The following is a 130,377-nucleotide window of genomic DNA, read 5'->3' as shown; positions in this document are numbered from 1 at the left end:
CTATATATCTTTTTTTTCTCTCTTTATATTTTGGAGAGAAAATAAAAAAGTTAATAACTTTTTGGAAAACTGGGACATCGGAGACCAATATATGTGAGACCAGACATTTACAACACCTACCTTAGGGTGCCCTATTTCCATATTTTATTTAAGTTTGTGGCATGACTTTAACCCCTGGTGCAGAGCCGGCCCTAGCCTAAATGACGCCCTAGGCAAGATTTTGTCTGGTGCCCCCTAGCACCGCCACTAGTTCCGCCTCTGACCCTGCTCCCCTTTTCCAGCACCATCAACCCTCATCATAGTCATCATTTTGGTGCTCCTACCCTAATATTTTAAATAGAAAGAGTGCACACATTCGATGCGCAGCCCAAACAGGGGTGTGTTCTTGCTGGGAAGGGGCATGGCCACCCTATAGTACCCCCAATTCAAATTATGCCACACAGTAGTGCCACTTTATTCACATTATAACATGCGATGGTGTCCCTTATTCACGTTACTTCACACAGTAGTACCACTTTACCTTATGTACATTACTCCTCACATTATTCACATTATACCCTTAGAAAAAAATCCTGAGAAAATATTGTATTTTAAGCACCTCCATGGCCACACTGCAACCCAGCACAAAGCAGTGTGTGCTGGGCAGAGGAGAAGAGCTGCAGCTGCTGCTGTCACTTAAGGGGAGGGGCCCCACTGGGCCCTTCCATCAGACTTTGGCCTGGGTAATTTGTACCCCCTACCCTTTTCTTTCGACACCCCTGATAATACCACACAGTAATGCCCCTTACACATGACACACATTATTTATGTCCTTATTACCATAATGCCCCTTACACATTATGCCAACCTTTATTAATGCCCTTCATACACATAATGACACACATAATGCCCCTTACACATATGTTGCACATTATTAATGCCCTTATACACATGAAACACATAATGCCCATTACACATATGTTGCACATTATTAATGCCCTTATACACATGACACACATAATGCCTGTTACACATATGTAGCACATTATTAATGCATTTATACCTGACACACATAATGCCCCTTACACATATGCCAAACACTATTGCACAACCAACCCACCCACAGACAGCACTCGCACAGCCGCTAACACTGTGACCTCTGCCTCTGCTTGGATACAGATGTTTCCTCATACATCTTGCCTGAATAGGTCATACAGCTCCTGGCCAGTTCTGCTAACATTGGGTGCATTTTTTGCTGAAAATTCGTCTTATTTGCATTGTTATGTGACCAGGACACACAAGGAGCTTCCAATGATTAAAATGATATGTGGCATGAATATATTCTGTGTACGACTGTGACTGTACCTGCATACGGAATGCTATGTTACAGTGATTTCCATGAATACACTATTTCATATGCAGATACAGCCTCACTCACACAGAGAATATAGGCATGCTGCATATCATTTTAATCAGCAGAAGCTGCTAATGCCCCTAGGCATTCCAAATGCCCTAGGCAATTGCCTAGTCTGCCTATGCCTAAGGCCGGCTCTGCCCTGGTGCTTTGTTGTGGCTGCCTTTTAATGTGAGCAACAGAAAATGAGTGTGTATATATCCTGCAATAAAGTCTGGCTATGTTTTTAATTGCTGGCATTTAATTGACAGGTGATTGACAGGAAGCCGGCATTTCGGGGTGGTAACTGACCGATTTCTGTGAGTGTCAGGAAAAATGCAGGCATTTGAAGGGAAGGCGTCTGAAGCGAAGTCATCATCTCCGGCCCCGAACAGCCTGTTTGTACCGCAGCCACTAAGTCCTGAGCAACACACAGACTGCACACAGTGGAAAAATGATTCGATGGTGAGCGGCCTAAGCAATTCACATCCTTGCACAGGGTGGGAATTCACTCTGGCAGAGCTGCGTATACCTGACTGCCGGGCTCCGAAAGAAAATTCAGATGCAATCTGGTCTGAATCAGGCCCAATGTTTTTACTCTGTGCAAGTGTCCCGCTGGCTATCGCACAAAGATGCAGATCCAGTGCAGTTTCTGAAAGCATCTCTGGGTGTATACTGGGAATGGCTAGCCAGACCAGGTGTGACGTAGGGATGGTCATCGGTGCCTTTGCCATCGATGGTTTCTATCGATGGCAAAAGTGCAACTGACCATCGATAGTGTAAAACTATGCAATGGGTGACCATCATTAGTTTTACATATCAATTGTCATCTATTATGTTTGAGTGATTGGCCTGTGGGCCAATCAAAACACGTGGGCAGGGCTTGACGTGTGTCAGGTACGGAGCTATGCTAAGCTATACAAAACAGCAAAACATGGGTTTTGCTGGGCCATCGATGAGGGAAACCATCTGGTTCTCCCCCATCGATGGCAAAAGTATTCGCCATCGACCATAAACCATTGATGATTTTGAATCATCGATGGCCATCCCTAGTGTGACGTGACACTTTAGACGCAGTTGCAATGACACCAGCGCTCGTGTATATGTGGATATTCTGTACTATAAGGATGCCAATGATGCCACCAATGGTGCCCCTAATAAGTGCAGTGGTAGAATAGCGTCTCAGTAGGAACACCATGTTGCTGCATTAGCATAAACAACAGTGTTCAGTCTCTCACTAAGCAGCTTGGCAAATTCGAAACCTACAGCATAACCCTCCTTTACTTTTCAATAATCGATCTTGATATACGATGTCTGAAGAACGGTATTTATTATCCAGTAAAGGGATCATGTATATATATGCGATGATTGATTAGATGGTGCATATACAATGAATTGGAGAAGTTGCGTATACAATGAATTGGGTAAAACATCGAATGCTGTATCAGGCTGGACCATGTGAGCTGTGTCTGTCTGCATACATGTGAAACTTAATATGGCCCCTGATGATCCTCTTTGTCCCAGAATGCATTGCTAGCTAGCTAGCTACGGAAAGCTAAGGGGGACAAACTACCTAGCATGCAGTAGCTCTGTACTGACCACAGGAAGGAGTGGATTATGCAAAACAGAGAAACAATAGAACACAACAGAAACTTATGCTGAAGGCATGACACTCCCCGTCTGGTATCACTGATACCATATATTAAACTCTAAGATGATAACAGTAAGAACAGTTCGGATACTGGTCTGAGATAGAACTTAGTCTCTCCTTGTTTACAGAGCTTGACCTCCACCTTACGGACTTTCCCATCCTTACTTGGGAATGTTTTGGTGACGAGACTTAAAGGCCACTCGTTACGTTGTGCCTGACAGTCTCTGATGAGCACAATGTCACCTGGTTTTAAGTTGGGTTTGGCAACTTGCCATTTGCTTCTTGGTTGTAAGGTAGATAAGTACTGACTTTTCCACCTGTCCCAAAAGGTGTTTGCAAGGCTTTGAACTTGTCTCCATTGACGTTTAAATAAGTCTTTGGTGTTGAAATCTCCTGAAGGAGCATAAGCAGTCCCAGTCTTCTGAGTAAGAAGAGTGGCAGGGGTAAGTAGAAATGGGTCCTCTGGATCATTAGAAACTGAAGTCAAGGGTCTGGCATTGATGATAGCTGAGACTTCAGCCATGAAGGTAGTTAAACTCTCGTGGGTGAGTCTTGCAGTTCCTACTTGCAGAAAGATGGAATCAAGGATTCTGCGTATTATTCCTATCATCCTTTCCCATGCACCTCCCATATGAGAAGAATGAGGAGGGTTGAAAGTCCACATACAACCTTTCTCACTAAGGTATTTCTCCACTCCCTTTCTGTCGATGTTTGAAGGAATTTGTAATTCCTTGGCTGCTCCAACAAAGTTGGTGCCTCTGTCCGAACGGATGTGTTTTACAGGACCACGGATGGCCATGAAGCGTCTTAGTGCATTAATGAAGCTTGAAGTGTCCATTGATTCTATAACTTCAATGTGAACAGCTCTGATGCTCATACAGGTGAATACAACTGCCCAACGCTTGCTGTTTGCATTGGCTCCTCGAGTGTGTCGGGTAATGATGGTCCAAGGCCCAAATACATCAAGACCAACATTTGAAAAAGGAGGATCTGTACTAAGTCTGTCTGCTGGAAGATTAGCCATCTTCTGAGTTTGAGAAGTACCACGAAGTTTGCGACAAGTAATACATTTAAAGATTATGTTGCTTACACACCTTTTTGCCCCAATAATCCAGAACCCTGCTGACCGTAGAGCTCCTTCTGTAAACAGTCGTCCCTGGTGTTTGACTTCATTGTGATAGTGTTGCACAATTAAAGAAGTAATGTGATGACTTCCAGGAATGATTAAAGGGTTTTTCTCATTTGATCCTAAGTTCGCTTCTTGAAGGCGACCTCCTACTCTCAATAAATCACTCTCGTCGAGAAACGGGTCTAGTTTCTTCAAGGCGCTGTCTCTTGGAATAGGATTTCCATTGGTAAGGTTGTGAATTTCTGTGGCATAGGTTTGATGCTGAACAATACGGATAATCAGGTTCTGAGATTGTTGTATTTCTTCTGGTGTGTAAGTACTTTGACAGTGATGCCAACCTTTACACTTAATCACATTTGTAGCTGTACTGTGTTTAAAGGAACGGGCTATGTGGGTTAGGCAGGTGATAGCCCTAACAAGCGATTTCCACGTTGAGAATCTTTGGAATCTTTGGGATCCAAGTTGACGATCTGAAACCATGGTATGGATTGTAGTTACTTGTGGACGTATTTCAACATCTGAATCTGCGTCTACTAGTTCGAATTGGTCTCTTTGAGGATTGATCAAATCTGTCTGGTACAAGAATTCAGGTCCCGTGAGCCATGTGGTGTCTTTGAGGAGACTGGCTGGAACGGCTCTTGTGGCGTGATCTGCGGGGTTATGAGCAGTAGATACATAGTTCCACTGTTTTGGATTGGTAGATCTCCTGATCCTTAGCACACGGTTGCTGACATAAACATGGAAACGTCTGGTCTCGTTGTAAATGTACCCTAATACTACTTTGCTGTCAGTGTAGAATTCTGTTTCTGAGAGTTCGATAGGCAACTCTGATGAGATTAATTCAGCTACTTCTACGGCTAGTACTGCAGCACAAAGTTCTAGCCTGGGCACTGTGTGTTCTGGAAGAGGTGCTAGCTTTGCTTTGCCCATGACGAATCCAATGTTACATTGACTTTTATTGTCCATGGTTTTGAGATATGCAACAGCAGCAATTGCTTGAACTGAAGCATCTGAGAATACACACAGTCTCTGCTTTTGCACTTCTGTGGAAGGTACAGGTGCATATGGGCGTCTAATGTAAAAGTTGGTTAAGGCGGACAGAGAACTTTTCCACTCTTCCCACAATTCCCTTTTTCCTAGAGGCAGAGGGGCATCCCAGTCGGATGATTCACAGGTTAGGTCTCTGAGCAAGGCTTTACCTTGAATGGTGACAGGAGCTGCAAATCCTAAGGGGTCGTACAAGCTATTGACAGTAGATAAGACACCTCTGCGAGTGAAGGGCCTTTCTTCACTACTTACTTGGAAGGTAAAGGAGTCAGATTTCAAGTCCCATAAGAGTCCAAGGCTACGTTGGGCTGGTGGCGAATCAGTTCCTAGATCCAAATCCCTTAAGTCAGTGGTATGATCTTGTGTAGGAAAGGCTTCCATTACTTTTTTGCTGTTGGAGGCTATTTTGTGAAACCTGAGATTGGAACAAGCAAGCATTTCCTGAGCTCTCTTGAGAATGCTGATTGCGGTCTCTTCTGTTGGCATAGATTTCAAACAGTCATCCACATAGAAATCTTTTTCTACGAGCTGTCTAACATCAGAACCATACTCTAGTTCACCCTCTTGAGCTGAACGTCTGAGTCCGTAGATGGCAACTGCAGGTGAAGGGCTGTTACCAAAGATGTGTACCCTCATGCGGTACTCTACAATGTCCTTAGAGGGGTCGTTGTCCCTGAACCAAAGGAATCTTAGGAAATTCCTATCCTGTTCTCTCACAAGGAAACAATGAAACATTTGCTGAATGTCAGCTGTGAAGGCAATAGAGTCTTTTCGGAATCGTATGAGTACTGCAAGGAGTTTGTTGTTAAGGTCTGGTCCTGTCAGGAGCACATCATTTAAGGAGATACTTTAAAATTTAGCACTGGAATCAAATACAACTCTGATCTGACCTGGTTTCTTTGGATGGTATACTCCAAACATTGGCAGGTACCAGCATTCATCTTTCTCTTTAAGAATGGGAGCTATCTCAGCGTGACAGTTTTCAAATATTTTGCTCATGAAAGAAAAGAAGTGATCTTTCATCTCTGGTTTTCTGTGAAGATTGCGTTTAAGTGAGGAGAAACGTTTGAGAGCTTGTTCTCTGTTGTTAGGTAGACGTTGTCTGGGTGTTCTAAACGGTAGAGGGGCAACCCAGCTGTTGGTATTGTCTTTAACTAGTCCTTCCTCCATTATTTCCAAGAATAGTTTGTCTTCTATGGACATTGCTACTTGGTCATCCCTTTTTGTTCTTTGGAAGACTGTGAATCCCAGATGATCTTGGTAGTTGTCACAGATCTGGTCGTCACTAAGAGAATATATGGGAGTACAGTGTGGTAGTTCCTTAATGAGGAAGTGGTTGTGACATGGTTGAAACAGAGAAGGGCGTCCATTTTCTAAAGTGCAAGTAAGCATGGTATTGATAGAAGCTGGTTTGTGCACACTTCCAAGGCATACTTCTCCTATTATGACCCATCCTAGGTCTAAACGTTGAGCATAAGGTGCATTGTGTGGACCATTAATCTGACTTCTGACTTTGTGGACTCGTAGGAGATCTCTCCCGATGAGTAGAGATACCTGGGCTTGTGAGTCCAGTTCTGGTATCAGATGTGCTATACGTTTTAAATGTGAATGATGAAAGGCTGCATCTGGTGTAGGAATTTCAGACCTTTTCTCTGGGATATCATCGCACTCGGTGATTGGTGGTAAGGGAAGACATATCTTACATCTATGGATTCCACTATATAGCCAGTGGTTTTCCTTCCTGCTGCCTCAAAACTCCCTGCACAGGTTTTTAAGGAGTAAGGGGTGCTGGGGCCTCTGATGTTAAATGTCTCAAAGAAGTTTGATCTGGCTAGAGAACCATTACTTTGGTCATCTAGGATTGCATAAAGTTTGACAGCTTTATCTGGTTGGCCTTTGGGGTAGACTCTGACTAAACAGATTTTGGAGCAAGATCTGTTGCTAATGGCATCTTTGCAGACTTCGGTACATTGTGCAGTCATCTCTGGTGTTGCTGCGTTAGTGTCTTTTTGCTCTGCATTGTGCTCCCCGCCATGCTCTGTGTCACTGTGGCTGTTTTGTAAAGCCCATGGGGGAGGCCCAGGGTGTAAAGCTGTGTTGTGACTTGTGCTGTGACATTCTGTGCAGTTAAGACTAACCTTGCAATCTTTGGCGAGGTGAGATGAAGAAGAGCAGCATTTGTAGCAGATACCATTTTCTCTTAAGAAGGCCTTACGGTTCTCCAGGGGCTTTTCTCTGAAGGCTCTGCATTTCAGGAGAGGGTGTGGTTTGTGATGCAGAGGGCACTGCTTGGCGGGATCTTTCTCCCTGGTCTCTTTGTGAGCAGAGCTGATTAACCTGTGGGAAGAATCTGAGTTATGAACGTTAGTCTTGTGAACTGTGACTGCAGTTTTGCGAGGGTTAGGTAGCGCAGGGGTAGTGCCTGTTAGGGTAAAGGCAAAACTAGGGTCATTCCTGGTCTTGGCTTGCTGACTTACAAAGTCCACAAAAACAGAGAATGGTGGAAATGGTACCTTGTTACGCTGTTTGAACTTTGAACCGTGGGTAATCCATTGTTCCTGTAGATTATAAGGTAGTTTTTGCACTATAGGGTTAATGCCTCTGGCGGTGTCTAGGAAGGCAAGTCCTGGCAAGTCTCCCTCACATTTGGCTACTTGGAGCTCCATTAGTAAGTCGCTTAACTCTCTAAGTCTCTGATAGCCTCTGTTAGGTAGCCTAGGAAAATCATCAATCCTTTTGAATAGTGCGTTTTCTATTACCTCTGGTGAACCATAGCACTCATTAAGTCTGTCCCAGATCATTTTAAGGCCATACTCAGGATGGTTAATATTAATCACTCTTATCCTTCTAGCATGTTCAACTGATTCATTCCCAAGCCATTTAATTAAGAGGTCTATCTCTTCACTATATGAAAGGCCTAAATCTTTGATTGCGTTTTGGAAAGAGGATCGCCATGCTCTGAAACTCTCAGGGTGATCATTGAACTTTGAGAGTCCTTTTGTGACCAGGTCACGGCGTGCAAGAAATCTGGCAAAGTCTAATGTATCTTGATTGGCTCTAGGTGCATTAGCATGGTGGGTAAGTGGTGTGTTATCATACCTGGTAGGAATGACTGGTTCCTGCTGGCTTGTATTTCCCCACCTTTGTGTGTAGGAGGTAGTGCCATGGTTGTAGTTTGCGGCTACAGGCTCTTGGCGTGAGGGTGAGGTGTCTCTCATGGATCCACTGTGATTGGAGTCCTCTTGCTTGCAGGTTTGCAGTCTGTTACTGACTTGTGGTGGCACTGCATAGTGTACTTGGCTTGTTTCATTTATGAAATCTGATTGCATATCTTGTACTGGTGGAGCGTTGCTGCTATTTGCGGACACTTGGCGCACGTATTCTGCTGCACGTTGCATTGAATTCTGTGATCCAAGTTCTGCATCAAGTATATTAATGGTTTCTCTTATGTTGACGCGTTCTGCAGACTCTAAGAACTCTGCTTCGGCCATAGCGGCGGCAGCTTCCCTCTCAGCAGCAAGCTTCTCACTAATTGCTTCTAAGCGTTTTTTCTCTACTTTCAACTGCATTTCTTGCTCAGCAAAGTTGGCCCGTACCTTTGCAGCTTCTGCTTTTGCACGTGCAAGGATGGCTGCATTGCTAACTGATGTTGATTTGGAGGAACCAGAGATGTAGGACCTTGTTTTGCATGAAGATTTTGTTTTATGAGACATAATGATGAGGTGTAAATGCTTGACTGCGTAGAGACTGCTGTATTGCCGTGTGCAGGTATCTGTTCCGACAGTGTAGCAGGGCTCTGTGAAGTCAGGTTCTTGGAACTGTTAAGCTGTTTGACTGTGCAGGGACTGCTGTATTGCCATGTGCAGGTAGCTGTGCTGACAGTGTGAGGTTTCTGTGTAGTCGAATGGCGGTACTCCTATTGCTGAGTTGCCACTGTTAGTAGACTGTATAGAAAACTTGTGCTGTCATATGCAGATAGCTGTTGCTGGCAGTGTAACAGATCTGTAAGTCAGTACATGTGATCCACTTGCTGACAGACAATGCTGCTGACAAATTCAGGATGTATGTTTTAAGTTGCAGACAGCCTGATATTTTGCTGACAAATCAGTGTTCATGTGTCCAACTCGATGGTAGCATCGATGGCATCGATGGTTTGCTGATGAAGTCAGTGTGCATGTGTCCAAATGCTGATAGCATCGATGTTTTACTGTTCAGTCTCTCACTAAGCAGCTTGGCAAATTCGAAACCTACAGCATAACCCTCCTTTACTTTTCAATAATCGATCTTGATATACGATGTCTGAAGAACGGTATTTATTATCCAGTAAAGGGATCATGTATATATATGCGATGATTGATTAGATGGTGCATATACAATGAATTGGAGAAGTTGCGTATACAATGAATTGGGTAAAACATCGAATGCTGTATCAGGCTGGACCATGTGAGCTGTGTCTGTCTGCATACATGTGAAACTTAATATGGCCCCTGATGATCCTCTTTGTCCCAGAATGCATTGCTAGCTAGCTAGCTACGGAAAGCTAAGGGGGACAAACTACCTAGCATGCAGTAGCTCTGTACTGACCACAGGAAGGAGTGGATTATGCAAAACAGAGAAACAATAGAACACAACAGAAACTTATGCTGAAGGCATGACAAACAGTAATGGCCACTTGAAAATATGCAGTAGCCGCTGCTACTACATCCAACTCAGAATCAAGCCCATAATCTGAATATTAAATCTGAAGGTGTGTACACATGGTGCTATTTTGTTTGCGATTCGATCCCGATTTGATCGGTATCAAATCGAACGGTACGCAAAACTCATTCGACTTGGTCTATATAGTTCAGATCTTTACTATGTAGTCTTGCCTGCACAGTCTATTTTACTGTTCGATTGACTCTAAACGGGAGCGCGCATCGGGATCGAATCAGCATCAAAGGAGGCTGAAACTGTTAGATGTCCATTCGATTTTGACTATATAGTCAAAATCGAGCACAAAATCTCACAGTGTGTACACAGCATAACACTGATAACGCCTTGTTTAATGTATGAGAGCCAGTAGTTACAAGTCGCCTGGGGCACATTCTGTATAACACTGAGATGCAAAGGATCATTACTTCATGTTTGATACAGCAGCAGAACACTTTTCATCTTTAATTTATGAATGCTAATTATTTATAGTTTGTTTCAACTTAAACAAATGAGGTCTCCTAGTGGAGAAGTACTTTAATCACCACATTTTCATATTAAGTGATAAATGTGTGTTTTGTGATTAATTTCTTCAAACAGGTGTAAATACGAATACACTAAAATGATATTAATCACTGGATTCATCTGCAGGTGGTAATTCTTGCATTCTAATCATGCTCAGTAGCATTAGCGAGGGTATAATTATTTCAAAATGCGCTGTAAAATATTCCTCTACACAGGAAGCTACTGCAAGTGCTTTGCTTAATGTCTGGATACAACTGAACCTGTTTCAGTAAGGGGTAGATTTACTAAAGCTTCTAAAATGAAAATATGTTATGTTGCCCATAGCAACCAATCCGATTCTGTATATTATTTTCTAGGATGCAACAGAGAAATTATAGACAGAATCTGATTGGTTGCTTAGCAGCTTAGACAATATTATAGTTTGGAAATGTTATTCCTGTATAAGTGTTTAGACCAGGGTTGCCGACCCTCCCGGAATTTCCGGGAGTCTCCCGAAAATCGGGTACCCCCTCCCGGCCCCCGGAAGGGTGGGCAACCCTCCCGGATTCAGGGGGGACCCCCGCTGACCCCCGGATCGCGGCATTAAAATGCAGCAATCCTCGGGTCTCAGAGGAGGGGGCGGAGCTAAAACGGCACAATCGTATCATTTTAGCCCCGCCCCCTCCATGGAGATCCCTGAATTTGCTGTTTTTAACAGTATGGGGCGGGGCTTAGTGATGTCACTCGTAAGCGCCGCCCCCTGAGTGGCTGCTGAAACTCTCCTCTCCGGGCTTCTCCCGGAGAGGAGAATGTTAAAGTCGGCAACCCTGGTTTAGACCTTAGATCTTAATTGGGTTGTTATCTTTTTACCCTTGGGCAACCCTAGTTCCAGGATTTACAAGGTTTCTCCAGAAATGCTAGATACCAAATTAACAGGAGGAAATAGTTATTCTTCTTTAACAAAACCAATTCACAACTACCAGTGTCAGTTAACAGGTTGAGATCATTTGGTCTACAGCATGATGGTCGACAGTCATTTGGTCGACATGGGTCTAGGTCGACATGGGAAAAGGTCAAAAGGTCATTAGCTCAACAGGTCGTTAGTTCGACATGTCATTAGTTCGACAATGTTTAGGTCGACAGTCAAAAGGTCTCGACAAGGGGTTTTTCACTGTTTTTTTACCTGAATGTGAACACAGTCGACATGGACACAGTTTAAAGTGCACCGCATCCCCTTGCATCGCTCACTGCGCTTGCTATGCGTCGGGCACTATTTTATTCTCCCACCTCGCCCTAGTGGATGGTAGGGCATGAAATACAGCCTGTCGGCACATGTCTGCTCAAAAAACAGTGAAAAACCCCATGTCGACATTTTGACTGTCGACCTAGACAATGTTGAACTAATGACCTGTCGAACTAAGGACCTGTCGACGTAATGACCTTTCGAAGTTAGAACCATGTTGACCTTTTCCTATCTCGACCTAGACCCATGTCGACCTAATGGTGTCGACCATCATGCTGTAGACCAAATGGCCGCATCCCCATCAAACATGTACTACTGGACAAGTGTATATAGTAGTGCCACAAGGGGCCTACACGCGGGGAGATGAGCGTTCTGAGTGACTCACATTGTTCAGCACACAGCTCTGCACAGTGATGTGCCGCCGAGCAGTCTGTTAGGACCAGTGTTCTCTGTGATAACAATGGCCGTGACCCCGGCGATTAACTAGATTTATCCAGCGTGCTTGGTATTAATCGCCAGGGCGACAGCGGTGTGTGGGGCAGCGGTTTACACATGGAGCGATGTAGTAAGATAGCTTAGATAATGCCCGGGGATCGCTATGTATGTAGGCCTTATTAATCAGATACACAGGGGAGATCAGGTACAAGTAATGATTAACCAGAAATTTTTGCCTCATTGTGGCACATGGTAATAGAGCTGCAGCTATTGTACGTAGCACACATGTGAGCGCATTCTGAGCACTCGCGAGAGATAGTTTCAGGGCTCCTTCATGGGCACTGGGTGGCTGATGCACTTTTTGTGCGTAGATGGGGCTGCAGGACTATTATTACTCACTGGCTGCCTTCTGCCGCCGGCGCTTTTGTCTGCACCGGGTCCCAGCTCTCCCGGCTACTGCTGCAGCCACAGCGCTGCTAATACAAAAAGTGACACTTGGAAAATAGCTGCGCCCATACCGCAGACAGTTTTTCGTCTGCTGTATGGGGGCAGCCATTTTCCAAGTGTCACTTTTCATTAGCAGCAGTAGCCAGGAGAGCCGGGACCCAGCGCAGACGGATGCAGGCCGAGGTAATACACACACACACATCCCGCCGCACCCTGGCTCCCCTGCGCCCCCCTGCAATTATTAGTTACGCCACTGCCTGGAAGCCCTTATACCAGAGCATAGGTGCTGCTTAATCAGCCCAATGTACATCGGGTGTGGATCGTTTTATCGACCATAGTTAGGTCAACAGTCATTAGGTTGACACCGTTGGGTTAACAGGTGGGAAGGTCAACAGGGTTCTAGGTCAACATGGGTCAAGGTCGACAGGTGTCTAGGTTGACATGGGACAATGTCGACATGGGTTTAGGTCGACATATGCGTTAGGTCGACAGGTCATTGGGTCAACATGTTTTTTTTCACAGTTTCTTTACCGAATGTCGACACAGTCGACATGGACACAGTTGGAAGTGATCTGCAGCCCCTCGCATCGCTCGCTTTGCTCTCGATGCTTTGAGCACACTATTTTATTCTCTCACCACGCCCTAGTGGATGGTAGGGCATGAAATACCGCTTGTCGGCTAAAAAAACAGTGACAAACCCCATGTCGACCTAACGCATATGTCGACCTAAACCCATGTTGACCTAGACACCCGTCGGCCTTGACCCATGTCGACCTAGAACCCTGTTGACCTTCCCACCTGTCGACCCAACGGTGTCGACCTAATGACTGTCGACCTAAATGCTGTCGACAATACGACCGTATGCCCCTACATCACATCAATTAAGAATTCTGAACTGGAACTAATTTTCTTGTCGCTGCTGATGATCGATCACCTGCTCTGGATTATCCCCATTATCCTCATGTGGAAATATGCTGTACCTGCCAAAATATACACACACGAGCACACATGCACGCACGCGCGTGCACACACACACAGTGGCTTTAAGAAGTAAACCCTAAAAACTTCCCAAAATGGTCTGTTTTACAAATAAAATTTACCCAGTTTGCTGCAAACAATATTTTTATTGCATCCTCCGATATAATTCTGATAATGCTAATTCTTATACATGTACTGTATATCAATAAGGGCAGTTGACTAGCTGTTGCTGACAGGGAAGCCGAGAGGAATGCCTGCCCCGGTAAAATTTTGGGGGTGTGGCCTAAGTGTGGGCGGTGTGGACACCTCCCGCACTTAGGCCATGCCCCCAAATGTTTAGAGGAGGGTTAAAGAAAACGCTAAAAACTGTAATATCAGCAGCACGCAGCAGCACACAACTACAGCATGTGCTGTGCTGACAGCAGGCTCAGCATGACCTCTCACGCTGTCAGTGAGACACTCATGCCGAGCCTGCCGTCAGCACAGCACATGCTGTAGAAGTGTGTGCTGCTGTTGCTACCCGGGAGGGAAGGAGGGGGAAGGGAGGGGTCGGACCAGGGCCCCTGCGGGGCCCCTCCAGCAAGCCTGGGCCCAGGAAATTAGTACCCGCTCCCCCCCCCCCCCCCCCTTGGCTGTCCTGGTTGCTGATATTATAACTGATATTATAACATCAGGACCTTGTCCTCTTCATGAGCCCCGGGCTTAAAGGGTGTTCACACTGTGCAATTTTGCTTGTGTTTCGATCCCAATTAGTTTGATTGAATTGGGAGTATATCAAATGCAAGCACAAGGCATTCGATTTGGACTATGGCCCTTATTCTACTTGACTTGGACGGATGCGTATTTTCGGACAGCCACCGAGTGTTCTTAGCCCCGCCTACTGTACGGATTTCTCACACCTTCCGAATACGGTAAGATACCGAGCGAATGGACCGCGAGTGGATGTTTCATGTGAACAACTCCCCCATCTGTGGGAACCTCCCCCATCCTCCAATGGTCGCCGACCATCACCTGATGAACTGAGTGGTCAGACAGCTCCGAGTGCTCCAGACCACTCTGACATTTCTCCGTGTGAAAGCAGAGATATGGGCTGTACATCGCACCTGTACATTGCACTGCATATGGGTGGCATTAAGAGAACCCACTAAGTTATCATTGCAATAGGTGTGTGTCCCATGTAATTAATCGTATGCATCTAGTTACATTATGGGGGTTATTTTGGTTCACTCTTTCTGACAAGTTCCTTCTTAGATGGACAAAACCAAGTGCACTGCAGGGGGGCAGATGTAACTTGTGCAGAGAGAATTCGATTTGGGTGAGGTTTTACATCAAAGTAAGATCTATATTGCAGTGTAAAAATAAAGCAGTCAGTGTTTTCCCTGCACAGAAACAAAATAACTCACCCAAATCTAATTATCTCTGCACATTTTACATCTGCCCCCCCCCCCCCCTGAAGTGCACATGGTTTTGTCCATCTTAAGCTGGGTACACATATGTACAATTTCATTTTTCTTGCGACCGTTCAATCGACCGAATACACGTTCGACCGTCCAAAACATACGACCGATCTGCGCATACACATATGTACAATTTTACTTGCGACGTCCGATGTACTCCCGTCCAAACAATCGCAAGAAAAAGAGGGCGTGCTGCTTTTGGGAGGAATGATCGCAGGAACGGGCTGCATATCGATCGAACGTGCGTACACATGTCACTTTTCTTTCGATATGGAGCCGTCCTGTCGGAAGAATATTAAGCAGCAAAGAACCTTCGACCGACCGACCGTGGACGGCCAAGAGCGTTTTTGGCCGTTTATCGATCGCAACGAAGGGATCGGGACTGCGTACATATATATACAATCGAACGGCCGTTCGTCCGCAGAACGGAAGAACGGCCCGACGATTGTACATATGTGTACCCAGCTTAAGAAGGAATTTGTCAGAAAGAGTAAACCAAAATAACCCACACTTTTCACTTTACACTTCAAAGTTGCTTTTTTGTTATTTTCTTTAGTATTTGGAAACAAGTCATACTTTTAGCCTGAAGAGACAGAGTACTTGCTACTTAAATTCGATATATGAGTCCCAGTTGGCCAAATCATGGCAAATAAATACAGTTTGATGACTCACAGAAGAAATATAGTCCCTCTGGAATTTATTAAATTTACTGGAAAGTGATGCTCTTTCTACACTAGTAAAAAGGATTGATACAAGTCTTCCCCTGTTACCTCATTTATAAGCTGCTTTATTGTTAATTATTCAAATACAGCTTATCTATCAACAGCAGGGCTCAGTGATGGTGGATTACAGAATATTATACCATTATCAGATTGACTGAAGACATTTTAGACCCCAGGTAGACATTTTCAGGATTTTATATACATTGGTACATTTCTTATTATTCTAGTAGCAGACTTTAAATCATTTACCCTTTGTAAAATACCAAAGCCAATAATTAAATACAATTATTTGTATTTCTCAGTTGTAAGTCTTATGAAAAACACATGGATACAATTAAGGCCCATACACACTGAGCGATTTTGATCTGGAAGCAGCTCAGTTTTGGCGTTTGAGCTGCTTTCAGCTCAAAAGCCGCCCAGTGTGTACAGCTGGCGATGAGCGCTGATGTGCGATCCTGCATCATCGCGGTCCACCGCGGCCGCTCATCTGCTGGTATTACCATAAATTGAAAATTGCTTCACTGCAGAGTTGACTGCAAGTGTAACTACAACTGTTTTCAGATGTATCTTTTGCATCTACAGTAATATAGGGCTGGTGTAGGTGCTCACTGATAATGATCAACAGTATCAAATCAAGGGCCTTATTCTGGTCCACACACAGCGTTGCGTGTGGCTTTAACGGTGCCCACCGCTTGTTCATCGGCCCGCCGATTTTTCTGCATAGCTGCGAATGGATGTTTTGAATAAACATCCATTCACAGCATGGGGTGTGGGGAACAAATATTTCCATGCTTGCGGACCATCGAATAATTTTAATACACACACGCAAAACTAAAGGCCCCCATACATTAGGCCGACATGTCCTTAGGACAAGTCGGACCCAATTCTCCTGTGAGCCGCCCGGCAGCTCCCCGAGAGGCTCACATAAAATTTGGCACTTGATGAGCCAGATTTTACATGTGATAAATCGCTTGCGATTTATCACATGTAAAACAAATGGGGAGCTGCAGGGCGGTGAGGAGCAGTGGGGGGGCAGCGGCAGTAGTGGGGGCGGGCGGCGGCAGTAGTGGGGGCGGGCGGCGGCAGTAGTGGGGGCGGGCGGCGGCAGTAGTGGGGACGGGCGGCGGCAGTAGTGCCTGGCCGGCATGCTGTGGTCACAAATAGTAGCGCTGCCGCTGCGGGACGGGATGCACAGTGGCGGCTATTAGATTTTCAAAATAGCTGTCAAATGACCGGCCGTTCTGTGATTGGCTGAGAGCTCTCTCAGCCAATCACAGAACGGCCGGTCATTTGACAGCTATTTTGAAAATCTAATAGCCGCCACTGTGCGTCCCATCCCGCAGCGGCAGCGCTACTATTTGTGACCACAGCATGCCGGCCAGGTCAGCGTCACCAGCCGGGAACTTATTTGTGAGCTGCCGCCCGCCCCCACTACTGCCGACGCCCGCCCCCACTACTGCCGCTGCTATTTGTGATCACAGCCGGCCAGGTCAGTGTGTCTGCCCGCCGTGCACCCCCGCCCCCCGGTGTTTGCATGCATATGCCTGACAGGTGGGCAGGCATATGCATAGCATACAGGGAGGTCGGATGATCTTATGTGCTGACCGTCCGACCTCCCTGATCCGGTCCGATGCGCACGGGACCGCGCATTGGATCGGATCATATATCACACACCTGCGATTTTGGGGCGATTTCATCCGGTTATCGGCCCAAAGTGCCGAAATCGGATGAAATCGTCCCAAAATCGTATAGTGTATGGGGGCCTTAAGACACTCTCAGGTGCCTTTGTTTCTCTTTCAATGGTCCTGGTGACACAGCTCAACACTGGGATGTAGGAGGGTCCGAAGGAGCCAGGCACCTATCCTAAAGCTTTAGAGGGTAGGCTCCTCCCCTACTGCATCCCTGGACTCTCCAGTTCGTGTTAGGTGCCCACTGGAGTGGGTGCTATTCTAAAGGGCTGCAGGAGCAGCCGAAGAATTAGAGTAGTTAGGGAATTTTTATTGTTTTATTAACTTTTACCCTAGCTAGGTAGGCACAGTGTGAGGATTCTCATAGTGAATCCTCACACTGCTAGCGCAGCAGGAGCTGACAGAAGCGCGTCCTGTCAGCTCACTGTGCACAGGGGAGACGCTGTCTGGTCTCCCTGTGCAGCGCTTACAGCCTCTTCTAAGAGGCTGCCTGGGCTCCGGAGTATCCTGAAACCGGCTCCACATTTAGGTGGGGATCATGGGGGACAGGCGCTCCGTGATGGCGGCGGCCATTTTATGCGGAGCTTACACGCTGAGCTCCTATATGAGAGGACAGCAGCGTTGTGACAGGCATGTTCCAAGTGATCCCCAGTCGAGGGGGAGACACTGGAACTAGGAAATCCTACCTAAGGAGCGGCTGGCTGGGGGTGGTTGGCGCCAAGAGGTCACGGACCCCGCAGCAGCAGGGACTTGTGGTCTCTTCCTTCACTCTGACTTTGGCGCCTTTCAGAACGCTTGCAGCGGAGCTGAGCTGGCTTACTGATCCTGGCAGAGTGACTTGGATTTCCTGGGCATCGCTTCCCCGCAGTTGAAACCAACAGACAGCTAAGTGACTGGGTGCATTGCCTCTGTATAAACGCTTGTACATTGTTTGCACTGTGTATACTGATAGATATACATTTATCACTTGCATCATGTCTGAGCATCAAGAGAAATTAGGTCTTTGGCGCTATGGACCAGGTGCTGTATCTTGTTCCCCTGCAGCCACCACAAAAGAGGATTGCCGCCCTCTAAAAGACCAAAGTATACAAAGAAATATGCGGGGCGCTCAAGGGTGAACAAGAAATAGAAAATTTTATTAAAAACAAAGCACAATAATGATACTGATAATTAATAACAAAAAAACATACAATGCATTTAAAAACACATCAAATGGTGCACCATTTATACCTAACTCTGGGAAATAGTAACGACCAGAGGTCGGGGATTAGTTCTCAAGAAGCAAAGAAATTGAGTCCCAGTGTGACTCCTGGTTTATGGCTGTAAACGTCCAGACTGACAATTCAGAACTGTAGGGTACATAGGGTTCTGTAGCGTGTAGCGCTGTTTTGTGGGTGCCCGTGCACGTGGAGGGCAAGGACTTCTGTCGGAGGACTGTTTGACAGTGTCCGTCCTGCCTCCACTGTGTGCTGTTTGCACGGCACAATACACAATAAATACAGTCAGTGTTTGTTTGAATCTGCGCCGCAGCGCTAGCTCACCCCTTGATGCCGCTCAGTTGTCTCGACTGATTCCCTCAGTCAGTGTTAGGGAATATCCTGACAGCAGCCGCCTCCTTTGAATGCAGGTTACCAGGCTGAAATGGCTTGCACGGCACTCTGTCACTTTGTCCGTAAGGGCGGTATGCGTCTGCCGCTGGTGGATGGAGCAAAGTCGGCTCTACAGATGTACGTGAGTCGGCAGCGGGGTGTCTTTCTTTAGTGTCCTTTGGAACGCGTTTCTCCGCACACAGGGCGGCTTTCTCAACCGGAATATGGAGACATCCTCCCTGACCGGCTTTAAATGCTGGTCTCATTAGTTCACCCAGGTGTCCCTCGTTGATTAGACACCTGCACAACCCTGTAGGTCTCACTTGTAATTTCCCATTTTATGGTATATTCTTATGGGAATATAAACGTTTCTCTTTCGTTTCAGTTTTAATTTCTTTAAGCATTGCATATTAAAAAAGCAAATAAAATAAAAACCTAATGGCTACATGTATTTAGTTTACATAAAAAACACATATATAATAAAAGGAAAAGAGTTGTATTGCTATAGCGGATAGACTCATGCTGGCTGGTTAATACACATGATATGGTCGACATATGACTGGGTAGACACATAACAGGCATATTTCTGGATAGTGCGCTATATGGGCATATACTATCTTATCATGACTATTAGGCCCAGTCACAGCGCCTGTATGGCGTTTGTGTGGAGGACATATATCGCTGTTTCTGAATTCAATAGCCATAACGTTTTTTGTGTGGCTATAAGCATTGCCCTCACATCCGTATGTAAAAATAATAGAATATCATTAAATTCCTGAGATTAGGAATTCATGATAGCCCAATCAGCTGGCAAATAGCAAGGAACAAGTGCATAGCTACTGCCACTAGCAAACCATCCAGAATGACCCAATATTGCGAATAATGATAATAATACTTAATAAAAGAATTTAGAGGAGAAATTATTTGATCAATCAACGATGGTCAATAAACAATACAGAGAACAAATAAATAATCAGAGTTAATAAAAAAACATACCAATAAGGAAGAATCAATATTTAATCAGTTATAGGGCCATTTAAACTTTACATAGGGAAATGGTGATGTTAATAGTAGTATTATTAAATTCCAAACAATTTTTCTTCAAATAGAGACAATATTCATTATTCAGTAATAAATACTGGATGATATCTGTGCATAATATTAATATCACTAATAATGTTACCATTCAACAATATATAGTGTTTGGGAATAAATGGAACCTTCGGGAAAGGAGAATTTCTATTTTCATATATATGTGTGCATATACGCACAAGGGAAACAGTACTTCTGATTCCCATGTATGAAAAACCTTGTAGCATATATTTTAGAACAGGAATAGTGGGGTTTCCCATGGGAGCAAGGCACATGTACAGAACACCATTGGGTCTGTTTAGCCGGTTGCTCGCATAGGGAATTCCCCAGTTAAAGGCATCAATTCATGGGGGTAATGGAGTAAAGGGAAAAAAAATGTACCCTACAGTTCTGAATTGTCAGTCTGGACGTTTACAGCCATAAACCAGGAGTCACACTGGGACTCAATTTCTTTGCTTCTTGAGAACTAATCCCCGACCTCTGGTCGTTACTATTTCCCAGAGTTAGGTATAAATGGTGCACCATTTGATGTGTTTTTAAATGCATTGTATGTTTTTTTGTTATTAATTATCAGTATCATTATTGTGCTTTGTTTTTAATAAAATTTTCTATTTCTTGTTCACCCTTGAGCGCCCCGCATATTTCTTTGTATACTTATGTCTGAGCATCAGGCTGTGGTTTTGGGGGAGGGAGCCCTTAGTGCACTGAGCGCGTGCAATGTTTGCACACAAAAGTTTGTCCCTGAGCAGATGGCCAAGGGGGGCTTATGTATTACTTGCGCTGATGTGAGACCCATGGGCAGTGAACCCCATAGGGCAGAGCAGATGGAACCTGCGTGGGCCAGGGCCCTAGGCAGGTCAGTAAACGCTTTGGTGCAGCTTCTGGACAGGCAGAGTGATGGGCTGGTAGAATCACAGAGACCTATGCCATCATCTCAGCAGTCGTCTGGCTCCTTACCTCTTACCCAGGCAGATCCTGCGCTGATTCAGGTGATGCAGGATACTGCTAAAGGGATTGACAGGTTCAGTGAAATGCTGGACAGAATGGATGATGTTGCAGGGACCCCTAGAAGGTCTTATGCTATGCCTACTGTGGTAGATGATGAGGAGGGAGAATATACTGACATCCCCTGGGATCAGGGTGATGATTTGGAAGAGACCTCTGCTGCTGGTATAGAGGATCTCATTGTAGCTGTGAAGCAGGCTTTAAAGCTGTCTGTGGAGGATAAGACTCCTGTGAAAGGTGTTTTTAAGCGACAGCGGAAGGAGGCTGTTACTTTTCCTTCAGATGAGGGGTTACAGGAATTGTTAGAAGGGGCTTGGAAAACTCCTGATAAGAGGCTACAGATGCCTAAGCGATTCCTTAGTCTGTACCCCATGCCAGAGTCTCATGCGGAGCTCTGGGAAAAGGTCCCAGTTGTGGACACTTCAGTGGCACGTTTGTCCAAGGCTACTGTGTTACCAGTACAGGGCGGTGCAGCTTTCAAAGATTCTGTGGATAAAAAGCTGGAGGGTAACCTCAAGGCTATCTTTGAAGGGGTGGGGTTTACCTTACGGCCCCTTATTGCTTCAGCCTGGGTCTCTAAGGCCATGATAGAGTGGGCTGGTGATTTATGCACCATGCTGCAGGCTGATCCTGGTGCGTTGCTGCTTGCAGAAAAGATTAAGGCTGCTGCAGAATATGCAGTGGAAGCAGAGGAGGAAGCTATTAAAATGGCGACCAGAGTGTCCACAGTCTCCATTAATGCCAGGAGAGTGCTTTGGCTTAAAGCCTGGGAAGCAGACAATGAGTCCAAGAAGGCTCTGGAAACATTAGCCTTCAAAGGAAAAGTACTCTTTGGTACTGAATTAGAGGAGATTATAAAACAGGCCACGGGCGGCAAAAGTACATTTCTGCCGGCCTCCTCAGCAAAGCAGACGTCCAGATTTTCTGCTTTTAGGCCGTCCTTTCGGCCCTCCCCTAGAGGTGGTGCGTCCTTTCGAGGACAGTCCTTCAGGGGAAAGTTTCAGGCCTCTAGGGGCAAAACTCAAAAGTCCAAGTTTGGCTCCTTCCATAAGAAGCCTGCCTCCAAAGGAGAGGACAAACCCTCCGCATGACTGTCAGGGGATAGGCCCGACAGTGATAAAGGTGGGGGGGCGTCTCACACATTTCAGGGACGCATGGGCTTCTCTAGACCAGGATTCCTGGGTCTTAGAGATTATTACCCAGGGTTACAAAATCCCTTTCAGAGGGTTGCCTCCGAAGAGGTTCATACCCACACCCGTTCCGAAACAGGCGCTCCTTCGCACAGCTCTTATGAGAGCGGCTCATTCCCTTTTGGAAAAAGGGGTGGTTATTCCGGTTCCCAGGGCAGAGTGGAAGAAAGGCTTTTACTCCACGCTGTTCCTGGTGCCCAAACCAGACGGGTCTTTCAGACCAATACTAAACTTGAAATCCTTAAATGTCCATCTATGGGTAGACCATTTCAAAATGGAGTCTTTAAGGTCAGTACTCCTGAGTCTGGACCAGGGAGAATTTTTGGCGTCCATGGATGTCCAGGACGCATATCTGCACGTTCCCATCCACCCGGAACATCAGACCCTGTTGAGGTTTGCTATAGGAAACCTGCATTTACAATTCCGGGCGTTACCCTTTGGGCTAGCGACCGCGCCAAGGGTATTCACAAAGATAATGTCAGTGATGGCGGCGGTGCTGAGACTCAGAGGAATCACAGTAATACCCTATTTGGACGATCTCCTGTTCAAAGCAGGGTCAGCAGCCATGCTTCAGAGTCACTTGGCAGAGGCCATCAGTTTTTTGCAGGCTCACGGCTGGATTTTAAATTTACAAAAATCTCAGTTGGTACCATCACAGAGGCTTCAATTCTTGGGAGTCATACTGGATACCCATCTCCATCGGGTTTTTCTCCCAGAGGTAAAGGCCAGGGATCTGGTCACTCTAGTGCAGGAGATTCTCAAAGCTCCGAGCTTGTCAGTATGGAGGTGCCTCAAGCTCCTGGGGAAAATGGTGGCGTCATTCGAGATGCTTCAATTTGCCAGGTTCCACTCTCGGGTGTTCCAATGGAACATTTTGTCAGCTTGGTCAGGAAACACTCTGACCATGAAGGTGGAGAGGATAGTGCTGTCTTCGGACACTAGAGACTCCTTGAAATGGTGGACAGAAGTAGATTCCCTTCAGTGGGGTCGGTCATTGCAGACCTGGGACTGGTTGGTAGTAACTACCGACGCCAGTCTCAGGGGCTGGGGGGCAGTAGTCCTGGATCTCAGGCTGCAGGGCCTGTGGACGGCAGAGGAATCAGCATTACCAATTAACATCTTGGAGCTGAGGGCTGTCTGGAAAGTGATTTCCTTGGCGGGAGACAGGTTACGGAACCTCCCTTTGAGGATTCAGACCGCCAATGCCACAGCTGTGGCGTATCTGAATCACCAGGGAGGTACATGCAGCAGATTGGCCATGTGGGAGGTGTCCAGAATCTTCCTATGGGCGGAACAGAATGTTCCTGCGGTATCGGCTATATTCATTCCAGGAGTGGAGAATATAGAAGCAGACTTCCTGAGCAGGGAGGAGCTCAAGGAAGGAGAATGCAGCTTACACCCTCAGGTGTTTCACCAGATCACTGTGATGTGGGGAACCCCGGATGTGGACCTGATGGCATCCAGGTTCAACCATCAGGTGCCCAGGTTTTATGCCAGAACGAGAGATCCGCTAGCAGAGGCAGTGGATGCCATGACTACTCAGTGGCAGGGAGATCTTCTTTATGCATTCCCTCCGGTTCCAATGTTAGCGAGACTTTTGAAAAGGATACAGGACCAGAAGGTTCCGGTGATTCTTGTGGCCCCAGATTGGCCAAGGAGGTCCTGGTACTCGAGGCTTCAGAGGTTGTCTGTGGACTCATGGCGTCTACCTCCGAGACCAGATCTACTAAGATTCCGATCGATTGATTTTGACGGCATGGCTATTGAAGCCGCCATTTTGAAAAGGAAAGGGCTTTCTGACGCAGTAGTGCAGACTATGATAAAAGCCAGGAAAGCTGTTTCCTCGGCGAATTATTATAGAGTCTGGAAGACTTACATTAGATGGTGTGAGAGGAGAAAGGTTCACACATCTCACTTCAAGTTAGCAAGAATGTTGGAATTCTTACAAGATGGGTTTTCATCGGGCCTAAGCCTTCAATCATTGAAGGTGCAGATTTCGGCCTTATCCATATATTTCCAAAAAAGAGTAGCCATTTTGCCGGAGATTCAAACCTTTTTACAAGGGGTATCCAGACTAAAACCCCCTTACAAGCAACCAGTAGCGCCTTGGGATCTGTCACTGGTTTTGGATTGCCTTCAGAAGGCACCTTTTGAACCTTTAAGGTCGGCTGACTTTAAGTTTCTCACGTGGAAACTAGTGTTTTTGTTAGCAGTAGCATCAGCTAAAAGAGTGTCAGAGTTGGGAGCCTTGTCATGCAAATCTCCTTTCTTAATTTTTCATGATGACAGGGCTGTTCTGAGAACAGTACCTCAGTTTTTACCGAAGGTAGTCTCTGCCTTCCATTTAAATCAGGAGATAGTTCTACCTGTGTTTCAACCCCCAGAGGGTTCTAAGAAAAGGGACAAGTTGAAAACTTTGGATGTTGTGCGTGCTTTACGCATATATGTGGACAGAGTGAAGAGTGTCAGAAAGACTGACACATTATTGGTACTGTATGACGTACACAAAATTGGTTGGCCTGCTTCTAAGCAGACTATTGCTAGGTGGTTGCGATCTGTGATAGCTTTTGCATACACCAAAGTGGGTAGGCCTGTGCCGGCCAGAATTAATGCGCATACCACCAGGTCAGTTGCCACCTCTTGGGCGGTTCGACATGGGGCCACAGCTGAGCAGGTTTGCAGAGCTGCCACTTGATCATCTGTTCACACATTTGCCAAATTCTATAGATTCCATGAGTTCGCGTCGGAGGACGCATCATTCGGGCGAGCAGTGCTGAGAGCTGCAGACCTGAGCGTACCCTCCCAAAGGACCGGCTCTGGAACGTCCCAGTGTTGAGCTGTGTCACCAGGACCATTGAAAGAGAAAAAGGGATTTTTGTAAGAACTTACCGTTCAAATCCCTTTCTCTGATATGGTCCTGGTGACACAGCGATCCCTCCCTTACGCTCAGTAAGTATGCCAGAAGTTTCATGATGTTCATGTTAAAATGGTTAAAGTTAACAGTTTCTGTTATAAAATGTGCATATAATATGTGCAGGCGTTTGTACTGAGTTAATGTATTCCAGTGGCTTTGAAAGATTGAACTGAAGAGTCCAGGGATGCAGTAGGGGAGGAGCCTACCCTCTAAAGCTTTAGGATAGGTGCCTGGCTCCTTCGGACCCTCCTACATCCCAGTGTTGAGCTGTGTCACCAGGACCATATCAGAGAAAGGGATTCGAACGGTAAGTTCTTACAAAAATCCCTTTTTTGCGTGCGCCCTGTACGGGAACTGGACGGGCAGCTGACATCTGGTGAACTAGCAGTTCGCCGTGGCCACTTGCACCTGGTGTCTGCACATGTACATAAAGGAGACAATGCAGAAAGCTGCATCTTCTGCCATGAAACCCCTTGCAATGGGCATGAAGCCCCTGATGAGCAGGTCATTTAAAATGATTGGAAGCCTTCCTGTGGACTAACATTTGTAAGGGGCATTATTGTGTGGAGGACATGGAATGGTGCCAGGAGCATAACTGTGTGTGGCATAATGTGTAATGAGCATTATAGTGGGTGGCATATTGTGTACTGAGCATTACAGTGTGTGTGTGGCATAATGTGTAAGGGGCATTATGATGTGTAAGGGCCTAATTGTAACTAGTAATCAGGAATGTTTTCGTTTTTGCAATATCAATCATGTGCATTATCATGTGAATATGATTGAGCTACTGTGTGGTGGAATTTTAATTGGGGGTACTGCTGGTGGCCATGCTTGTTAGACCACACCTCTTTGGCACACACTGTCCATTATGTATAGAGTGAGGGCGCAAATTTTTCATTTATAGGGGGTGCTGAACACCCTAACAATGGCACCTGCTCTCTCTGTATGAACTGATACCAGACGAGGTCCATATGGGGGGGCAGTGACACCATGAGTTACAGCATCAGGTGACACCAACCCTAGTGACCCCTCTGTCTGAACCACAGTAGTTACACCACTGCTCTTGTGTAGTTTTTCAGAATTGAACTATTATCTTAAAGAAATTGAAGATTAATACTTTCAAAAGAAATCGAAGATTTATACTATAAACCACTATTTATTATTAAATACATAAAACAACCTGATTAAACACATTTATATTTTTCAATACATTTTTTGAAAAAAGATGGAAATATCATCCAACAAATGGAAAACCCTACTGACTGAACCTTTATTGATTTCTGTTCCTGGAAAATTAATTATTGATATAATAATTAATGAAGGTAAAAAAGATAAATGATCAGTTTATATCAAAAGCAAAACATAGTTAATTAATAATAAATGCTTATGGTAAAGTATGGCACATATATGCAAATTTTGTTTGAACAGCTTACAGTATTTTAATATAAATCACTTCTTTACTGAAAAACAACATTTTAGGAATAACTATTTGTTTGTCCACTTACATTGTTTGTTATCCTTTTCCTGTAAAGACTAGACAGTTTTTCTGCAAAAATAGTACAAATAAATACATACATAAACACGATTAGAATTTAAATTTTTTAAAGATGATGAAAAAAGAAATTACATTTCGAAACAAAACCTTTAACAAAATGATGTAGAAGGTACTTTATGTAAATTGAATACAAACTATTTCATTTAGAAAAAAAAATAAAATTAGTTTTTCTTTCACTTGAAATAATGAAATGTGTCCATTTACAATTATCATCATTATTCACTGAAAATGATATGGTAATTTAGCTAAGGACTGCTGAGTGCAACTTCAATACTTTTATGTCATTTAACAGCTTTTTGAAAAACATAACGTGATCTACAGCAATATTCCAACTGTATTAATTTAAGAGATTACGTACATATACAAAAATGTGGATAACCCTGTGTACTTGCCATGGCAGCATGTCATGCTCTTCTTTGCAGCACCATCTAAATATGTATTCATCATGCTACTAATACTCTTATGTAAAAAATATAAAGGGGTAGATATATATATATATATGTATATATAGATATATATATCTTTATATAGATAGATATATAGATATATATCTATATATATAAGGCTCCATACACACTAAGCATTATTTGAAATGATAGTGCTCATTTTGCCCCTACTGGGCAATATATAAGGGTTTATGATATCACTTAGTCTTAGTGTATGTGCTCCATATTGTTAACGATTTGCGCTCCTGCGGGTCGTTAATGACATCCTCCGTCCTCCTGCATCTACAGACGATGGATCACATCATTAATGAAGTCCATGCATTGCCTCTGCTAACACCCTCCTCCGCCTGTGCTGCTGTTCAACACTCCCGGCATTGGCAATTGTGTATGCAGTTAACAATGCTGGCACCATGCCTGGTCCCCGCCATGAACGATATCGCTGGGGGACGACCAATGTTTTTTTTGGGGACACCCATAAAATGCAGCACATACTTTTTGTACTGTGCGATGCGATGCCCGCGGGAGCGCACATCGCATCGCACGCTGCTATCACAGTGTGTATGGTGGCCTTTAGTACATCTGACACTCAGAGCCAACTGCAATAGGGTGTTTGAATTAGAAAGTGAGAGATTTACGGAGAGTATTCCCATTTTTTTAAAGCGGCACTAGAAAAAAACTGATTGCTTTTGCCATGTTATTGATTGTCGCTTTAAAAAAAAAGGGAAAACTGTGCCAAAATCTCCCACTTTCTGATTCTTACGCCATATTACATTTGCCCCTTAGTATTTTTTGCACCTCCTAGCCACTTGCCGTCTACGTGTGAAACTAGGTTTACGGACAGGAGTGCGGGCCCTGCCCTGACCGCTCCAAAATGATGAGTAGGGAGTCTTCTTGCAAACATACCAAGAAAGTTGGGCATCTCTAATATGATCTCAAACTTCTCATAAATATGCCTGAATAAAATCTAAAAATAAAAATAGAAGTGAACGTTAATGAACATTAATGATTGACATATTTGTTTGATACAGTGGTTGGATTTGTGACAAAATGGCTATTATCAAGTTGAAAACCATTTCAATAGTATCATCAATTGCTATTGTCTCATTGGATGACAAATATATTGCCTTGGGCGGTAGAGTATTGTTTGATTAATGTAACCGTGACAACTCATTCTGTTTGATTGATTTGTTATTTTAAAAGTTTATACTGTATCTATTTGCTGGAGATAGAAGAAAAATGGGTAGAGACAGATACTATCTGAAATGTAACGGTGTATATTGTTTTATTGAGCTTGAAGTCATAGAGCCCATGACTTTCTTCAATCAAAGTCACTGTAATATCTTAAAGTCACTGCCACAAAAAGTGTTCAGTAATGACAAAGGATACATTATCAAGACGCTCTTCAAAAGGTTTGTTATGGCAAGAATAGTGTGGCGAGCGCAGCGAGCCACCGAGCCCGAAGCGTGGCGAGCGGACGCGGATACCTTCACAGGTAAACGCGTCCCTTTGCGGGCTTCCCAGGTGTCCGCGTCGCCATGGACACCTGGGAAGCCCGCGAGGGGACGCGTATAACTGTGAAGGTATCCGCGTCCCCTCGCGTGGCTCGCTGCGCTCGCCACGCTTCGGGCTCGGTGGCTCGCTGCGCTCGCCACACTATTCTATTCTCACTCCACGCCCTAGTGGATAGTAGGGCATGAAAAGGTCGGAGGACGCGTACCGCCGCCCCTCGCGGGCTCGCTGCGCTCGCCACGCTTCGGGTTCACGTTGATGGCGGGGTGGCGTCAACTACTTTTGGGGGGACATTTCAATGTTCAGGGGTGTTTTTGGCCCATTTACTATTGTTCCTATGATAATTTGGCTAAATTGAGCCATTTCACATTGTTTCCTATGGGAAATCGAATCGGATCGCATCGCATCGTTCAATATCGTGTATGTGTACGATGCGATGCGATCCGATTTCATTACGGTGCCGTACGTAGAAAACCTGGGCGCCCAGATAGGAAACAAGTACCTAATTATCAAATGACAATTTTAAGTGACATTTTTCATTCCATCTATGAGTGGCAGCTTTAAACCAGTAAAAACTGGCAATACCCCATAAAAGCCTATGGGCTTTTTTTCACGACCACCCGCTGCACCGCGCTGCCCGCGCAGCACTGCCCGTGCCGCACTGCCTGCGCCACTCCCACTCACCTGATGTCTGGGCAGCCTCCTGCTGTGCTGCACGGACACAGTGACCTCCCTAGCACCGTACTTCCATTTCCATGTGCAGGGAGGAGGAGGAGCCAGCAGCAAGCAGCAGAGCACAGCGACCACAGAAGGAGGGGTGAGAGTCGCCGGGGACATGCTGCCACATCGCAAGGGGCAACTCTTAACGCAAGAGCTGCCCTTTGTGATAATAATCGCATATCTTAGTACATATGCGATTATTGACGGAGATGGGTGGCAAAGTGCGGCTGCACATGTTAGTGCACCCCCCCCCCCCCCAGTCAAAAACAAATGAGAATGAAGATGTCTTCCAAATAAGACAAAATACTTTGTTGTGGATACTGGTCCTAATTCAGCATGGATCGCTATTCAAATACTTCAAGAATAGAGCAATTATCGAAAGACTGCGCATGCGTACTGTATGCATTGCACATACTCAATGGGAATTAGTGACTAAAATGTGTATGGATCGTAAACGCAATGGAGCCGTAGTTTGACTGACAGGAAACCGGCATATGTGGGTAGAAAGAATGCAGAAGTGCCGAACTGTTTTTGTGGAAGGTCTGTGATGTCAGCGATGACCACTTCCACCCTGCCTCAGTCGCAGATAAGTGGAAGCCTCAGACCTACTTACATTTGCACATATGGCAAAAACTGTTCTATGGTTGGGGAATTCTCTTGGGTTTTCTTTTTCTGTCTGGGTGACGGCTTTCTGTCCTCCTTAAGTAATCTCCTGGCTTGAGTCATCACCAGCTTTGATACCAAACCTGCCTTACTGAGGCAAGATATCATAGCACTCTATTTTCTGGCATTAATAGATCCCCTTAAACCCCTTAATTACACTGGCATTAAACAATTCCCCGGGAAAATCTGATGATGCCAGTGTAATTAAGGCGAGGGGGGAACTGTTAATTCCAGCATAATTAGGGAAATCCCCCACCTCTAATTACACTGGCATTTACAGATCCCCCCTTCCCCCTTATTACACTGGCTTTATGAGATCCCCCCTCCACCTAATTAGGTATTGCACAGTGCCATCATGCCCACAGCCCCTCCATTCCCCCCTTCAGCGCATCCCCCCCCCATGGATCCTTTTTGATGGTGGCCATCTGCAATGTCAAATGGCACCGGAAGGAGGTTGGGGAGATGCACCTCAGCAGTTTGTTAGATTATCAAACCATCCATATGTTAATCTAACAAACTTTTGATGTCATCGGGATAGCATCTTTCTCTCCCAACCAGCATAATTAATTATAAATTACTGGCCCCTCCGTCACCCTCAACATACTGTACATGCACCTGACTGCCACTGTCTCCCCCAGCTGCTCTAGTCTGTATCAAAGGCTCATGTTCTGCCTGAGAGGATCTGAGCGAGGCTCCTGCAGCTCTCCCTACATACAGTCAGGAGTCAGCTTCTCACTGACAGTGTGAGGAGGGAACTGCCACAGCTGCGTTAAAGGTGCCTGAGCTCTGCCTGGTTTCTAGGTACTTGAAAACCCCTGTGCGTGTCTCTGAGGGCAGGCGACGGGTCCGTGGCACTGCGTGTTGTCATAATGCGATGCATGCCATTCCTGCAGTGCACTTCTGGGAATGCGGCCACCTTGTGGGAGGGCTGGATTTTCTGGCGCCCATCCACGGCCACCCTAGGTTGCCCAGTGGGAAACCCTGCTCTTTTTACCATACCCTTGCTTAGTACCTGATTCTGTCCAGTCAGATTGCATTGTTGGTTGTGCCTAGTGGATGTGCCTAGTGGATGCAAAAACTGTCTAGTGGGATAGGCAACCATATATATGGGTAGATATTTTTGTCATACACTGTTGGATTCTATGAATGTGGATAAGTCAGAATCAGTCAAAGCCAGTGGAGAATTTTCCAAAAGGCACACAAGGCCTAGGGGTGGCACTTGTTGGGGGTTGGCACTTGGTTGCTTGTGTTGGTACATCCATACCTCCCAACATGACCCCTTCCAGGAGGGACACAATGCTCTGCTCCTGGACATCCCTCTGAATGTATAATTTCCATCACATGTTTTAAGCAGGTTAATGGATAAGAAAGGTGTTTCACCACAGGTGATGGTAATCCTAAGTAAAGAGTGATGTCCAGTAATAGATCATTATGTCCCTCCTGGAGAGGGTCATGTTGGGAGGTATGCTTCATCTTAGAGTCTTCTGGTACTTGCAAAATATTTAGACTGTACTGTACCTTATGTCATCTTGCACGGAGCGTAATCTTGTAGGACATGCACACACTGCACCTGTCGGCAGTCCTACTTAGTAGATATGTGTATATAAATAAAAAACTATTGTTTGTATTGTTCTATTAATTTGCAAACTCAAATAAGGGCTTACAAACAATCAATGAGAAAATACAATTAGACATAGGGGTGGGGGTGTGTGAGAGGGGTGAAAGGGCGGACATTTCTGCTGTGCCTATGTGTGCCTTCACCTGTAAATTCACCCCGGTCAAAACCCAATGTTCAAAGCACCAGAGTTGGAATAGGAATAAATGACAATTATATGCGGATGCTGCCTCTGTTGACTTGTTTGTTTCAGACATAGCTTAAAAAAAAAAAAGAAAAACGTATATATAATTTTATTCACTTGACACCCTCAGCAGTCGCTTTCTGCTATACCAGTGAAACCTCATTACGCTGAGTAGTGGCTTCTTGATATTGAATTAAATGTGCAACCTGATTGCATAGTTGTGTCATTTTAATTGAGCTGTCGGCTTTCATTTTTCTGGGATATTAATAGTCACTTTTAGTCGCTGATAGCGCTGGCTTTTAATTTCCCAAGGTGAAGGTAAATATAGACATAATGTACTTTGATGCCATTCTGCTTACTCATACACCATGAAAAGTGAGTATCCAAATGACAAAACACATAAACAATAAATGAGAATAAAGATTTCACATTCATCAAAATTAATATATACACACATAGAAGGCTGAGAATAATTTGCTCTTGTTTTCCTACTAGCCGTCTGTTTAGTTTGCTTTCAGCCTAACTTCTCAATTAAATTATATGCCAGTCAAATATAAAAGGTTCCCTCATCTATCTATCTATCTATCTATCTATCTATCTATCTATCTATCTATCTATCTATCTATCTATCTATCTATCTATCTCTATACCTATGGACTGAATGACACTTATACTACACTTACACCTATACACTACCGTTCAAAAGTTTGGGGTCACTCCTTATTTTTTTTTTCAATAAAGATAACAATAAATTAATCAGGAATACTCTCTATACATTGTTAATGTGATAAATGACTATACTAGCTGCAAACACCCATTTTTTTTTTTAAAGAAATACATACATAGGTAGGACCATTTCCAGGAACCATCACTCCAGTGTTCTAATGGTACATTGTGTTTGCTAATTGCATCAGAAGACTAATGGATGATTAGAAAACCCTTGTGCAATTATATTAGTACAGCTGAAAACAGGTTTGCTCATTAGAGAAGCTATAAAACTAGCCTTCCTTTGAGTTAGTTTAGTATCTGGAGCATCACAATTGTGGGTTTCGATTATACTCTCAAAATGGCCAGAAAAAGAGAACTTTCATGTGAAACTCAACAGTCTGTTTATTCCATGTGAGAAATTGCCAAGAAACTGAACATTTTCTGCAACGGTGTGTACTTCTCCTTTCAGACAACAGCACAAACAGGCTATAATCAGAGTAGAAATAGAAGTGGGAGGCCCGGTGAACAACTGAGCAAGAAGACAAGTACATTAGAGTCTCTAGTTTAAGAAATAGAGGCCTCACAAGTCCTTAACTGGCAGCTTCATAAAATAGTATCCCCAAAACACCAGTGTCGATGTCTACAGTGAAGATGCTGGCCTTCTAGGCAGAGTGGCACATAAAAAAGCTATATCTGAGACTGGCCAATAAAATGAAAAGATTAATATGGGCAAAAGAACACAGATATTGGACAGAGGAAGATTGAAAAAAGTGGACAGACCAAAGTTTGAGGTGTTTGGATAACACAGAAGAATATTTGTGAGACACAGAACAAGTTAACAGATGCTGGAAGAGTGCCTGACGCCATCTGTCTCGCATGGAGAAGGTAATGTGATGGTCTGGGGCTGCTTTGGTGCTAGTAAAGTGGGAGATTTGTGCAAGATAAAATGGATTTTGAATAAGGAAGGCTATCACTCCATTTTGCAATGCCAGGCCATACCCTGTGGACAGTGCTTGTTTGGAGCCAATTTCCTCTTCCAACAGGAAAATGACCCAAAGCACACATCCAAATTATGTAAAAACTATTTAGGGAAGAAGCAGGCAGCTTGTATTTTGTCTGTAATGGAGTGGCCAGTGCAGTCACAAGATCTCAACCCCATTGAGCTGTTGTGGAAGCAGCTTGACTATATTGTAGGCAAGAAGTGCCCATCAAGCCAATCCAACTTGTGGGAGGAGCTTCAGGAAGCGTTGGGTGAAATTTCTTCAGATTACCTCAAGAAATTAACAGCTAAAATGCCAAAGATCCGCAATACTGTAATTGCTGTAAAGGCGCATTCTTTGATGAAAGCAAAATTTGAAGGACAAAATTATTATTTCAAATAAAAATAATTATTTCTAACCTTGCCAATGTCTTGATTATATGTTCTATTCATTTTGCAACTCATTTGATAAATAAAAGTCCGTTTTCATGTAAAACACAAAATTGTCTGGGTGACCCCACACGTTTGAACGTTAGTGTATTTTCTCAGCAAGTCTCCCAATTACATTGTTTATAGTGCTCCTTACAAAGACTGTAGTACAGGGGCAATTCAGGCTCTGTTTAAAATTGAAAGTGACAAGTGACATCACAGCTTTTCCCTTCCATTTAATCTACTTACTGGGTAACAGAATTCTTATCCATTCTGCTCCTCCCCTTCTCAGGGAGGGGCAGCGTGGTAATCAGATAGGGTGGGGCTGGGTGGGATGGTGGGCTGACTGGAGGGCATGACTCCATGATTTCCCCACCATGACTCCACCTCTGCTCTACAGTCCGGAAAACCAGGCACTTCCCTTGGACAGCCCACTCATACTATGTTGTATGAGTCCACATGATGACATTTATTTGGATATCCATGCAGAGAAAGATATTCCTACTTTTAAAACCAATGTATGTTATTTATTTGCTGTCTTTTTCTCCTCTATGGCATCCAAGGTACCTATAATACCAGATCAACGTGAGAACAAAAATATTATAATATACAGACTGACACAACACTACCAATTTCTTGCACTGGCCACCAGGGTTACCTTCTGATCGGTACAAGAATTGGAGATTTTCAATGGGGGTTAACAGTAGGTCTCCCCGTTAGTAAGAATCTGTTTGTATTGGGAATAGGCAGAATGCTGTGCTTACCCCTGTCTGACACTCACACCATGAGCAACATATTCTTCTGATGGATGGGGGGCAGTGTTAGGCAGGATTGCTTGATACACTCATACAGGAGAAATGTGCACCTCCTTCAGTTGAATCACATTTAATATATATTGCGGTACTTGTGTATTATCACGGCGCCCACTAAGCTATTTGCTTAGTGGGCTATTCTGCGTAGGTAAATCGCATCGCATCATATCTCATGTGCCATTGTAAGTGCCGATGCGATTTTCCTATGCAATTTATTCAGTGCTCTTTTATTTATATTGTATAGGGTGTACAATGCCATTAGGTATACAATAATGACATACAATGAGGTTTTAGGCACCCCCCACTATCCACTCCACCCCGGAGCGTGGCGAACCGCATCTTCCGACCTTTTCATACCCCTACTATCCACTTCAGTGTGGAGTTGATTTTACATAGTGTGGCGAGCGCAGCGAGACGCGGAATACATGTAAAGTAATCCGCGTCCCCTCGCGGGGCTCGCTACGCTCGCTATGCTTCAGGCTTGGTGGCTCGCTGCGCTCACCACACTATATGAAATCAACTCCACTCCGACGTGCATAGTAGGGGTATGAAAAGGTCGGAGGACGTGTTCCGTCGCCCCTCACGGGGGTCACTGCGCTCGCCACACTTCGGGGTGGTGTGGATAGTGGGGGGGGGGAGCCTAAAACCTCATTGTATGTCATTATTGTATACCTAATGGCATTGTACACCTAATGGTATTGTACAGGTGCGATGCAATGCAATGCAATGCGATGCGATTCCCTGGGGCTAAGAGAGCAGTGAATAAATTACATAGGAAAATCGAATCGCATCGCATCGCACGGCCGTTATAATGGCCCATGTGATGCGATGCAAAATTCCTACGGTGCTGTACTTAACAAACTTTGGCGCCGTGATAATACACAAGTACCTATATTGCTCCAGCATAGGGATCCATGTAATTCTTACTATATCAAGCTAGTTATCATTGTTATTCAAAACCATTACAGCTAACAGAAAAACATGTAATACTTAATGTGACACTACAAGATGTTAGGCCAAAATTGTGGTACCTGAAATGTATCCCAAGGCACATTTCTATTCAAAGCTTTAAAGAATCGAATAATTACATTTGATGGATGAGTTTGATCAGTTAGATGAGTTAAATATAAGGCAACATTTTTATAGACAACATTATAGTATTAAAAGTGTATATCTCTTAAGCCCCGTACACATGGGGGAGATATATTGCTCAGTTTCTCCTTTTCATCAGCGACCAGAGATGGTCGCTGATGAAAGGGAACCTCTGCCGAGCGGTGCCGCAGAGGTAATCAGCTGGTCGCAGGACCAGCGATTATAACAGGGCTGAAAACGGGAGCGCGCACCCGGCGATTTATTGCTGGGGCACACTCCCATCACTGGCAATATGGTCAATATTTCCAGCGATTTCAGCCCCTATCGCCCCCGTGTGTACACAGCTTTAGAAACCTCTTTTTTTTCTGGTGCATAGCATGTGTGTCAGCGATGTGTGCTGAGCGATCTGTACTTAAGCCATACTTTCCTACCCTCCCGGATTGGCCGGAAAGGCTCCCAAAAATCGAGTCCCCTTCCCGGCCCCCGGGAAGGTAGGCGAGTCTCCTGCTTTCCCCCAACAGCCTCCGCACTCCCCTTTACCACTGCACCAAGTCCAGTAATTTGCGGGTCTGCGGAAAAGGGGTGGGGCTAAAATGACGCGAATAGCATCATTTCACGTCAAGCCCCTCCCCCAATACATAAACCCACTAATTGCAGAGTTTGAGTGACAGGGGGTGGGGCTTGCTGACATCAGCCTTGTTCCGCCCCTCCTGGCAGCAGTATCTGGTCTCTCTGGACTTCTCCTGGGGCCTTATTTTGGTTCATTCTTTCTGACAAAATCCTTCTTAGATGGACAAAACCATGTACACTGCAGGGGGGGCAGATGTAACATGTGCAGAGAGAATTAGATTTGGGTGAGTAATTTTGTTTCTGTGCAGGGAAAATACTGACTGCTTTATTTTTACACTGCAATATAGATCTCACTTTGAAGTAAAACCCCACCCAAATCTAATTCTCTCTGCACAAGTAACACCTGCCCCACCTGCAGTGCACATGGTTTTACCCATCTAAGAAGGATTTTGTCAGAAAGAATAACCCAAAATAAGGCCCCTGGAGAGGAGAGAAAAAAGTCGGTAAGTATTAAGCACCTCACTAAGGCCCTTATTCTGATTGATGCGTACTTTTCCGCATACTTTCGGCTAGCGTCTTTACGACGTCTGCGCATGCGTGGAGAACGCAACGCGCATGTGCCACGCATTGACTCCGTACCTGTTCGGCCAAATCCCGTACAAAACTGTGCACCGCAATCAGTCTGGAAATATGGGCGTATTATGGGCGTCATGCGGAATGACACATGGGCGTAGTTTCAAAGTGGGCAAAACTGGGAGGAAACATGGGCGGACACGGGGGAGTACACTTATGTTGGGGGGCGTGCATTCGGATAGCACTCCGAATGCACGCGAACCAAACCGATAGAAATGTGCGGTGTCCATAAGTCAAGTATTGCTTTGCGGAAACCACTCGGTCTTGCGGTAGGCGAACGGAACGCCTAATGACTACAAGCATTAACACCTGAACCCAATACAATCGACTCCTTTACTCATTACTCACTAATGGGACGCTTGTCAGTGCTTTAATTGAAACCATTGCTGCTTCAAGGAACCTTTACTAAACACACACATATGCTGTACTTGTCCCACACTTTTAAACTGCTAAGAATGGACATCACTGAATATTAATACTATCAATACACATGTGTATTCTACATGTACTAATTAAACCACACAATTTTGGTTAAGTAAAGAAATTTATTTAAATACATTTCACAGACAATGAGACTGTGAAGCAATATAAAAAAAAAAAAATAATAATAACAAAAACCATGGCAGGAATGTACCGAAATTAATGATAATACCAAATAAATATTATTGCACACATTCATAGCCACAGCAGAATCATTTGGAACACAAAGGGACTTAGCAACATCACTTCAAGTACAGCTGACAGTAATGGCAGGCAAAAGAGGCCAACAGGGGAACCAAAAATGACATATGAAGCAAGGGCTCATCTGGTTACCCTCAGCACGTGATTGGACACAAGAAGCTGACACACACAGCACAATGAAAGATTTGGGACCACATAACGGTGGAGATTAATGCAGCCACAAGTTCATTTGCGAGCACGTTTGCCCTTGGTAGGCTCCTTGGCCTGTGCAGCAGCTCTTCGGCCACGGCCAGATGCTGGGGCAGGTGGAGCAGATGCTGGTGAGGGGGTGGATGGTCTACCCCTCCTGCCAGCAGGGAGTGTTGCTGGTGGTAATGCACCAGAAACGGATGACATTAGGACCCTATTGCTGTTAACTAGCTCCACCATAAGCTCATTATGGTGGAGGAGGAGATCATTTTGACGCGTGGCTTGCTCGGCCAGCACCTGAACACTTGCAGCCATGGCCTGATGCGCCTCAGCCATGGCCTGCATGCTCCCAGCGATGGACTGCTGGGTGCTGACCAAGCTCGCCATGACCTCCTCGGTCCTACGCATCCGTTCTGATGCCAACTCTCCCTGCTGGTTAATGTCCCCAAGCATCTGGGCCAAGCTGGCATAATCGGCTTGGACCGATGCCTGCTGCTGCACAGGCCTACCACTGGGGCCAGGTGGCACGGACTCCTCCACCTCCTGAGAAGAGTCTTCACCAAGCAGTGGGGTGTCTGTTGAAAATGATAAACACAATTAGGACACATTCTAAGATAATTACTTGCACAAGCTTATGGCATGACAAATATTTACCTTCCAGAAAAGACGCAAACACTTCAGCTGGGGCCTCGCCATCCATCGTGCTCACCCCCCCCTGACCTCCTCAACTGCTACACAGCACTCGGCCATCAACTCCAGGGGGGTGAACTCTAGCCCTGATGGCATGGGCCCGGCCCCAGATCTCTGGCTGTGTTCCCACCGCTTGGTCATCTTCCTCTTCAGGTTGGTTTTGAAGTCGTGCCACCTGCAATGTAAGTTGACATATTAATACAAGTCACTCCAGATGTTTGCTGTTGCAGCCATTGCTCTGTGCTACATATTACGACATGTGCTTAATGTCAAAAAGATAACATTACATTCAACTATGATATCAACCGTTACAATACACATTCACACTCACCCTACTCTAACTATCAACTAAATAACATGGCAATAATGTCTGTGTATCGTACCAACCTCACCGGCCATTTGCCAAATCCATCTAAGCATGAATTCAAACATTACTTGTCTATTACTGGGCACATGTATCACAAAACAACTTGCCTCTTCTTGACGTGCTCCGTCTCACGAACTTGTGGCGCCACTTCATTAATCTCTGCCGTTATGTCTTCCCAAATCTTCCATCTGCGTGTGTGTGTCAGCCTCTCCGGTGGACACTCAATCCAATCACGTGCTCGCGGAACCAGGATGGCAAGCTCCTGTGCTTCATATGCCTTATTTCTGGAACTTGGTTCCTCTGTTGGCCTCTTTTTCCCCTTGCCACGTCCATGGCCACGCCCACTGGCACGTGTCGCTGTACTTGAAGTGCTGGCCATGGTAGTATCTTGTGAAGTCCCCGGTTGTGTTCCAAATGATTCTGCTGAGGCTGCATATGAGGCAGCTGCAGGTTGCCCTGCTGTAGAAGGGCCAGGTGCAGGTTGCCCTGCTGTAGAAGGGCCAGGTGCAGGTTGCCCTGCTGTAGAAGGGCCAGGTGCAGGTTGCCCTGCTGTAGAAGGGCCAGGTGCAGGTTGCCCTGCTGTAGAAGGGCCAGGTGCAGGTTGCCCTGCTGTAGAAGGGCCAGCAGCCTCATCATTTCCCACTGGCTGCCTGTGCAGTGGCACATAGGAGGTGCTGGAGTCCATCCTGGCAAACAGTAGCTGCAACTCCTGGTCCACCTCTGATTGTGATCCAGACATGTTAGCAGCAACTTTGTCACAGTCTAATACACCTTTATATACTGTTTGTGTATCCTGTTTGGCGTCCATCAGCGGCAGCTGCGTTCCGTGCGCGAGCGTAACGGCCGCCTGCGTACGGGGCGTTTTTTTTAAGTTGCGGAAATGCCATTGTGTAAAACTTGGCGAAACTTCTACATGAAATATTGGTCACCAATTCGAACATTGCATAGAATATTCTGATACACCTGTGACTATCGCACAATATACATGCTATTTGGTAGCATGACATGACATTTGGTTCATGACTACTGTGGTATTGTTGAGTTTGATTGCAATCTAAAAGTAGCCCAATCCCTTAGAAAATCCAGGCCACAAGTCATGAAATACTCATCACTACTGTTATAGACAACACATGTGAGAGGCCTATAAATAGTGAATTGCTGCTAGAATCATTTGTCTCCAGATCTGTAGTTGACAGGGTCTAAGGTAAGCTCTTCCATGGTCCTTGTAGATATGATATACATTACCAATTTAAGTGTATGAATGTATGCACCATTGCCTCACTGACTAGAGATTGTTGGGCCAGCAAAGGGTTTGTAGCATTATTGCAACATGTCACATGTTCACTATTTCACTCACAGGTCTTAAACCTGTGTGTGTCCATCTATTGCAGGACAACATGTCCCAGCAATAGGTGAAATGTCTCATAGTACATGATGTCGGCAACAAATGCAGACACCTTTAATACTCAAGTAGTGTTTAGTAGTTAGATGTTGTAAGCATCTGTGTGTTTACGACGGTGTGTATTGATTTCATATTATTGTTACATCATTATAGAGTCAAATGGATATTCGTGATTTCACGGGGCGGCCATCTATTGTACGTATTGAAGCCTACAAATCTATTTGTTGTCGGATATGGCCATTATGTGCATAGGTGCATCATTATTTATGTTCATTTATTTATAGGTTGCAGAAGCTATGATGGAATTCATGGCAAGGAGGCTAAGGGCACTTGCGGCTCTCCCCACTCGTCGCCCAAGGAGGCCAGGACGTGCTAGAATCTATCGCACACGGGTGACTCTGTTTGGTATGCCCGATGATGAGGTACTTACTAGGTACCGGTTACCGCCACATGTCATTCTGGATCTTCTCTCGTTAATTGAGAGTGATCTGGAACCTCTTCACGGGATCACGACAGCAATTCCGCCTCACACACAGCTGCTGGCGGTGTTGCATTTCTGCGCCTCAGGATCATTCCAACAAGTAGTGGCAGTACTTGCTGGAATATCTCAGCCGGCCTTCTGCCGAATCCTGAGGCGTGTGACGTCGGCCATGTTTAGGCGCAAGGGGCACTTCATTGCCATGACATTTGCCACTGAGACCCTGCGCATAAGCCAGCAGGCCTTCCATCAAATTGCTGGCTTCCCTAATGTGATAGGGGCTGTGGATGGCACCCATGTACCATTTGTGCCTCCATCTCGAAGTGAGAAGATATATAGGAACCGCAAATTGTGACTGAACGTGATGGTGGTATGTGGCCCATCCATGGAAATTCTCACCTTCAACTCAAAGTTTCCCGGAAGTGCCCATGACTCGCATGTTATCCGACAAACCGGGATTTGGCAAAGACTACAAGAGCTGGAAGGCCGTGATGCGTGGGTTCTGGGTGACTCCGGTTACCCATGTACGCCCTGGCTACTTACGCCGTACAGCTACCCAGCACCGGGCCCACAGGAGGCATTCAATCGGGCGCATGTTGCCACCAGGCAAGTGGTGGAGCGCTCAATTGGCCTTTTAAAGGGTCGATTTAGAGTGCTCCACCGCACTGGTGGTGACTTACAGTATGCGCCTGAAATGGTGTCGAGGATCGTGGGCCTGTGTGTATTTTTCCATAACATTGCTGTGCGGCGTGAGATACCCTTTGATGAGTGGGAGGTTCCATCTGAGCCGCAAGATCCGCCCATGCGCCCATCCCGCGCCCCTGAATGCCGGAGGGGATACCAGCTGCGGGACTCTGTGGTGCAAAGATTCTTCAGGTACATTTTATATAGTTGACCAGAACACACCAATTGTTGTGAAAATCACCCCTTCAAATAAGTACAGTGTGTTAGTTGTCAGTCTTACAAAACGACAATTAGCCAGCCTGCCCTCCTAATGGCTACGAAATAAGAGATATTTATCATATGTGCTTAGTTTTGTTTGAAGTACAATATAGGTGGCCATTATTATACCTTGTGCAAGGGATCTTATGTGTTTGTTATATCTTCATTATTGTAGTTGATACTATCACTGATGTCTGGTGAGTACATAGATTTATTCTCTAATGTGGTGGTGACTTTTGTCTGTGTTGATGTATGATTTGTTTGCATATCTATATATATATATGATATTTGAATTTATTAACATGTTTAGCAATTTCAAGGAGCAGGCAGGCAGGCAGGCAGGCAGGCAGCGCTGGTGTATAATGGTGGACTCAGGATACCTGCAAGTATGTGTATGTGTCTTTTAAACATAAATGTACACATACACATAGATGCATAGAGTAATTAATGCGAAGTCAAGCTATGCGTTGCCAAGCTATAGCACCCCTTGCTTGGTGGTGCGATGCGTTATTCGATTTGAAAAGTGCATACACACTGTGTTTTATATATATCAGATTTGTTCATTGCCATACATCAGCACTACCGTTTTTAAGGCATGCGAATTTTTCGCCATTTGTGTGGGCGCAGAGACGCTGTTCATGTAAAGATGAACAATAAAGTTATTAACACAAATAACTGTGATAAACCAATGCCAGCACATGATTGGTTGATTGATGCCAGTGCTAACATGGCGGAGACACGCAGAGCACAGCCATTTTCGCCTGCGGAACTTAGGGCTCTGGTCTCCGTCATGGAGGCAAGGCTGGGCCGTGCAGGGCCCTTTATTACAAATGGCCAGAAGCGGCGGGCCTATGCTGCGGCAGGGCGCCGTATTTACGCCCGCACCCGGGTGCGGAGGAGCATTGGCCAGTTAGAGAGGCGCTGGTCAGACCTCCGCAGGCGCCAGCCAGAGCTACTCCAGGAGCTTAGGAGGCAAATAGCTGATTGTGAGTATTTTAGCTATGAAATTTCGCACTTACATCATAGCATATATAAACAATAAAAATTGTCTAATGATAACTGGGTGTCCATGGGTTTAAAAGTCCATAGACTGTTATGTGTGCTTCTTCCTGGTTAACATGCAGTCATGTGGCTTTTATATGTAATGACATAGCATTCTTGATTCTGATGCATACAATGTGCCAGATCTAATATGTGTTAAACATTGATAAATGCAAGGGTTGTCATGATTGAACAAATTACTAACAATCACATAATAACTTATATGTCACATTTTGGAGTCCATTAACAGTAATGAGCAACTTTCAAGCATCGTTTTCAATCATTATCACCCTTCCATGTATCTCTTGTTATGGATTAATACATGTGCCCCAATGACCCTACATTGACAATGATGTTTGTTTTGTACCACACAGCACGAGCCCGAGCACGACAGGCACGGGAAGAGGCCGAGGCAGCCCAGGCCGAGGAGGAGGTGCCTGAGGAGAGGGAACAGCCTGAGGAGGAGGAGCAAGTGGAGGAGGAGGAGCAAGTGGTGGAGGAGGTGGAGGAGGAGGAGCAAGTGGTGGAGGAGGTGGAGGAGGAGGAGCAAGTGGTGGAGGAGATGGTGGAGGAGGAGGAGCAAGTGGTGGAGGAGATGGTGGAGGAGGAGTATGTGGTGGAGGAGGTGGTGGAGGAGGAGGAGGTGCCTGAGGAGGTGGTGGTGGAGGATGTGGAGGAGGTGTTGGTGGCGGAGGAGGATGTGGAGGTGTTGGTGGCGGAGGAGGTGGCTGAGGAGCCCAGGATTGTCCCGGAGTCGGACGAATCAGAGGGGGAGGAGGCGTGTGAGGCGGTGGAGGCCGAACAGATCGGTATGTATACATAATGCATCATTCATGAATTAGTTGTACTGGTATTTGTTATGTAGCACTGGTGAGGATAAATTTTGTTACAATACTAATAATACATAACCCAAAGTGGGTAGCTACAGATACAGGTACGGGTTAGATGGGGTGTCCAAGGCATCCCTTTCATCCAGGACACCTCTTAATTACACAGGTTTGTGGGATGGCTTGGAGCTCCATTTTGACTGCCACATAACCGTTGTAGTTAAACAGGATCCTGGAGTAAAGGGATGAGTGTATCATTTGTGGATTAAATTCACCTGCTGCAAGCGTAGATTCGGTCCCATCATATAGCGGAATATATGTTTTAGGTGAATGTTATTTATAAACTATATGATGTATGCTATAAATGGAGTAGGGGCCGGCCTACCTTGGAATGGAGTCACAAGTTGACAGTGTCCCTGGAGCCTCCTCTACCGAAACACCCCCTGTAGTTGAGATTGTTTTTTTCCCCTCACAGAATTGTAGGTTGGTTTAGACTGAATTATGATTTTGAGGATGTGTACTGTGCATTCCTGACATTTGCATAACTCCCATGCCACGAACCATCACTGAACTTATACTGAGGAGATTGTGACAAGTTGATATTGACGGAGGACATGACATGCTTGTCATTGGTTAGTCATGGGTGGGTTGGGAATCAGAAGAAACACTATGACTGTTATGTCTTGTGCAGAGTAAAGGGTAGAGGGCCAAAAACACAGTATTTATTAAATAAGTTTGCATGTATGTAGATATGTATGTGTCATATCTATTTATCTATGTGTGTCTCTATCTCCCTACACACATATATATATATATATATATACACATGTCACCTAGCATTTCTGCAATTTATGTAGCAGTATGTGAAATGTATGCATGAATATCATGACTAATTTTTGCCCCTTTGACATGCCCACAGATGCCACAACACCACCAGATGAGGGTGTCCGTGGGGCCATCATGCGGATGGACCACCATTTGCGGCTTGTCCTTGCTGATCTGCAGGACCTCCGGGACTTGCTCCTTTAAAATTTTTGGTTTCATCCGTTAGATTTAAATTTGTGATTTTTACAAAAATAAATATTTTATGCAAGTTCGAAGTTGTTGGTTTTCTTTGCACATTAAACAGTATATGTGTAGATTGTTTATAATATTTTACACAGGGACAAATACAAACCATTGCACTTCAATTGCTGTAAGGGTTAATGTGTGCAATGCATGTGTTAGGCATGGTTGTAAGGATATATTGGGATGTAATTAATTCCAATTCCAAAGAAACATTTTTTAATGAGGATAGGTAATTGAATAAGTGGGTCATGTGATGTATTGCAGAATAGACATAATAGTGGGTAGTTTTGCGTAAATACACCGCTTCCGTGCGGACGGACCGCTTGCCATCCGTTCGGATGCGGTATTCCCGTGCATACTCTGTAATACCGTGCAGAATCTGAGTGTTTCCCCCGCACACGCATGGTTTGTATGTCGTCCGTAAACACGCCCTGTTCTTAAAGAGTGAGTCCGTCCGAATGCGGAGGACACGTGGGCGTTTCTACGGACGATGGCCGTACGCGGCCACACTGACTGGCGTGCGGACCGCACCGTAAGAATTCGGGAATATCCGCACCGATCAGAATAAGGGCCTAAGCACTGAGGATCCATCGCCCCATGTCCTGATGCTATTGCTTACATAAATGGCAAAGCAGGAGAAGCTGTTCATAACTGGTTTATTGCTTCATGCAGTGTGATCAGTCAAAGCCAGTGGAGAATTGTTTTCTTCTTATTATTTTTTTGAGAAATGTAAATATCTTGTTAGGAATGGTATAATCTATTTTTGTTTGATGTTAATGTGTTTATAGAGGCATGTAAAGCTATTTTATTAAGTCAGTTTTCATATTAGGGCAATAGTCATATACATTGAACTTGGTACATGGCTCAAATATGTGTTATAAATGTAAATGGTTACATTAGTGTTGAGTGGCAGACTGATTGATCTGAAATAAGTGCGCTCAGGAGCTCACACAATGCAATGAGTTTGTCAGAATTTCAGCAATCCCGTTGTTTACCAACGAGTGATGCCCAGTGGTGCGTATAACATTTACATCCAACTTATAAAGCTCCACTGCCTTTGATTCACAAGATTGCTTCATCTATATACAGAACTCCAGGCTAAAATCATTAAAGTCACAGAATGACTTGTATATTATTGTGCGGTGAGTGGTTTGGTTTGCTGTCTAGATAGGCTGATGATGGATAGTTTGGACTCACATTGATCTATACAATCTGAAGTGAAAAACAACATACAGTGTAATGAAAAATCACTATTGCTAAGAAAAGAAAAAGAAAGACAGAAGGAAGAAAAAAAGCTTTAACTGTCTGTGTTTTATATAGTTTTGAGACACTAGGGGCGAAATGTAATAGGGTGCGATTTTTTTCGTAAGAAAAAAATCGCACCAAATCGCACCTTTAAAAATCCCATTTTTTGCAGCGAATTCGCATATGTAATGAGATGCGAATTTGCGGCAAAAAAGTGCGATATGGTGCGATTTCGGGCGCTTTTTTAGTACTGAAAATGTGCGATTTTCAGTCATGAAAATCGGCACATTTTCAGTACAGTGCGCTGTGTTGTAAAAAAGAAAAAAAAACGGCGTGCGGTCCCCCTCCTAAGCATAATCAGCCCCGGGCTCAAAAAGCCGGTGCTGGTATAATAAAATCAAAGGAACAATCAAGTTGGGGTTCCCTGGATTTTATAAAACCAGCACCAGGCTCAAGGTCCGGCGCTGGTTCCCAAAATACGGGGGACAAAATGACTAGGGGTCCCCCGTATTTTAAGAACCAGCACCAGACCCAACCAGCCAGCAGGGTAATGCCACAGCCGGGGGACACTTATTATATAAGGTCCCGCGGCCAAAGCATTAACCCCCTGGCTGGTCAGCATGGGCAGGGGTCCTAGGGAAGTGGGGACCCCCCCAAAGAAGGGGTCCCCCCTCTCCAGGACTTACCAGCCCATGCTGAAAGTCCGGGGCTGTCCCCGATGCCCCTGGGCGGAGGGCATCGGGCTGATGTAAAGTGTAAAAAAAAGAATATAAACTATTGTTTTCTACTGTAGAACTATGAGTCCCAGCAAGCCTACCCCGCATGCTGGGACTTGGAGAACCACAAGTCCCAGCATGCGGGGCATTAAAGGGCCCGCTGGCACTTGTAGTTCTACAGTACAAAAAATAGTTAAATAAAACACACTGACACCCTGAAAAATAAAAGTTTAATACATACACAGCCCACACATACTGACACTTACCTACCTTGAGCCCGTAGGTCGGTCCCTGGATCCTGGGTCCGGGGCTCCAGGGAAGAAGAGTCCGGTTCCGGGGCCTTGGTCCTGGTTCCGGGGCTGGTCCGGGGTTCCGGGGCTCCTGGGCTGAAGAATCCGGGGTCCAGGATCCGAAGTAGTCCACAGGGGTACCTGAGGAAGGAAATCCTACTCACCTGGTCCCCGGCGACGACCCCAGCATCTTCAGCTCCAGGCGCGCTGCTCCCGGCTGCTGTGGTACCCGCTCACGGACTGGAGAGGCGCAGAGATTTTCATCTTCCGCACCTTTCCTCCGGATGATTCTATTGGCCGCCTAGCGGCCAATCAGGAGCCGACTTTCTCGGCTCCTGATTGGCCGCTAGGCGGCCAATGAAATCATTCTGAGGAGAGGCGCGGAAGATGAAACATCTCTGCGCCTCTCCAGTCCGTGAGCGGGTACCACAGCAGCCAGGAGCAGCGTGCCTGGAGCTGAAGATGCCGGGGTCGTCGCCGGGGACCAGATGAGTAGGATTTCCTTCCTCAGGTACCCCTGTGGACTACTTCGGATCCTGGACCCCGGATTCTTCAGCCCAGGAGCCCCGGAACCCCGGACCAGCCCCGGAACCAGGACCAAGGCCCCGGAACCGGACTCTTCTGCCCTGGAGCCCCGGAGCCCGGACCCAGGATCCAGGGACCGACCTACGGGCTCAAGGTAGGTAAGTATCAGTATGTGTGGGCTGTGTATGTATTAAACGTTTATTTTTCAGGGTGTCAGTGTGTTTTATTTAACTATTTTTTGTACTGTAGAACTACAAGTGCCAGCGGGCCCTTTAATGCCCCGCATGCTGGGACTTGTGGTTCTCCAAGTCCCAGCATGCGGGGTAGGCTTGCTGGGACTCATAGTTCTACAGTAGAAAACAATAGTTTATATTCTTTTTTTTACACTTTACATCAGCCCGATGCCCACCGCCCAGGGGCATCGGGGACAGCCCCGGACTTTCAGCATGGGCTGGTAAGTCCTGGAGGGGGGGGACCCCTTCTTTGGAGGGGTCCCCACTTCCCCAGGACCCCTGCCCATGCTGACCAGCCAGAGGGTTAATGCTTTGGCCGCGGGACCTTATATAATAAGTGTCCCCCGGCTGTGGCATTACCCTGCTGGCTGGTTGGGTCTGGTTCTTAAAATACGGGGGACCCCTAGTCATTTTGTCCCCCGTATTTTGGGAACCAGCGCCGGACCTTGAGCCTGGTGCTGGTTTTATAAAATCCAGGGAACCCCAACTTGATTGTTCCTTTGATTTTATTATACCAGCACCGGCTTTTTGAGCCCGGGGCTGGTTATGCTTAGGGGGGGGGGACCGCACGCCGTTTTTTCTTTTTTTTTGTTTTAACTATTTTTTTTACAACAGAACCATGCACAGATCTCAATGATCTGTGCATGTTTCTGTAAAAATCGCCAGCAAGAAGCTGGTCTATTTTTTTTGCGCTTTTTGGTAATGTCCCATATGCGACTATAGAACTCGCATCCTATTACATATGCGAGTTCTATAGTTTCCTATGGGAAAAAATCTGGATGCGATTTTCAGTGTGACTGAAAATCGCATCTTTTAAATGTGCGAATTCACGGGAAAAAATGCGATTTTTCCCGCGAATCGCACCCTATTACATGTGCGATTTTTAGAAAAATTGCGATTTTGGCCGATTTTGACCAAAAATCGCAAAAGTCTAAAAAATCCCACCCTATTACATTTCGCCCTAGATGTCACCTGGGTTTTTTTTTTTTTTTTTTAATGTTTTTGTGCCTGTGTTTCCGTTTGTCTCTCCCTCTCTTCACTTTTGTCACTCTCACTCTTATTTTCCCCCTCTCCCTTTACCTTTGTGCCTATATTACCTTTGTTTTTATCCTAAGCTGGCTCCCATCTGTACATTTATGTGCATGTGCAGAAGAGATGGACTGGGGGCATGTGCAGCACTCCCATATGGCATGTTTACAGCTGTCGCTGTGCTCTCAACAAGAGGATCACAAACATTGGGACTCAGACGAAGACAAAGGGCTGTATTCAATGAGGCTGATTCGCCAGGTTTTTATGGCGATTTTGTGCTGTAAGGCGAATTTCTGACTAAAACGGTGAATCACCCTATTCAATGACCAGATGGCGAATACATTTCAAGGTTTTTTTCGCCATGATTCACCGAGTAGCAATCGCTATCTTTTTATGGTGAAGTGGAATGTGAACTTTTAAAATAAAGTGTTTTGTTTTTTACAATTGGTGTAAAAAAATCTGGAATTTTATTCTGAGGAGGGGCATGCTATTTTTATTCAGTTGCTGTAAGCACATGATTATATATTTAATTTAAAAAAATATATATATTTTTTTTACACAGAGCAGCCAGCAGGGGGCTGGAGCCGAGCCGCTCATTAGATATTCATATATTCACTTCACCCGATCATTACATATTCATGATCGGGTGTAGTGAATATACGCGGTCCCCTGCTGGCACCCCCGGGGGCAGCCTGTGCTGCCTGGCACCCGGGGAGCCCACCTCCCACCCACAAACGTTCTGGGGCAGGCAGGGAGACTTTCATCTCCCTGCCTGCCACCGTCCTCAGGCTCCCTGCGGCTTTCGCCTCAGGAGCTCAAATTCGCCGGTCAGGGGCAGCGAGCCCCTGACTCATTGAATACCGGAGCCGGCGAGGCTCCGGAACGTGGCGACCAGTGGCGAATGTGCAGCGAATCCTAAACAGGATTCGCTGCACATCGCCAAAATCCACATTGAATACCGCCCTTAGATGTTTATTTTCACAGCAGTCCAGGTTAATTCCATATGCAATCATAATTACAGACAGTAGCATACAGGCAACATCAGCATAACAGACTCTTGAAAGGCTCCAATTGTCTAGTCCACACAACCTGACCTATCGCTTGGGCGGCTAATCCACCATTAAGAGCCAGCTGACTCTGCCCTGGAAATCCTTATATCAGGAAATCCCAGGTGCTGCTGATTACACATCTGGGTTCTGCTATTTCTGCAAAACCTGGTCTGGGTGTCAAAAAAGATTAATCCTCACTGGTGGATGAAATTTGCATAAAGTTGTGAGGACAACATTGTCTAACTAACAATGACAATGAAATATATGCAGTGGGGAAGAATTGTTCAGCAACTAAATTTACAGATACTACAACCATAATGGGAATTCTGTGAAGACACCTGAGCAACTAGTGAGGAAAATATTGGGATGCAGTCATAAAAGACATAAATCTGGAGCTACATATCTGCAAAAAAAGGCCTTAAGCTCACATGCTATGTGGGTCTAGTTTGGCTAAGGTGACTAACACAAGTTGCTAATTATTTAAAATCAGGCAAAAATGCCAGTTGCATTATCTACAGAGGCTGAATGTGCTAAGGCTGATTATGCTTGCCAAGGTGTGATTATCATTCTAACATGTCAACTAGCATTAATATACCAAGACAACAAGTTTTTTAACAAGATGACTGCTACTAGCGTTCAGTGGCATTGTTGGGCTTTGGTCATGCACATGGTGTGATATCAAGAATCACAGGGAGCACTAGAAAGATCTAGAGTAGGCCTCAGCCTAAGTGGTGGTGGCACAGCTGTGTCATCAGTGAGATGGAGCTTAAGTGGTATGTCATAAAAGCACCAGTACAGGACATTCATGTGACTCTCAAATAAAGCCATGGACTCAAGATGCAAGAGGTTGGCACTGGGAACCTTTAGGTTTCCAGGCAATGACTGGGACCACTAATACATTTGTGAAATGGGGAGTTGTTCCAAAACATTATTAGTAAAAGGAATAAAATACTCTAATGCAAAGGGTAACAGGTCCTCATACTGACAATAGTGCAGAGCCTGCAAATGAAAGCTGTCAGAGGAGGGCAAAGTTGCCCCATGCGTCATAGTACAATAGACATAGATAATAATAATAATAAGGGTAATACAGTCACAGGTCAAAGAGACCAGGATGTGGTCATCAGGTAGACAATAAATAGTTGACAGTTGACAGGCCATAGGTCAACACATGAAAAATGGATCTATTCTGGTGCAACCCTGCATTTTGCTCTATTCAGTCCCCTTCAGTGACCTAGTAATATTGCCGGGTCACTGACGTCATGGGGGGTGGGGCGGAGGGGTGGAGCATTATCATGGGCTGACGCTGCACCAAGCACTGCCTCCTCCATCAGTGTGAATGGGAACCGGGTCGCTTGACTCGGTTAACCAGTTCACACGGCACAACAACATGGCAATGAACCAGTAAGGACCCTTCTTTTTTACCGGTTTGAAATGCCGGGTTGCTGGACCCGGTAAGCCTTTTCAGATCGCACCAATTACCATGTCAAACCGGCAAAAAACCGGCATGAACCCGGTAATTAGGTGCGATCTGAAAGTGGTAAAAGGGGGGAATAATACTTACCCAGTCCCTGTTGGGATTCAGAACACTGGGATGCCACTGTCGGTCTTCTAACCATCGGCATCCTGATGGCCAGCCATCCGTATGTATTCTTTATCAGGCACTTTTTTTTATACATGAGTAGCATCAGCCTTTATTAGTTTTTATTTTTACAGTGATATAACCAGGATGTTTTGCAGCATGGTAAAGTTTATAGGACCTGTAAGCAGCACAACTACTATTTTGCATTTATTAACTTTATCAATTGGTGAGGAGACAAATTGATCTTATACCTATGAACCCTCCATCTTTTCTCTCTCACTATGGGACTGCGTGCATTATTTTACTTTGTTATTGTTACAATGAACAGTACACTTGGCTAGGTGAATGTTGCCGCAGGGATCCCAGTGTCATTGGAAAGCAGTTGCTAAACACTTTTCCTGTGTGTGGTGTAGAGAATATATTTGACATTTTTTGCTTCCATCAATAATGTTTGATTTTTCTGCTATGTAGATTGTAATAACGACAAGGCAATTTCATGGTAAGTTGATTTTTTTTCTCATTCATCTAGAATAATAACAGATACTTGTTGCAGAATGATTGCATTTGTTGGATATATTTTAATAAAAATGTAGTAAATTATAATAATAATATATATGGTACTTGTTTCCTAGCACGGCCACACCGATTTACATCGGGGTGGTCGTGTCGGAAAAATCGGGTCGATCGCATCGCATGCGATTTGGTCGCATGCGATTTGGTCGCATGCGATGCAATCGTCGCGACCGACCGATTTTTTAATGAAATGTAAATCGGGTCCCTGGGACCCGATTTTACATTGTATTCAATGTAAAAATATTCCCAACCCCCCCCAAATTTAACGGCGTACACCGCACCCCACGATAGACGCCAACCCGAAGCGTGGCGAGCGCAGCGAGCCCGCGAGGGGCGGCGGTGCGCGTCCTCCGACCTTTTCATTCCCCTACTATCCACGTCGGCATGGAGTTGAGAATAGAATAGTGTGGCGAGCGCAGCGAGCCACCGAGCCCGAAGCGTGGCGAGGGGACGCGGATACCTTCACAGGTAAACGCGTCCCTTCGCGGACTTCACAGGTGTCCGCGTCGCCACGGACACCTGTGAAGCCCGCGAGGGGACGCGTATAACTATGAAGGTATCCGCGTCCCCTCGCGGGGCTCGCTGCGCTCGCCTCGCTGCACTCGCCTCGCTGCGCTCGCCACACTATTCTATTCTCAACTCCACGCCGACGTGGATAGTAGGGGAATGAAAAGGTCGGAGGACGCGCACCGCCGCTTCTCGCGGGCTCGCTGCGCTCGCCACGCTTCGGGTTGGCGTCTATCGTGGGGTGACGACGGGGACATCTATAATGTGAAATGGGTCATATTGGCCCATTTCACATTTTTCACATTTTTTCACTATTTCAATGTCAAAAAATATTTTAACATTGAACCCGATGGAAAAATCGGGGGCATCGCGTCGTGACCATTGTTAATGGTCCCGACCGACGCGATGCCCCCGATATTTTACCTTTCCCGACACGATTTCAATGTTAAAATATTTTTTAACATTGAAGCCTATGGGGAAATCGCGGGCATCGCGTCGGTCGCGTCGGGACCATTGTTAACGGTCCCGACCGACGCGATGCCCCCGATATTTTATCCTAGCCGGCCAAATGGACCTGATTTCAAAGGAAATCGGGTCCATCTTATGGATCGTGTACCTTAACTAAAGGTACACGATCCATAAGATTTGTGGCCGTGCTAGGAAACAAGTACCATATATATATACAGTATAGCATATTGCCTTTCAGTTTGTACTATGGTGACTTCTATGTGAGTCAAATTGTTACTGATTATATAATATACTTTACAAAACAGACAATATATAATGTAACATTTTGGTTCAGTTTCACCGTTTAAACATTTTTTGTTATATAGCTGATCATCAACTTGTCGGGTGAAATTTAATAGGATGAGAGATTCGGAAAGTGAGAGATTTGGTAAGAAATCTCCAGTTTTTTTAAAGCGGCAATCATTTACAGTGTAAATGGTTGCCACTTTAAAAAAAAAATGGAGATTTCTTACCAAATCTCTCACTTTCTGAATCTCTCATCCTATTAAATTTCACCCGACATCCGGTACTGAACTGCTGTAACCTAAAGGATACTCAGCTACCTTGATTTTCACCCTAACTTTATATTTAGGGAGCTATTAAATTAATTACAGTACTTACCCCGGGCAAACTGATCCCATGGGGCTTTCCAATTAGCCCTGATTGTAGCTCTTATCATAATGGGGCATAACACGGGGAGCGGTGCTTATAAGCGTTCTGTGCAATACTAGATCTCTCAGAACGCTCAGAAGGCTCAGTATACAGCGCTGCACAGCAATGTGCCGCGGAGCCATCTGTTAAGGCTAGTGTTCTCCGGTGAGAACACTGGCCCTGTCACTGGCGATTATAGATTTATTTAGCACGTTGGATATTAATTGCCGGAGCCTTGCATCATTATCACCCCTACACACACAGCAATGTAGGGGCATTTTCTGAGCGATCTAGTTAAATTAAGTAATATCGCTCAGAAAATGGCCTGAAATCACTACATGTGTAGGCCCCATAAGTCAGTTTAATACATAGGTCTGTGAACTTATCGCGGATTCTAATTGTAAATGCACAAAAACAGAAGATTTAACAGGTGAAAAAATGGTCTATAATTGAATAACCAGAAGCATTAAATTTCCGGGACTAATTGAATTCCCCCCTTAATGTCGAATATGTAGCTCTATATCAGGGTTGCCGACCCTCCCGGAATTTCCGGGAGTCTCCCGAAAATCGGGACCCCCTCCCGGCCCCCCGGAAGGGTGGGCAACCCTTCCGGATTCAGGGGGGACCCCCCTGTCCCCCGGATCGCGGCATTAAAATGCCGCAATCCTCGGGGCTCAGAGGAGGGGGCGGAGCTAAAACGACACAATCGCGTCATTTTAGCTCCGCCCCCTCCACGGAAATCTGTTAATTCCTTGTTTTACCAGCATGGGGGCGGGGCTTAGCGATGTCACTCGTAAGCCCCGCCCCCTGAGCGGCTGGTGACACTCTCCTCTCCGGGCTTCTCCCGGAGAGGAGAATCTTAAAGTCGGCAACCCTGCTCTATATGCAGTCTCTTCACTCAGCATATTCAATATCCTCCTCTGTTCTTATTGCCTATCTCTGTTCTCAGAGGCATAACTAGATATTCGTAGACCCCATAGCAAAAGTTTGTAAGGGCCCCCTATTTAGCAACTGATGGTGATAAATGTATGTAAAACATATCACTTACACAGCAAAAATGGGCCCCCTTCAGCTCTGGGCCCCATGGCAGCTGCACCCCTTGCACCTATGGTAGTTACGCCCTTGTCTGTTCTTCTCTTTGTTTGTATCCCAAAATAGTGAATATATTTTTTTCTTGCTTATTTTTTTTGAGGGAGGTTTATCAGTGGCGTCTCCAAGTGACACCAAATAACTAACAGATGTGCTCTGCTGATATAGTGTCACCCCATTGGATGTTGTCACTGGGCAGCATCATGTCAGAGTCTATTTCACATGCGCAGGTCTCTGGAAAGGTGAGAAATAAAACATGGGTGCAGTGTGTGCAGCATGGGCCCCCCTGGACTCAGGGGCCCATGTTCACCTAACTGGCATTAGACTGTCAATCACTGACAGTCTCAAGCCGCAGTGCAACAGAGGTTGCATAACCATACTGCACATGCACAGTACAGGTTCGGGACATGCGCAAGTACCCAACATCAGTACTTTGCAGCATGCGCCGCAACTCCACTGAGACCTGATGCTGTGTACACACGGTTCGACTCGATTTGGACTATGTAGCCCAAGTCTAATCGAAAAGGACACTGAATCGAACCGTGTTAGCTGCATTGCGGCATCGGGATCTAGAGCAGAAATAGACTTAGCAAGTAAGTCTATTTGTACTATGATCTGCCAGATCGAAAACAGTTACATGCTGCTCAATACAGCAGCTCCCCCACCCCCCCCCTCTCACTTCCCCACACCGTACATCCCTCTTGGCCACTGCTGGCAATCCACCGGGTCCCGGCGGCCATCGATATTGAATCAGTATGATGGCCGCCGGGTCAAACCGTGTGTTCACCCCTTGGACTCCCAACTCCCCCCCACACTGCGGGACACTGCCAGCCCACAAAAAGTTGTATAGTTGGGAAGTTTGCCCGAATACACTACCCCTAACCTAAACCTAATACCCTAGCAAAAATAACACTACCAACCCTAGTACTAATATGTGAGAGAAGTTTAATAAAGTCATAATAAATTAACTTTTATGACATCAATGTTATGTAATTGTTTTACCACTTATTGTTCTACTAACAGAATCAGAAGTATGTAATACATAAAGATAACATAAAGAATAATATGAACATTTCTTTTTCTTAAGAAAACCTGGTAAGAATTAATCTTATACCCCTTTCAGTCCTCACCTCGGGCCGTGTCGACCACTAGCAAATTCCCAGGTCGATCAACCCGGCATTTCAACACAGGTTGAGGAGCAGTGTGAATGGGCAACACTGGTCGAGCAACACGGGTTCTGTTCACACTATGGAGGAGGCAGCACCTGAGACATCATTAGCTCCAAGCGCCCCCCCCCCCCCCCCGTGAAGATGAACCATTTTGTCACTTGTATCGCAGTTTCAGTTCCTGCGCAAGGGGAATGTATAATTTAACCTTCAACACTGACTGCACGCTCCAATCTACGGCACGTGGCAGCTATGCCGTGGTGCTGGGACTAGAGTGGGGGCCACGGTAAGCCAATGAGGTAAACCAGCCTGGAGCTGATTGGCTGGTTGTTTATCACTCTCCATGTTATCACTTTTTGAAGCTTGATTCATCTGGCCCAGTATCTGCATAGCTTCAAATGCATTAGCGAAGAACTATGATTCAGGCCCTTTCCTATATTTATGATTCTTACTATATTTTGTACTAACTTCCTTCAGAAAAACTTTAAAAGTATGTTAAATGTGAAAAACGATAAAATGCCTTCATTCAAATGTTTTTAAATGTGAAAATCAGCAGCCAGTCATGTGTCTCATCCGCGCATAAGCACCATAACTATGATCAAAAGAGCAAAGTACAGACTAAGTTACAGAGTTTGGAAATGTTGATCCACCGCTCTAAAAATAAACAAGATTATAGACAGCAGAATAAAAGCAGAAGCCAGGTCTGTTCAGGATAATGTAAAGCACAATGGATGCACAGCTGAACTCATCAGAGGAAAGCGTTATCCTGAGAAGAACCATAGGATATTTCAGTGGCGTTAGCTTCATCATCACTGTCATCCTCGGAACCGGGATATTTATCTCTCCAGGAGCCGTTCTTCTCTACTCACAGCTAAATGTCGGGGTGGCTCTGGTGATATGGGCTGCCTGCGGTGTGATATCCATGGCCGGAGCTCTGTGTTATGCGGAACTTGGAACTACTTTCCCATCATGTGGAGGGGAATATTATTACATCAAAAAGGGCCTAGGCCCGATCCCTGGATTTATTTTCTTATGGACCTTCATTGTGTTCCTCAGACCTGCTGCTACAACCGTTCAAGCTCTGATGTTTGCTGAATACGTCATACAGCCATTCTTCCCTGGATGCTCTTCCCCGGAAGCAATTAAAAAGGCCATTGCTATTGCTGTTATTGTGATTGTAGGGATAATCAACTGCTTAAATGCAAAATGGATCATTTTATTGCAAAACATTTTTACGATACTCAAAATAGCTGCTCTCAGCGCCATCGTCATAAGTGGGATCGTCCATTTGGCAATGGGGAAAACCTTTCACTTTCAAAGGGCATTTGAGGGAAATGTTCCCAATGTGTCACAGATTGGAGAAGCTTTCTATCAGGGAATGTTTGCATTCGGTGGATGGAATGTTCTTAATTACGTCATAGGTAGGTTTTTGCTGCATATGGTAAATGTTTAGTGACATGTTGGCCAATGAATGACTAAATTATTGTTTCTGTGAATGTGAATAAAGATATACTGTACACTTGTAGGGTTAAAGCATGTGGAGGTTATAATGTATTTATGATGTGACGTCCAAACTATCTTCTGTGCAGTGTACAGTTGCGTAAGTTCGCCCCAGATGCTCGGAGGCAAGATCTATTTTGGTACCAATCCCCCCCCCCCCAAATGTAAAAGCATATATATTTCAGAACTCAGCCACAAAAGCAATATTGATGGCTTTCAATTATTGGATTTAAACTTGCAGAGCAGGAGAGGTGCCCCCTTGGGAGCAGGAGCCCGGCGGCAGATGACTCCATTGCAGTGGCGTAAGTTCATCCCAGTTGCCCGGAGGCAAGATAGATGTTGGTGCCCCCCCTCCCCCCCAAATGCATGAATGCGTGATTTAAAGCAAACTTCGCTCAGGTCCAAATTCGGCCCCGTTTTCGATGGTGGGGGTCTGCGCATGTGTGTACATGCACATGTGCAGACCCCCATTGCAAACACCTTTGGAGATTATTATTACACATGCTGAGGCATTGGCTTAGTATTACATGGTTATTACACGTGCAGAAAGGTTGGAGCAGGATACACAGTGTGGTCTGTAACGTAATGCAACACTGTATCATTAGAATCAGTTTAAACTAAGTAACATACAGAAGTGTTCAAATAAATCTCCTAACCATAAGTTATACTGTAACCTCTTTGAAATCCTGAACCCTAAGCAAAATAAATTATTTATGAAATAGAACGCCAGTGTTAACTAGTTAAATGAGTCTCCCTCATATGTCCCAAATGTGAGTTATATAAAATGATAAATGATAAGAGCACAGGAAGCCAAACTGCGTTTTAATCATAGTGCATGTCTTTAACAGAAGATACCTGTGTAGACGGTGGGTATGATCACTGGCCTGTGAGTGTCGGGGCTTCCCCCTGCTGTAGCAACTGTGACAGGATGCAAATTTCCCCAATGTTTGGTCTTGTTCACCTGACAGCCTGAGAAGGTGGAAGGTCAGGGACAGTACAGAAGTGACAGGGTTGGGATAGAAATTAGCATCCTAATGGCCAGGATGCCAGCCTTCAAAATACCAACGCCAGGATCCCGACATCAGAAGACCAGCACCAGAACCTTGAAAAGGATCAGGATGCTGACGTTCAATATACCAATAGCAACCCAATCGGTGGGCATGTGGGGCTAGTGTGCAGCCGGGGAAGAGGGGGGAAGGGGTAGGAAGGGGTAGGAAGTAGTCGGGGGGACTCGGAGTTTAGGGTTAGGCTACGGAGAGGGGAGGTTAGATTTATGGACTTAGAAGAGGGTGTTAGGCTGCAGGCCAGGGTTGGGGTAGGTTAAGGCGCTGGGGTACCATGGTTAGATTTAGGGACTAGAGGGGAGGGCTTTGGGGGGAGGGGGTGTTAGGCTGCAAGTGACGGTTATTGTAAGGGGTAGGGGATACGGGGAGCGGGATTCTCCGTATTGGGATGCTGTGGACGGTATTTTGACAGACACCATCCCCACCACCAGGATATTGCATGTATCCTGTAACAAGGGATGGCTGGTACAGAGGTGTCAAGACCAGGAAAGATGGAGCAGATAAAGGACAGAGAGGACAGAAGAGAGGAGTGACCGGAACAGTACAGTGGTGACAGAAGGGGGACAGAAAGGATAGAGACCAGAGAGAGGACATAATACAGCTCCAAGACAGAGGGGTCAGGGACACAATAGTTTGGACAGGGACAGGACAGAGTTCCAGGACAGAGGGCATGCATGTCACATGACAGAACAAAGAGAACAGAGAAAGGACAGAAGTGGCAGAACCAGGCCAAGGGGACATGAAAGAATAGTGGGGTCAGGATGGAGGCAGGAGTGACAGTGCAGAGGGGGCAGATACAAGACAGGGAGAGAGGTGGCATGCTGATTGTAACATAGGGTGACCAACTCATCCCTTTAATCCGGGACACATATTCATTTCACAGGTTCTGTGGCTGGCTTTCACCTGGTTTTAAACTGCCACACCTCAAGACTCCATTTCACCTGGTTTTAAACTGACACAGAACCTGTGTAATTAATATGTGTCCCGGATTAAAGGGATGAGTTGGTCACCCTATTGTAACAAGAAGGCTTTTTCTTAAAATGTACTCACTAGGAGTTCTCCGGGCGATCCCTCTGTCAGCCGCGCTGGTGCTTTTCTATAGCCGGGACTGGGATCAGCAGCCGGTCTGTTGCAGGGCAGTGCTGGGGGGCATGCACCCTTCCCTCGAGCACCAGTCAGTGACAGTGAGGCCGCGGCTTGATCATAGCAGCAGCCAGGTGAGCTGGAGAGAGGCACATGGGGAGCGGGCGGGCAGCCAGTGAGTGAGAAGTCACGTGGGAGACGGAGACAGCGGCAGTAGCGATGCTGCGCAGCAGTTACAGGGTACAGGTGAGTACCCTGTTACTGCTGCACAGCACCGCCACTGCCACTGTCTCCGTCTCCCACGTGGCTGGGTAGCGATTCCTGCTGTATGTCACAGCCCGCAGCAGTAGCCGGCGGCTGCTAAAACTGAGGGGAGGGGGAAGGGGGAGGGGGGGTGGGGTGCTTTTAGCCTGCCACTTTATACACTAAGGATGAACAAGGAAACGGAACATCGCGAGGCAATGGAGCCAGTGCCCCCTTAAAGGCTGGCGCCCGGCGGCAGATGACTCCATTGCCTCCGGGAGTTCCGCCACTGCTCCATTGCCTCCCAAAGTTCTGCCTCTGGCAGTGTACAACCAGATCCAATGGAACTAGATTTGGGCAGGTGCACCTATATTAATGAAGAGGCTCTGGGGTTTACAAAGCTAAGTGGTGGCATGTGTGATGGGAGCACAGGCAGAGGCAAGGGGTGGCACAATCTAAAGTAGGTGCACCAGATTATTTTGATTTGTACAGAAATAAAATGTGTTGGGCAGAGAGGGTGTATTTATAGCATTTCCCACGCTGCGTACCTAGGGGGGGATTCTGGCTGGTTTGCAAAAGCAAACTTCTTCTTTAATGGATAAAACCATGTGCACTGCAGGTGGGGCAGATGTAACGTGTGCAGTGAGAGTTACATTTGGGTGGGGTGTGTTCAAACTGAAATCTAAATTGCATTGTAAGAATAAAGCAGCCAGTATTTACCCTGCACAGAAACAAAATAACTCACACAAATCTAACACTCACTGAACATGTTACATCCACCCCACCTGCAGTGCAATGGTTTTGTCCATTAAAAAAGAAATTTGCTTTTGTAAACCAACCAGAACCACCCCCCTACTGTAGGTGCATGATCATTTGAATATGTTCCGACTACTGCTGGTCTGCATTCTATACTATTTACAATGGATCGCATTTTGTGTTTCAGTGTTGCACTTTGGTAGATAAGCGCATTTCTTGGTAGGCAAACATAAAATACATAAATATGGCACTTGTAATAAAAAACATAACACATTCACTCACTGAATAATTATCTGATCTGTAGCTAAGGTTAAAGCAAGCATTAATATAGGTAAAGACACTCGGTACTTGTGTAGTTTCACGGTGCTACACTGTCAGCGTAGGTCAAGCTGCGTTGTCAGCGTAGGCAAATGGCAGCCCAACGTAGTCAGCGTACTGTCCCCATGAGCTGCAGCTCTGTCCCCCGCATCCCTGGCAAGTCTAGTGAGTGCCTCTCACGCAGCACTGGTAACCGCCAAATCCCCTGTGCTGGCAGAAGCCGGCGGAGAGGCAATCATGCAGGTGCCGGTGGAGAGGTGCTCCATCTGCCTCGGACGCACAAGTGTCTCATACGCAAGTCTGGCTCAGTAATTCGTGCGGCAGGGTACAGAAACCCTGCCCGTGTCTGCTTCAGGAAGAAGGTCAGGGGTAGAGATTCGGTAGCAAGTGCGTCTCGTGCACAATAAAGGACACATTTGCCACTGCTCCATGTTACATACTGGCAAATGCCTCCATTTCAAACCCCCACGTCAGCTTGAAGCCTGTCAAGTTTAGCGAGCCCCGTAAGGTACGCGTCCTCCCGACCTGTTCACACCCCAACTATCCACGTCGGCGTGGAGTTGACTTCATAAAGTGTGGTGAACGCAGGGAGCCATCGAGCCCGAAGCGTGGTGAGCACAGCTAGCCCTGCGAGGGGACGCGGAATACATGTCAAGTAATCCGCGTCCCCTAACAGGGGGAACGCTGCACTCGCCACACTTAATAAAATCAACTCCATGCTGACATGGATAGTGGGGGTATAAACAGGTCTGGAGGACGCGTACCGTGTCCCCTCGTGGGGCTCGGTACGCTCGCCACGCTTCGGGCTGACGTGGATAGTGGGGGTGTTTTAGGAACACATTCACACCTGTCATGTCAGGCAGGTTAAAAATGGTCAACGGTTCCCACACAATGTAATAAGCGCTGACACAATGCTGACTGACTACGCTAACTGCGTAACACTGACTGACTACGCTAACTGCGTAAGCTCCAGTTAGGCGTGAATGTACACACAGTCGCATACAAAAGCTGACTACACTGACTACGTTGGCTGTGGTCAGTCGACACTGATGCTGACAGGGACACTACACTGACTACGTAAGTGGCGCCGTGAAACTACACAAGTACCAGACACTCAAATTTTTTTGTACAGTACTTAATGGTGTGTTACTAAAGTGGTAAGAGACAAGACCCATTTGCAGAGCTGCGTCAATTATCGCACCACTAAGCATGCACACATTGTGCGGTGCGCTGTGCGCATGCGTGAGTTTCTCCTGTGAATGAAGCCAGCGATGGCGATTGGCAGGCGGTGACCTGTTGTAGGCAGCACTTCAGCGTTTTCTTGGAGTGCCGCCAACAAATGCAAGTGGATCCCAAACATTGGGATGGAGGGCCGCTGACGTCATCAGCGGGCCAGATATCTCCACAGCCATCGCGGCGCTAAGTAAGTCTTGGCTTACTCAATCCATTCGATGGTAAGTGGATATGAATGGATTTCCCTCTCTTCGCATGGCTGCAATCATATTCTCAGCCATGCACAAGGCGGATTTTCCCTCTGGTGGGGTGGCGGCTCCCTGATTGCTGGGCTCCGAAGATTCACAGCCCATCGATCAGGCCTGGATCCGGCTCAAAGGGTGTCACTAATAGTGCACTCTTTGTAATGCTTGCACGCCTTAAAACTACTGGGTACTCAGAAACCCCCTTATGAGCACCACTTGATTTACAGAGTGGATGGTGTTGTTGAAAAACATTTTCTAAACAAACTTACTGTAAATCATACTTTAAAACAGAATGAAAGCTGTTCAATCAAATTAGTAATGCCCCTCGTGTGCTGAAAGGTATGGGGGTTGTTCTAGACTAGAAAGACACTCCTCCTGCACACCAAGAGGCATTAGTAATAAGGCTTGAAAAACCACATGGTAGTAGGTAATTCAGAGATCTTAGTTACATAAATTTGCAAAAATATGGCAAAGCCTCTGGGCCACTACAAGGCATCTCTGATACTGGAGGTCCATGCACTTAAATCATACCTCCCATACCTGCTAATTGGAGACTGACCTGTTGTCCCTCCTGTGTGTGTCAGTGTCCGTGGGTGGGGGGAGATGGAGATCACTGCTGTTCTACAGAGCAGCCGGAGATTGCTGAAGAGATAGAGGGAGTACAGGGAGGGAACCGGGGGTTGCCCAGCTGCTAGGGGAGCATTGGGCACACCTCCAAAGTGATGCAAATGAGGGGTTGTAGCACTAGGACACCTCCTTCACACAAGACCATACCCTCCAACATTTGAAGGGGTGAATTCGGTACAACTGGAAAAAAGGGGTGTGGCCATGGGAAGGGGGCGTGGTCATACCTCGTTTTCTATACTTTCAATGCTACTGGAGTGGAACATAAAATTATACTAATGCTGCTGCTGCTATGGTACAGTGTCCCCGCATTGGCCCGCTCACATAAGCACACGCGGCAACCGGGGTCTGAGTCTAACACAGCGCAGCAACCACTATACCTGACAGCTGATAGAACTGACTCATCATGGGCAGCAGAGTTGGAGCAAACACAGACGGCGCTGCACACTTTCATTCACCCGGCGCCCGCCGATGCTCTCCCACCTCTCAATTTGTTGCCATGTGATTGGCTCGCGGCACGCTCCGCCTCTGTCCCTTCTCCCCCCGAGGTGGTGCACCTCGGGAGTTGTAGTCCTGTCAGCTGGCTACCCCTCACGCTACCCAATAAGCAGCCGGCGGTGTAGGAAACTACATCTCCCAGAGTCCCCTTGGCCACCTCGGGGGAGGAAGCGCAGTGCTTCTGTAATAAAAATGAAAAAACCGGTACAATCGGTACAAGGATTTTTAGCCGGTACAGGCCGTTAAAAAACGGTACTGTACCGGCTAAAACGGTACAGTTGGAGGGTATGCAAGACCATGCCCACTTGTAGTGTTGACCTACCCACTTTTTGAGACAGCCGCGGCTTCTGAGCAGATGGTCCCGACTTTGAACACAAAAAAGTTAGGAGGTATGATTAAATCATACTTTACTTACTTTAAAGATTTCTTCCCTCAGCGATGACCAGAGAGGAGGTGCAGGTGGGTGACAATTGTGGCTGAGCTAATACCATCCTTACCCCTGCCCAACAATGCTGCAGTTGCTGCATATTTGTATACAGGGCAGTGCTAAAATGATGCGATTAGCAAAGTATTGTGTAATTAGGCCCCTTCTCCACCACGGATTCACTCTATTTGTATCCCCATTCTGTCAGTTTCACTGGAAAGTGAGTGTGATGCAGGAGGAGTGCCCACTCTCATAGGGGTGTGGAGGAATTCCCGGAAAATTGTATGTTTTATGCAGGGTCCAGGAGAGTAGGCAAGTATGAATTCATATATACACAAAAATATTGTATGGCCAGCATGTAATGATACATTTTCCCAATGCCTACTTTGGTGCAAGTACAACTGTGAAAGAAAAAGGACCCACGTCATTGTTACTGTAGTTGCAGTACACTATTACACAATTTGTTCTTTGCGACTATGTCCCCTCTGCCCTCATCTGTCCTCATTTGTGCTGTACCTTGCACGATATTGTTCTCTGCTGCACAGTACAGTAAATGCAAATCTACTGTAGGAGTGAGCAGCTATCTCTAGGCACTCAGGTCCCTATTAATGTTAATCATTGTTAAACTGCCATTATGTCTTTCTTATCTTTGGCTAATTAGTGCTATACTATGTACTTATAACCCTTCTCAGCACTCACCATAATGACCACCTGCAAATTACCATCTTATTCAGGGGCAAATAATAATGTGGCTTGCTGATATAGGGCCGGATTCAGCTTTTTCAACAAATAGTAAAAACTATGTTCCACTGCAGGTGGGGCAGATGTAACATGTGCAGAGAGGGTTAGATTTGGGTGGGGTGTGTTCAAACTGAAATCTAAATTGCAATGCAAAAAAACAACAACCCAAAACAGGCAGTATTTACCCTGCACAGACATAATATAAACCACCCAAATCTAAATATCCCTGCACATCAGCCCGGATTCAGTATGAAATCCCGGCGCTCGGGATCCCAGCGTTCAAAATCCCAATGCTAGAATCCCGACCGCCAAAATGCCGACAAGGGGGGGATGTGGATCGCCCCCCCTTGCGGACTCGCTGCGCTCGCCACGAAGCGGGCCCGGTGCCTCGCTACGCTCGGCATGCTCATTTATTCTCCCTCCAGGGGTGTCGTAGACACTCACGGAGGGAGAAAGTGTCGGGATTTTGGCGGTCGGGATTTCGGCGGTCGGGATTCTGAACGCCGGGATCCCGACCGCCGGGATTTAAACTGCATCCCATCGGCCCAACCTGCAGTGCGTCATTTGCCCAGTTTTGTGCTTGTTTGTTTTGCTAACCCAGCAAAAACTATGCATCATCTGTTAATGAAAACTTGATTCTGCGGTTCAAAATCTAGCAAAAGACATGTTGCAGATTCACTTGTGTTGCCTTGTGTGCCATCAAGGCCGCCACTAGGGATCGTGAGGCCTGGGAATGACCTTCAGTGCCCCCCCCCCTGGGTACAATTACTGACCTAGCTGCGGCGGCGTGGCGGTGTGGCATCGCCCTTGTTCCTGCACAGTGTAGCCTGCAGAGCGCCAAGTCCCTCTGTGTCCTAGGCTCGGCCCTCTGCAGTTTGCACTGTGTATTGTGCGTGCCTGGCTGGGGGGCCGCCGGGTGGGGGAGGCGGTGTGTGGGGGTGGCACCGTGCTGCCGTCGCTGTGGACAGCTGCCCGGCCCCTCCAGAGGCCAGGGCCCAGGACAGCTGTACAGCACCCCCCTGTCGCTGGCCCTGTGTGCCAAACAACTTGCGGACAGTCAGTCACAATGCTGACTCTTCAACTGCCCATTTCGAGCGCAGCAAGCCCACAAGGGACTTTTTTTGCGCTTTCCCCCTGTCGGCATACTGGCGGCTGCGATTCCAATGTTGGTATACTTATGGTCGGGATCCCAGCCTTCAACAAATCATTGCCTTAGCCCCTGTGTATCAAGCTTCAAAAAGTGTTAACATGGAGAGTGATACACTGCCAGCCATTTAGCTTCTAACTGCCATGTTATTTATTTATTTCTTATTTAGCGCAGCCTATTCCGTTGCGCTTTACAATAAGAGACAGTGATGCAACAAATTGGGTATTTTACAAATGGTCAAAGTTATGGTTACAGGCTGGGTTTGAAAAATGACAGGTAGGAGCTGATTGGCTGGTTGTTTATCATTCTCCACTTTATCATTTTTGAAGCTTGATAAAGCTGGCCCTAAATGAGACAAAAATACATGCCCTATTCTACACAAGCTTCACCCATCTGTCCCTATCTCCCAAGAAATGCAAACCTGCCAATTTGGCGTAACCACAAACTAAGCAGGGATAAAATGTGTTTTCTCTGAATATTTTACATTGACCATTGACAAGTCCTAGGGAGAGTCGCTGAAGGTGGCAGGGATCAGCTTTGAGAGAGGAAAGAGTGAGCTCACCCAGTAACCTGGTGATCCTAGCACCTGAGGGGAGAACCATTAATGTGGCTAATGAAGAGATCCTTAAATAGAGATAAAAAGTTGACTTCTCTACTTAAAAAAGGTTTACTTTTATTATTTAAATTACAAATGTGCCCTCTGCCTCCTTCCACCAGAACCGGAAAGGCACAATAACTCTCTAATGGACAAAACCATATGCACTGCAGGTGGGGCTGATGTAACATGTGCATAGAGAGTTAGATTTGGGTGGGGGGTGTACGTCAAACTGATATCTACAGTATATTGCAGCGTAAAAATAAAGCAGCCAGTATTTACCCTGCACAGAATGAAAAAAACACCCAAATCTAACTCTCTCTGCACATGTTACATCAGCCCCACCTGCAGTGCACATGGGGCCTTATTCCAGTTTACTCTTTCTGACAAAATTAGATGGACAAAACCATGTGCACTGCAGGTGAGGCAGATGTTACTTGTGCAGAGAGAATTAGATTTGGGTGGGGTTTTACTTCAAAGTGAGATTTATATTGCAGTGTAAAAATAAAGCAGCCAGTATTTACCCTGCACAGAAACAAAATGACTCACCCAAATCTAATTCTCTCTGCACATTTTAAATCTGCCCCCTGCAGTGCACATGGTTTTGTCCATCTAAGAAGGATTTTGTCAGAAAGAGTGAACTAGAATAAGGCCCATGGTTTTGTCCATTAGAGAGTGATTGTGCCTTTCCGAGTGAATCAGAATAACCTCTTGATAGCAGAAGATATCACTTTTCCCTCATTGCCAGGATGGGCTCTTGTCAGAGAATTGCCCTGAAAGATCATACAGGTTGAGTATCTCTTATCCAAAATGCTCAGGACCAGAAGCATTTTGGATAACAGATTATTCCTCATTTCAGAATATTTTTATATTTGAATAAGGTACATGAAACACACACATATATTTTATTTGTGCATGAAACAAGGCTTCAAAACATAAAACAAAGTGTGTGTACAATCTGTACATGCCTGTATAATGTAAGCCCTCATGAGGTGTGTGGATTATTAGATAGACTGTGTCTAGATAGACAATCAATAGTTCAACCACTATTGGTCGATAGTTAGAATGTTGACACATGAAAAGGTCTACATGTATTAGGTCAACATTGAAAAAAGGTCGACATGCAATGGGACAACCTAGTCAAAATATTAGCACATTGACATTAAAAAGGTATACATATGAAAAGGTCGACATGAATTTTTCGCACAGGGCCACAGCTGAGTAGTTTGACCCAGAATGATTTTCAGGTGCAGTTGGGTCATACTCACCACCTCATCATTACCTACACACGCCTGGTCCAGGTTTTGTAGCTGGCTGAGATCAGCGGCCAGGCATAAGTCAGCACCTGAGAGCTTGTCTTAAAGATTTCCTAGGAACAAGGTCCAGGGCTTCCGATGCTGAAGAAGTCAGCCAGGTGATAGACCTGGTGGGAGTAAGTTTAGTGTCAGTACCAGAAGGGTCTACTGCTCTTGTGCACATCAGCTATGGCTGAAGGAGAAAGCCAACTGCTGTGATTTCTTTATTCTAAGGAAACTATTTGTAACCTACTCAGAGGAGGTATAACAGAGGAGTTAATGGTGCGAATCCCCTTGCATGGTACCGAGGGGGTGGGGAGGGAATTGTTCTGCCGGGCTGCGACATTGTGCCAAAGTCTACTACGCATGCGCAGGTCTCCTGGAACTTGCCCCCCAAACCACGTTCCCAAAGACAAATCCTTTGCACAAATGTGGCTGTGGCAGCCATTTTCCAAGTGATTTTTGCTGCTGTGCTACCGGTGCCAGACCTACAGAGAGGTATGATTAATGGGCACTGGCTATGCATTGTCTGGGCCCATAATAGATATGTCAGTAAATCTTTGGTGTGCGGTTTTAATGTGTACCCAGCCTTAGCAGGAACGATGTGGCATATTGATGCCCCCACTAGGGCTCAGGCTCGGTGATATCCCTTTCCAGTGGGTGAACTGTTTGGTGGGAGTCAAGGGCTTGACAAACAGCATGGGAGATCTATTTTAAATGAGCCAATTGAGCATGTACTGTATAGAAAATGAGTTCTTGAGGCATAATTACTAATTGCATCCTGGACTCATAAAGGAAGATGTAGAGAGGAAGTACCCTATGTTATGGGATATATTCTTGTTAAAATTGCTATATTTGCATATATCCCATTATTTGTTGACAATATTAGCAGTATTTGATATATTATGTCCCTTTAATTATCCACATTGAAGCTAAAAACATTGTAGTTATCTTCATTTAATTGATACACACAATTAATTCGTTTTTGATAGGTTTTATTTGGGTACTTATGAGTTATCCGGGCGTCCGATTTTTAAATCGGGTCGGATCGGGACATCGCATCGCATGCGACCATCGGATGCGATGCGATGCGATGACCCGATTTTTCCATAGGAATCAATGTTAAAATGGACTGAGTCCATTTTAACATGGAATTCAATGGGAAAATCGGGTCCTTTTCATACCCCTACTATCCAAGTGGGCATGGAGTTGGATATAAACCTGTGGCGAGCGTAGCGAGCCACCGAGCCCGAAGCGTGGCGAGCGTAGCGAGCCCCGCGAGGGGACACGGAATACCGTCCCCTCGCGGGGCTCGCTTCGCTCGCCACGCTTCGGGCTCGGTGGCTCGCTACGCTCGCCACAGATTTATATCCAACTCCATGCCCACTTGGATAGTAGGGGTATGAAAAGGACCCCTTTTTCCCATTGAATTCCATGTTAAAATGGACTCAGTCCATTTTAACATTGATTCCTATGGAAAAATCGGGTCATCGCATCCGATGGTCGGATGCGATGCGATGCGATGCGATGCGATATCGCATCGCATCGCATCTGATTGTATGCCTTAACTTAAGGCATACAATCAAAAAATCGGGAGCCCGGATAACTCACAAGTACCTTTATTTGCAATTGAGATTATGTTCAGATACCTCCCTATGAAGCCAATCTCTTGTGTCTAATTGCCTTTAATTACATTCATTTGCAGTTATTTGTCAATATTTTATAAAAAGTGACACAGCTGTCATTCTGTGTCATAATAAACATAATAATTAATGAATCCTGGAAAACTGATGTTGGTAGGAATGTAATGCAGGGCGGGACTGAAATACTGTGTGACCAACCACACAAAAGAAATGCCAGTACATGCAATCATTTGCAAAACGCAAACCCATACAGTATTATTTTTTTTAGTAAAGTATTTTTATTACATTTTTGCATAACCATACAAAGTACAAGATAGACTTATAAACAAGCAGTGCAAGGCCCTCCATCATATTATGCACGTACAATATGTCAAAAATAAGGGCAGATACGGATACATATAAAATATCTCTATAGTAAGAAAGTATCAAACCATCCACCAGGAGGCGCCATCCAGGTTGGACAGGTCATATATATATATATATATAAAGAGGTATAAAACTAAGGATTATACAGTAAGTATACATAAGCTACTGTTGGTAAGGATAGACAAATCAACACCGCACTGACTCATAAAGCAAGGAATACTGCAGTCTATCAACATAAAAACAAAACCATACCCCAAAAGTAAATCACCCCCCAAAAAAGCCCAAATCAAACCCCTCAAAACCCCCCACCCTGTATAACCTAACCCCAACTTAGGATATACCTGGATCCCTAAACCTTAACCCTTAAACCCACTAGAGCTATATCTATAGAGGGAGTTAGTGCTTAGAGTGTGCATCAGCATTTTTCTCTTTCCTGTATGATACAAGAAGCGTCAGCATGGTAGCACCTCTTACTGTGTTTAAAAATTGAGTGTGCAGTCAAGTTCCCCCCTTTTTACCCCTTGAATTTGTGTATATATTGTACAGTTGAAGGTGAGTCTGCTTCATTCTGGCACCCCTCCTATCTACCCCTAGGTGTCTACAGATGAGATGAGGGAGGACATTGTTATCACTTAGGGCCTTATTCTGGTCTGTGCGGATGGAGCCGAATATGCGGCCAGGACCGTGCATCCTAAACCCCGCCTTTCGTACGGATCGCTCACTCCGTCCGAATGCGGTAAGAAGCTGTCCGAACGGACCGCAAGTGTATTTCTCATGAATACACCTCCTCCATCTCAGGGAACCTCCCCCATACCATCGAATGCAGGACCGAGTGGTCAGGCAGCTCCCGCAACCTCAGACCACACGGGCATTTCTCCATGCAAAAGCAGGGATCTGGGCGGGCAGCTGACATCCGGCAATGTCATATGTCTGCCCCCTACACGTGCGTCACGACCGCATTACCATACGTACGCCCAGCGTTTTCATGGGAACGCCCATGAAACGCAGGGTGTAAACATATGGTAATGAGCCCAAACAGTCCTTCACGCCCCTCTCCACCCCCTGTTCGTAGTGTACACATTTCATGAGGAATTTGGACGTGCGTCCCGTTCGCACATGCGCAGAGACGCCTCTGCACATGCGCAGACACAAAACATCAGCGGACCGACCGCACGCGGAAATTACTGCACCAACCAGAATAAGGGCCTTAGTGTGTACACAATTTAAGACCTGGATACATTTATATAACTTGGAAGACAGGGTAAGGATTGTCAGAGGTGTGGTGCACCAAAAAAGAAAAAATAATTTTAACACATAAAATATACCTTTTAATGGTTTCTTTTAAAACTGCGAAATATACAGACTAACATGTAACATAGAACAGTGAGTACAGTGATTTATTAAAAACTGCACGTGCGGTGTCAGCATGCAATGCCTCCTACTGTGGAGATCCACTCTCCTAATGTCTTGTACACATATATGTCCCTTATGGTATCGGGTGGCTTAAATTAGCCTTATTACAGATATCCACGGGTGAGTGTACTTATACCAGGATTATCGAGTGATCTGTATAGATATCACTAGTGTCTCTTACTTTGATATATTAATGTCCCTGAGTCCGTGTTAGGGTTGGTAATGAGATTATCACTGATGAAGAGGAGATTTTTCCTATATATGTATATTGGGTGATATCCGATTGAACCAATCCCCAAATCTCCTGGTGTGTATGGCGATGTTTAGTGCACATTCAGATTGGAGATCTGATGTTGGTTTTTAATGGGTATGATCGATCACTTTATTAAGGGGGATAATGTCCCTATTGGGTCCCCTTTATCCTTTTGCCACAATATATAGATTTTTGCACTATCTCAGTTCTCCAATGTTGGTTTTATACACATATTCACGGACAGTGTTTAACAGGGTATATGTCTGCTGGTGAACTAATCTGATTAATATCCTAATAATAGGTCAGTTGTTTGTAGTATTTAATTAGTGCTCTCCACGGGGTTTAGCAGCAAAAATAAGGACAAAGACAATATTTGTCTTTCATAGGTTTATTGTCCTGCTGTTAATGACCCTCGTGCATGATATTACAAATAAGCTGATGCAGTATTTTGTTAGCGCTCTCCACGGGGTTTTGACGGCACAAATAAGGACAGAGACACTGTTTGTCTGCAATAGATAACCGTCCTGCCGTTAATTGCCCTCGTTGGGTGGCGTTGCAACTAATTAATACAGCATATAGTATGATATGAGCCGCTGCATTTATTTAAATCAGGGGTATAACCATGAGTATTGATAACTTTTATAGCCGGCGGAATACAGCAGTGTGGGAACGGAGCAATCGGTTCTCGCATACAAGGCTGGAGACCGGATCCTGTAACCCTCTCGGGTGCTCAACGGAGTCCCTGGAGCTGTTCGGTTCACTTTAGGCAGACATAATAAATTATTTAAACAGTTAAATCATTAGAGTCCTTACAAGGACTATCATAGCGGACACAGTGATTAATATCAATAGGAGTCCTTACAAGGACTATATCGGGACACAGTCTGAGGCATGCATGTGAGGCGACCGCACGGCTAAGGTGGCCGGCGTACGCTTCGCAGATCTTCCTATGGAGGATGGAATTTCCTCAACTACATGGCCGGTATGTATCTCTAATTCCTGTTGCCATCCATGTTGCCTCTATTATTTGAATATGCTTTGCTTTGTTGTATAGTAAATACAACAAAGCAAAAAAAAGTGCTGTATAGTAAATTTGCTTTTAAAAATACTTTGTTATAAATATTTCTGCTCTTTACTGCTGAGGTTTTCTCACCCCTGAGCTGAGCCTATTTTTGGACTTTTGGGTCTGGTCACATAATCTGTACCAGTAATTTTAATGTGTCTTATTCAGAAATCCCAGCGAGTGTGGTTTGAATCTTTTCTCTCCACCTAAAACTGCATCCAATGTATGGCGGTTCGTAAAGTGCACAATAATCCACCTTTACGAAATTTATGCTTCATAAGAACTCCCATATTGATCAGTTTTAATAGAAATAAATATGCTTTTGTAGGATGAAATAAATTGCACCAAAGCATAGGCGGGAAGAGGTACATTTTTCGTCAGAAAGTGCTCCATACTGGACAGGGTTCTGCACATGATCTGTAAAATATAAATACCATCTTATGATTTTGTGGTATACACCCTGACGAAAAATGTCTCAATACATTTGAAATGTTAGTATCCATTTATGATTCCTTGACTTCATTTGGAGTGCTGCCCTCAGAAGTATTAGAGTGCGCAATAATAATCCGGTCAGCCACCCAAATTATTCAATGAATCAAATATACCTCAGTTTCGCCAAAATTCAACAACATAAAATAAGGTGTATTTTAATGTATACAATTTAAACAAGTAAAAATGGAGTTCCTCCAACATATTTTCAAAATTGTAGATAAAATACAAATTCCATAGCGAATATAGTTGTTCAAGATAATGTAACCAACGTGTTTCGTCTTTCGACTTCATCAGGGGTGTATCAAATATAAAATTTGTATAATAATAACAATTTTGTTGGACATCTGGTATATTCCTTGAAATCGTATATAATAAAAGATCCTTAGGATCATGTAAGTATAAAAGATGAGGACCAGGGCTGAATTGATCTAAATGATTTTTCAACAATATTGACCAATTTTGCCATAATAGGGAGAGGTGAGAGGGAACTGTGTGTGTTCTACCCAGGGAACCGTGGACTGTGTGTGTGTGTGTATATACATAATATGTTACCCAATTCGGCTAGAGATTTAATGTATATTCTTTAACCCCTTCACGACATTTGACGTATATATACGTCATGGCCGGGAAGTACTTCCCGACACATGACGTATATATACGTCATGACTTTAAACTGTCAATGCGTCTCGAGACGCAGTGACAGAGGGACGATGTCTGCTGTCCCTGACAGCAGACATGTCCCTGCATGCCCAGGGGGGGCTGCGATGCCGCCCCCCCGTCGGCGATCGCTGTGATTGGCTGTTCAGTGTGAACAGCCATTCACAGCGTTTTCCTGTGTTACCAGCGAATCAGACGCTTGGTAACACAGGTGTCAATCACCGCCGGGCGTCAGGGGGCATGAGGGGGTCATCGGTGACGATGACACCTCACCCCACCCTCACCCCACCTGCCCCCAAGGCTGTGATTGGTCCGTGGGACCCACGGATCAATCACAGCCAAGGCGCGACATTTAAACTACCGGTGACTGCGCTGCAGACGCCATTCCGGTCTGGAGTAGCGTGCAGAGCGGTCACCGTGCCTATCTGCCGTGATACTGACCTGATCCTTGCTCATACTTACCTGATCCTTGCAAATACCTTACCTGATCACTTGATCACTGCTTGTAGCGTGCTGGACGCTTCCTGGATCTGACTTCCTGAGACTTCCTGCTGCTGCTGCAGTGTGATAGAGAGATAGAGAGATAGAGAGAGAGAGATAGAGAGAGATAGAGAGATAGTGACAGAGAGAGCTATATTTTGTGTCTGCTACCCCCCCTTTTTGGGGGTGCAGGGGTTTTTTATATATAAATAACTGTCGCTGCTGCTGCAGTGTCATAGTGATAGATAGTGAGAGATAGTGATAGATAGTGATAGATAGTGAGAGATAGAGAGATTTGTGTCTGCTACCCCCCCTTTTTGGGGGTGCAGGTTTTTTTTCTATATATATAACTGTCAGTGCTGCTGCTGCAGTGTCATAGTGATAGATAGTGATAGATAGTGAGAGATAGAGAGATAGAGAGAGATAGTGACAGAGAGTGATAGAGAGTGTATATTTTGAGTCTGCTACCCCCCCTTTTTGGGGGTGCAGGTTTTTTTTTATACATATAACTGTCAGTGCTGCTGCTGCAGTGTGATAGATAGTGATAGATAGTGATAGATAGTGATAGATAGTGATAGATAGTGAGAGATAGAGAGAGATAGTGACAGAGAGTGTATATTTTGTGTCTGCTACCCCCGCCTTTTGTGCTGATCACTATATCTGAGGTGATCAGCAACTTTTTGGGGGCGCAGAGGTTTTTTTTTTTTATATATACCTGTCAGTTGCTGCCAGTTGCACCAAAGGTTGTGCACCTGCTGCCCCTCACTGGTAATCAGTGTCGCATCACTGATCACCTTTTTTTTTTTTTTGTGGGTGCTGTGTGGTCTTTTTTTAATTTTTTTTTTACACACACTGTGATTTTGTGGGTGTCCTGTGGCCACTGTGCGCTGATCAGTGACGTACATCACTGATCAGCTTTTTCGGCACAGGGTTGATCTTTTTTTTTGATCAAATTCCTGTTGCCTTTGAGCGCTGTTCAGTGACAGACGTTACTGACCAACATCTGTGCTCAATTTTTGGCGCAGGACCTTTTTTTTTGTTTTTTTAACCCCTTCAATTTTTTTTTTTTTTAACCCCTTCAATTTTTTTTTTTTTAACCCCTTCAATTTTTTTTTTTTGTATAAAGTATTTTTTTTTTCTGCACTACATACACACAACACACTACATACCCCCCGGGTTGAAATAAAGTTTGTACCCCCCCCCTACACTATACACGTGTTGAAACATTTCACTACCAGTAACACAAAAATAAAAATGTCATCCCAAATGTCATCCCAAATGTCATCCCAGTCATCCAGAAGAATGTATTCAGTGGAGGAGGCATATGCCATGCTTGCTTCTGATTCTGACACAGCCAGTGAGGCAAGCGGGGAATTTGAAGGATTCGTCTTAAGCTCCTCTTCCTCCTCTGGTGATGAGGGACCCCCTCAAAGACGCCCCCGTAGAGCAGCTGAGACCCCCCCCCCCAATAATTGATCTCGTATGGACCCCACCACCAGACAATTTTGAGCCCCAGGTTCCTGAGTTTTTGGCCATGCCAGGAATCCAATTTGATTCCACAGGTCTCAGAGAAATTGACTTTTTCAAATTATTTTTCTCTGATGATTTTATAAATTTAATGGTGGACCAAACTAATTTATATGCCCAGCAGTTTATTGCTCAAAACCCCACGTCATCATTTGCTAGGTGGACCCCTGTAGATGCAGTAGAGATGATGACGTTTTGGGGTCTGGTGTTTCATATGGGCATAGTAAAAAAGCCACAAATTAGGCAATATTGGAGTACAGATGTTCTGTACAGCACCCCATTTTACCGTATGGCCATGACTCGGACTCGTTTTGAGGCAATCCATAAATTTATACATTACACCGATAATGCACAGTGCCCACCCAGAGATGATCCCACCTTTGACAGGCTATTCAAAGTCAGGCCGGTCATTGATCATTTCAGTGCCAAATTTGCAGAGCTGTACATCCCTGATAAATGTATTAGCATCGACGAGTCCCTTATACATTTTAAAGGAAGGGTTAAATTCCGCCAGTACCTTCCCAGTAAGAGGGCAAGGTATGGCATAAAAATGTATAAGCTGTGTGAAAGCACCACAGGGTACACCCACAAGTTTAGGGTATATGAAGGGAAGGATTCAAGAATTGAACCGCCAGAATGCCCCCCCTCCCTCGTAGGTGTTAGTGGCAAAATTGTCTGGGATTTAGTGCACCCCTTCCTGGATAAAGGTTATCACCTCTATGTGGATAACTTTTACACCAGCATCCCCCTGTTTAAGGCCCTTGGTTCAAGAGGTACAGCAGCTTGCGGTACTGTGCGCAAGAACCAAAGAGGCCTCCCAAAAACGCACATTGCCCAAGTAATGAGAAGGGGTGAAAGCAGGGGAATATGCACCGAAAATATGTTGTTGGTCAAATATAAGGACAAGAGGGATGTCCTTATACTGACAACAATTCACGGAGACAGTACCACCTCCGTCCCTGTACGAGGTACCAGTACCCACACCTCAAAACCAAATTGTATCCTAGATTACAATAAGTACATGGGCGGAGTGGATCTTTCAGATCAGGTACTGAAGCCGTACAGTGCCCTGCGGAAAACAAATATCTGGTACAAGAAGCTGGCTGTGTATATCATCCAGATGGCACTGTATAACGCTTACGTGCTATTCCGTTCTACCGGCCAGAGGGGGACATTTATGCACTTTCAAGAGGAAGTCATAAAGGGCCTAATATTTGGGAACCAGCAGGCAGAGGGCCCCAGTACTTCTAGTACTGGCCCCCGTATTGTACCAGGGCAGCATTTTCCCAACGAAATCCCCTCCACTGCAAGAAAGGGCAGGACACAAAAAAGGTGCAAAGTTTGCTATAAAAAGGGAATAAGAAAGGAAACTATTTTCCACTGTGAAACTTGCCCCGACAAACCCGGCCTATGTATAAAGGAGTGTTTTAAAATATACCACACATCGATGGATTATTAGGTTCATCATTTCACCGTCCATCGGGGGTCTTGCTAATGCCACATAGCACCCACCATGTATTCCACCAGAATCTGTGCTGCAAAATCCAAAAATCACTCCTTCCCTTCTGAGTCCTGCCATGCACCCAACTGGTATTTTTTGTTCTCATGTGAGGCATTGCCGTACTCTGGAGAAATGGGGGCACATATTTTGGGGTGCTTTGTCTCCTTCATTCCTTGTGAAAATGAAAAATTTTGAGCCAGAAGTACATTTTTGTGTAAAAAAATGTAATTTTTCATTTTCACAGCCCAGTTGTACCAAAATTGGTGAAACCCCTGGGGGTTTGAAATGTACACTATACCCCTAGATGAATTCCCTGAGGGGTGTACTTTGCAAAATGGGGTCACTTGTGGGGGGGTTCCACTGTATTGGCAATGCAACATAGCACCCACCATTCATTCCACCAAAATCTGTGCTGCCAAATCCAAAAATCACTCCTTCCCTTCTGAGTCCTGCCATGCGCCCCACTGGTATTTTTTGGTCACATGTGAGGCATTGCCGTACTCGGGAGAAATGGGGGCACAGATTTTGGGGTGCTTTGTCTCCTTCATTCCTTGTGAAAATGAAAAATTTTGAGCCAGAACTGCATTTTTGTGTAAAAAAATGTAATTTTTCATTTTCAATGCCCAGTTGTATCAAAATTGGTGAAACCCCTGGGGGTTTGAAATGTACACTATACCCCTAGATGAATTCCCTGAGGGGTGTACTTTGCAAAATGGGGTGACTTGTGGGGGGGTTCCACTGTATTGGTGCAACATAGCACCCACCATGTATTCCACCAAAATCTGTGCTGCAAAATCCAAAAATCACTCCTTCCCTTCTGAGTCCTGCCATGCGCCCAACTGGTATTTTTTGGTCACATGTGAGGCATTGCCGTACTCGGGAGAAATTGGGGCACAGATTTTGCGGTGCTTTGTCTCCTTCATTCCTTGTGAAAATGAAAAATTTTGAGCCAGAACTGCATTTTTGTGTAAAAAAATGTAATTTTTCATTTTCACTGCCCAGTTGTACCAAAATTGGTGAAACCCCTGGGGGTTTGAAATGTACACTATACCCCTAGATGAATTCCCTGAGGGGTGTAGTTTGCAAAATGGGGTGACTTGTGGGGGGGTTCCACTGTATTGGTGCTTTGGGAGTCTTGCTAATGCAACATGGCACCCACTATTCATTCCACCAAAATCTGTGCTGCCAAATCCAAAAATCACTCCTTCCCTTCTGAGTCCTGCCATGCGCCCAACTGGTATTTTTTGGTCACATGTGAGGCATTGCCGTACTCGGGAGAAATTGGGGCACAGATTTTGGGGTGCTTTGTCTCCTTCATTCCTTGTGAAAATGAAAAATTTTGAGCCAGAACTGCATTTTTGTGTAAAAAAATGTAATTTTTCATTTTCACTGCCCAGTTGTATCAAAATTGGTGAAACCCCTGGGGGTTTGAAATGTACACTATACCCCTAGATGAATTCCCTGAGGGGTGTACTTTGCAAAATGGGGTGACTTGTGGGGGGGTTCCACTGTATTGGTGCTTTGGGAGTCTTGCTAATGCAACATGGCACCCACTATTCATTCCACCAAAATCTGTGCTGCCAAATCCAAAAATCACTCCTTCCCTTCTGAGTCCTGCCATGCGCCCAACTGGTATTTTTTGGTCACATGTGAGGCATTGCCGTACTCGGGAGAAATTGGGGCACAGATTTTGGGGTGCTTTGTCTCCTTCATTCCTTGTGAAAATGAAAAATTTTGAGCCAGAACTGCATTTTTGTGTAAAAAAATGTAATTTTTCATTTTCACTGCCCAGTTGTATCAAAATTGGTGAAACCCCTGGGGGTTTGAAATGTACACTATACCCCTAGATGAATTCCCTGAGGGGTGTACTTTGCAAAATGGGGTGACTTGTGGGGGGGTTCCACTGTATTGGTGCAATATAGCACCCACCATTTATTCCACCAAAATCTGTGCTGCAAAATCCAAAAATCACTCCTTCCCTTCTGAGTCCTGCCATGCGCCCAACTGGTATTTTTTGGTCACATGTGAGGCATTGCCGTACTCAGGAGAAATTGGGGCACAGATTTTGGGGTGCTTTGTCTCCTTCATTCCTTGTGAAAATGAAAAATTTTGAGCCAGAACTGCATTTTTGTGTAAAAAAATGTAATTTTTCATTTTCACTGCCCAGTTGTACCAAAATTGGTGAAACCCCTGGGGGTTTGAAATGTACACTATACCCCTAGATGAATTCCCTGAGGGGTGTAGTTTGCAAAATGGGGTGACTTGTGGGGGGGTTCCACTGTATTGGTGCTTTGGGAGTCTTGATAATGCAACATGGCACCCACCATTCATTCCACCAAAATCTGTGCTGCCAAATCCAAAAATCACTCCTTCCCTTCTGAGTCCTGCCATGCGCCCAACTGGTATTTTTTGGTCACATGTGAGGCATTGCCGTACTCGGGAGAAATTGGGGCACAGATTTTGGGGTGCTTTGTCTCCTTCATTCCTTGTGAAAATGAAAAATTTTGAGCCAGAACTGCATTTTTGTGTAAAAAAATGTAATTTTTCATTTTCACTGCCCAGTTGTATCAAAATTGGTGAAACCCCTGGGGGTTTGAAATGTACACTATACCCCTAGATGAATTCCCTGAGGGGTGTAGTTTGCAAAATGGGGTGACTTGTGGGGGGTTCCACTGTATTGGTGCTTTGGGAGTCTTGCTAATGCAACATGGCACCCACTATTCATTCCACCAAAATCTGTGCTGCCAAATCCAAAAATCACTCCTTCCCTTCTGAGTCCTGCCATGCGCCCAACTGGTATTTTTTGGTCACATGTGAGGCATTGCCGTACTCGGGAGAAATTGGGGCACAGATTTTGGGGTGCTTTGTCTCCTTCATTCCTTGTGAAAATGAAAAATTTTGAGCCAGAACTGCATTTTTGTGTAAAAAAATGTAATTTTTCATTTTCACTGCCCAGTTGTATCAAAATTGGTGAAACCCCTGGGGGTTTGAAATGTACACTATACCCCTAGATGAATTCCCTGAGGGGTGTACTTTGCAAAATGGGGTGACTTGTGGGGGGGTTCCACTGTATTGGTGCAACATAGCACCCACCATTTATTCCACCAAAATCTGTGCTGCAAAATCCAAAAATCACTCCTTCCCTTCTGAGTCCTGCCATGCGCCCAACTGGTATTTTTTGGTCACATGTGAGGCATTGCCGTACTCGGGAGAAATTGGGGCACAGATTTTGGGGTGCTTTGTCTCCTTCATTCCTTGTGAAAATGAAAAATTTTGAGCCAGAACTGCATTTTTGTGTAAAAAAATGTAATTTTTCATTTTCACTGCCCAGTTGTATCAAAATTGGTGAAACCCCTGGGGGTTTGAAATGTACACTATACCCCTAGATGAATTCCCTGAGGGGTGTACTTTGCAAAATGGGGTGACTTGTGGGGGGGTTCCACTGTATTGGTGCTTTGGGAGTCTTGCTAATGCAACATGGCACCCACCATTCATTCCACCAAAATCTGTGCTGCCAAATCCAAAAATCACTCCTTCCCTTCTGAGTCCTGCCATGCGCCCAACTGGTATTTTTTGGTCACATGTGAGGCATTGCCGTACTCGGGAGAAATTGGGGCACAGATTTTGGGGTGCTTTGTCTCCTTCATTCCTTGTGAAAATGAAAAATTTTGAGCCAGAACTGCATGTTTGTGTAAAAAAATGTAATTTTCCATTTTCACATCCCAGTTGTACCAAAATTGGTGAAACCCCTGGGGGTTTGAAATGTACACTATACCCCTAGATGAATTCCCTGAGGGGTGTAGATTGCAAAATGGGGTGACTTGTGGGGGAGGTTCCTAACTTTTAGCACTTATGGTGCCTAGAAACCTACATGGTGCCTAAAAAAAAATCTCATAAAAAGGAGGCTCCAAAATCAAGTAGGTGCTCCTTCTATTATGAAGCCTGTGGTTTGGTCAACGTGCACACTAGGGCCACATATAGGATATTTTTGAAAACAAAAGAATTGGGGGAATCAATTTTTAGTCACATTTCTCTAGTAAAATCTACTGTATTCGTTAGAAAAATGTATTAAAATTGAAACTCTGCAAAAAAAAAGAAATTTTGAAATTTCACCTACACTTTGTTTTAATTCCTGTGAAACACCTAAAGGGTTAACAAACTTCCAAACTGCTGTTTTGAATACTGTGAGGGGTGCAGTTTTTGAAATGGCATCATTTATGGGGGTGTCTCACATACAAGTCCCTCAAAGTCACATCAGAACTGAACTGGTCCCTAAAAAAATCAGTGTTTGAAATTTTCTTGAAAATTTGAGAATTTGCTAGTCATATTTGAAGCCTCCTAGTGTCCAAAAAAATGAAAAGGAAGTTGAAATAATGATTGCTACATAAAGTAGACATATGGTCTTTGTTAGTTATTAACTATTTTGAGTGGTATGATTATTTGTCTCACAAGCAGAAAATGTGACATTTTGCATATTGCTAAATTTTCCATTTTTTCACGATATTTTGGTATTTTTCACAAAAAAACACAGACTGTATCGACCAAAATTTACCACTAACTTGAAGTACAATGTGTCACGAAAAAACAATCTCAAAATCACTGGGATAAGTAAAAGCAAAAAAAAGTTATCCCCACTTAAGTGAGACATGTCAGATTTGAAAAAAAGGGCTCTGTCATGAAGGCACAAACTGGCTCTGTCATGAAGGGGTTAATAAGACACTTGTTACACTAACCATCTGAGCTGTTTCTTCTTTGAAAAGATATCTGGAGTGTATATGTGCGGCGGCACTCAGACGAAAATGAAGCAAATAACAGCTGTTATGTGCTTTAATGGTATATTCAATACCTCCACCCCTGTGTCAAGGATGCTGTGTGATAATTTAAACACACAGCCCTCCGATCCACAGATAGGAGGAGGAAAGAAAAACAAAAAAAAATCGGGCGCACAATACAGAATAAAATAAACGGTGTCAAATTATTAAGGTGTCACCTGCAGCTCTCAGCTGAGGACCTCTGTGTCACTCAAGAAATTCAAAGATATTGTTTTTAAACACTATATGCTTTAAGAGAGCACATATATATACACCTATATATTTTTTAAAACACTGGTATTATTTATTAATATATCACGTAAAATTCAACATGAATAAAATAATTAAAAAGAAACAAGGAAAAGTCGTGACAGGTATTATCAAAGCACAAATGAACTTCAATAGTGGACACAGTCTCTGAAGTGGGACTATTATTAGCAGGGCTATTTTTGTGCCGGAACGCCGTTCCTGAAGCTCTTTTGCAAAATGACGTCATCAGGAACGGCGTTCCGGGACCTCCGCGGCCTGCCCCACTGAAGTGCCGCTGCGTGTCCGGCCACCTGCCCGTCAGCTGCCCCTGCCCCTGGTATCCCCTGCACACAGTGAGACAGATGCTAGAAGTCATAGTTTAACTCTAGCGTCTGACCGGAAGCACAGCTCTGCGACTTCCTGGTAACGCTGCAGAGCTGTGCTTCCTGTCAGACGCTGGAAGTGAAAAATGACTTCTAGCGTCTGTCTCACTATGTGCAGGGTAAGGCAGGGGCAGCAGCAGCAACTGATGGGCAGGTGGCCGGGCACATATTAACCCCTTGGCAATGAGCTAAAACCCCTGGCAACGGAAATTAACCCCCCTTGGCAACGAGCATTAACCCCTGGCAAAAATGATTAACCTCTTGGCAACATCCAATAAGCCCTGGCAACGCATATTAACCCCTTGGCAATGAGCAAGAACCACTGGCAATGGACATTAAACCCCCCCCCCCCCCCCCCCCCTTGGCAATGAGCAAGAACCCCTGGCAATGGACATTAACCCCCCCCCCCCCTTGGCAACGAGCAAGAACCCCTGGCAACGGACATTAACCCCCTTTGGCAAGGAGCAAGAACCCCTGGCAATGCATATTAACCCCTTGGCAATGAGCAAGAACCCCTGGCAATGCATATTAACCCCTTGGCAATGAGCAAGAACCCCTGGCAATGGACATTAACTCCCCCCCCCCCCTGGCAACGAGCAAGAACCCCTGGCAACGGACATTAACCCCCCCTTGGCAAGGAGCAAGAACCCCTGGCAATGCATATTAACCCCTTGGCAATGAGCAAGAACCCCTGGCAATGGACATTAACTCCCCCCCCCTTGGCAACGAGCAAGAACCCCTGGCAACGGACATTAACCCCCCCTTGGCAACGAGCAAGAACCCCTGGCAATGCATATTAACCCCTTGGTAACGGACATTAACAACCCTTGGCAACCGACATTAACCACCTTGGCAACGGAAATTAACCACCTTGGCAACAAGCAGGTAATTTATAATTTATTAGAAGCCTTGCTGTGGGGGGCAACGTGGTGTGGCATAGTCAGTGTGTCTCGATTTTTTTGTGACATCCCATTTTTTGGGACGGTCCTGCGGGAATTAGACACATGTATGTGCATGCGTCTAATCAGGCAGGCAGGGGGGCTGAAGGCATGGCCAGCAGTTCACACAGCACTCGCCATGCCCTCACAGCGACAAAACTGCGCCCCATATACAGTTTTCCTTTCTCCACTGCAAAAGTTGGGAGGTATGTATTAGGTGTGAGGGGCATTGCAATGTGTGGCATAATGTATCAGGGGCATTACAGTGTGCAGCATAGTATCATAGGCATTGTGGTGTGCTGCATCATGTTTCAGAGAAATGGCGGTGTGTGGCATAATGTGTCAGGCATTACAGTGTGCAGCATATTGTGCAGGGGCATTATGGTGTGCGGCATAGTATCAGGGGCATTGGTCAAATTTTAGTAGCTCTGAGTGTTTGTACATGAGGAATTCTTTGCTGCTGGCAATAGTGGGAGAAGAGGCTGGATGTGCTGATAAATCTAACCGAACACCCCCCTGCAGCCTACCTAACCTCCCTTCCCTCTGACAGCCGAACGAACCCTCTCCTCTCACAGCCACAACAATTGATGCCCCGCCCCTTTAGTAGCTCCACCCACATCACGGCCCACATCTGCCCCGCCCACAGTTCCTGAACCTATTTTCCTACAAAAATAGCACTGATTATTAGCAATCACAAAGTCCATACAGCGACTTGCTCCAATAGGCAGGCTCCACACAATTAATCTGATAGTACATACTTCCAATTAGTTATAATTGTAACTTCCGTTATGATCTTGTAATATTGTGCACAATTCCTTCAGTAATTAATAAACACAGTATTGTGGATATGGTTATAAATTGGTAATACTAGCCATTTGGAATGATGTTATAAACATACCAAGCCCGATTTGTAGGAAGCCAAAGGGGACCAACAGACGGTGATTTGTAGTCCTTGGTTGCAGGGGACCACACGGGATAGGTAGGCAGAGGGTTGCTGTGGGATATGCAGACTGCAGCGTGAGACCAGCTCACTTCCAACTGCGTCTGCGAGTAGTCCGCTCGCACTCAGCTGGGGGCGGACACACCTTAATGCAGTCTTGTTACCACTGCTGCCTTATATTCTCCCGTTCCTCCGCAATAGTACCTTTGTGGATTCACCGGTGCTGAGGCAGATGTTAGCCAGGTCCAATGCGTGTGGCTAAATACAGATGAGGATCTGCCAATAGTTAACGTCCATACCACCACAAACAATTCCTTGGTATTTTAGGGGCTCTTGACGTGTTTCTCTGCCGTGTATTTTGGCAGTTTCTTCAGAACAGTAAAAGAAATATGACAAGAAATATGACATCCACAAACGATTACATAGCAAATGACCTATCTAAGTGGGTATACTTATGTAATAGACACAAACATAAAAAGTCCAGGGTACAACCAACTTGCCGTTGTAATGTGAGGTTTTTAAAATAAAGTAAAAATTGAACCTGGCTTTGTACCTGCATTTATCTTATCAAGGAGCACAGTCTTGTGTGTGTGTTTGTTTATACAGTATGTACAGTATGTATATATATATATATATATATATATATATATATATATATATATACAGTGGTCGAAGTGGGGCGGTATACGGGGGTATGCCATACCGCCACTTTAATCTGAAGATAAAAAAATCTGATCACTCAGCAGCGCATATTGTGCTTTTGTAATACCCCTGTACAACGGGGCAGTCTGGCTGGGGACGTTGATGGACAGGGGGGTGTCCGAAGGTGCGCACTATATTCACTCTTTACTTTTCCATACCCCCACTTCAAAATTTCCACTTCGACCACTGTATATATATATATATATATAGCAATTCCTGAGGTGGCACTACCAATTTGCTAAAAAGTAAAGATAGTGATGACTGGTGCCCTCCGAAAAAGAACCAGGACTCTGGTCTTTAGTACATGGGTTGTTGGGGGCGGCGGCACTCAGACGAAAATAAAGCACATAACAGCTGTTATTTGCTTCATTTTCGTCTGAGTGCCGCCGCACATATACACTCCAGATATCTTTTCAAAGAAGAAACAGCTCAGATGGTTAGTGTAACAAGTGTCTTATTAAAGAATATACATTAAATGTCCCATGTGAAATAGAACTCCCATCTTAGTAAATTTCCCCTATAAATCATACAGTGATTCACCCTTAGCAGATCTCTCACTAAGGGGGGTAATCAATCTCCCGCAGCCATCTCCTGAGGGGGAGATGGCTGCGGGGCCCTATTCAATGCTGTCTTCCCCGACAGCATTGAACAGAGGATCCCGCAGAATGAGCCAGACGGGGTAATTCTGCCGAGAACGGCCGGGAAGTGTCAAGCAGACTGCAGTTCGTGGCCATGCCCCCTTCTCATCCCGCTGCAGGCGGGACATTGAATCCCGCCTGCAAATTCTCGGTCAAGCAGACGGTACAGGGTCACGACTGTCGGACCAGCTTGACAGCCGTGACCCCAGATTGAATACCCCCCTAAGGCTGCACTGTAAAATACCTCCAATATTAATCATTTTTATAGAAATACATGTAATGCGATAATAAAATTGAAAAAAAAAACTGAAATGCAAGTTGCGTATTCATAGGAATGTAGCCTTGTTATGCAATCAGTTAGAAACCCGTGAAGTTAGTGAGGCATGGGGCACACAGTAGTTCAGGTAACTAGTTCCTAGTTAATAATTTCCCTGCATTCTAATGAAGCTACTGAGCGATGTCACTACCCCATAGTAAATGAATAGCTCATATTGGATTCATGTCTTGTGTAATATATTACATAGTGAAGTGTTAGTTCTATGATCACTGCTTTCTAAAAACAACAACCAAAATAAGGATAAAAATTTGTGGCGGGCAGATTAACGCGTTATTATCGCGTTAACGCTGAAATCTAATAACGCCGATAATATCTTTGAGGCGTTAACGCGTAAGTCACGTGACCCGGCAGATCTCAGACCTGGAAGACGGAAGAGCAGCGCATTTTCGTGCCAGGACACAGCAGCCGAGGTCCACGAGCATGCGCATCGGCACTTGGAGGAAGCCAGGACGCGGCTGCCGTGGTCCCCGTGCATGTGCTGCCGCACTTGGAAGACACCAGGATACCGCTACTGACATCCCCGTGCATGTGCTGCCGCACTTGGACGACGCCAGTATACCGGTGCAGAGGTCCCCGTGCATGTGCTGCTGCCGCACTTGGAAGAAGCCAGGATACCACTGCAGAGGTCGCCGTGCATGTAACAGCAGAGGGGCTGCCAGATAGGAGGAGGGAGGAGATCCCCGGATGCATAAGGAAAATGCTGAATATCCAATAGGGCTACATCATCATACCACTGTGAGTTTGCCTCAACAGAAGGATGTAATTACAACTAGTAATAAAGGGGTCATTATGAATGTGAACAAGGACACTGTGTAGTCTCTACATGAGGGGAGGATGTCACTGCAGGCCCATACAAGAGGGGTAACATGAGGGGAGGATGCCATACCAGAGGGGTACATGAGGGGAGAATGCTACTGCAGCCCCATAACAGAGCGGTACATGAGGGGTGGATGCCATACCAGAGGGGTACATGAGGGGAGGATGCCATGCCAGAGGGGTACATGAGGGGAGAATGCCATACCAGAGGGGTACATGAGGGGAGAATGCTACTGCAGCCCCATAACAGAGCGGTACATGAGGGGTGGATGCCATACCAGAGGGGTACATGAGGGGAGGATGCCATGCCAGAGGGTTACATGAGGGGTGGATGCCATACCAGAGGGGTACATGATGAGAGGATGCTACTGCAGACCCATAACAGAGGGAAACATGATGGGTGGATGCCATACCAGAGGGGCACATGATGAGAGGATGCTACTGCAGCCCCGTAACAGAGGGAAACATGAGGGGTGGATGCCATACCAGAGGGGTACATGAGGGGTGGATGCCATACCAGAGGGGTACATGAGGGGAGGATGCTACTGCAGCCCCATGACAGAGGGGTACTTGAGGGGTGGATGCCATACCAGAGGGGTACATGAGGGGTGGATGCCATACCAGAGGGGTACATGAGGGGAGGATTCTACTGCAGCCCCATAACAGAGGGGTACATGAGGGGTGGATGCCATACCAGAGGGGTACATGAGGGGAGGATGCCATACCAGAGGGGTACATAAGGGGTAGATGCCATACCAGAGGGGTACATGAGGGGAGGATGCTACTGCAGCCCCATAACAGCAGGGTACATGAGGGGTGGATGCCATACCAGAGGGGTACATGAGGGGAGGATGCCATGCCAGAGGGGTACATGAGGGGTGGAAGCCATACCAGAGGGGTACATGATGAGAGGATGCTACTGCAGCCCCATAACAGAGGGAAACATGAGGGGTGGATGCCATACCAGAGGGGCACATGATGAGAGGATGCTACTGCAGCCCCATAACAGAGGGAAACCTAACGGGTGGATGCCATACCAGAGGGGTACATGAGGGGTGGATGCCATGCTAGAGGGGTACATGAGGGGTGGATGCCATACCAGAGGGGTACATGATGAGAGGATGCTACTGCAGCCCCATAACAGAGGGAAACATGAGGGGTGGATGCCATACCAGTGGGGTACATGAGGGGTGGATGCCATACCAGAGGGGTACATGAGGGGAGGATGCTACTGCAGCCCCATGACAGAGGGGTACTTGAGGGGTGGATGCAATACCAGAGGGGTACATGAGGGGAGGATGCTTCTGCAGCCCCATGACAGAGGGGTACTTGAGGGGTGGATGCCATACCAGAGGGGTACATGAGGGTAGGATGCTACTGCAGCAGCCCCATAGCAGAGGGGTACATGAGGGGTGGATGCCATATCAGAGGGGTACATGAGGGGAGGATGCTACTGCAGCCCCATAACAGAGGGATACATGAGGGGTGGATGCCATATCAGAGGGGTACATGAGGGGAGGATGCTACTGCAGCCCCATGACAGAGGGGTACTTGAGGGGTGGATGCCATAACAGAGGGGTACATGAGGGGTGGATGCCATACCAGAGGGGTACATGAGGGGTGGATGCCATACCAGAGGGGTACATGATGAGAGGATGCTACTGCAGCCCCATAACAGAGGGAAACATGAGGGGTGGATGCCATACCAGAGGGGTACATGAGGGGTGGATGCCATACCAGAGGGGTACATGAGGGGAGGATGCTACTGAAGCTCCATGACAGAGGGGTACTTGAGGGGTAGATGCCATACCAGAGGGGTACATGAAGGGAGGATTCTACTGTAGCAGCCCCATAACAGAGGGGTACAAGCCACTAGGGCTGGGGTAATAGGGTGGGTACTGTATTTCACTGGGGATGGGGTGAGTACACAGTTCTAAACGGGTATATAAGTTTGCATGTCAGTGTCCAATCCCTACCTTAATATTCCAGCAAACTTGGGTAGAATGAGAAAGTGGCAGTACTAAAGAACGGACAGAGTGACATCACCGCAGGCTGTCTGGCAATTACCCAACTACTGACCAGCAGCAACGGGAGCATCGTGCAAGACTGCCAGAGATCGTCTGAGGTTAAGGTATGGAAAGGGGGTCATGAAAGTTGTAGCCTGCGCAGAGGCGTAGCTAGGGTGGTGCCGGTGGAGCTTGTGCCCCCCTGCTGTGTCCTGTGCGCCATCGCGTATATATGTGTCGGCCAGGGAGAGCTTGCTCAACGCCGCGGCCGCCCGCCCGCATGTCTTTTGCACACCTCCAACCTCGGCTGCCCGACAGAATAGAATGAAAGGGAACCACTCCTCCTCAAGGTAACAGTGTTGGCTGCACAGTGAGAAGTTCACTTCAGCCATTACACTGCAATGTGTGTGTGTGGGGGGAGAGAATGAGGGGGGCGCCATGACATGGGCCTGCTCTGGGTGTAGGGTGCAGCCAGGGCAAGGTATGGAAAGGGGGTCATGAAAGTTGTAGCAAGCAGCTTACTAATGGCCCCTTAGTTGTTAACAGCTTTACAATGAAGATAGTGATAGAACAAACTGGGTATTTACAGACAGTCAAGCATTAGGAGGGCCCTGCTCGCAAGACATTAATCAGTGGCCTTATGTCACTTTTTTCCTAACACCCCCCCCCCCCCCCCCAGAAATGACTAAACGGAGAAAGGAACATAAATATTACATGGACATTTTCATTTTAAATCTCTTCCAAATGGCAGAGTTCATAAAACCGAAGTTAATTGTAAACACTGCAACATTGAATTGTCTTATCACCGGAGTACTTTGAGTTTAAAGTATCATTTAAATGCGATACACAGCGTTGATTCCAGAAAATCTCCCAACGAAACAAACAGTGCAGTGAGGCTTCGGCAGACTACGTTGGATACAACATATGGGAGTATAGATAAACAAAAGCAAGAAAAGCTAACAAATATTTTAGCTAAGTGGATAGCTACAAGCTGCAGGCCGATTAGTATTGTGGAAGATGTCGGTCTCAAGAACATTCTTAGGATCACAACCAATGACAGCACATATGAGCTTCCCTCAAGGCGTACCATCACAAGAAGAATACATGACTTGTATGAAAAGGAGAGGACTAAAAAAGCGACAGCATTACAACATGCTGAAATGGAAAAACGGCAGAGGTTGGAAACGCTGCTGGAGCCCTGCAGGTATATTTTACATTCATTATATATTTCATTTTCTCACTGTCCTGTCTGTAAAAAATATAGCATGAATGGGATGTAGTTAGCTCTCGGTATCCCAGTGGTCAAGATCCTGCAGGGAGGGTTTAGGGTAGGGGGGTTTAGTATACTTACTAGGGACTCTCTGGGTTATGGGATACCGCTGTCGGTATCCATGAGAATTGACAGTGCCGGTCTCCCATACCCAACAAAATGGGTTTGAATTTTTGTTTTGCTGTTGCAGGTATGTGACTGAACTTCTGGGAGGAGAAAAGTATGTTTCATGCTCTGTGGTTCTGCCTGCTTTTTGCCATCTCTCTCGGGCCTTGGAGAGCTCAGATGATGATCCTGCCTACGTGGTCAAATTTAAATCTACATTAATTACAGACCAGGAAACATGCAAGGGAAATGCCAACCTTGCATATTTGAAGATTGCTAGCGCATTGGATCCAAGATTCAAAGACCTCAAGTGTATTCCCAGATGTGAGAGGGGTGAGGTGTGGGCCTCAGTCACCAACTTACTCAAGGAACAGAGGTTTGTTGCAGAGAAACCGATGGAAGCAACAACATCAGAGCCACAAAATAAAAAGTTAGCCCTATTGGCTGCTTCACCAGAGTCTGATACTGAACAAGAGGAAGATTCAGTTGAGAACAGTGTGCGTCGATACAGAGCGGAGCGCACCCTCAGTACAGAGTCCTGTCCGTTAGAGTGGTGGTCCAAACATGCAGGCTCACACAGCAGGCTGGCCTCTATTTCACAGACGTACTTGGCCACACCTGCAACATCAGTACCATGTGAAAGGTTGTTTTCTCTTGCTGGTCATATTGTGCAGAAGAAGAGAGTTCGTTTATCATCTGAAAATGTAAATAACCTGATGTGTCTTAGCAACTGGCTTGGTGCAGAGGACTAAATAGGTTACACACCTAAAAGATATCTGTCCAATCTGTCTGGTGGGAATAAAATCTGGTAATGTATGAGGGCATATAACAAATAACCTTTTCCTCCCAAATACTGGAAAACAGACAATGGTCATTCATCATTCATTACATCCGTTGTATTTATATAGCAAATTTCTCCAAACAATTGTTTTTGTCTGTTTTCCAATGTTTGGGAGCAAATGTTGATTGTTATTTGCTCTCATACTGTACATTACAAGATTTTTGTTCCCAACAGACAGATTCGACAGATATCTTTTAGGTATGTACCCTAGTTGGAGGAATGGACAGTAAATCCCATCTGTGTATTATTTTTTGGTGTGCTCGACCACTTCACTCTTACTGGGACACTTGCTACTGTACATAGGAGCAGATGTACTTAGTCTGAAGAAGGTATCAATACCGATATTTATATGACCAAAGAACAATAAGTGAAAAGCGTAGGTTACGTACTTTTTCCGTAACTTGCGTACCCTTTATTCCTAGCTACATGCGAACAAAGCGTAGCGTACCTTTACCATGTATTGTACACGCTTGAATCAATGCAGTAATAGGAGATCCCTTCGCAGTACTTTGTCTCTAATCTGCGAATACACTTTAAGGACAATGTCCGTAATACACCTTATCGCTAGATGCGAATAATTTAGACGAGACCACGATATAACAAGTGAGGAGATAGATTCTCCGTAAATAGTGTATTTAGTCCCTAATGGACAAAAGGGGATTACAGAAATAAGAAAATACAGGGTAACATGTGATACAATTATCTAACAATAAAAGATACTTTAAAACACTTACAAAGGAACAGAAACAGATACAATTATAATCAGCCACATTACATAAAACGGGAATACAAATGTTACCGTTAAGGAATAGCGCAGCGCAGTCCGGTCGGAGCTCGCTATATTCAGATTGAACTATAGCCCGGGTTGGTGAGGGGATATCAGCAGTGCCAAAGTGACCGAGGCAGCCCAGGGTTAGCTATCTTATAGGGTCAGAAGGGGGAGGTCAAAGGCCATTCCTATTGGTCAGGGGTTCGAATGTCCAGTCCTCAGTGATTGGGATAAAGCATTACACCTGGTTTGGATTGGTGCAGGGGGAGTGTACTTTGGAGTCCTTTGTGTGTTGGCATCGTCGTCGGGGGTCGTAAATAGCAACAAGAACCGGTTATATCTAGATTCTTTTGTCACACACATTTTAACAGAAATAGTCCTTGAAATATAGAATTTGGCCGTAATTATCAGACCATGTGAGTTGTGAAGTTTTCACAACGACCGGAGATCTGCACATGAGAAACGTAACGTAACGGTACCAAACATTATACAGACAGAAGTATGTAATGCTGATTAAACTATGTGTAGTGCTCTAAACCTTTAATTAACTATATTTTATTTTGTGTAAGTATGGTATTATGAATTTATGTGTAATAGTATGGCTGCGCTTCTGGTCCACTTTGTCACACAGACTCGGGTATGTATACTTTATTTGCGCAACTCTGCGAACCAAAATGGCGGCCATACTATCCTAAAATGGCGTGTGTGTAACTTGACTTTAACAAAGGGATAAAGAAGTGATAAAGCAATGATAAGTGCAGGGTGATAAGGTACCAGACAGCTCCTGTCAAATCCATAATTATTGACCGGTGTATCTTGCACTTATCACTGCTTTATCGGTACTTATGTATTATCTGGGCTGCCGATTTTTTGATTGTATGCCTTAACTTAAGGCATACAATCAGATGCGATGCGATATCGCATCGCATCGCATACGACCATATCACATGCGATGCGATGCGATGACCCGATTTTTCCATAGGATTCAATGTTAAAATGGACTGAGTCCATTTTAACATGGAATTCAATGGGAAAAGGGGTCCTTTTCATACCCCTACTATCCAAGTGGGCATGGAGTTGGATATAAACCTGTGGCGAGCGTAGCGCGCCACCGAGCCCGAAGCGTGGCGAGCGAACGGTATTCTGTGTCCGCTCGCCACACTTCGGGCTTGGTGGCTCGCTACGCTCGCCACAGGTTTATATCCAACTCCATGCCCACTTGGATAGTAGGGGTATGAAAAGGACCCCTTTTCCCAATGAATTCCATGTTAAAATGGACTCAGTCCATTTTAACATTGAATCCTATGGAAAAATCGGGTCCATCGCATCGCATCGCATCGCATCGCATGCGATATGGTCGGATGCGATGCGATGCGATGGACCCGACTTCAAAATCGGCAGCCCAGTTAGTACATAAGTACTGCTTTATCACTTCTTTATCCATACCTCCCAACATGACCCATTCCAGGAGGGATAGACATCTCTGTTTCTGGACTTCCCTCTTATTTATGATTGACATCACCCGTTTTAAACAGGTTAATAATGGATAAGAAAGGTGTTCCACAAAAGATGAAGGCAATCATTAAGAGGAAAGTCCAGGAATAGAGCATTCTGTTCCTCCTGGAGAGGGGCATGTTGGGAGGTATGCTTTATCCCCTTCTCCCGACTTAATGCATCTGCCCCATACACTGTTTATACTGCTACATTATGATCATGGACTCTGGACTCTGAGGGTAACGTTTCTCTAAAAAGCTAGCAAACATTAATGCCATGCCAGTGCCAAATAGCTTTGGTTTTATTTTTGATTGAAAAAGCAGGTCTTTATTGTACATAAAGAATGCAAAAAAACAGACGGTAACATTCAGACATATATACTGTGTCGCAGCACAGCCAAAACACAGCACACATGCAAAACTGTATAGTAGATTTCATGAAATACAGTATAAGAAATCAAATACCATAAGACATGCTATGCACTATGCATTCTAACCTTAAACAATCATTGACTATGGATTGTAAAGCGCAACGGAATCTGCTGCGCTATATTAGAACCTGTAAATAAATAATTAAATAAAATAAGACTATGGGTGGAGTTGAGGGGGATGAGGGAGGGGGAGTCACGTTGCCCGAAGCTTTATTGACCAGACAGACACATATAAGGGGAGGGCAATAAATAGACAGGACATCAATAAAACAACAGACATCGTAAAATGGGGGAGCGGGGCCACGTCACAGTTCTTATCACTCAGTTCAATGGGGAAAGGGCCAGAAGAAGGGGGGGTTAGTCCTCTTCTTCCTCAGGGCTATCCCGGATGGAGTAGTCTCTGAGCAGGCTGTGGATCAGCCTGCGGCAGTCCTGCACGGACATCCTCTCCCTCCTCAGGATGAGGCGATTCCTGGCAAACCACACAGCGTCCAATTTTACAATTTATTTTACATTAATGCTAAAGAAAAATGACATGCTGATGTTGATGTTAAAGCATACCTCCCAACATGACCCTATCCTGTAGGGACAGAATGCTCTATTCCTGGGATTTACTCTTAATTTATGATTACCATCATCTGTGGTGAAGCACCTGTCTTAGATCTAACCTGTTCAAAACAGGTAATGGCAATCATAAATTAAGAGGAAAGTCCAGGCGTAGTTTGTCTGTGCAGGCACAGGTCATGTTGGGAGGAAATATTAGAATTATTTTATTCTTTTAAATGCTTCAGAATAAGTAAATACTGCTGTGAAAAAGCACATTCTACTAAGTGTTTGCAAACCAAATGTTATTGCACTGTTGATCCTATAGCAGTTCTTAATAAAAGTGCGCAAGTACTTTTGAATACGTTCTCGAATTTTTTGCATAAAAATGCGATTAATCGCAGTTAATGGCAAAAAATGTCTGAGATTAATCGCGATTAAAATTTTTAATCGTTGCCCACCTTTAATAAAAATACATACAGTACATGCCTTAATCATGGATAAACTATTATGGAGGGATTCATATAAGGGCTCCTGGCAGAGGCATAAACAGATATGTGTAGGTCCTATAGCAACATTTTGTAAGGGCTCCTATGTACCACCCAATTGCTAGGAAAAGCCATAATGCTACACATAGGAGGTCATTCTGATTGACCCATAGAGCTGCAAAATTAGCACCTTTGCGGGTCATCTAAACGCTGCCCGAACGCCCGCCCACATGCAGATTTCATCTGCACGCATGGGAATGGTTGTTTTGCATAAACATCCATTTGCTTGCATGTCTAATGGACAAAACCATGTGCACTGCAGGTGGGGCTGATGTAACATGTGCACAGAGAATTAGATTTGGGTGTTATTTTGATTCTGTGTACGGTAAATACTGGCGGCTTTATTTTTACACTGCAATATAGACCCAAATCTAACGCTCTCTGCACATGTTACATCAGGCCCACCTGCAGTGCATATGGTTTTGTCCATTCGAGAGTGAAATTGCATTTGCGAGTGACCCAGAATAACCCCCTTAGTTTATGGCAACATTAGTATTGGACCTGTAAATCAACATTATACGTAGCATAGGGTTAGAAGCACTTTATTACACCATATCTAGTACCAGATTGATCAGCATTCCATTTTCTGCAATCTGGTATTTACAGACGAACTATAGCATACTGCACTCGCATGATAATGGCAAATATTTGATATGAAAGAAATAATGTGCAGAGTGATGGACTTATATTTGCCAGCTCAAGCCACCTTCACAGCAGGACTCTGAGGGCAAACACACAAGCCCCTCTCCAAGAAACAATGTTATCTTCTGCCAATGGACTGGCCTATGGGGTGATGAGTACTTGGGAGGTCTGACCCCTTAACCAGTGTGAGAAAACTTTACCTGATGTATTATTTACTTTTGGAGACTGTATAAATATCTGGCACCTGTATCAGTTTTGGTCACACTCTGATGTCTTCAGCCTGAATGACTGAGACCTGGATCCAGAGGCACATGGTATGAATATTGGCTGTAACTGAACTCTCTTATGGGGCGAGATTTGATAGGGTGTGATTTTTTTTTTTTGGTGTCTAAAAATTTGAGCCTAATTGCACATGTCACATTTTTCACGGAAATTTGCAAACCAGTTCTAAACAACCAGCCAATCAGTTCCTAACTGTCATGTTACCGGCTGGATTTGAAAAATGACAGGTATAAGCTGATTGGCTGGTTGTTTAGAACTCTCCACTTTATCACTTAATGTGGCAGATGTATTAAGCCTTAACAAGATAAAAATGCAAGGGTGATAAAGAGAGATAACTGTCCAGCCAATCAGTTCCTTACTGACTTTTTTCAAACACAGCCTGTAACATGGCAGTTAGGATGTGATTGGCTGGAGGTTTATCTCTCTTTATCACCCTTGCATTTATCTCTTGTTAAGGCTTAATAAATCTGCCCCTTTAAAGCTTCATACATCTGGGCCAAAGTCAGAAATTGCATGCGATTTCTGTCAATTTTTTGTAATGAAAAAGTGCAGTTTTTAGAAATGTCTGAAAGTGTGATTTTTAGTAATGGGCGTCTGCGGAATAAAATTTGCGGAATAAAGTTGGAGGTCCCCTCCAACTTAACCAGCCCCAAAGCTCTTTGAGGGAATTTTAGAAACCAACACCGGACTCTTGGACCGGTCCTGGTTCCAAAATAGAATTAAATCTAACCACAATACAAAATTATCTGCCATTTGTTTCACTTTCTAAAAGGTATTTTTGTGCGCATAACCGCAATAAATGTACACTACGCAAGTGTACGCAGCAAATTATTTGGTCTTGTTTAAAATAAATCTGAACCTTACACAAGATATTTTGTGCAAAATATTTAGAGCACTAATGCACATGGTTTTGCTATATGTTACTGTGAAACAATTACGCTACTGTGTAATATATTAAAATGTAACTAAACTAGGGCACATTTCTGTACACATTTACTGCTAATTAGTTTACTTTGGTTGCCAGGAAGAATGAACAACTACAGAATACTTTTAAATGATTTAAATAGTTTAATGTGTAAAACATTTCTATAAATGCTGTTCAGTGGCGAAGGATTAGTGTTTTTTTTACTTACTAAGGTAAAAGTTTCTGCTCTGTCACTTCTCTCTGTATTATCCAGGATAAGAACACGATGCTGAAAGCAGAGCATTCTTCACAAAAGACCATTAACGTAACAGATGGAAGGGTTTATTTAAAAAGATGTTTGGGCTTTTTTGATAGTGTGTGCTATCTTATAGGCAGTATTATAGGTGCTGGAATATTTGTCTCTCCTAAAGGTGTTTTGGGATATTCTCAACTCAACATTGGTGTTTCCCTATGTATATGGGCAGCCTGTGGTGTGATAAGTATGATGTGCTCCCTGTGTTATGCAGAGCTGGGCTGTGCTCTGCCATTCGCTGGTGGGGAATACTACCATCTGAAACGTGGACTAGGATCTCCACCGGCGTTTGTCTGCATCTGGACTTTAATACTGTTCATTAGACCTGCTTCCAATGCGGCACGAGCCCTGACATTAGCGGAGTATGTCAGTCGGCCATTTTACTCCGGATGCCCCCCACCCGAAGTCCTGAAGAAAACATTAGCCATTGGAGTTCTCTGTGCTCTGGGAGTCATAAATTCCAAAAGTATCAAGATGGCCACCTGGGTTCAGGTCATATTCACAATCCTTAAAATGATGTCCTTGACCCTAATTATTGTGTGTGGTCTCACGGAGCTTGGAAGTAACACACAGGCTTCAAAACCCTTTATGGACGCATTTAACTCAGAAGTCCCCAATGCAGCTCAGACTGCCGAGGCTTTCTTTCAAGGCCTGTATGCGTATGCTGGTTGGAATTATCTCAACTACATGGCCGGTATGTTCACTTATTACTTCTGTGTTTCTTAAAGTATCACCAGTACTGTATGCAATTGAGTCTATTTGAAATTGAGCATTTTTGTGTTCAAGAAAATTAACATTGGGCTTGTATTAGAGGTGGACACAGCGCCAATGTCTGCGCGGTTATTTGTTTTGTATTGCATCAGAGTCTCAATCTACACACACAGTGGTTGATTCAAGACAGTAGACACAGTGATTATTCATTTGCAAAGTGTTGGCTTCCCAAATGTGAACTTGTCGAAAGCATGTTTTGTACGTTCGCAAGGAAGCGGCTGTGAATACGGTCATAGTTGTACTGGCTCAGTGTCTTAGTTGGTTTAGAAGCACAGGTGGCAGAGTCACTGGTGCAGGTGCTGCATGTGTGATAGTTTAAGCCCTTACCCCACGGATGATCAAAGAACTATGGTGCTCCATCTATGGTGCTCCATCGTCTATGGTGCTCCATCATCTAGTTAAAAAATGTAACCATTAACTCGATGTCCGTATAGAAATCTATGGCTCCCTTGCAGTCATACACTTGCCTCACATACCTTTGCCCTATATGGGCACTATGATTATTATGTATTTGTATCTGTTTATGTATTTATTGTCTTATTGTATTAGTCCTTGAGCTCTTTTTAACATAAGCACTTTCACAGTTTTTTTTTAGCCCAGTCCTGGTCCGATGCACCAAGCAAGCCGGCGCTGGCAGACATCGGGCTAAACCTATGACACATGCAGCACCCGCACCAGCTCCTCTGACACCCGTGTATTATTATAGGTACTTGTTTCCTAGCACGGCCACAACGATCATGATCGTGGGCATCGTGAGGAAAAATCGGGGGCATCGCGGCCATCGCATGCACTAAAAAATCGGGTGCGATGGTCGCGACGCGATGCCCGCGATTTCCCCATAGGGAACAATGTTAAATGCCTCAATTTAGCCGCGATGCCCCCGATTTTCCATAGGAAACAATGGTAAATGGGCCAGAAAGCCACAAAAACACCCCTGAACAGTGAAATGTGCCCCCAAAAGTATTTTACGCCACCCCATGATCAACGCGAACCCGAAGCGTGGCGAGCGCAGCGAGCCCGCGAGGGGCGGCGGTACGTGTCCTCCGACCTTTTCATACCCCCACTATCCACGTCGGCGTGGAGTTGAGAATAGAATAGTGTGGCGAGCGCAGCGAGCCACCGAGCCCGAAGCGTGGCGAGCGTTGCGAGCCCCGTGAGGGGACGCGGATACCTGTGAAGCCCGCGAAGGGACGCGTTTACCTGTGAAGGTATCCGCGTCCCCTCGCCACGCTTCGGGCTCGGTGGCTCGCTGCGCTCGCCACACTATTCTATTCTCAACTCCACGCCGACGTGGATAGTGGGGGTATGAAAAGGTCGAAGGACGCGTACCGCCGCCCCTCGCGCGCTCGCTGCGCTCGCCACGCTTCGGGTTTGCGTTGATCGTGGGGTGGCGTAAACTACTATTGGGGGGACATTTCACTGTTCTGGGGTGTTTTTGGGGCTTTCTGGCCCATTTACCATTGTTCCCTATGATGAATTGGTCAAATTGAGGCATTTAACATTGTTCCCTATGGGAAATCGGGGGCATCGCGGGTACATTGAGCCATTTAACATTGTTTCCTATGGGGAAATCGTGGGCATCGCGTCTGCACCATTTAAGCCTTTTTTAGCCGCATACGACGCAACCGACACGATTTTGACTGTTTTCAATGCATTTCAATGGGAAATTCGGGGGCCCGCGATTGTGGCCGTTCTAGGAAACAAGTACCTTATTATATTATAATTCTAATAAACAGTGGAGATTTAGTTCCTGTACTGATCAATGCATTTCAGCCTGCAATATGAGCCAGGCCACCATTTGCAAGGCGGGGTTTGGAATCAACCAAAATAACCCCCTATATCCATAAATCTGCTAACGTCAATTGGAGATTGCATAAGAAAATGGGGTGTTCCTATTCAGAAATTAGTAAATAAGGACCAGACCACAGCTAACATTGAGAATATTGGGGACTGCAACATCAATTAGCATTATCTTTCATATCTACTACATTGGACTTTTGTTAAATAGCCCTTACATATACTATAAATCATACAGTGATTCATCCTTAGCAGATCTTCATTAAGGCTGCACTACAAAATACCTCCAATATTAATCATTTTTATAGAAACACATGCCATAATAAGATAATATAAACTGAAATGCAAGTTACATATTCAGAAACCTGCGAAGTTAGGGCCTTATTCTAGTTCACTCTTTTTGACAAGTTCCTTCTTAGATGGACAAAACCATCTGCACTGCAGGGGGCAGACGTAAAATGTGCAGAGAGAACTAGATTTGGGTGAGTTATTTAGTTTCTGTGCAGGGTAAATACTGGCTACTTTATTTTTACACTGAAATATAGATCTCACTTTGAAGTAAAACCCCACCCAAATCTAATTCTCTCTGCACAAGTTACATCTGCCCCACCTGCAGTGCACATGGTTTTGTCCATCTAAGAAGGAATTTGTCAGAAAGAGTGAACCAAAATAACCCCCTTAGTGAGGCATGAGGCACACAGTAGTTCATGTAACTAGTTACTAGTTAATAATTTCCCTGCATTCTAATGAAGCTACTGAGTGATCAGGATATCACTACCCCATAGTAAATTATTAGCTCATATCGGATTCATGTCTTGTGCAATATATTACATACAGTATAGTGAAGTGTTAGTTCTATGACCACTGCTTATTAAAAACAGCAACTAGGAGAAGGATGGAAATACATACAGTACATGCCTTAAACATGGATAAACTATTATGGAGGGATTCATATAAGGATTCCTGGCAGAGGCAAAAATAGATATTTGTAGGTCCTATAGCAAAATTTTGTAAGGGCCCCTATGTGCAACACAATGGTGAAAAATATATATAGCACATGCTACTTTCAAATAGCATACCTTCCAACATCTGAGGGTCAGAAATTGGTGCAAAATATCAGAAAGGACGTGGCTATGGGAAAGGGGGCGTGACCACACATCCTTTCCTATACTTTCAATACCTCTGTCTGCCTGTGAGTGGAACATAATCACTTTGCCTGCCCTGCCCGACATACCCCGCCCAGCGCTGGTCCTCTCCTGCTGTGCTGTGCTTCATTGTCCCTGCTGCCCTGCACAGTGCACACTCCAGCATGACGTTCTTCACCAGTCTTATCTATCCCCGAGCAGGAGGCGGTGGGTCCGCCGTGTCCCCCCTTGGTGCACCTCAGGAGTTGTAGTCTTGTTTGTCAGCTCCCCCTCAAGCTCCCTCGGGAATAGCCGGCGGTGTCTAAAACTACTCCTCCCAGAGAGGTGAAGGAAAGAGGCGCCTGTCAAGCACTGCAGCTAAAAGGCTAAAAAAATAGTACAATCGGTACAGGGGAATTTAGCCGGTACAGGCCATTAGAAAACGGTACTGTACCGGTAAATCGGTACCGTTGGAGGATAGGGAAATAGAAGGTGGGCTTGCAATAGTAGTATAATGAAAAGCAAATGCACAAGTGAATTTAGTTAAATGTATGTCGAAGAATCAAATGCAGATTGTGTCACTGTGGTTTATGACTAATTTATTTTACTTCTTTGTTTTACTTCTATGACCTATGACTTAGCAAACAAGCCAAGTGTTAATATCCATCAGAATAGTTAGTATTTAGATCTTAAATATATATTTACCAGGAAGAATATATTAATGCCTAATTCTCTGTGAACAGTAAAGTGTCTTTATGTGCGGGTAGCTGAGATTTATTAGCTTATGCTAATGCAAGATTCTTTTCAGCCATTGTGAGGATCCATGTGCATCTGCGAGCAGAAAGCCACATCCGCCATTGATTTTATGCCAACTGCTCACACTACCACTATTAGTAACTGAACTTACAGTTATTCCATGCTGGTGCAAGAGATCCAATCTGCCATCTGTTGAGATGAGATCCAATCTGCCAGTAACATGGCTATCAGCTGCCTGTCCAATGACTGACACATGTAAAGCCATTCTTTATAAATTGCCTGGTGGCCTTATCTATGTAGAGAAGACCACAAGGACAGTGTATGCAATAGACATCTTGATCTTTGTTTCCTGGAATGTGGGTGCACATTCTGACTATGGGCTTTATTCTAGTTCACTCTTAGAGGCAAATTCCTTCTTAGCTGGACAAAACCATGTGCACTGCAGGGGGGCAGATGTAAAATGTGCAGATAGAATTCGATTTGGTGAGTTATTTTGTTTCTGTGCAGGAAAAATACTGACTGCTTTATTTTTACACTGCAATATAGATCTCACTTTGAAGAAAAACCCCACCCACATCTAATTCTTTATGCCCATGTTACATCTACCCCACCTGCAGTGCACATGTTTTTGTCCAGCTAAGAATTTGCCTCTAAGAGTGAACTAGAATAAGGGCCTATGTCACAAACCAAATTCAACATTGACTATAATCAGTACACCTAAGAAACACTTAAAAACATTAGACCATCTATAGCTATGCTATGTTTCTCTGAAACTGTCTGCTGTATGGGGGCGGACATTTTGTGGTGGTCCTCATAGCAGAAGAGGGGAGCCGGGACCAGCGCATACTGAACGTAGGAAGACTGCGGGGGTTTTTGGGGTTTGCATGGGCGGCGGGCGGGGGTTGGTGCGGCGGGGCGGGCGCCCTCCCTTTTATTGGGGGGGGGGCGCCCAAAACCTAGTTACGCCACTGGAGTCCCCGTCCGCCGGCGCTTGCCAGGGGTGCTCCTTGTGTCGATTTGCAGCAGTTATAGAGTGGCTTCAAAAACGCAGGCACGTCAGTTTTGATTTCAGGGTGTATCTCAGCCCACGACTGCAATCCTATACACAATGGCTCAGGCGTCTTTCTTCCTGCGGCCATGCTGCGCAACCCTAGGATTACTCAGGAGTTTGATAATTATTATTTATTACCAGTTATTTAAATAGCGCACACATATTCCGCAGCACTTTCCAGAGAATATTTGAACATTCACATCGGTCCCTGCCCCAGTGGAGCTTACAATCTATGCCCTACCAGATGTACACATACATATAGACATTTTAGGGTTAATTTTTAGCAGCCAATTAGCCTACCAGTATATTTTTGGATTGTGGAAAGAAACCAGAGTACCCAGAGGAAACCCACGCAAGTACGGGGAGAATATACAAACTCCATGGTGGGAATCAAACCCATGACCTCAGTGCTGTGAGGTAGTAATGCAAACCATTACACTGTCCATGCTGCCCATTACACCATTCGTACTGCCCCAACTGATAATCAACTGATCTGTGATTGTCACTGCTTCTTAATATGCAAGCACTGGGACTCATAAAGCTGATGGTAGGTATTGTAATCAACATCTACACAGTATAATCTGTGAGCTGCATGTATGCATACAGAATGATTGCGTTCAATACATGCAGCTCAATCAGCAAATAGCTATAATACACAGCATAATAGTACTTACTGTAGATGCCGCTCCAGTGTGGCCAGGCTGCCGTCCTCCGTGCCTGCTGCTTCTCTCCCAGCCAATACCTCCTGTACTGCTTGTGCCGATAATCGGGTGAAATCGGCCCAAAATTGTAGGTGTGTGATATCTGATCCGATCCGATGCGCGGTCCCGTGCGCATCGGACCGGATCAGGGAGGTCGGACGGTCTGTACATACGATCACGTCCGACCTCCCTGTATGCATATGCCTGCCACCTGACAGGCATATGCATGCAGACACCGGGGCAGCGGGTCCCTGAGCACCGGCGAGTGCTGCTGACTGACCTGGCCTGGCGGTGGTGGGGGCGGTGAGCGCTGCTGACCTGGCCGGGCAGTGTACTTACACATAGCAGCAGCGGGGACGGGCAGCGCAGTGGCGGCTATTATATTTTTAAAATACTTGTCAAATGACCGGCCGCTCTCTGATTGGCTGAGAGCTCTCCGGCCAATCAGAGAGCGGCCGGTCATTTGACAAGTATTTTAAAAATATAATAGCCGCCACTGCGCTGCCCGTCCCCGCTGCTGCTATGTGTAAGTACACTGCCCGGCCAGGTCAGCAGCACTCACCGCACCCGCCGCTCGCCCCCACCACCGCTGGCCGCCGCTGCCCGCCCCCACCACCACCGCCGCCGCTGCCCGCCCCCACTACTCCTCACCGCCCTGCAGCTCCTCTGGTTTTTTTTTACATGGGATAAATCACATGCAATTTATCCCATGTAAAAAATGGCACATCAAGTGCCAAATTGTATGTGAGCCTCCGGGGAGCTGCCGGGTGGCTCGCAGGTAAATTGGGTCCGACTTGTCGCTATGACAAGTCGGCCTAATGTATGGGGGCCTTTAGTCCTTACCTCTACCATTGAGGATCCGGATGGGGCCTTTTACACTTCTCCAATGTACTCTCTGAGTGGAATCTCCACAGGACCACACAGCAGGCAGCAGCAGACAGGGCCGGGCACCAAAAGCAGCCACAGTGCGGATTTGGTGTGCCGCGCATGCACAGTAAGATCCTTGAGGTGCACAGGGCAGCCAGGAGACAGCCGACTCAGACTCAGCCTCCGAGCGCTGAGCGACTGCGACCTGTCAATCACCGCTGCGGCAGCCGACAGGAGACTGGAGAGACCCGAGGATGGCGGGCGCTGAGCTGGGTTGGGACGGTGGACACTGTGAGTGTCAATCACCACTGCGCCGGCAGCCGACAGAGACAGCCAGGAGGTACACGGGGGCAGCAGCACGCATAGGCTGGGACAAATCACATTGAGCTGAGCCAGCCAGCACAGACACGCACCAATGGGGGTAACACACAGAGAGGCCCCGGCCGGGCTCTGGGGCCCTCCAGATCGCCGGGGGCTGTCACGCATGTCCCCCTTGACCCCTTCTGTTGTCGGCCCTGGGGGGAGGGGGGGATGCTGCCCATTGCACCAAGTCCCACTGCTGAGCACCAGACAACTTGCTCCTCCTCTAATGCCCCTTCCTATTCAGCACCGGGGTCCCCTAGCACCTCCTGAGTTATGGTCATGAGTCTGCGCACTGGAGCGCTCAGACCCTAGTGTGCATGTACTGATCAAATATACCACTTACTTATCCTACACTGCTGGGCAATTTTTTATTGACCAACTAGGGAGAATTTATTGAAAGCATCTTCCATTTGGTATGTTTCTATTCTTCATCTGCACATATTACTTTAGCACTTATTTACTTATTTGAATGCTCAGGTACTGACCAGTTGATCAGCAACATTATTGCAGGGTTGTCTACCCTCCTGTAATGGTGGGAGGGTCCCGGAAATCATGTCAACCTCCCAGCCCGCAGAAAGAGGGGCAAGCCTCCTGAAATCCGGGCAGTTTCCCATGACACCTTCTCGGTGGGGGGCTCCGTGGGAGCAAACGACGCGGATCATGTCATTGTAGCCCCGCGCCCCTCTGTGCAATGCCTGAAATACTGGCATTGCACGGCGGGGGTGGTGGCCACATGGATACAATCATGCTGGCCATGCCCCCACATGGATGATCTACGCTGCCCTGCCCCCATCCAGACCCTTTCCCACCCTGTCAGTGGCCCCGCCCCCTGCCTTACTGAAGTAGGCAACTCTGCATTATTGGCCTAACCCTAGGGCCAGGAGGCCCCACCAGGGTTATGCAGTGGTATGGTCCCATGCTTATGGGTGCATGCTTAATCAGAGCCATCACTAGGATTGTTGTCACCAGGACAATTTGGATAGATAGAATATACTGTACTAGATACATGATGGGAGCAGTAAAATGTGATTAGTTGCTATGGACAACAGCCCTCCACTTATGCTCTTTAAAAGGTTTTACGTCTATTCAGTTCAGGGCTGTCTTAACAGCATTGTAGGCCCTGGGCAAAGCAATGCCAAATGAACCCCTGCCCGCCAATTCACGGGGGAAAATGTAACCAAAGAAAAACCATAACATGCCCCTCCTTTGGTTTTATATCCAGGGCCATCTTAATGGAATTGTGGGCCCTAGGTAAAGCAATGCATTAGGGCCCCTACTTAAGTTAAAAAAAAAATAACTTCCTGCGATGTTTCTCCACCTGCTTCTCTCCACAGTGGAAGCATATGGAGAGAAGCAAAATTGGAACAAAAGTTTAGCCAGAATTGCACCACGTGTATGCCCCTTTACACATATAAAAACATAGAAAAGAAATGCTATACAGAGCTAAAATAAGTGTAATGATGACCTGAAGCCAGAGGCAGAACTCTGGGAGGCAATGGAGTCATCTGCCGCCGGGCTCCTGCTCTCAAGGGGGCACCTCTACTCCCCTGCAATTTTAAATCCATTAATTGAAAGCCATTGATATCACTTCGGAATACTGAAATATGTGTTCTCTCTCTCTCTCTCTCTCTCTCTCTTTCTCTCTAGATATACTGTATATATGCCTGTTATATTTCATAACAGACATACAGAATATACAGTATATACTTTATATAAGGTTTTGTGTGTATATGGGGGGGGGGAATACACATCTTGCCTCCGGGCAACTGGGACGAACTTACGCCACTGCCTGAAGCAACTAAGCCAGCCACGGAAATGTACTGCACACCCCAAATAAATCTTCACTTCTTGTAAGCTTGAGAAACTTGTACAAATATATTTTGGATGATCTTTTGCAGATACTGTTTATTGTAGAATTTTATAAGGGAAATGTTGGACACCATCAAAGTGTACCGCATCCTCTCGCGTGGTTTGCTGCTGCTTTGGACACTACTCTCCTCTCCCTCCGTGCCCTAGTGGATGGTAGGGCATGAAATAACCCTTGTCGGCACATGTCAACACATGTCGGCTAAAGAAAAAAGTTAAAAACTCATGTGGATCTTTTGCCTGTCCACCGTGCAATTGTCAACCTAATGCTTGTGTCGACCTTCCAACCCTGTCGACCTTACCACGAAAACCAATTTCATTTGCCGACCTAAGCCATGTCGACCTTCAGTGGTCGACCCAATGCATGTTAACCTAATATGTGTCAACCTAAAGACTGTATACTGAATAGAAGGTCATGGGGCAGATGTATTAAGCCTTAACAAGAGATAAATGCAAGGGTGATAAGGAGAGATAAACGTCCAGCCAATCAGCTCCTTACTGACTTTTTTCAAACACAGCCTGTGACATGGCAGATAGCAGGTGATTGGCTGGGCGTTTATCTCTCCTTATCACCCTTGTTAAAGCTTAATACATCTGCCCCATAGTTACTAACCAGTGGGTAGTTGAAGTCATGGGGCACTGCCTAAAAATTTAAGCTAGCAATAGGAATAAATGCTACATCAGATTCTGTTTCCATTTCTGAGACGCAATATGTTAAGGTTTTTCATTCTTTTAAAAAACATATCTACGGTCAGGGGCGGATTGGGATGTAAAAACAGCCCGGGAAATTTATGGAAGCAGCCCTGGGGGCGGGGTCTGCTAAGGGGGTGGAGTCTGTCAAGACAGGGCGGGTCCCTAATAATAGAATCTGATTTAGAGTTGCATGCAGTTGCAGCCTGACTTGTATTTTTGATGCAGTTGCATATGCAACTTTATGCTAATGCTGTTATACTGCCACCATTGGTTGCATTTTTGAAACTTTCACCAGCAACCCCAACAGGTAACAATCATACTGACCCCAAATATAAAACCCCACAGAAAACAAAAACATATGCCCCCACACGACAAAAACACACTGGCCCCCAAAGAAAAAACAAATATTGTCCCAAACAGAAAACAATACACATTGGTGGCCCAACAGGAGAAAAACACATGACACCAGACAAAAAAAAACATTAAACGCTAGCCCCCACAGGAATAACATAAAAACATATTGGGCTCCACAACAGCAAAAAAAAATAATTGAGAGGTGCCAAAAATAGAAAACAGCCATCACATATTACAATATATATCTGTTTATCTATCTATATAAAATCACAACAGCTCACACATATATAATCTACGAACTGCGGCACTGCGGTCTGATTGAAGTGTGCAAATGAAGACTGAAATCATGGTGCATCAAAACCATGATTTGAGTCTTCATTTACACACTTCAATAAGAGTGCCACATTTCGTGGATTATATATATATATATATATATATATAATCACTGCCAGGAAGCGGCACCCGACAAAAGAAGAGTCAAGAAGACATATATCTCATCATCAACGTTTCCAACTTTACTTTAGTTCGTCATCAGGATATCAGGTATCCTGACGACGAACTAAAGTAAAGTTGGAAACGTTGATGATGAGATATCTGTCTCCTTGACTCTTCTTTTGACCGCATGCTGCTCCTCCACTCATTAAGGGATCACCTCTCTCATACCTGGGGGGAAGGCATATACATATATATATACGCTCATTACAGAATCTCCCCATACATATAACCCTGGCAGGGCTGGTGTAAGGCTTCTCAGCACCCTAGGCAACCTACTGGTCTGACAGCCAATCAATAACTGATGCAGCTGGACCACAAGCTCTGAGAGCAGTGGCGGATGACAATCAGCAGTGAGTGGTCATGTAGGTGGTGGGCAAGGCACCACTGGCACACACCTAGTTACGGTCCTGCACATCACCTAGTGCCCCTATATTTACATTACGCTTGACAGTAGTGCCCCTTACACAAAATATCCACAGTAGTAGCGCTGCTTATACATACAGCATAATGCCCACAGTAGAACCCTTCCACACACATAATATCCACAGTAGTAGCACTGCTTATACATATAATGCCCACCGTAGTAGAACCCTTACACTTACATAATGTCCACAGTAGTGGTACGGTTTACACAGAATGACCACTGTTGGCCACATTAGCAGCGTTGCTTATGCATAATCCCCACTGTTGGCCACAGTAGTAGACAGTAGTAGCGCTGCGTAACGCCCACACCAGTTGCTGACAGTAGTAGCGCTGCATATCGCCCTCACCAGTTGCTGACAGTAGCAGTGCTGCGTATCGCCCACACCTGTTGCTGACAGTAATAGTGCTGAATAATGGCCACACCAGTTGCTGACAGTAGTAGCGCTTCATAACGCCCGCACCAGTTGCAGACATTAGTGACACTGCATAATGCTTACACTAGTTGCCGACAGTAGTGACAGTACATAAGGCCCTCACCAGTTGCTGACAGTAGTGACACTGCATAATGCCCACACACCAGTTGCCGACAGTAGTAGCGCTGCATAACGCCCGCACCAGTTGCCGACAGTAGTGACACTGCATAATGCCCGCACTAGTTGCCGACAGTATTGACACTGCATAATGCCCGCACCAGTTGCTGACAGTAGTGTCACTGCATAATGCCCACACCAGTTGCTAACAGTAGTGACACTGCATAATGCCTGCACCAGTTGACGACAGTAGTGACACTGCATAATGCCCACACCAGTTGTGGACATTAGTAGTGCTGGGTAACGCCTGCACCAGTTGCCGACAGTAGTAATGCTGCATAATGCCCTCACCAGTTGTTGACAGTACTAGCCCTGGGTAATACCCGCACCAGTTGCCAACAGTAGTGGCACTGCGTAACGCCCTCACCAGTTGCTGACAGTAGCAGTGCTGCAAAATGCCGATACCAGTTGCTGACAGTGGTAGCGATGCAGAACACACTCACCAGTTGCTGACAGTAGTATCCCTGCGTAACACCCTCCCCAGTTGCTGACCTTAGTGACACTGCATAATGCCCTCACCAGTTGCCGACAGTAGTATCCCTGCGTAATGCCCTCACAAGTTGCTGACAGTAGTAGCGCTGCAAAACGGTCGCACCAGTTGCTGACAGTAGTAGCGCTGCATAATGCCTGCACCATTTGCCAACAGTAGTAGCGCTGTGTAGCGCTCGCGCCAGTTGCCGACAGTAGTAGCGCTGCGTAATGCCGATACCAGTTGCTGACAGTATTAGCGCTGCATAACGCCCACACCAGTTGCCAACAGTAGTGACACTGCATAATGCCCTCACCAGTTGCGGACAGTCGTGACACTGCATATTGCCCTCACCAGTTGCGGACATTAGTAGTGCTGCGTAACGCCAGCACCACCACTTTATTTACCTTAAAAGCTGGCTGGCTGGCTGGCTGGCTGTGGATCTACTTCTTTCTTTCATTACCTGGGCTCCCGTGTAGCTCCGCCCCCTTACACTCGTGTAGCCCCGCCCCTTCCACGCGTGTAGCTCCGCCCCCTTCCACTCGTGTAGCTCCGCCCCTTTTCCAGGATCTGCTGTCACTCATGACTGATGAGGGATGATGACATTAAGGGGGTTGGGAGACAGATCAGAGGAGATCAGCTCTGTGCTGCCGGCGCTGCTGTCTCTCTGTGCTGTGACTGAGTGTGACATACTGGGAGCCGGCAGAGACAGAGCCTGACTGAGGACAGCAGCGGCAGGGATTCACAGCATGGACTGGACTGGACAGCACCTCTCATGGCTGGCCGCTCCCTGCTTGCAACCATCCTCACAGATACAGACGCTGGTGAGTGGTGAGTGACGTCGTGACACTACAGACTAGAGACAGAACCGCGGGAGCAGCTGCGTGCTGCCAGACATGCGCACCAGCCCTCCCGCGGACATTTTTGCTCTAGTGACAGTCAGTGCTGGCCGCAGCCGCAGCCATATTTCTTTGGGGCAAAGTCCGCAGCCCAGCCAGGAGGTTGAGCAGCCCCTTTATAACTATTATGGGCCGGCCCACCGGGAAACGGCCCGGTTTCCCGGCAGGCCAATCCGCCCCTGTCTACGGTACAGTACAGATGGAGCAGGTCTCATCTTGGCAGGGGATGGCGCTGGCGTCGCCAGCCGCCATCCCCCGCCAGCGCCATGGCGATGGCGAGAAGGGGACGCGCGCGCACAAGAGGCACGCGCGTCCCCTTCCGACGGCATTTCCATCCGTTCCCCCGAGTCCACGCCGGCTTGCCGGCGGTAACCCGGGGTCCCCGCCGCCTGCCCGCACCCCCCCCCTAACCCCCCCTAACCCTGTCCGTCTTCCTGAGGCGGAGACGGACAGGGTTTCCGTCGCGCTGGCGTCTCAGTATATTCGCTGGCGAGGCTGCTGGCGGGTCGCCAGCGGGGACGTTCTGGCGATCCGCCAGCCAGGATGGGAAGTGCCCCATCTGTATATAAAGATTTAGTTTGTATAGTTCTGTTCTGTCCACCCCATATACAGTATGAAATATTAGCCACCTCTTGAATACGTTTCCGTACTGAATGCTGCACTATATCTTTATTGATTTATTTTATGTTCCTGTTTTTCAGAAGAGATAAAGAATCCGAGCAAGAATATCCCTCGCAGTATAATAACAGCCATGTCTGCAGTGATTGTCTTCTATCTGCTGGTGAACATCTCATACCTCACCGTCCTGACACCCAGGGAGATTGTATCTTCAGGTGCTGTGATATCTCGTTTGTTAATGAAACCAGTATGGACAGTCAATACGTAACCAATACTGTATTTAACCCTTTCATGGGCCAGACTAACCAAATCAATATAAAGAGCTCTCCCAACCAAGGGGCACATTTTCTAAGATGCAAGTTGTATTGAAGAGGGCATGTTGCTGAGAACAACAAATCCGATTCTACATCTTATTTCTTTACCACCTTTGAGAAGATAATAGATAGAAAAAGGGGAAGTCACTCCGCCCTGACTGGCTGAAAGCGTCTCCAGGGAGATGCCTACAGCCAATCAGGGCTGAGTGCTTCTATAGTCATCAATGCGGAGGAAGCTGGCACTAGCTGTCAGTGCAAGGGGAGTCGGCTCACCCCGTAGTCAGTGCGGGGTGAGGCTGCAGCAGAGAGTCACTGCTGGAGCCTGGAATGGTATGTATATTGCTGTAAAATGAGTGGATGTATTAAAGTTATACTTTTCTCTCTGGACCTTATTCTGGTCGGTTTGCAGCAGGGCTGCGTTCGCATGGGGACTGATGTTTTTATTCTGCGCATGTGTATATGTAGGGTGCATGCACCCACGACGAACAGATGCACCCAGGACAGCAGGCGGGGGCTGAGAGGGGCGTTGGGGCGGCTCCATTAGCATATGGGAATGCCCAGCGTCTCATGGGCATTCCAATGAGAACACTGGGTGTTCCCATGCTAATGAGGCCATGACGCTGGTATGGGGGGCCTATTTCCATGAGGCCATGACGCGGGTATGGGGGGCCCATTTCCTTTTCATCGTGCATGCATATGTAAGTGACTTGAAAGTCACTTTTATATGTGAACACCTTACACATCTTTCAATGGACGGCGAGCATCGAAAGATGTGGGAGGTTTCCCCTTCCCTGCAAATGGATGTTACTGTGGGGTAGATTTATTAAGCTCGGTGAAGTGATAAAGTATCTGGTTTTTATCACCTGCCAATCAGCTCCTAACTGTCATTTTTCCAATCAAGCCTGTAACTTCACAGTTAGGAGCTGATTGGCTGGTCATAAAGACCAGACACTTTATCACTTCACCGAGCTTAATAAAACTGCCCTTTTGTTACAGTCATTCAAAAACCCCTGTGAGCGAGTCGCCCGTGCAAATGGGTGGCGGCAGCCAACCATTCGCAAGGCGGGGTTTGGTGGACTCGCAAGGCTGCGAATTCGCAGCCTTGCGAATCAACCAGAATAACCCCCTGTATGTGTTTTTATTTAAACATTAAACTAAATGTCCAAAGGGGCCCATTAATGCCCCGCATGCTGGGACTTGTGGTTCGCCAAGTCCCAGCATGCGGGGGAGGCCTTCTGGGACTTTGACTGTAAAAAGCAATGTTTTTTTAATGTTTTTATTTTACACTTATCAGCCCGGCGTCCACGGCCTAGGGTCGCCGGGACAGCCCCAGGCTTCAGCTCTGAACAGTAAAGAGATGTTCCCACTCCCCCAGGTCCCCCATTCACGGCTGACCAGCCACGGTGAGCATGATATGGCAGAGGGACCTTACATAAAAAGTGTCACTCGGCTGCGGCATGATACTGCAGGCTGTTGGAGCCCAGTGCTGGTTTCAAAATACAGGGGACCCCCAGTTTTTTGTCCCCCATATTTTTGGAACCAGGAACGACTAAATACCGCACATTTTCATGTCTAAAACAATCGCACATTATCATTACTAAAAATCACACCATGTTGAATGTTTCACCCGCAAATTCACATTCCATTAAATAGTCATTTTTTTTTTTCTAATCCCGGTTTTGGAAGATGCGATAATGTGCGGTTTCAGAGATTACGAAAAATCGCATCCCATTAAATGTCACCCCAAGTTTCTGGCACAAGGACAGAAGGCTCTAACAAGCACCAGAGTCTACTGCAAAAGTCTGCTATTGAGGGGAAAAGGGGTATATCTACCTCTAACAACCCCCAGGGATAGATTACCAATACAACTTTGTTTGCTCTTTCTAAATTGCAATAATACAGAGTTCTTAGCTTTAATGTATAGACAATGGGCCTCATTGCATTTAGTATGCCAACTCGATGGGCTAAGTATAAATGTTTGGGAGACATGTACAGATTAAAGGTTCCAGGTGGCCTAGACAAATACACATGTAGCTCCCCTTGTGATCCTGCTGAACACACGTATAGGCACTCAGGGACTCCCAGTAATACTGCCCATGTGCATGTAACCAAGGTCATACAACTGGCATGTAGGATCTAATGCTTGTGGTGTGTGAAGGAGACTTTTACTTCAGGTTGCCCAGCTGGCGCTGTAGCACAATGTACAGAAAGTAATGGTTCCATCAGTAAGTTACATTGGCGCAGCCATCAGGCAGTCACTTTAAGAACTGTACCCTCAAAGCACATTGTGGCAAGTGATAGGTAACAAGCATATAAGAAATGTACAGCCTTAAAGCACTATACAGCCTTAAAGCACTGAGAAGGCCTTCATTTAATTCCTTGGCTGTCATCTGCACGTCCTGGTGCCCTAGGCTGCAGCCTAATCAGCCTATTGGTTAATTAGACACTGTGTGCACCATGTCCAGTTGTCTGCGGCAACTATGTCAACATTCGGGTAAAATAAGTGAAAAAACCCCACGTCGACATTTTTGACAATTGACCTTCCCCATGTCGACATAATGATTGTGTCGCTCTAATGACCCTGTTGACCTAACCCATGTCGACATTCAGTCATGTCGACATTCATGCATGTTGACCTTCAGTCATGTCAACCTTCATGGTTGTTGACCTTCAGTGGTTGACCTAATGCTTAAAGACCTAATGTCTGTCTATCCATACCCCAATAGATTATAAACTTGTATTTTTATCACAAAACAATGTTTATCACATTCATGACTAGTTTTAGTATTTATGTATCTGGCTGTCACTGTTAGCTTTCCGCAAAGTTTGGGTCTGCATTTCCCTCCCATGTAGGGAGTAGTTCTGGAAATGTTCAGATTATTAGGATATGAATATGAGTTGAGGTGTTTAGCCGATGTAAGTAAGGAGGTTAGTACACAACTTGATTCCAACCCGTTGTAGATTATATTGAGGAAATTAGTATATTGAAGATGAACAACAGTCAATATGATAAGGTATCGAGCTCTCCTGGGCTAAGTACAGTACAGCCTTAAAGCACTGAGATGCTCCAATAACACAGTGACAGGCTTGGGCACATTCAGACCCTTTTATAGAGTCAAGTAAACAACATGCACCTGCAGTCTAATCAGACTAACCTTTAAGTCTTGGGAGATTTGATGTAATTGAGGCTGATAAATCCTGCACAATAAAACTTAGTTTAGAGAGGGTTTGTAGCATTTAACCATTTAACTTTATGTCAACACAGATCACATTAGTAAAATATTCTATACAATCCTTTTGTTGCAGCTGCGGTGTCAGTCACATGGGCTGATAGAACAATTCCATCGGTTGCCTGGATCATTCCTGTTTCTGTGGCAATCTCAATATTTGGATCCCTCAATGGCGGCATGTTTATGTTAGGGCGATTAAACTACGCCGGAAGCAAAGAAGGACATCTGCCAGCTATCATATCAATGCTCCATGTGCATTACCTGACTCCAGCGCCAGCCATGATCATCTCCACAGTTATTGCATGTGTTTTTGTCATTCCTTCTGATCTCATCTCATTAACAAATTACTTTAGCTTTGCATCCTGGCTGTTAGTTGGACTTACTTGTATTAGCCTGATTGTGCTGCGTTACAGAGAGCCCAACCTGCACCGTCCATACAAGGTAAGAAATGGAGTAATAATAATCAGGATAATAATATTAATAATACTATATGAAATAAACGGTACTTGTTTCCTAGCACGGCGCCCATCGCATCGTATACCATAAGACTAAATAAGGTATACAATGGTATGTGATGCGATGGTATGCGATTTTTTATTGTAGAAGCACCCTGATGGGTCCTTACAATGTTAAATGCCCCCCCACTATCAACGCCAACCCGAAGCACAGCAAGCCCTGTGAGGGGACGTGGAATACACGTAAAGTAATATGCGTCCCCTCGTGGGGCATGCTGCGCTCGCCACACTTCAGGCTCGGTGGCTCGCTGCACTCGCCACACTATCTAAAATCAACTCCACGCCGACGTGGATTGTAGGGGTATGAAAAAGTTGGAAGACGTGTACCGCCACCCCTCGCGGGCTCGCCACGCTTCGGGTTCACGTGTGGTGGTGCATTTAACATTGTAAGCACCCATTAGGGTGCTTATACAATTAAAAATCGCATCGCATGCATCGTATGCATTGTATGCGGCTATATGGCATGCGATGCATGCAATGGCATTAGATGCCATAAGATGGAAATCTAGGAAATCCGTGCTAGGATACAAGTACCAAATAAACAGTCTCATTTTTAATGGTATATTAGCAAATACATGTTAAGGACATGTACAGTAAGAATATTAAACCTAATATTTCGCATTAGTTCTCAGTAATGTCGTGATTGATTATTTGTCCCAACAAAACTGCTCTTCTTAAAATGACAGTGACAATTTATTTTGCCACAGTCATTTGCCAGTTCTATTTGTTCATAAAGGTACACATCCTTTTAAAAGCGGCTGCAGTTTTGTTTGTTATAACCATTTAAGGTTCATATATGGATTATATCCACCAGCGCTCCTATGTGATCCTAGGATCACTCCCCCCTGCTACAGGTATAGAGGGATTCTGCAACTGGAGTAATATAATGTATTAATTATCTTTAAATAACTAGCACCAAAAATGCATAGTGTGAATAACGTGTTGGTCCATGAGTAACATAAAAACTATGAGGCAAATGTATTAAGCCTGGTGAAGAGATAAAGTGGTAGGTGATAATGCACCATCCAATCAACTCCTAATTGTCATTTTTCAAACATAGCTGATTGGCTGGTGTGTTATCACCTATCACTTTATCTCTAATTAATCTCTTCACCAGGCTTAATAAATCTGCCCCTATGTTACTACTTCTCTTAATTTGAAGAATGTTTCTCTTCTGGACCTTGTTAAAACCCTTGATATATGTAAAAGTTTATATCATGTCCCCCTTTCCCTTGTCTGCTCTAAACTATACATATTGAGATTTATTTTGATTTTTCCATGTGAGTTTTGTGATGTAGGCCATAGTGTATACCATTTTAGTTGCCATTCTTTGTACAGTCTCTAATCTAATTATATTATTCTGGAGATTTGGCCTCCAGAGAACTGGACACAGTATTCTAGATGAGGTCGTACCAATGACCTGGCAGTGGCATTATTACTTCTTTCTGCTGCTGATTCCTTTCCCTTTGCAACCAAGCATCTGACTTGGCTTCATCATTGCTTTCTTAAACTGCTTACCTGCCTTTTAATCGCCTGATATAGTGACACCTAGACCCCTCTCCTCCTCAGTAGTTTCCAATATAGTGCAATACTACATTTAGCCTTTGCATTTGTGAGCCCCAAGTGCATGATTTTGCATTAAATTGTATTTGCCATGCTCTTGGCCATTCCTCTATTCTACAGAGAGGATCAGTTATTTGTTTTATCCCTTGTAGTGTGTCTACACTGTTGCATACTTTTGTGTATGCAAACTTAACCTTTTCCCCTGTAAATGTACTCTTTAATTTTTCTAAATATCCCTGAAACTTTACTGTGTCCCCCTCCCCTTTCTTTCAGTAGTAAATACTGAGCAAAAATAATTATAAAGATGACCTGCTATTGGAAAAAATTAGGGTTTGGAAGCCGTAACTTAGATTGTCCAACAGTAATTGAACACATAAGAAAGCAGTAAATATAATCACAATTATGTAATATGTGTATGTCTTAAATGTATACAAATTTCTAAAACATCTACTGTATCTCCACCCCCCTACAATGAAGCAGAGAGATTGTATTATAAATGTAACCTAGTATTGGTGTGTGGATGTATAAATGCTTTGCTTGTATGATAATCACAAATGTTGTTTGCAATTTCAGGTCTTTCTTCCTATTGCCTTTGGAGTTGTCGCAGTATCATTGTTCCTGGTCCTGGCGCCTATAATACAGTCTCCGAAGATCCAATATTTCTATGCCTTATTGTTTATGTTAAGCAGTGTGATTGTCTATATACCATTTGTACACTTCAAGATACAAATCCCGTACTTTGACAGGGTCACCTGCTATTTACAACTCTTGCTTCAGGTCTCTCCAACAGATATATTTGAGGATAGTAAATCTGAATAAAGTCAGAAGTGTTTATTAAGGAAAAATGTGAAACAATAAAGACATTTGAAGTTTACCATAGCCAATGATTATGCTTCGATGTCTAGTACCTATCTGATGGGAGAATGAATATGTTCTGCCTTGAAGCCTACAGGTTAGAGGCCAGAACTTGGCTTTGTAACACAAACGTTATATCCATTATCTGGAGAATCTGCTCAACCCCAGCTCAGTGACCTTGGGCATAGGATGGATGGCAATATGGCAATCTGCAGTGGTGCTGGACACATGATTGATGAGTTTCACAGGAGACTGAGATGTTCTACAGGCACCTTACACATGATGTGATGTGCCGATAACTTTCCATTACGGGAGCGCACATTTGTTTTTGTAACCTCACTTGCATTGTAAAGGAAATTTAAACATGTAAAAATACTAAATAAATTAATCAAAGCCAAAACCCATGAAAATGTCCTGTTCAGAATTTAGACACCTGAAATAAAAACTAAGGGTTTAATGTACAAGTCAAGAAAGTGAAAGGAGTCAAAACACTGTTACATACTGTGTAAAGAATAAACTTTATGGCAGAGATGAGAATGAGTTGTATAGAATTTTGCGCTCTCAGTGTGAAACCTGGTATATAGAGTGCACTACAGAATCACGAATGCTGAGTAAGCAGTGAGGGAGCATAAACCACTAATAGGTTCCCCAGGTCACACTTGGAAGGTGTCATGTGACATGTTAATTAGGATGGGCACAAGGCCTATCAGAGCAGGGGGAGGGATGTAGACAGGGTAAGGAAATCACATGCTAGATGTGAGATCACTCTGTCCTGAGAAGCCCCACCCACCCTTCCCTATTTCTCTCTTCTTCGGCGGCTATAAAGAACGGTCATCCTTTTAAGATCTTGTGTGTGTGTAGATAGTGGGGTGCACTCTCCCTTGACATCATTTGTCATGGGCCATGCTTCTGTCCGGGGGATGGCCACACCACCTGCCAGGGTGGATGACCAGGGAGAGTGATCACCAGCGATGGTGTGTATGTGTAGTCATCTGTAACCCCCACTTTCCTATAGTGACCGTTCTTTGGTGCCGCCACCATTTATAGTTATAGTTTAATTGTCAAAATTAAATTTGACATTCATTTTTGAAACTCCAGCACTTTGTGTCCGTGTCTTTTTTATTAGATAAGTTAGTTGGTTAAGATTAAGTTAAGGTTTAGTTTTGTTGAACTGTAAAGTGTGGTCCTGGGGATACCAGATGGCGAATTTATTCACTTTCTAAATGTTGCTTCATACCTAAAGCATTCTCCTTTATCAAGATGGTCTCTCTAGGTTTGTCTGTGCATGAGTGGCTCCATCTTGTTTAATATATTTTAGTGCCGCTTTGGTACACACATGTGTGTACTTCTCAGATCCTCAAAGACCCTGATATTCCTGTGTGTCATGATCCTGTATATGGAATTAGGAAAAGGACAAAAGGGGCACACTCAGGTCCGAACATAAATAAACCTATCTTTTATAAGAGCCTCTCCACCCAGCCCAGGGGGGTATTAGAGATTTCACTGATTGCCCCATCTTCTCTCTGGATGTACCCCTGGCTGAGGGGCACATTAAAAGTATTTCCTTTTTTTTTGCATGCTTTTTTAAAGTAATTTAAAATAGTTCGGCCACACCCACTGCTTTGCATGGGCCTGACCAAGCTTTCATCAGAAAACCATTCACCATATCACCCTGCAATACTGTACACAATCCATGCAGACCTACTCTCCCGGATCCTGCGAGAGGACTCCTGATTTTGGGGGTAGTTCTCAAATGCTAGAACAGTGGACACCCCTCCCGCATTCTGACCACTTCCAGGTGAAGTTGGCAGAGCAGGAAGCTTACCAGCAGTCATCCATAGATGGGGCCTAATGACGCTCTTCTATGCTAATCGCTTCATGTTATCCCCGTTTGATGCAAATTTGGCCCAATTGCTGTATTTTCCCTGCATATGGGTGGGGCTTAATTTTGCGATTAGCAGAGCTCCACCCCATTACCTCCTACCTACATCTCCTGTAGAGTAAAACGTTGAAGTAGGTAAGTGTGGAACAAGGGTGTATTGTTGTTAGTGTGGTACTCTAGTATGTTTAAAGATGTTACCTTTCAGGACAATCTTCACTGGCAATTCAGGATTTTTCTCAGAGAGGTATAGTACATATAAAACAGGTGATAGTGAAACAAAGGGGGTTTATTACAATTTCCGATTTTTTTCAGCATTAACAGCAATGGATAACCATTTACTTACAATAGGCACTTAGTTGTAATGCAATACTATTATTTATTTATTTATTATTTATTAGCAGTTTCTTATATAGCGCACACAGATTCCGCAGCGCTTTACAGAGAATATTTGACCATTCACATCAGTCCCTGCCCCAGTGGAGCTTACAATCTATATTCCCTACCACATGTACACGCACACACAGACATTCTAGGGTTAATTTTGTTGGGAGCCAAATTAGCCTAGCAGTATATTTTTGGATTGTGGGAGGAAACCGGAGTACCCGGAGGAAACCCACGCATGTACGGGGAGAATATACAAACTCACAGTTAGGGCCATGGTGGGTATTGAACCCATGACCTCAGTGCTGTGAGGCAGTAATGCTAACCATTACACCATCCGTACTGCCTATTATTATTTTATTACTAATTACGAAAACTTAATTCATCAAGGATTATAGGGTGGGGTGCCCCAAACCAGAAATGCGGTAAAATCCCAGTTATCAGGGTTTTTACTGCATTTCTGGATTCTCTAACCCCCCTCTGCAGTGTCAGCGCCATAGAGGGAATCGCCAGCAAAAGCAAAAATTGCCCCCTTTTTGGCCGTGCATAGATTCTGCTGCGCAAGTGTCCCTATTTTGAGTGTTAAGAAGTTGGGAGGTATGCTACATTTGCAAATTTTCGGAAATCGTGTTTCAGAAGTTTTTTGACAAAATATTGTACATTACCAAAAATCGCACCCTATTACATATTGCCCACTATAGTTTTGTTCATTATCCTTTTAAAAAATATCAATAAATTTACTGTGTAAAGTTTGTGTTCTGTCCACTCCGTATATGAAATATTAGCCACCTCTTGAATATGTTTCCGTACTGAATGCTGCACTATATCTTTATTGACTCATTTAATGTTCCTATTGTTCCGAATAAAGAACCCGAGCAAGAATATCCCTCGCAGTATAATAACAGCCAGGTCTGCAGTGATTGTCTTCTATTTGCTGGTGAACATCTCATACCTCACCGTCCTGACACTCAGGGAAATTGTATCTTCAGGTGCTGTGATATCTAGTTTGTTAATGAATCCTGAAAGAACTTTCACAGTTTGTCATTTGTCAGCTATGCGCAAGGAAGTACCATAGATCTGCATCCATCTATTGCGGTTTTCAGCTTTCCAGTTAAGTTCACTGAGTTTGTTTGATTTTCAGTTTCTCAGACTTCTTAAGGTCCATACACAATGGGCGATTTTGCCCAGTGTGTATGGACAGCGATGATCGCTGGTCATCACTGGGGGGAAAGCCGCTCAGTGCATACACACTGAGCGGTTTTCCGCCTGCCCAGCGGTGTCAGCGGGGGGCAGACAGCTTTCCATAGCGCAGCGCTATGCAAAGCCATCCACAAAGCCGCTCATCTGCTGGTAATACAGCAGGGGTGCGCGCAAAGGGGGGTTCCGAGTATCTAGAAGCCCCCCAGGCTGCCGATATATCGTACACCGGTTCCGATGTTTTTCACGGCCGGGCTCTGTGAGTAACACTGAGAAGTGCTGCTTCCCTCCGACTTCCTCCTCCCTGCTGCTGCGGCTGCAATGAGCTGCAGATGCAGCCGCTGGCAGGCCGGGGGAGCACCTCTCAGACTGATGACGTCAGCCTGAGAGGGGAGAGAGACCGAGGAGCAGCAGCGCTGTGGCAGGGCAGTCTTCTGAACCATGTGAGTCACACTGTGGGCTCTGGGGCGACCAGCACTGGTCTGGCAACCTTGTTAGGGAATGATAAAAGTACACTGGTAGTGGGGACCGCTGGCGGGGGGACTCCTGTGTGTGAGGGACGTGCTGGAAGCGATTCTGTGTATATGTGACAAGCGGCCGGTCCAGACCTGGCCGCCCCCCCCCCCCCCCGACTGGGCTGCTGCTGCTCCCCCTTGTTTGGCCCCAGGACGCGCTACTACAGCAGTTAGCGGCCGCGGCGTCTGTCCGACTCCTGCCCAAACTAAATATGGTTGCGCTCGGCTATGACATATTCAAAGCTGGCCGCGGGAGTGCTGCACGCTTCCGTTGTTCTGGCTGGCTGCGGACACATTCCGTCTGGACTCAGGAGTAACCCCTTGCTTCAAGCACATTTCTTCTCCTCCGGTTAGTGGCAGTAACCGCACCCCACCCCACGCTGCTGCGATACATATCCCCAGCCCCCCCCCCATGCCACTACAAGGCATACCCCCCCCCGGCCGCTACAAGATATACCCCCCCCCCCCGGCTGCTGCTTATCTCCATCAGCAGGAGAAAACATTCGATGGTCGGCAACCATTAAATTATTTCCCCTGCCATCGCAAATATAAGACAGTTGAGACTGACTTATATTTGAGGCCGCCTGGACGAAGAGATGGCAGGCGGCTGATGTCATTATAGGGCATAGGCCCATTCGCATACCCATGGGAATGCTCAGCATTTTCATGGGGAAGCCCATGAAAGCTTGGCGTTCCCATGGCCCAGTGCCGCCACTGCCCTGTCCGCTCCTATCCCTCCCTTCCCTCTGCAAAGTGCCCAGCGAGTGAGTAACTTGTCATGGCCTTTCGCAATCGGGGGTTTGCACATGCGCAGAAATTGTAGGAATTGCCGTACTGGGGGTGGGGCTTGATGGTGTCTACATCGGGCCCCGCCCCTGAAGTGCTGCTGACAGTCTCCTCTTGGGGCTTCTCCTGTAGAGGAGACTTTAAAAGTAGGCAACCCTGAGTTATAGCTGTGACTGGTCTGTTGTAGAATTCTTGGTGATACTGTGTCATTGGGATTGAGAGCATTTCTTATCATTAATGGAGTAGATTCTTCCGATTGCTGCAGCATTGCATTAATAATAACACCTCCCAGCTGATGGAGGAGTGTTAGTATAGTAATAGTACAGTAATAACTGGAATAACTTTACCTCCTGCAGTCTTCAAATACATCCATCTAATTACTGGCAATGAGCTTCGTGAAGCAATAAGGAGATGCTGTTTTTCCCCTTTCAGCCAAATAATATTCATTTAAAGATTTTATTTTAGTGGAATTTTTTTTTTTTAACTTCCTACTCATTTAGGGCTAGATTCTCTAAGCTTCAAAAGTGATAACATGGAGAGTGATAAACAGCCAGCCAATTAGCTCCTACCTGCCATGTCACAGACTGTGTTTGAAAAATAGTATTGGGAAAAAAGGGGAAAGACTCTCTTTTTGTCGGGGCACTCTTATACAGTAATTAATACGGTTTAATAAAGAAAATTAGAAAAAATGGGTGAACATGTGACAGACACAGCTACGTCAATTGTGGTAAAAACCCTTAAATTGTAGTGATACACTATTGGTATGTTCAGGGATGTTCCCTGATACAAGTATTCTTAATTTTTAAAATATAGCTTTTAATAAGGTTACAGTAAAATTAGACACTAGACATGGACACACAAACAGATAACATGAATAGATACAACCGCCTAGGCCAACACTATGCCTAGGGATGTGATCCCTCTGATAGATATTTGAGGAATAGGCTCCCTCTAGCAAATTTCTGAGTGTTTCTTTCCACAAGTCTGAATTGGTCAGATACAAAGCAGCCATAGACAACGTATGTACAGAGAAAAAAATATTGCTCAATAATCTACAAAACAAGTGCTTCACAGTTCATGTAAAGGTTATGATATTGAAGTGTTATATGTAGTCACTTCTTACATCAGAAGTTTACAGTGTTTCCACACTTGTATCAATGTTCGGAATGCTGTTTGGATACACTGTAATACTTTAGACTGGACAAAGTTTTTGCACTTTTTAATGTATTATGCTCATGTAGATTTCCCTTGTTTTAGGCTGCAATTGCCACCCTTCTCCTACACAGTTCCAACTGATATAGTTATGTTTAATAAACTCTTATCAGATTATTTAGAGAATTGATGGGTTTTTAGAAAGAAGGCTAGTAATTTTTGGCAGTATGTGTATCAGTTCCACAGAGAATAATATAGGTCTCAGCGAAAATATAAATAGATATTATAGTCAATTTTGCAAAAAGAGGTAAGAAAACGGTCTCCACTCTACCAGAAAATAAAGGAAAGAAAGAAAGAAGTAAAAGAAGGAAAAAAGAGAGAAGAAAAAGGAAAAAGGAAGGCTGTGTTTGAAAAATGTCAGACAGGAGCTGATTGGCTGGCTGTTTATGACTCTCCATTTTATCACTTTTGAAGTTTAGAGAATCTGGCCCTTATTCTTGGGGCACTATTCTCTGCTTGCACAGAAAATTATAAGCATACCTAATTTTAAAAATAATTTGTCAGATCTTGCATCAAAATCTGCCAGCTGTAATTAGCTAACACCAGTAATTTAAGAGTTTCCTGCAGTGCCGCCCTCCCCCTATAGAGTGCACACAAACACTTTATTGCCAAATCTTCCAAATCAACCAATTTTGGAGAAAAAAATGAAACCGTTGATGTATTTCTCTATAATTCTGCATGTGATATTGTATTGACTATACATGGTGGTGTGCATGTAAGAATCCTCTAACACAGTGGTTCTCAACCTTGGCCCTCAAGGGCCCCCAACAGTGCACGTTTTTCAGGTCTCCTGGCAGTTGCACAGGTGCGCTCATTATTCACTGACACATTTTAAAAGATCACAGGTGGAGCAAATTAATTCACCTGTGATTCTGTGTGGAGACCTGGAAAACAGGCAATGTTGGGGGTTCTTGAAGGCCAAGGTTGAGAACCACTACTCTAGCAGGTAGATCAGCGGCCGGGAAGCTATGCAGTTGGACGGACGGCTTTGTGGCCGTAGGGCTGAGCAGACGTTCCGGTGATTGTGCAGCCAAGGGGCTGAGCATGCGATGAGCAGCTGGAGGGCTGTGCAGGGGGTGAGTGTCTGGGGGCTGTGCGGCCTCAGCATGCAGCTGAGTGGCCAAGGGGCTATGCAGCCAGAGGGCTGAACAGGCAGTCAGATGACTTTGCAGCCACGGGCTGAGCAGGATGCTGGGGGGCTGAGCAGTCGGAGGGCAGTGCAGATAACTTACCAGCAGGGGGGATGTGAGTCCGGGGGGGATGAGTAGGTAGCTGAGCGGCTTGGGGCTGAGCCGCAGGGGGGGACTAAGCGAACAGATGGCTGAGCAGGGGGCTGAGTGGGCACCTGAGTATATCACTGCTGCAGCCATACCTTGGGGCCCCTCAGATCATCAGGGCCCGGGACAGCTGTACCCTTTGACCCCCCTGGTCATAGGCTTGCACATCAAGTATAGTCAATACAACATCAAACATACACACTGAGAGATTTTCCCCTGTCCAAGCGCTATTCGCATAAGTGGACTGCTTTCTATAGTTCTTACCATAGCCAATGATGATGTTTCAATGTCTATTACATATTGGGAGAATAAATGTGCTCTGTAACACAGACCATGAGCCAAATGTACTAAGCTTGAAAAGTGACAAAATGGAGAGTGACAAACAACAACCGATCAGCTCCTTACTGCCATTTTTCCAACCCAGCCTGTCAGATGACAGTTAGGAACTGGTTGGTTGGTACTTTATCATTCTCCATTTTACTAATTTTCAATCTAAGTACATCTGGCCCTTTATGTCCATTACCTGGATAATCTGCTCATCCTTAGCTCAGTGACCTTGGGCATAGGATGGATGGCAATATGGCAATCACGGTGGTGCTTGACACATGATTGACAAGTTTTACAGGAGACTGAGATGTTCTACCAGCAGCTCACGAATGATGGGATGTGCAGATAACTTTCCATTACGGGAGCGCAGATTTGTTTTTGTAACCTCACTTGAGTAGTAAAGGAAATTTAAACATGTAAAAATACAAAATAAAATAAGTCAAATCTAAAGTTCATAGTGTGGGTAAACACCATTTTACCCACACCATTTTTCTGTTTCCTAGTGAGTCCCCAGCAGACTCATTAAACACCTGCGGCAGCACTGGATTAATTATCTTAAATTACCTAATCTTAATATTTTTTAAAACTAGCGCCGGGACTAGTGAGTATTGTAGGAGCTTTTAAACTCCACAATACCCACATCCTTTTCTTGTCAAATCCAACGTTCATATAAATTTCCTGTTGAGACTTTAGAAACCTAAAATGAATACAAAGGGGGGTAATGTACTAGTAAAGAAAGCAGAAAGTGAAAGGAGTTATAACACTGTTACATACACAGTACTGTAAACAATATACCATATGACCGCTGATGCAGGGGTGAATAAAAGTTGTCTGTAATTGCTCCTTCATTGCACGCACAGCAGTAAATGTACATATTCACACTCATGCATCTCTTATATTACCCGCATCTGTACCCTTGGGTTCCTTGCCTTCATTATTATCAGTATGCAGTTGAGCCTATCTTGACCTTGGTGTAATTAAGCACACACACAAAACTTAGCCTAGATGTGACCGCTCCATTATCACGCAGTCCTGCTCCTTCATCACTAAGCAGAGATGAGAATGTGTTGTGTAGAACTTAGCGCTGCCTGTGATTGTTTCTGACCCTGTGAGAGAGGATGGAGAAATGTAAGTGAATAATTAGAAATTCAAAAGTACAATTGAAAAGTTAAACCTATGAACCTGGGTATGCAGAAATAATAATTCATATCACCTGGGGATCAGTAATTGCAATAATGGAGTTGTCTTGAATATGCTCAAGTGAAGCATTTATGAAGTACCTTTGCACACAATGGGTGGTATTCAATGCGGCCAGTGAGGGAGTTTTTATGGCGAGGATGGCTTGATTTCGGTGACGATAGCTCAAAACAAGCCATCCTTGCCGTTTAACCGCCTCACCCTATTCTATGTTCCAAGGGAATCCTTGCCTTTAGCAGATGGCGAGGATTCCCCTGAACGGCGAGGTTTGCCGATAATGCAGCAGGCCCACTGCATATATCAGTCACTCTCACCATTTTGAAGGCAGCACTCACCGTTTCCACAGCACTGGAAAAACCCATGGAGGTGGAAACGGCAAGTGCAGTTGGGTCAGTTGAATACTAACCTGCGAGCTTTGACGGTGAGCTATCGGCACTGCTCGCCGCCACTGCTCACCATAGGCATTAAATACACCCCAATGGCTCCCGCTGCATGAACTCTGATCAATAGAAAAAACAAGAGGAAAGCAAACTAATAGTTGGGGCACTCTTACTGGTAGTATAATATAGTACAGTATATAGCATAGTATAATATAATATTATATAGCAAATATTAAATATTATATATTGAGTGTTTAGTATACCGGTTAATTACTTCATTAACGACCTCCCCGGATTTTTGGGGGGTTCAAAGTAGAGATGAGCGGGTTCGGATCCTAGAGATCCGAACCCCCACGAACTTACCTGATCCGAGGCCGGATCCAGGGAGTTTGATGGTCGCCGCCATTTTTCTGAGTTCAAATCGAGGCTGGACGTCATCTTCCCGCTGTCGGATTCTCGCGAGACCTGGGGATATATAGTTCCCGGCGGTCGGCGCCATTTTCAAACAGACAGCTTTTATGCTTTTTTAACAAAAAATCAGAACCCAAAACCCAAAAAATCCAAACACAAAACACTTAGGAGGTGTTTTGCCAAAACCCATTAGAACCCAAAACCTCAAGGTAATTAGAGCCCAAAACCCAAAACCCGAAAAGTGGCCGGTGCACATCCCTAGTTCAAAGTGCAGATCCCAACACCCGAGGCTGGCAGTGTCCCGCAGCTGGGGGGAGGGGCTGTTGGGAGTCCCTCCTGTCAGCTGCTGGGCAGCGGTGAATAAACAGCGTCTATTCCCGCAGTCTGGGGGGCGGATTGGGGACCAAAAGTGGCCCTGGAAATTTCTGGAAGCAGCCTCATGTGGGTGGCACCAAACCAAAATGGGCGGGGCAAGTATAACAGTAGGCGGGGTTACTACATCAGTATACCTGCCGGACTTGAAGCTGAAAGCTATTTTTACATATGCTATAACTGAATTTGCTCGAGTTTTCAAATGAATTAATGAAAAATTATAAAAAATTATTATTTTCTCCATTTGAAGCACCTTACTAGTGTAGCCTGCTTTACTTATTTTTAATTCAGTGTTTTTATTGAGATTTTTGCATTATACAAAAGAACCATATAAACAATTTCTCGACAGAGACAAAATGGTCAAGTAGCATATAGGTATGAGCAATATCTTGAATTGACATATGATAATGTATACAGAAAATTAAGTTGGGTTGTATCTGTTCCTTTTACCACTATAGATGAAATGTGTTGGCCCGAAGGCGCCATCCGGGCACACACCTCAACAGGAGATACTGAAGCACATATACAGGATTATGATTGAAACGACATTACAACCCCATAGGAGCAAGGTAAATCAGGAAATAGTCATCTGTCGGGAAGTCTATACTAAACCCGCTAATCTAATAAAGTAAACCACCCAAAAGCCCAAAGCAAACCTACCATAAAACCCCCCACCCTGTACAACCCACCCCCAACTGAGGCGTACTTGGATCCCATTAACTACCCCTGTGCCCTCCCTAGACTATACTAAACTACCAAACTTCCCTCCCCCCCTCGTAATGTCAGAGTATTGTAGAAAGGATATATCAGGGGCAGTGGACTTAAACCTCAAATGAAGTTACATCAAGATTGACAGTTTCCCCGCCAACATAAATAACGCTTTAACGCCTGCTATATATGGTATATAGTACACAGGTTCACTTATTAGAGATATTAGAGATTATCTAAAAAAAATAGTAAGGACAACTTAGTATGCATCAAAATTCAATGAGAAACAAGTACAAGTAATATGTATATATGGTATTAGCCCGGCCAGCTTGCAACCAACATGCCAGGATAGTAAACCAGTGTCGTTCTCATCCGTCCCAGAACACTTTAGGGTAGTCAATGGTACTGTCAAAATAGCTAGACAGCAATGGACGCAGTTTGGGGATATTTGGTGAAAACACGGTGGTCCCACTGTAGCCAGACATATTACGATTATAGTCCTTTGCTGTAGGCAGTATCAAGGGTGTGGACAGGTCCAGAGTGGACACAGGCTCGAGATGCTGAATGAGGATAGGGCAACAGGTTGTAAATATATTGATCTCACTTCCATCCATAGGTGCCTTATTAGCAGAGGAGAGAGGTACTCCAGCCAGGTATGCAAGATCCGGATTATCAAATGTAGTGGTGTAGCCACCAAAGGGCTCAGAATTCCCATCCCCACCACCACTTGACATTGAGATAAAGGAAGGTGACACTGTAGATATCCGTGAAGCTGGTGTAGGTGAGTTAATTTCAGGCATAGGACATATATGTACAGCTTCCATGACACATTTGTCAAAGTGCTCAGGGGTACACGAGGAGAAGGGTGAATTGAATTGTGCAGGAACAGAATATTTGAATAAGCTACCAGGTCATAACATACAGGTTCAGCATCTGCAAACTCTCTATCACCTGTCTCCGGATTATAAGAACAGGAATGTATATCCCATTGAACCGCATCCAGCTCATGGAGGAGTCTGTGAGTGGAGGTATGGATAGCCTGCAGTATTTGCTGCAGAGACAAGGCCATAGTATAGGTAGTATTCCGAAAGAAGGATATCACCATACGGAGGAGATCCAAGCATATAGCAGCAGGTGATCGGCAATGAGATGGCTGTGGCTAGCACACAGCCTAGCATACAGTCATATGTGAAGGAGCAAGGATAGACAGGATATCTGAAAGAGCACCTTAATCCAGTGCACCTAGCCAGGTAACCAGTGGAACAAGAGGATGGCCGTACACACAGCCGTCTCCCACAGTATGAAGGGAGCCACCGGCCAATCGCGGCACACACCCTCAGATATTGTACAGAGTGCAAGTTAAGAAGCCCAAAGCATCAACTTCAGCCGAATTGTACCGCAGGTGCCACAGCCCCGGATTCGCGCGGGCAAGATGGCGCCGGCTCTCCCTGCGCGGTCCGCAGCAGCACTACCCTAACGGGAGCGCTTCCCGCTCACTCCGCTCAGTGAACAGAGAGCGGCCGGCACCTGTCACTACCGTCCGCTGCGACACCCGGAGGGGCAGCGGCAGTGTCACAAGATACCTCAGGGATGCAGGAGATCAACAGCAGCGCCCGGTGCTCAGTGTGTTTGCAGGCCGCGGTCTCCTCCACCTCCAGTCCAGCAAACAGAAAGCCACGGAGATCCGGCAGCGGGGGTGCAGAACTGTAGGTGGGATATCCCACAGCTTTAGCAGGGGTCAGGGTTTTTTGTGTCGGCAGAGCAGGATTTTTTTGAGGATTTATGGAGGGAGCTCAGGAGATTTGCTGCCTACTCCATTGAAGTCCAGGCCACGCCCCACGTAGCCTGCTTTACTTAACAGAATCTACTTAGTTTTGCTTTTTCAACAATTACTTTCTTTCAGAAATAACAATCATTTGTTTTATTTGTGATGACGTAGCTGGTAGCCATGTTTGTAACACATAACACATTCATATCTCCTTACTAACTCTGGTAAGAGACAGACAGTATGCATATCTCATAATCTAGAACCAACTGAAAAATGTATATGGTATATTCATGATAAGATCATAAACTTAATCTAAATCTACTCTTAAATCCCTAGATTGGCTCTTACCCAGTGTTATACATGGGGTTCTATGGATTACATCTCATAAACACATGTCCACAGAAATCACAGAATTTCCCATTATGACTAAAAAAGTCCAATAAGTAAAAGTGGAGGTGATTAGGGACAATGGGCCTTATTCTAGTTCACTCTTTCTGATAAAATCCTTCTTAGATGGACAATACCATGTGCACTGCAGGGGGGGCAGATGTAAAATGTGAAGAGAGAATTAGATTTGGGTGAGTTATTTTGTTTCTGTGCAGGGTAAATACTGG

The 130,377-nt window shown here is 45.3% G+C and overlaps 1 protein-coding gene across 2 annotated transcripts; it reads left to right on the top strand.

Annotated features, from left to right (window-relative positions):
• Window positions 1-56,549: 56,549 nt before the first annotated feature.
• On the top strand, window positions 56,550-118,447 carry LOC146080273 (solute carrier family 7 member 13-like). Of its 2 annotated transcripts, none has more exons than XM_083187351.1 (4): window positions 56,550-57,335; window positions 110,957-111,088; window positions 114,494-114,858; window positions 117,069-118,447. In XM_083187351.1, the coding sequence occupies exons 1-4, from the start codon at window positions 56,642-56,644 to the stop codon at window positions 117,312-117,314; spliced, it is 1,437 nt and encodes a 478-aa protein (XP_083043477.1). In that variant the 5' UTR covers window positions 56,550-56,641; the 3' UTR covers window positions 117,315-118,447. The 2 variants fall into 2 exon arrangements, with proteins under 2 accessions (XP_083043477.1, XP_083043475.1); XM_083187349.1 differs by lacking the exon at window positions 56,550-57,335 and adding an exon at window positions 96,820-97,730.
• Window positions 118,448-130,377: the final 11,930 nt, after the last annotated feature.

Source organism: Crinia signifera, chromosome 5 (assembly GCF_055691185.1).
Source record: "Crinia signifera chromosome 5, ASM5569118v1, whole genome shotgun sequence".
In the NCBI taxonomy this organism is placed as follows: domain Eukaryota; kingdom Metazoa; phylum Chordata; class Amphibia; order Anura; family Myobatrachidae; genus Crinia; species Crinia signifera.
Note: the sequence above shows the minus strand (reverse complement) of the source record. Positions and strands in the feature narration are given on the sequence as shown.

What these genes read in the sequence shown, in the direction of transcription:
- LOC146080273 (XM_083187349.1), top strand. Translation starts at nt 97,010, where the DNA reads ATGCTGAAAGCAGAGCATTCTTCACAAAAGACCATTAACGTAACAGAT. An exon ending in CAGGGAGATTGTATCTTCAG is followed by an intron (nt 111,089 to 114,493) that starts GTGCTGTGATAT and finishes CTTTTGTTGCAG; the next exon opens with CTGCGGTGTCAGTCACATGG. An exon ending in ACCTGCACCGTCCATACAAG is followed by an intron (nt 114,859 to 117,068) that starts GTAAGAAATGGA and finishes TTGCAATTTCAG; the next exon opens with GTCTTTCTTCCTATTGCCTT.